General features: G+C 36.6%; 1 protein-coding gene across 1 annotated transcript; it reads left to right on the top strand.

Annotated features, from left to right (window-relative positions):
• Positions 1-35,410: 35,410 nt before the first annotated feature.
• Positions 35,411-140,444, top strand: PPFIA2 (PTPRF interacting protein alpha 2). Its single transcript, XM_057377135.1, has 29 exons — positions 35,411-35,509; positions 49,768-49,932; positions 59,078-59,152; positions 67,884-67,988; positions 78,023-78,244; positions 79,294-79,440; positions 81,223-81,357; positions 90,228-90,311; positions 90,655-90,786; positions 91,673-91,735; positions 93,606-93,697; positions 95,223-95,358; positions 95,840-96,060; positions 98,774-99,011; positions 100,931-100,960; positions 101,844-101,974; positions 102,485-102,639; positions 106,782-106,875; positions 122,179-122,260; positions 125,388-125,588; positions 127,643-127,705; positions 129,076-129,105; positions 130,620-130,795; positions 131,632-131,729; positions 133,512-133,687; positions 133,782-133,850; positions 134,793-134,952; positions 136,507-136,599; positions 140,380-140,444. The coding sequence occupies exons 2-28, from the start codon at positions 49,822-49,824 to the stop codon at positions 136,563-136,565; spliced, it is 3,285 nt and encodes a 1,094-aa protein (XP_057233118.1). The 5' UTR covers positions 35,411-35,509; positions 49,768-49,821; the 3' UTR covers positions 136,566-136,599; positions 140,380-140,444.
• Positions 140,445-144,179: the final 3,735 nt, after the last annotated feature.

Here is a 144,179-nt window from a genome sequence, read left to right as displayed (position 1 = left end):
GTTTTCTTGAAATTCTTATATTATTGTAGAAACACTGATGCATTTCTCTCACTATATACTGTTGAATTATTCAGTATCACATAGGGTTGTAAAATGTAGGTTTTTTTTCTTATAGATGCTTATTATTAAATCCATCATCATGTTTGAGACAGCTGGATGAGTAAAATGATTAAGCTGCTAAAATTACATCAAAAGAGGTGGAACCATTGACAAAAAGAGTGGGATTCTGAGCTAAAAAAGGCAATACTTCCATTAAGCATGGTTACATGATAGCCATAGCTGAGACTATCACAAGAGTGCATGTATTGGTATTATGATGTGTCTTTGTTCCACAACTCATGTCGTGTTCATGATTAAAATCACTGCCCTTCTGACTCACATATTGTTGACCATGTCCTCTGCCAGTGTTGATCATATATTCCTTTGATGCACACAAGTACATAAGCCAAGCCATTGTCTAGAGAGAGTGTTAGTTAAATCACCTATGGTGAAATTCTTCATAGCTTTTCCCTGTTATTGAAAAATAATGTGGAGTATTCAAAACTCTGCTTATTCAATTGCAACATTAAGTTGAATTATAGAGTATTGATTAGATACCATCGTTTTGGTAGCCAGTTCTTCCTGGACTTATTTCCTCTGACTACTGCTACAATTTTAAGTTATGTTTCTAACTCCAGAAATTGTAATGTTCCATGTTAATTAATGTCATGAGCCCTCATGAACCAAAATGAAAGCAACAAATAAATGGAAAAAAGCCAGGAATTAACCATACTTTGAAAGTCACATGGATGGATGGATGGATGGATGGATGGATGGATGGATGGATGGATGGATGGATGGATGGATGGATGGATGGATAGGAGAAAAAAATCCCAGTGCATCCTAACAAAATACCTCCTCCATATCCACAAAAATTGTCATGATTAGAGAAATACATCTTAAAGGCAGTGAAGTAACTCCTATCAAGATATTTTTTAGTTACAATAGATGCGTTATTGCACTACACCCTTCTTGTTGATACCAGCAAGATTAACTTCAAAATTCAGCTCTTCCAGGTTATAGGGAACTGTCACCTTTGGAGATATTTTCTTATAACCGGAGGTAACTTGCCAGGGAAACACTTGCACTTGCATATGCAAATTTTGGAATGTGACTGTCCCCTTGGCACTTCTGACTTTTCACTTTTGGGAGCATCCTGTTACAGATTTCCCGAAGATGTGGACTTGGCAGCTGTGCATCCATTGAGATCAGAAGCTGGAAGAGAATGATCTCTATTTCCCTTCCTCCTAACCCTTACCAAGTGCATGAGCTGTTTTCAGTGCTTATAAGATACTTCTTTTGAGACATTCCTGTGAGTTTGCTTAACCAGGCCGACTGTGAATGCACACTGTTAAGTGCTGCTACGTGCAAGCTAATGCAACTGCACTAGTTTAGACCACAGTGAAATAAAAAGTTACTTGAATAATTTCAGGTTGCATGAAGTTGAATTACTTTGTGTTTTCCACAGGCTAAGAGCTGGCAGTCAGTCTGTAATATCTCTTTTGGTAAATTTACTGTCAGCTGCATATTTGCAATTATAATTGTTCTCGGTGGTATCTTAAGGCCTATGAGACCTATTTTCCTTTGTGCTTTATGTGAAACTGTGATATTGCAGGTTACATTACAGTTAGCCTTTTAATTTCATTTGCTACTGAAATACAGAATGTCGTGGTGGAAAGATTTATTACTGAGAAGAATTGGGGGTGGAGTGGGGGGCATTGTTTCCAAGCTGAAATAAATTTGCTACAGTTAAAACTTATAACAAATTTCTTACACACTGTAAGGAAAATGCTGCTGTCACCTGTCCTCTGGTGAAGGTCTAGACATTCTCTTGGTATCTGAATGTATCCTTTATGAATAGTTAGCGACTCATTTGTATTTTGAAATGGAACCTCGGCTGAACTTCTCTCTGACAGAAGTGTGGTGGGTCTCCAGCGGAGGAAGGACATTGACATGTTGGAGTGAGTTGAGAAGAGACCACCAAGATTATTAGAAGGGTGCAGCACCTCTCCTATGCTGAAACGTTAAAAGAGTTAGTATTGTTTAGACAGGAAAAGAAAAGGCTTTGGAGTGACCTAATCGCAGGCTTCTGTTGCCTGAAGGGAGACTACAAGAAAGGTGGAGAGAGACATTTTATATGAGCACATAGTGAAGGACAAGGGGAAATGGCTTAAGACTGAAAGTAGGTTTAGATTAGCTGTTAGGAAGAAATTCTTGACTGTGAGGATGGTGAGGCACTGGAACAGATTGCACTGAGAATTTGTAGATGCCCCATCCCTGGCTGAATGGAGATCTGAGCAAGATGGTGCAGTGGAAGGTGTCCCTGCCCGTGGCAGGGTGTTGAAACTAGATGATCTTTGAAGCCCCTTCCAACCCAAGCCATTACAGGATTCTGTGATCTTTAGCATCAACCAGAAAGTCCACTGTTATTTAGCACATGCTAAARTTTTCCTTTCCTGTGCTTGTCAGTGAGCAGTAATGATGCTGCAATGTTGAGGAAAAGCTTTTCAAAGCAAAGTATTGTTTTACCAAGAAAAAATGCAATTAAATAACAAAATGCCTTGTCAATATTTGGCATTCCTTAGGAAGCAAGGCCCGGTGTTTTTTTTGCCTAAGAGAGAGGATAGTGCTGTATTCAAGCTGTCTAATTTTAGGTAATCTACTCAGATTTTGAATCACCTTTGAAAGAACCTGTTTTTCTCCCTCAAGGATCAGGAATCTTATGCTTTTAACTTCAAGTACTCTGAATTACATTAGAATTAGAGAAAGTGTGCAACTCATTCAATTTCATCTTTTTTGATACAGATTCTCTATCACAGTGGGTAGTTATTCTCAGCTGTTAGTATAGGTGCCCTACTAACAAATCTCAGATCTTCCTTACACCATGATGGCTGGCAGTATGTTTTATGGGGATTCTTCTGGGACCTACTAGCTCATATCTTTCTTCTCTCTTTTGTGCTATATTTTTTGAACACTTTCTAGATTATAAAAGTAATACTTGAAGTACACATAAAATACAGATTAAATCATATGACAAGTGGTTACACTTGCTGACTTTTCAGTGATGATATGATGTAAAATTTTGATTTTTTAAAAATAAATATCAGAAAGCTTTATTTTTTTTTTAAGGCCCCAGATAATGTCAAACAATTCTATATTTTATTAAAATTAGATAATTTTATTAGTAGTGTTATCAGATCCTCATGGTTTAAATTTGGATTTTTTACACTAATCAACAAAATACCTCAGTTTTGCAAACTAGATTCTGTATTTTTAAAATATGCTCTTGTCTATATCTGCAATTTGCTTTTGTCTGGATCTGGAATGTTTCGTATTGCTGTATAGATGAGATAGAAAAAAATACAGCCAATATTTATCCAGTGATGCTTTGATGTTTGTTCTTTGGCTGTTTAAGTAAGTGTTGCCAGGGTAGTATTTTACACTTTTTATTACATTCTTTTCATTGTAGTCAGTGAAGTGGGTGCTCTTGAATTTAGTGTTTTAAGCTCTGCTGTCGTCTTAGTTTTATATGAGCACATTAATTATTGCTACTCTTAAAAAGCATGTTCTTGGCTAGGTAAAACATCTTTTTGAGTGATAGGTGTCAGGAAACCTTTTCTTCCCTGGACCACTCCTTGGTCCCTGCTGCAGCATCAGGGACCAGCAGCAGCATGGCAAAGAAAACTGGGCTCATGGACATACCCGGCTGTCTTGCTCATTTTGTTCAAGTTGCCTGGTGCACGCAATTTCAAGGACATTTGTCATTATTTTCAACATATTTTCAAGAGCAATTTCTGTTTATTTTCATTAAAGTGACATAACTCTTCCAACTTACCCTGTTAGGAAATTTGGTCTGATTTATGCTTCAGCTAGCTGGAGGTAATATTGCATATGAGAAAATAAACAACTTAAAAACAATGTTTCCAAAGCTTATTTTCTTCTTGGAGCATTTTAAATTCAKGCTTTCAGTCAGTGTAGTATTGAGTTTTAAACCAGCATTAAAAGTGACAGTTTAAAAGAGTTTTTAAAAGCTTTTGGGGATAAACATGCTGGTTTAATGCATAAAGACAAACAGTCCTGTTTGCTTTCTTCACTTGCAAAGTTGTATGCTTAATTTAAATTCTGTTTATCTTCTTCCCTTTACAATTAGCTTTTCTCTTAGTTTTTGAATGTCCTCTTAATAGTTTTTCTCATGAAAGTTTTTGGAAAGACTGGCTTGTCTCCTTCTCCCACTTAGGCAAGTTGTCAGATGTAGTGTCCTTAATAATAGATGGACTTCGGTTTTTTATTTTGATTGAGTAGATTTTTTTGAGTCTGGGTTTTTTAAACTCCTTGGACTCTGGGTGAACAAATTATTTCCCTGCTCTGATGCAATGCAAAGAGGTGAAACTATATATAAGGTCTAATGCAAATAATAGTTTTCAATCCCTTAGATACACCAATTTTAAGATTCTTTCAGGCAATAGTAAAAGTGAGGCTTCTGCTTAGGCTCTTCCTTACTTACAACTTCTTATTTATTTTCAGTGTAAGTGCTTCCACCTCCTCTCCACTGATATCCTCCACGTCTGGGCTRTATTTCCAAGGTGTAATTTTGCTGCCTGCATCTGTTGCTGCTCATTTGTCAAATGACATTAATGTGAAGCTGAACTGATTCCTGATATCTGGCGGTTGCCCAGAGCATAATGAACAGCCAAGAAAAGAAGAACAAAATCTTATTAATTTGTGTTTTCTGCTGCTTGGCAGCATCATAATCACTCTCAGTTCCTGTGTGTAAATCAAGAATATAACACTGCATTACTGGATGTTTGTTTGCTATTGGAGTGTCTTTTTGTATCTCAAAAAATTGGGAGGGAGATATTTAAATGAAAAAAAAAAAAAAGGAAATACTGCTCCTGAAGTCTGTGGATTAGGCTTCTATACTCACATGAAAAAGCAAATAAAGCAAACCCAGTGAAGTAGGTTCAAAAAATCCCAAGCTTGTTCATAGAAAAAATATTCTCGGAGGTATACTTGCACAATGCCTAGCAAAGCTATCAGCAAGGTACAATATGGATTATTTTAAATAATAATTGCTGTAAGTCAGCAGGAGTTAATGTAATAGCTGTGATCTGTTTAGGGTGTCCTGTGAAACGTATTGCTTGGAAGTTGACCCAACAGAGTAGCATTAAATCCCCAGGGAATTAACATTATCTATGCCTGTCCCACTTCTATCTTCAAGAGCAAGCTGAATTTTTTCAGCAAAGTCATGTCTAGAAGGATAAACATTAAAAAAAATCAAACTAAGAACAGTTCCACCAAAATACTTTGCAGACTGAAGATATCTACGTATCTATACATGTTTTTCTCTGAGGGGATAGACAATGAAAAAACTGTGTGTAACAGTGAAGGGAAGTTAGCCATGTTTGCTGGGCATGTAGAATGACGTTATAGTTTTAAATGAGGTAACACTTGCTCTTATTTGTTTGCTCACACTCATACAGAATATCTGTGTTCCAGAGTCCTCCACAGCCCAGGCAGTGCAGAATTCTCAGGTGCTGCATTCTGCAGTCCCCCAAGGACACATTTCTTTCTGCTTCCCTGTTTCCAGGTGATTAGAGGGCAAACTATCCCTCTGAAGGAAACTGGACTTGCCTCTGGAAAATGAGGGAAATATGCATTACTGTAAAAGAAGAGATTCACTGTCTTGGTTTTTTCCTTACATGGAAATCTGAGGAGTGAAACAGGAACAGATTTTGAATAGGCTTCACCTGGCCTTTATGGGGCAATCAAAGTCATACGTTGCTGTAGAAAATTATTTAGGCATGGTTTTGGCCTTGCTGTCTGTTATGGTCATACAGTAAGAATGAGACTACAGGACACAAGGTTTACATATTAGAGTAAGTATGTTTCACTGTGTTTTGACTGTTTTCAGAATTGTGACCTAGTTTTGTTTTTAACAAAACTCTGATAGTCCCTGTTAATCCATGTTGTGCTTTTGGTATTTCTCTCTTTGACAAGATCAATGAGATTTCTGAAACATGGATGGGCTCCCGAGGTGTGCTCAAGTTCCATCTAACCTGGATCTGTCAGCGGGTCTGATCTCCAGGGGCTGTGTGCACAGTTTAACATCCGTCTTAGCTCATCTTCCTAAACTATACTTGTCTTTTTTGCCCAGCAACATGTCCATGTGTGTGAACTGCTGTATCTTCCTTCCCCCTAGTCTAGAGAAGAGAGATTAGTGCTGTAGGTTAGGGGCAGGTCTGGCAGGATTAGAGGAGCAAGATTTCAGGGAGTGCAGGAGAACTCTGTAGGTGTCTTGGGTTATTGGTTTATTATTTTATTTTTCTCTTTCACTCACTTTAACCCCCTTCCTTCTCCCCTCCCCTCCCCTCTTCTCTTCTCTTCCTGCTGAGTCATGCCATGCCATGCCATGCCAGACATCAATATCATGACTTGAAACTGAACCTGGAACATAAATATCAGATACTTCATGCTTCATTAGACAGAACTAAAGAGTAGTCAGCATGATTTCCACAGACCTGGTGTGAAAAGCAGTCACTATGACATTGTGCTGGGTAACCCAAAAATGTGTATTGTATTCTTGTTGTGCAATGTTCATATAGTTTAGTATTTTTACACAATATCGAATTTCAAAAAGGGCAATGAGGTGTTGGAGGGTTTTCAAAGAAGGACAGCAAAGCTGCCAAAGAATCTGAAGTGCAAGTCTGAGGAGGGAGCTGGAGTTGCTTTGCTTAGAGAAAAGGAGGCACAGGGGTTAATTTATATTTCTTTACATTTATTTGAAGGGATGTTACAGCCAGGTGGGGGGTCGATCTCTTCTGCAGTATCTCAAGTGAAAGGATGACAGGAAAAGGCTTTAGATGCCATTCCTGAGGAGGTTCAGTTTAGATATCAGGTAATTTTTTTTTCACTGGAAGAGTGGTTAGGCATTGGAATAAGTTGCCCAGGTAGGTAGTGGGGTCTAGTGGTCCTTGTCTCTGGAAGTGCTCGAGAGGCGTCTGGGTGCAGCCTTTGGGGATATGGTTTAGGGGTGATTATGGTGGCCATGTGTTGATGGCCATACTAGATGATCTTGAAAGTGTCTTTTAACCTTGATGATTCTGTGATTTTGTGAAATGAACCATGTGCTTTGTTTTCTGCTCTTGTAATTAAAAAAAAAAAATAATAAAGCCCTATACTTGTAGTCTGAAAAGACTTTATGTGGAGGAAATTCTGACAATTAGGAAGGAAAGACAAGGAAATATTTTTCTTTTTTGACTAAGAACTATTTAGACAGTTCCTTTTTAGACTCTTTTTATTAACTAAAATTTTAATGATGGAATACATGCCTGAATTGTTTCTGTGCCTCTGTACAGCACAAAGGCATGATCTTGAGATGTTTTAATGGATATATAAACTCAGATTCTGCTTCTGTGATCACTGTTCTGGATCTTTATTCACTGTAATAAGTATCTCCTATGAGAATAGTGTGAATATTTTATAGTAAGTGTAAGATCCTAATTTTACTGGTAATTTTATTGAAATATTTTTAAAGGGATTATTCAAAGAATAATTAGAAAGCTCAGTTAGTTTGATACAAGTAAACGAATTTATTTGAACCTTATTTTCTCTTTAAAATGCTACTTCAATGAGCATGTGTTAGATGCATTCCTGAAGGGAATAAATATTTTATCCATGTGCCTGAATGGTAATTGCTGCATTACTTACAATGCATAACTCTTTCATAGATTTTTGGATCTCAAATGATTGCCAGTAAAGAAGATTCAAGATGATGCATTTGCCTCAACATACGTTGTTTGAAGAAAGACAATTTTAGAATTAATGCAAAAATTTTGTATTTTTTATTGACTATTTTTCTTTCCTTTTTCTTCTCTTATACTTGACACTTTAGATACTAAATTCCAGTTGGATAGGAAATTACTATGGCTATAAGCAAATAGCCTTACAGCGTTGAAGTATCAGGGATCACTCATTTCCAGCTATGTTAATTTTCCTATAGTTGGCTTGAATAGTCTAAATACTGGACTTTAAACCCATCAGCTGCTAGAACTAAATTGAACAGAATTCATTTTATACCTTTTGTCAGTAGGTCTTTCATCACAGTTTTAAAAGGGGAAAGAGGGGGAAAACTCTTCACAAGATAATTTGTAAAATTATGCTAAAGTTACTCAGAGAGCATTGCTGTTAACAGTGAAGAACAGCAAGAACAACTTAGATAACGGAGCTCAGATGCAGCAGTCAAAAGTATACAGTAGGTCTACCTACTAAGTGCAAAATTATCAGAAAAAAAAATCATATATCAGTCATATGGACATTAAAATGTGCAAAAACTTGAATTATATACACATTAATCCAAATGCATTTGTTTCAACATTTTTTGAATAGTTTTATATATATATTTATATATATATAYACACAGATTTAATTGATGAACCATTGAACCATGAGTACCTAAAGATGCATGAGATTGTGAATGGGTAAAATGTATAAAGTGTGTGTTTAATTGTGCTGAAATATTGTTTATTTAAAACAGTGCCATGATGATATAATTTGTACTGCATTCTTTATCAAATTCTGGAGCAACAATGATGTTAGAGCTACATCTGAACATGATATGTGAATTGTACATGAAGTTGCTTTACATGGAAATTATCTTTTCAAAAGTTACTGCTCTGTATGAAGTTAAATATCCTTCAAGTAAAAAACTAGTATTATAAAAAATGTTTTCAAATATTTAAGGCTGTAAATCTAAAGAAGGAAAATCTGACAGAAATGTTAAGAACTTGTCAACATATAGAAAATTTTGCTTAAAATTCAAGATTTACTCCTTTATATATGACTGATTAATTCTCCTTTAAATGAATTGAAAGTTTTAAAGTATTTCAAATATTTAAAACCTGTTATAAGTCAAAATGTGAGACAGATGTGATTTGTAGATAGATGGATACATGCCTGTGACTGTTGTTAAATATATTGATAGTATGTACATTTTTTACTGCAAAAGTAAGCGGTAATACAGTCAGKCATAACTTCCTCAAATTATAAATGCATTGTAAATGCATTGTAAAACACATCTTGCAGTATGTTGTTTTTTCCATGTGACAAAAATACTTGAATCCAAAAGTAYTGTATTTTTGTCTGTTTTAAATAACAGGTTTACACTACTGAGTTAGTAAATAGTGACAGAAATAAAGCTTAGGTAAATATTTACTTTGAGAAATGATGAAGCTCAACTATAATTAGCATGAACGTTGTATGTATTGTTACATATGCTCTCAGCAGTAGAAAGAAATTGCTTAAAGTTTTAGTCTAGAACTGTTGGGCTCTTTACATATAGAACTTAACGAAAATTTCTGTTGCTCATTTCTTCAGAAGTAAATTTTTAAATTTGAAGAAATACTATCTGGCCAGATTGCCTACTGGTCAAGATCTGTCTAAAGAAGAATGTTACATATTAAAAAGTGATAAAAAAGGAGGGAAAATAGCATTCAATGCTAAAATACATTCTTCACAAGCTGAAGGGACTTCCAGATTTTTTAAATGCACAGAACTTCTTTCCTTCAATATTTCTACTTTTATGATTGTTTGATGCAAGAAGTAAGTCTGAGACAGCATGAAAAAATTACCAAATTAATAGGTAAATTGTACCTTATAATTTCTTTTGATGCCTCTGCATCCTTAAGATGTTTTAATGTGGGGGAAAAGATCCTACTTTCTTCAAACCTGACAAGAAGGTAAACATTTTGCTTTATGTAGAGACCTCAAGTAAAAGTCAGCCAAGGAGTTGTGATTATTTCTCTGTAGTAATTGGATTGTTTGCCAGTGCTTCAGAGAGCGCAATAGAGAACACAAGAGTCATTTACCATTTGGTTGTTCTCAGTACCTCAAGAGCCAGGAGATGTAACAATACCTTCAATTTCTTTATGGGAATTTCAGTTGAGCCACATTAGTGTTCTCTTAGATAAGCTTGTTTAAATGGTAACATACATCTGCTAGTGTAATTTTGGTGTAATTTAAATATACTGTAGTGCTGTACAAAATTGTGTTCCATTCAGCAGAATCTCTATTGCCCCCTTTTTCAGATGACGGTTGCTGCTGGTACAAGCATTGAGAATAACATTCAAAGGACCATATCCTGCCCTAATGTATGTTTGAAATATCTTGGTTTTTTTCATAATTTAAATGTGAAGCCTCCTTATGTGAATTTTACATTTTGTTGCCCACAGAAGCTTGTGTATCTCGAGGTTATTTCACATTATATATTTCAGGGTTGATGAATATTGTACTACAAGTGAGGTCTCAGCCTATCAAAATTCCCAAATTGCTTTAATTTCTTTCTATACAGTTTGATGGTGCAGCTAAATAAAGATGATGATAATATATTCATAGTTCCTTCTGTATTTACCTTGCTTCCCAGCCAGCTCAATGCTACTGTCAGTTGAAACCAGTAGAACAGCAATAGACAAATGAGGAAAGCAATGAGAGGCTATATTTGTTCTACTTAACCTTGTTCTAAATTTTGTTTTGATATGATGATGTGTAATAATAAACGTGGAAGGAAGGTAATTTGATTTTTCTTGCCTAGGCAAATATATACCATGACTTAAAATAGAAGGAGGGAGGAGTTATTATTGCTAATGAAAGTTAGAATAAGTGATATATCTTAAGAAAAGAGGCAAATCATTCACTTGTAGTATAATAAGTCATTTGTTGTTTTAGACCAAAGCTATTCAGATGATGTAAAGTCATTGGGCCAAAATTGAATTCTTCTATATAAATGGAAAAATACTAATGAAAATTGGGATGTACTCTTAGGATGAGACTGTGGCTCTGAATTTACAGAAGCTTTTTTTTAGCATGTAATGTGTTCAACAATTTATTTTTCAACTAAAGATTATCATATTTATAGGGGAACTATCCGATGGAATTCTGAATAAACTTTTCCACCCCCTTAACTTCTTTGAATATATATCAAATAATCAAAGAACAAGCACAATCTAGTTAAAGTAACTAATACCTAAAAGAAAAAATACTGTGATTTAATATTGTTRATAAGTGAATTCGTTCACCCTGTCTGGGAAAAGAATCCAGTCTTTTTTTTCTGGAAAGTTTGTACTGTTAAGGGAAATTTGTTACACTGCGTTCTTAGAAGATGGTGCATCTGATCATCTGAATCATCGTGGATTTCTGCATATATTCCTGGAATACATCAATATTATGAATTCTTGGCTATGATTTGTACTGTTTGATTCCATTTTGAGACTTGCTTCTATGCAAAGGAAAAACACTTTCTCAATACATAGTATATGATTAATCTCGAGTCTCTTCTGGATTTTCAAAATTACTTTAATTTCTCCAGTGCAATTTTAGTATTACAGTCTGCAAATGGTACCCTTTTAATGGAAAATAGTAATATGAAAGATAATAATATGGCAGAAATTATAAGCATGGAAAAATGCACTGTTTCCAATTTAGTTATAGAAGTCCATGCTATTACTTCAAAATTGTTTGCAATCTTTTAGTTTACTTTGAGCATCGTGGCCTATGGCAGGGGGTTGGAACTAGATGATTTTAAGGTCCTGTCCAACCCAAAACGTTGTTCTATGATTTTTGAATTTTAAATTAATAATGACCAAAATTCTTGTTAGTTATAAAAGAATCCTGTTCAGAGATAGAATATAATCCCTAATAACATCTATTTGACATCCAAATGCACTTGAGCAAGAACAAAAAGTGGAAATCTGCACTCAGCCTTTCCCAATGCATCTTGCAGGGAGGACAGGAAGGGAAGCCAGTTCTGCTTCACAAGTACAAAATTAAGTAAATGATTAATTTTATTCTATTCAATGCCAAACCCACAATTATCTGTGGGACCCATAGTTTTAATGGTGGGCATTAAGACTGTCAAATTTGCATCTGAAACCGTTTGAATGCAAGGTAAATTTTCAATTATTGGGCTACATTATTCTGAAAGGTTTCTTGTAATTACTGTGTATTGCACAACTTTGTATTTCTGCTTGTTGTAAAAGGGATAATTACAGAGGATAGCCTAAAAACTGTAAAATTTTTACGGTACATATTGCACCCTTCCAGCATTTTAATTACATGGCATTAATTATAAGTTGTGATTAATTATGAACCTCAGTTACTTAGTCAGAAAGGTGCAATACACTTGTGTTGACTTTCCTGGCTCTTAATCTCAGAACCAAAATATATTTCTTGAACTATTCACCTAGAAGCAGTGCTTGAAATGCTAAAACCATAAAGAAAACATAGAATAGGTTATTCATGAAGCAGATATGCTTATATATTAAAAAAGGCTTTCTTAAGCCCAAGTAGTATATCTTAATGTTATCAATAACAAATGTAAACAGGTTTTTGGGTCAAAAGGGTGTATAGTATGTATTTTGCTTAATGGAAACACAGTGTGCAAGGCTTGCAGTAAAGCTGAAGCTCAAGAAGATACTGCTAGATATTCAAAATTGAGATTTCATATATTATGGTCATTTTCAAGGTACAACTGTGGACAGGTTCCTGCATAAAAAAAGTTCTAATTTGTATGCCATTGCTCTGTGTAGTTTAYACCTTCATCATCATAGGCTTCAATTTACTTTTATTCCCACAAAAATTTTCTGGTTTCTACTTATTTTTAATATCACACAGAAGCTGAGGGAAGAAAATGGGTATCATATACAATAATAATATACTTTCCAGATTATTCTCTTCTGTATTGTTTAGTGAGATAATAACTGCTGGGTTTGCTGTCTTTCATGCAAAATATCCCAAATCATGATTCTGTCTGTCTATCTATCTATATCTATCTATCTATCTATCTATCTATCTATCTATCTATCTATCTATCTATCTATCTATCTATCTATCTGTGTTTTTCAGTTAATTGGTTTTTAAACTACTAGCTGTTTACTTTGTAAACACTGTTGCTAGATAAGAATATCTGTAAATGTAAGCTTAAAATACACATACATTATAGAATGGCTGCATGAGCATTATTGATGGGTAGAGTCATTTAGACAGGACAGTCTATCATACTGTGATATCTCAATGCCATTACTTGATGATGGGAAGCAGTGCAAAGACAAAGACAGGACACTTTGTATGCAWATCCAGTTGTTGCGGCTGTATGACCTTGAGCTTCTGCAAAATTGTAGCATTAGTACTTCTTTTCTTTACAGCTCTTTATGGTCCACAGTGAAAATGTAAACAGCAAAAGACAAAAGAAAATGCTGATAGATATTAAACATGGTGTTTTCTTCATTCAAAACAGAACTTGGACCTGTGTTATTGTAAAACACTATTGAGCTATATAATAAATGAAAACATACTTCATTGCATATAACCAAGAAGAAAACGATTTAGTTTTAATCAAGTGCAAGCACAATGCATTTTGTTATTGAACCATCAGCTAAAATACTCCTCTTTCATGAAAAAGCAACGTTTGTTTTGTCTAAAGGGATATATACCTTCAGGAATTCTTTGAGCTAGGCAGAAGTGTTAGAGTAAGTGCTTAGAAAAGCAGGGTCTTTTGAATTCTAGCATAGGTGATTCAGATTGTTTTCTCTGGATAGTTGCTATTATTAATTACAAAGCTTAAGGTACTTAAATTTTTAAGATCTTTATTTCTTTTATTATTTTATGGCTTTAGACAAGATATAGAGCATATCTATAGAAATTTTCTACAGGAGCTCTGTAGGAAAACAGCACTTGGTGAATATTGTGTCAAATTCAGCAGTTATGCAGCATCTTATAAAATTGCCGGTTTTCATTTGTCAACAATCTTAGCTCTTTACACTATTTCAAAAGGTGTTTTGAGAGGGTTACAAGTAAGAAGGGGACAGAGAGAGAAAGCTTTGGTAATACACAGATGCCTTAAAATATCAGCATATTTGTTTTTCCCTGATATGGCAATAAAACTGTACCTCCAAGGTTTATTTTAATCAAAGATTAAATCCTGCTTATTTTCATAAACTTGTTCACATTAATAAGTTGAGCATGTATTTTCTTTAAATTTATGCCAAATGCCTTTATTCCAAAGCAGAGATAATTTTTTTCCATGTTGGGAGCATTTCTGAGATCAAGAGGAAAAAGTACTCCAGAGCTGCTAAACAGAGGAAGAAAAACCAACCCTTCCCAGGTTGTTGTGAAAGCACCCTGAGCTTTCAGCTCAACTCCTTCAGCTCATTTTCAACCTTTATAAAAATCACAGATTTACTGAAGAGTGACATACTGCTTGAAGCTGCAAACCCATTTTATGGTGATCACCTGGCACTTTCTTGACACGTAGGCACCTTACTTATGTCCATGGAAGAAAAAAAAAATGCAGGGAGGATTCTTTTCTCAAGCTTTCTGCAAACTCCATAGTTCAAAGTCTTCAGGAGTTGCTTCATTCACAAATAAACTTGCAAAGTAATTTTGATACATTCTCACTGACAGTGATTGTGCAGCTCTGTATGTTCAGCATGACACTAATCTCTGGCCCTCATTTCTCATTTCCCTGCCACAGGGCCGGCAAATCTCACTGTGCAGCCCAACAGTTCTGCCTCTGCTCCAGATCTCATGGCAGGCAGCAAACTGGTAGATCTGCTGCCCAGCCAGCTGTGCCAAGTGTGTTAAATCATGAAGTAGAAAGAGATAGCAGCAATGCTTTGCAACTGGGGAGATGTATCACTGGCAAATGTGTCCCTTGGCAACAGTAGGGTGCCCTGGTCCTCGAGTGTGTGGCAGCACACTCCTGGTACTACTGTTACATGCACGGCATCAGTGGCCTGGCACAGCTTTGCAAACACTCCAACTCTTTCCCATGGCATTCAGACTTCCCATGGCATCTCAGATTTGAGAGACTGAAAATTGCGAAATGGAAATCAGGAATTTGGAATTGTAGCAGCATTTGCAAGGATTTGCAAGAAACAGTTCTCAGATGATCTCTAAGTTGGTCCACACCTTTTTAATTTTATTTTTTCATCTTATGTTTTCTTCTTGCCAGAACTTGCCACTGGTTTTCTCTTTTTTTTTTTTTTTGTTTGTTTGTTTGTTTTGTTTCCCTCCCTGCTTCTGAGATACATCTTATGCAGGGAGCCACAGCTCGCTAGAGCCACAGAGGGAAGATCTAGATTTGGAAAGAACTATGCTTTGGGGAGAAGAGCAGATTCTCGTTTTGGTTACATTTTTCCTTTGGATTATTAGTGAGAAAAATCTTAGCCTTATCACCAGAATAGAGGTGGAAATAATTTCTTTGGCAAGAGGCAGTTGGCACACTCCTTTGACTGAATAAAAGAATGCCATCCATCCCAAGACATGTGAAAAATCAATCATTTCAGATTCAGGTTATTTCTGTGTTTAGAAATATTCTGTGTTTATAGTGTACTGCTTTTGCTTAGTGAAGCTGGGAACCTTTCTTGCGGCTGTGATGTTGCTGGAACCAAGGGGAGGCAGAGCAGGAAACTCTCCCATGCAAAGGGGAAAAGTTTTGGACTAGAATAAACTAACAATTAAATTGAAAAGGGGAGCCATGGATTGGAAGGGGAAAATAATTGTGAGTCATTAAGCATGGCGTCTGGAAGCAGGGGTAGGGATCAGAGACACCAGAGGGAATGGGCTGGTGGCTGTGGGGGTGGATTGTGATCTGAGATGGCGGAGAAGGGTAGAGAAGGATGTTTCAGTGGCACAGTTCTCCAAATGGAAAAGGCAGATTTTTTTTTTTTTTCATGAAAATGAGACATTTTATAGGAAATATGTCTCGGGGAGGCTTAAAGTGGGAGAGAGGTGCCCCTTCATAAGCAATCTTGATTTCCAGCTGACAAAACTATGAATGATGGTGTAATAGGTGGCACTTGTGATGTGGTCTGGGCATTTCTACTTCTAGTTCTCTGCTCAGCTCAGATTTGATGCTGTATATGAGGCTTATCTAACATGTTAATGAGAAAATTATTCATTCCACTTTGGGAATTTATAGAGGTTGTATTACCAAATATACTTGTGAACTCCTTAGCCTCATGGATTAGTTCCAAGTCAGTGAAGTAATCAATGTTGCACCAAGATATATATTGCATTTCATTAAATATTTGGAGAGGCCCTTACTGCTAGTTCAGCCACTCAAACTGGTAAGAGCTGAGCTTGTAGGCAACAGTAATCCTGATACTGGCACTTCAATAACACTTTTCCAATGTAGCCCTTTTACTGTAATTGTATATACATAGCAATATCTTACATTTGGAGCGGCAAGATGGAAATTTTGTTGTAATTATTTTCTCAGCCAATAGTTCAGGTTTATTAAATTGCCAATAATGGTCTTCTAGAAGGAGAAACAAACATGCCCTGAGAAAAGAAAGAAAAAGAATTATTCCAAAGGTCAGCATTACTTTCACACTTGTTTCATGCTTACAGCAGACAAATTAGAAGTAATTGGAAAACATACTGATATTACAAGTGACAGACCAGAGGAAAAAGCTTGCACCAAAGATTGTGTTCTGAGTTTCCTTGGTGCCTCAAGGAAGTGACTGGCTTGAAAATGCACAATTATACAATAATGAAGGAATATAATACTAAGGAAGGATTAAACTTCATTACTGTTTCCCAAAGGAAATGCCTGGGAAAAAGTCTATATTGTGAGAACTCTAGACAGTATATCTAAAATACTTCATATTCATTTTCTTTGAGTATTAATGACAGCCCATTAAAAGAAATTAAGAGAAACTCTCCTTCCAATGGTACATTTGTATTCTCATACTGCTACAATGGGAAGTAGTTTATGTTTGCAAAAAGAGAGAAATGGGAATATGATCTGATTCTGAGTTTGAATTTCACCTGACCTTTGAATGGTGTCATTGTTATTTCATTCATATGTAGTAAGCCTGGTAAAGGTTACCTGGGCAGTGATACAATGAATTTTGCATCTCTTCTTTTCCTGGTTAAATTGTACATGCCATTTAATCAAGGTAAATAAAACAAGCCCAGGCAGGAAAAAAAATTCCCAAAAAACAAAACACACAGAAACAACAACAACAACAACAACAACAACAAATTTAGGAAAGGTTATCATCCATCAGTTATGCTTGTCCGATCTTTCTTATATCTAATTATTGTATTTATTATGTGAACTATTTATTTTTGATGTTGATATCTCCATCCCTCCGATTAGCGTTTTAGACCCTGGAATCAACTGGCTTCTTATTCCATTACTCCCTGTCTTGCATTTTATGTAGGAAAAGGCATAATTGCAAAGTAAGGCATAATTATAGGGTAAGAGGGAAGTGTGAAGAGCCAGATGATTTCAAATAAGATAAATATTTAACAATGAAACAGAACAAAAAGAAATATRTTTTAGGGCAAGTGAGCAGAAAGAAACCTACTGAAGATACTTCTAGCAAAGCATCCTGTGATCTGCTAAACTTTCTCTTAAATATATACTTTTCAGTATGAATAGATTATTTCTGAGACAAATAGTGCATTAATCTTACTACCACTTCCTAATTTTCATGCACATTCTGCTCTTGTCTTTGTTATTTTTGCAATTGGACATACTGCAAATTTTACTCAAATGAAAAAATACTTTTTTCAGATCTTAGTTGTAAAAATTTCTCAGGATTAGTTTATCTCTGTCTAAATTTCTGGTTTCAGAGTAGTATTAATATCATTCTGAAAACTGGATAGTACGTATGAGAAATTTTACATGAAGCAATTAGTGTCTCCATATCTAAATGCTAATTTGAAAAAAAATCTTTGAAGAAGTAACCTTATTTCATTTCTTCTGTTCTCTCCATGGCCAGATCCTCTAGGTGAGGATCAAAAGCAGTTTTTAAATTTTGCCGTGGTTTATGGATTCAGCTAGTACTGCGCTTGAGGAATAGATAGATTGATTTTGAAGAATTGAGTCAGTTATGATACTTCAAAGCATGGATGCCAACTTAGATTTAGATGCAGAGCATGTGCAGGGAGGCTGGTTTGCTTTCATACGTCCTTGATATCTTCTTGTCATGAGATGATTCTGTGCTTCCCCTTGAAGGATATGATCCCTGCTAGGGAGAGGGGAAGGAAAGCAAGAATGTGACAAGGTTATAAGCATAGAAGCAGAACTGTTTCCACTTTGCAAAATTATCAAAGAAATAAAAATAGCTTCTGTGCATTGCCGAAAAGTCTTACTGGATTTCAAAAGTAAGAGAAGTAGCTCTAAAATGGTCTACTTTTCTTCCTGGTGAATTACGTAAGTGCTTTAGTATTGATTTCAATATATTTTGCTCATTTTCATCAGATGAAAATTTTGACCTGAGTCACTTTGACCCACTATTTTAAAAAAGCAAAATAATTGGAAAATCTATTTCTTCTTGCAGTCATGCAAAAGGAGTTTTACATTCTCATTTAGTTTCAGGAGAATTTTTGACTTTTTCTTCTAGACTAGATCATTACTGCAGCTTTATTGGGAATTGTAACATTCAAAATAGTTTTCTTTTTAAAATATCATCCTCAAATTTCATAATATGTTTTAGTTTGTTCCATAAACAATGTCTTTGATATTTCTCTTAAAGCAGATACACATAGATACAGATTAGCCACTTCTTCAACTCAATTTATTTTAAAATATTAGGTAAACATCAATATTTATCTTGGAAGGGAATCAATTTTGATTGATAGCTTTATTTGAGAGCTTTTCAGTGTGTATTTTTTGCTATTTGGTCCAGCTAATCAATATGTGAATTGCCTGCCTGGCTGTTTAAAAGAGCAAGAGTTTGTCATAAATTACATGGACTGTATCTGGAAAATCTGTCACAAGGCTGTGCAGTCACCTGGTAATCTTTTGTCATTTTTCTTTTCTCACACACTTACATCTGTTTTGACTCAGAACCCAAATCCAAATGAAACTGGTAAAAGCAGATGAAAGGTAAAATTAAGATTAAGTGGTCAGAATCTGTTTAGTATTTCTAAATTGAGATTAAAGATGTGATCTCCATGACATTGTCAGTCTGGTCTCATGACCTCCTGCCCAAAAACAATATAACATCCCTGTTAATTTTCCWGTTCTTACAGGAAATTTTCCTTGTCTCTTTGAAGACAAGATTGAGCTGTTAGTGGTAGAGTTTGAAGATCTCCTTTAACTCCAGGACTAGCTCTACAGATGACATGCACCTAGGGGCAGTATCATCATTCAAAAGATTTAGTTATTTCTACAAAGAAAATGTGCCTTCCAGGGTAAGGAGACAGGTTTTCAGGAGCTATCTTGTGGCATAATTCCTTTTTAGTAACTGTAGATGTGTGAACTGTATTTATATTTTTTAGCTAGTCCAAAATACTCCAGGAGTATCCCAGAAGGCATGTCATTCTCTCCTCTTCATGGATTCTCCTTGAAATTTTGTATTCTCACATGACAAAAATTGTGATATTTTTGTTGTTTTTCATTTATCAGTGTGTCTGTGGAACAGAAAGGATTTATACAGAGTTTTAGGAAAGTTACCTTTTTTTTTTTTTACGAACAACTGGCCTATAGCAAACTGTGCTTTCATTCTTTGCTCTAGAGAGGAAACTAAGGATGAGGTCTTCTTTAGACTATCCCTGTCACAGTCCATGATATCATGCACTCTCCAGCTGTAAGCAGAGCAGATGAAGTTGTTCTGATTGTATAAATGAACTTTTTGGCCCAAGAAGAAGCATTTGACCAAGATCAGAACAAGGAAGGCAGGGTAAGGGGTAACGCTATAGCAAACACTTAGGAATTCCTAGCAGGGAGCCGGGGACGGGGAGCCACTGCAGGACATTTTTTAAATATCAGCCAGATGTTAAAACAGCCCTCTGCAGAGTAGTTTTTTTTTTTTTTTTTCATTGTATGGATGTACGGACAGCTCCTGCTGCAACTTGGGAATTACAGGCTGCTAGCTACTGTTTGCATATTTTAGTTTTATTCCCATAGGTTTCAGTTACTGTTCATGTCTCTGCCATTATTTTGTTTGCTTGCTTTCCTGCTTGCAGTTCAATGCACTTTTCAAAGCTGCTTCTTTTTGCTGGAGAGAAGACTTTACTAATTTTATTAATCAGAAAAAAGAGGAATTCATTTCCTTTGTTTATAGTCAAAATGATATTTTGACATAAAAATGAGCATGGTCCATGTTGCTGGTCCAAAACTCTGTAAAGAAAGAGGTAGCAATCAAAGCACGGGAGGAGAGCACACACAATACAGAATACAGACCCTGCAAACTATAGATCTGCTGTGCCGTGGCCATTGCTGTTTTAGAGCTATGTGTGGGGATTGGGCTTGGAAACAGCCTGGACTCAGACATGGACAAAACAGCGCAGACTCGAGCTGGGCTGACGCAGCCAGCCATGGAGATGAATGGGATTGGACAGATGAAACTTTTTACCAATCACAGACTAGAACATGCTACATGGACATTGGAGAATATCTGGTTATGTAATCTTTCTAGGGCTTGGGGATTGGTGTATTTTGGAAACCCGGGAGATAAGAAAGTGTATAAAAAAGCATGCTAGTAGCAGTGAGAGGGAGAGCTGAATTCACTACAGAAGAGAGAGCTGAAATCACTAAGAAGAAAGAGCTGAAATCCGAAGATTAATAAAGAAGAAACTGGACCTGCTTCTCGTGTGTTTTTCCTGCGCCGGCTTCAGCGGGCTACAATACTGCTGTATGAAAGTGTAGCATTCAGCTCTCCACAAGGATTGCTAGTTGTTTGTCAGCCCAGGTGGCTGTGATGTCTGTCTTTTCCCATTCCAGTTGATTTATCAGGAAAATTGATTATGCATTATGCAACTGAAGCCAATTATCTGTCATGTTGTCTCTGACTTGTCCCTCCAATTTACTGCTTCTTTTTTTATACTTAGTTTGTAACTTCCTTTGGAAAGGAAACATACCTTTTTGTGCTTTCACRCAGTAGGATGAAATATTAGGCCTTGAGGTAGGTTTTCTAGTGCAAATTTATAAAAATGAATACAAAATAAATTTTCCCTTTACATGAAGTGTTATAGTATAAGAACTGAAAGAAAGGTTTATTAGTTTCATTTGGATCAGCCTGAGACAATGCTCCGTGTATTTGACCTCAATGAGAAAGTGTKTCCAATTATTGTACTGTTGATGGCAAAACTTTCCAAAGCTCTGTAGGCATGGGATGATATCCTTAAGTTGATTAATATTTTAAAATTACATGAACATAGTAATTTTTTGTCAAGTTTTGACAGTTTAGTTCTTTTCCCTTCAAAAGAAGTTTGCTAGTGAACTTCTAAGCTGGACTGACTTTTGAAAGAGACATCTGAAGTCAGACTCCAAATTCAAAATAGAGGAATCCCAGCTATATAAATTGTTGGTTTCCTCCTGGGGGAGGAATCTCTGTGTATTTAAGTATCAAGATGCAGAATACTTACTGGAATTAAAATTCTTTGTATCTAGTTTCGCAAAATTTTCTGCAAGAGGCTAACTTTCTGGCATGGTTAGCCTTGACACATAGCAGGTCTGATGGAAAGTATGATGAACATTTCTCATGTGAGTCTCAGTGTGATTTTTTTTCCTGATTGAAAATAGTGCAGTAGGTGCTAGAGGCGTTGCCACCTGGTATTTGTAAACTGTGGGGAATAATTTATGACATTACTGCTCCTATAGAGGTGTTTTTCATCTTAGATGAACAACTTAGATTCAGTTCATGGAAAAAGCTTTTAAGTCTGAATCATTCATACGTTCCTACTCCTAAGAGGTTTACTGATGCAGCTGGGACTTCTGAGAACATTTCTCAGTCCCTCAGAGCAGTAGTTTTACTCACATACTTTGAAACTGAGATGGTATCCACAATATGATCCCATTTTCTGTCATTTTAATAAAGATCCAGCATAAACCAACATTCTCCACACCACATGTCTACATATTATCATGAGTGAAGAAATTAGAGAACTGTTGAATTTCTACTGCTGTTTGCAGAATATCAGAATCAGGTTCTTTTAGATACTGAATATGAGGAAGGTTTAACGTTTAGTACCAAATTTACTTTTTTGGAAGATATTTGATATTATTTGGGATTATAATTTGGAAAAGTGATACAGCAATAGTCTGAAATCACAATGCAAGCACAATATATTGATCACAATGTGCAGGGAAATCACATCATGAACATAATTCCCATTGCCATTCTCTATACGCTGTCATTGCATGGGGCGTTCCTGGCTGCTGGAGTGGAATACATAGGTTGAAGTCAGCTCAAACTTGTTGCTCTCTTCRAAGTCACTTTTGCTGTTTGCTCAGTATTTGTCCTTGTTGGGTTGAGCCACATGTACAGATCCCCCCGCTGGTCTGTCTGGCTTGAGAAGATAAAACTTTCTATTGATTATTTTGGAGACATCCATTCACGTAACCAGTTGACCCTCAAGTGACACAGCCATTTATCTACAATAAAGGCCACCCAGTGGTTCCCTTGCTGCTGAGGTAAATTCAGCTTCCTCTGTGATAGCTGTGGCTACTTCCAGAATTCTTTTCTGAGCTTCTTGGGTATATCATCCTTGTCTGTCTTCTCTGAGCTTTATTTTACAGTAGAGGTTCATTGATGGATCACATAGAATCAGAAATACTGCAAATTACAGCAATTATTCTTGGAAGAACAAAAATGACATGTTAATCAATTTTTGTATGGACTCATTCCTTAATGAGTCCAGTGAACCACATTCAGATAATAAAGCTTAAGTTTCTCAAATTCATGGCTTTGGTCAAGTCTTCTGAAATACGGAAGACCTATTATGGAAATTTTATCAGTATATAAACAAAATTATGATACTGCACAGAGAAAAGGTGAAGAAGGCATCAGTCATATGAATAATTCCATCCATTACATCATTAGTTCCCTGATAACAAAAACAAAAATTTGTTTTTAAATGTTTTACAAAGATATCCATGTAGTGCTATCCAGTGATTACAAAGGAGGTCTTTAGAGAATAATGTAAAAGTAAGCTTTTAATGTATATTTAAAAATTAAGATATATGTAAAGTCCTAGGCATAATGTTTGAAGATCTAGTGAAGACTGCATGCACATATGTTCATACAGTTTCACATAAGCTACACAATAACAGACAAATAAATTTTTTTTAATCTCTACATAATTTGTAGAAAAAATGCAAATCAATTTAAATAGCTTCCTGCAGCAAAAGAGAAGACAAAACTTTATGCAAAGCTCAACATGATCAGAGGGTAAGGATATTTTCAAATACCTCTGTATCAGTAGTTGTGGGCTTGCTTGTCTGTGTATATAAAGTGCAAAGATGGATAGCCTTTTTTTCCCCTCTATTTTTTGCCAAATTTCCTCATTCAGTTCCCATGCCTGATTTTTTTTCCATCTGAGAAAGTATTTTGATATGATTGCAATGCTTGGGGCTTTGGTTTGTTTGGAGTTTGGGGGAGGTCAGGGGAGGTGGGTGGATTTTTCATAAAGGTCTAAAAGGGAGTAATGAACTCTGAAATGCTGTCACTGCATTTTAATTATTTCAGTGTCAGTGGGTGGTTTTTTTTTTTTTTTTGTTTTGGCCACTGAATGCAGCTGAAAAATAAACCCAAAATTTAAAGAACTTAAATACATAGAATACATTGCTTTCTTTAGATGTACTTCCCTTTAAATAAAAATTACTCACAACATTGGTAATAATATTTTGAAAAATAAAGATTGGAAATGGAAATTTTTAACAAGACACAGCTGTACAGAATATTGAAAACCAATTGATTCAAGAAAAGTTGAGAAGGAAAAGAGGTGCTGAGAGGTGTTATCTTCAGTTCTGTAATGTGAACTGAATTTCTTGCATGCCAGCCGTGCTAAAATAGATGACCACCTGCATAAATATCTCCAAGACTTTTATTATTATGATGGTTATATGCTAAATATAGCTCAGGCAGCAAGACTTTTGGCAGACAAAGTCAGATTTCCAGTTCATCAAGCAGGTCGAGACACTACAGGGTGCTCTGCCCAAGTTTATTGAAGCATTCATTACATTTCCAAACTGGTTTAGCACCCAGGGAGGGATTTTTCCTGCCAGATTACCCAGAGACTGTTTACAGACAAACTGTGAGACAGCTGTGGCATGTGTGAGAGAGCTGAAGGTGGGCTGAGTTGCAGGTGCATGGCTGCAGCTGAGACAGTGTTCTCTGGGCAGCTGGGATGCAGATGTTGGGTGGAAACAAGACTCTCTGGAGTCTTCCCCAGACACTACTTTATTTTTTATTCCTGGGATTCTTTCATTTCTCCTTGTCACAGCTTTTGTCAAGCAATATAAATTTACAAGTACAAAGCCAGATGTCTGCCTGAACCAGCTATATCCCACATATTTTTATGGCTGTATACTGAATACATTCTAAACAATTATTTTTTGAGATGACATGGATTTTAGGGCTTCAGACTGAGAGGATTGTGTCTCTAAATCAAAGTTTTTGAAGTATAGCRTGATTGCTGTAATTAGTAGTTTTCTTTACTGCACTTAACTAAGTCCCACTGCTTTTTTTTTACAAGTGTAAAAGCACATACATTTCCCAGAAAAGGGAGAACTATTGAGGTATCATTTTCTACAGGGCTTATCTGACTGTTATAACCTGAGTCTAGATTTTTATGAGATTTAAACATATCTGGTGAATGTTTTTAATAGTCTGTATCTGTGCATTTTTGATTGTGCATAAATTTCAGTAAAACACTACCTTAGAAAGATAATTTTTATTTTCTCTCCCCTTCATATGACTCTATCGTATCTTTTGGTGGTAGCTGCAATCCTAAATGGAGCTTTCCTGAACAGAAGAGCTCAAAGTTGTCACATATACTCTGTCCTGAACATTATCATGTGTGTTTAGTTTTAACTAGACACAATGTAGTAAAAGGGGACAGATGTAACATTGAATTGGTAGTAAGGATAATGGACTTCAAACAGAAACAGGAGCTCTGCAGCACCTTAAAGGCAACCGGCATTGTTTGAAGGGTATCTTTTGTTTAGAGCATTAGACCCTACTCAGCAGATCTGATTTGGTTTTCAAAGTGGCAGTCACACTTCAAACAAGCCCAACAGTTTCTGAAGTATGTGTGTGAAGATTAGGTAGCAAACCTTTGTCTGACACAGGCTTGTAGTAAATATTTTAAATAGAACCTTGAAAAGCAAATAAATCTCTGTGTTTGCCAGTTTCTGATTTTTCCTTTTTATGGAGAAAAATGGATAAGAGTCAGGTGAAATTCTGTGAAAAATGAACAAAACTTACTTGTAGTTCATATATTGTGTGGTGTTTATGTGAAGTGATCATACACCTACATGAGTAGGTCTGGCAAAACATGCAGCATTTGTCATCAGAACAGATAATTCCATTTCTTAGAAGTCATGGACTAGGTCCCGATTTTAAGGTAATGCTCTTCTGGAAGTCATGCTCTTCTCCAGCATTGCACAGGCACTGTCAATGCCTGAAGGAGTAAATAACAAGATGTGGACAAAGATGCATTAATTGCCTGGGCTCTGAGCAGAATCTGCCTCTGGACCATCCACCTGTCCAGTGGGCAGCTAAAGAATGTGTAGCTGATGAGGCTGCATTTTGATATAAATGTCTTATTTATTGAACACAATCACTGGAGTCCTACAAAGCTCTTGATTAACAGTATTTTTTCTAATGTGTTGAACTACTGCTTTCTTATAATCTAGTTATTAAGTGATACCTCTGCTCAAATTGAAGTGCAAACCAGGACCAGGTGCTAAAGTCAATAATACAGATTTTATTTCACAGTAAATGTGAGCGAGAGAGGTACAAAGAAATAGGAGGGGGAGAAGGGGAAAGCAGAGAGAGAGTTGAAAAACCTCGAAGTGTTTTATATCAACTACATTATGGATTTAAAAAAAAAGACCATAATGTCTGAATGTTAACATAATTTTAAGATGTTTTATTATTCCTTTATTTTCAATAAAGGCACASAGGTTAATAAAATCTGTGTTACTTATGCAGTTTCTAGTACAGAATACACCATTTCTTGATTTGGTTTTCTTGTAACTACATTGTATATTTTTCCTCAGGACAAAGTCTATGCTAGTAATTACCAATTCAGCATACTACCTGATGAAGAACATCTGCCACTAATTAGCTTGTTTTCACCACCAAAGTTTTTCAATTTCATTGCAATAGTATAGACAAAATGAAATATTGCTGTTAACCGTTTCAGCATATAAAAGGTTTGAGAAAATTTTAATGTTACTTCCATTGTACCAAAAAAAGCCAAATGTTCTATTAGAGTGCTGGAAGAAGCAAAATTGGGATTCCTTCATGAGGTAGATATTTGTTCTTTGTGAATATTAGCTAACTCCTAACTAGGCTAAATGGAAAGAGATCAAGTCAACATATGAAGAAATGTTCACATGTTTTTAGTTATTGAACAGAAAGCAAATTAGTGAAATCCATGGCCTAAATTATCTCCAGTGCAGAAGAGGTAGCTTTTTCAATTTTCTTCATAGAAACCTTCTATAGAAGAAATAGGAAGTTTCTTTCAACCCAAAAGTTATAAATGGAGCCATGGTAAATCAATCACATCCTAAAAGTACATTTATTCACTTCTGCTGCTCTTGAGTGACTAGCTTGGATAAAGGACATGTAATGCTTGCATCCTCAAGGATCTATTAACAATTATTCTTGCCAGGAAAAGATCAAATGTAGTTTGTGCAAAGAGAGTGTTGGTGGATAAAGTCAGTTAGTAGATTCGATTCTATACAAAACTTTCTCTAGAAAAAAAACAAACAAAAAAAACCWCCAGCTCTTTCACTTTATGATTTTTCATTAGACTCTAATGTGATTATGTCTCAGTTTGAGACAATGTTTTCCGAGAAAAATGTTACAGAGTAAATGTTTCCTCTGAAGTGACAAATTTGATAATTTTTTCCCACCAATATGAAACAGATGTTTGGGCAAAAGTGAAGAGAGAAAAAAGATAGTTTCTTAACAAAACACAGTGCCCACAGAACACAGATAAAAAGTAACTGTTAGATATTTAAAAGTCCAGGCACACACGCCGCTCCCTCTCCCACAGCCGCTAGGCCATGTGGTGCAGAGAAAAGATGGCGGCTCCTGTCCCTGGGAAAAAAGAAACAAAAGGAAAAAAGTCCACGTGGCCGCTCTGGCAACAGTGGAAAAAACCTGATGATAGTCCTCTCTGCGGATGAAACAGAGGGCACGGTGTGCTTTTTCTGTCACTGGCTTGGCTTTGTCTGGAATCTGGGATGAGCGGAGCAGCACAGCTTGACCCCGCCGGCCGCGGAATTGCTCCAGAAGAAAAAAAAAAACCACACGAGTCGGAGAAAAGGGGTTGTGGTCTCACTGCTGCACACAGTGAGAAACCCACAGCTGCACGGCAGCCCCAGCTTTTAAACTGCCTCTTCTTCTGAGTTGGATTTAAAGGCACAGACACCTTTGGGCCTACAAGATGATAGAATATAGGATTACAGGATTGGCACAACATCAAACCAAGACAGATTAGTATTCTGAACTTTGGAAGTTTTTCAAAATTGTAGAATTAAACATGTTTGCATTTCCTTCATGCTCCTCATTTTTCTGTCATTTTACACTGAGTAAATTAATGAAAAAGAAAAATAGAAACTGGAAAACAGCAAAAATCTGGGGGAAAAATTTAAATAAATTAAGAATATTAAATTATTTAGTGTTGGTTGTTTAGTATAAAATTCTGAAAGAGTAAAAAATATGATTTTACTGTGCAAAGAAGTATATGTTATGAATCAGAACAGGAGACTTGTTGTATTGGGTCTGACCCAACACTTGTTTACCTATTAATAATAACTGAATGTGTGGTCATGGATAAATTTACCCTGAGACAATGCTGAGAAAGCAGAGAAGGAGACAAGTGTCAGGACAGTTACACAAAATGAGGGAGAAGAAAAGGTCATGCTGTATTTTGTCAAGTTTGCCTGGAAGAAAACAAGAAGTTACTCTGCGGGGAAGCAAATTGATACTAGGAAAGTAAAGGGTTTGGAAAGGGAGTCAGGGATGTTAAAAATCAACTAGGCTAGGAAGCTGGAATTAGCACCAAAATAAGCTGCACATTCCTTATCCAACATTATAAAAGAAAACCTGTTCTGTTTACTGGTAAGTATATGTTGCTTCTTAGAGTCACCCTTCATATATCCTCTCTGTCAGAATTAATTTTAGGTTATTTCTTAGGGCCACGTACTGACCTCAATCTGCCTTATAACGAGGGTTGTATGTGTGCATTGGTGTGCTGAAGCCATTGTACAGTCTGTAAAGCACTTCAATAATGTACTGGCGGTGRGAGGTTGTAGTCTTGTATTTCAATGCAGTAATTTATTTTGTATATATGCTACTGCTCTACAACCATTTCATATCTTTAATAATTAAATAGCTGGGAAAATATATAACTGATTAATTGGAACAGAATCAGTCTCATTTTCCATAAAATTATTTTTAAAATTAGTCATAGTCTGTCATTTTAGACCATATTTTACTGTCTTTATTTATTGATAGATGAAAAGAATTTCCAACTGGAAAACTGGAGGAGTAGTGGAGGAGTAAATTGTCATCAGTTTTTATGCAGTACAGTATTTGATCAATCAAGGCATATTGGTATAAATATCATCTATGTTAAAAGATGTCAAACATCACAATATGCAGTAGTCTGCAACATAGTTGTATCTGCAAATTATTTATATACTTTTAGAAAAAGTGCATTTGAATATCTGTAAAAGGAATTAATTATATGGGGAAAAGATGGTATAATTGCTTTTATTATATAGCTGACTCACTTCCACACTACACTAGTATGATTTTAAGAAAAAATCCCCACAATCACAACTAAATTTCATCACACTTCAGCAAAGTGTGCTGCCATAGTGTTGCACAGGAGCGATACTTCCACAAAAACCAGTTCAACATCTATAGGGAAACATTCTGAATGCACATTGTAAACCAGCGTGCAGTTCCATCCCACACTGTACGTAATATTATGAGCTTTTTAAAAGCTCACACACTTGAATTTACAAATTCAGCTTTATTATATTTTACAGGTGCTTATATGGGTGATTCATTTGTGTCCATAAATGGACAAGAGAAGTCCATAAACGGGAGAATGACTTGTTTGGTATAATTGGATTGGCTAAATGACATTAAAAATATTGACAAGTAAGCTATATTTTTATAATTACTAAAATTTCTGCTTTTTTAAAGGGATAGAGGCCGTCAAGTCCTGTGATGCCTCAAGCTTTATAGCCTCATACTAAAGATTACACATAAGTAATGTGAAGTTTTGTGTCTGAGATATTTTTTTAAGCTTTTGTAAACTCACATCTTTTGTCATAATCTGAAGAGTCTCACAGAACACAGGAAATTTGAGATTCAAAAAGAAGAAAAATCTGCTCTTAATTCTGTCATACCNCCCCTTTCCTTCTGGTTTATTGTTTCTGTAATAAATACCTTCTGGGTATTTTTATATTATTCTTCAGAAAGTGTAAATTTTAAGAATCAGTACACAACAGATAATACAGAGCACCAAAACTAAACTATTTAAATAGAGGAAGTGGGAAAATAGTAATAAGTCAGCAGATTGCATACTTTATTTAGCAGTTTTTCGTCAAAATTATTTGTCTGTGAAAAGGCCAGGAATGCAACTGAGCACTTTTCAGCTGATGTCATGAAAAATTTGCACTTTTACATGATAATTTTTGAAGCTAATTTTGGAAATAATGGAAAAGAGATTTGTGTTTGGCTGTTTGGCACTTGTGAGAGAGTTATATGTGGATCATTGCTTGTGGTTATATTGCTAAAACCATATGAATTATATTAATATTATTGTTGCCCTAGATTCAAGTGAGAACTACCATGGAATATTTGTGCCTATATCTTCTGTCTGTAGTGTCAGATTTCTTCCTGAAGTAATCCTGTGTGAGAAAATCATTGCCAGAAACCAAGCCATTGCCATAATACTCATATTCCTGTGAAGATTCTCTTTGACTTCAAAAATCTGGGSGAATTGATCTTTACATGGCAAATGTGTGCTAGCAAAATTAGSCAGATTACATCGTAAGTCCTGACAGTGGTTTGTTCTTCCCATTATCTTTGAATTTATCTAGAATGGCTGTCACATCAACTAATGTGTAAACAGATGCATTTAAAGCTTCTTTCTGACTGAATTTGAAATATAATTTTGAATACTGTGGTGCTCTTGTTCTGAAAAATCAAAATCGTGAAAGTAACATGATACAGCTGGTGAAACTGTTTTCTATAAAAGTTAGGTTACGTATGTCACAAAACTACACCAAAATATGTATATCCATATCTATTCAATATGTTTGAATGACCTTAATCAGATACGTAAAGTTTGTTTAATATAATACTCAGTCCTCTATGGTTATTTTGGGCTGTTTTCTAGAAGCAAGTTTTTTTCGCTTTTTGTGTATGWCTTTGGGGGTTTTTTTTCAGGTACTGAAAGGGTATTCAAGTGTTTTTCTATTTACTAAAAAAAAAAAAAGTTACATCTCTCTTATTCTTGGACCACAGTCATCATGGTAAATTACTCAATCACAGTAGCAGGCCATCTACAGAAAGGCCCCATTAGCCTCAGAGGATTCCTTCTACCCAGAAGGGGCTGGCTGAATAAATAGATATTTGGAAAACTTAGTTCAAAATCATGCTCTGAACAGGAAGAGACCTTAAAGATCATTTAATTCCACCCCTCCTACCATGGGCAGGACACCTTTCACTAGAACTGGCTGCTCTAAGCCCCATCCCTGGCCTTGAACACTGCCAGGGATGCGGAGAATCTTGCATTCAACCTAGTTTAGAATCAAAGAATAATAATATGAGTTCTCTGTAAGCAAGAAAATGCTTAGTGAATTACGTTCAGAATTTTTTTGTCCTGTTGAAGTCTGTGTTCTAACAAAATTGCCAAAATAAATCCTCAATCATTYAAGAGGCATGGAGAATTTCCAAGAACATTTCCAGTGAAGGAATAATGAAAAAAGAAAGAAGATACCTTTTTTCCCCTGCCCACATACAATTGGATTGGGTGAAAACATAATAAATAAAAGGTTAAAACTCTGAGGGATTCTAGTAGATAGTGGTTTCCTGCGTTAAATGAATTACAGCTAAATTTGTAGGAAAACAAACTGGTTAACAGAGCTTSTGTTGAATGTAAAATAGAAATTATAACCCCCTACCATTCTTTTTCCATGCAGATATTAGTTCATTCACTCATTCCTGAAATGAATTGTGGTTCAATGATGGAAAATCCAGAGAAGGAGACTTTAAGCTGAATCTCCTCATTATCTCCAAAATTGAATGTGTTTTTAATTTAGGTTTTATTATTACTATTACAGAATTTCTTCTTTATTTCAGTATTTTTGTGGGGATGATGAGAGACTGTGTTTTCATTTCAGCTTAATTTGGAGTGGGTCTTATTCTGAACAGCTGCTCATCAGAGATATGAGATCTCATAATTTCTGTGGCGTACCCTCAACTTGGAGAGTAGTTATGTATGTTTTATGCATATTTGGTCATAAAAAATTAAACCTTGCAGTCTTTTCCTGGGAACAACAAAGAAAGCAGCAKTTCTTGAGCATTTCTAGAGGCAGAAATGTAATGGTAAGAGTGCTGTAGTATGCCTCCCCTGCCCAGTCCTGCTTCCAGCACATCTGGCAGTGCTCGCAGCCTTCCTGTCCCGATAGCATCCCACTCTCTCAGGCACCCTCCGGCCTCTGCTCCAACTGCATTTCAGGTGCTTCACCGGGGCAAGTCCTTAAATTTTGCTTATTGGTAACTGCAAGTAGTCCTTTTGGTTGCTACAGATTTCTGTTGAATTGGTTTTCAAGACTTGTTTTCATATGCCAAGTATTAAGAGAAAAAGAGAATTAGCAGTTTAGATAGACTCTGAGATTGTGTTTATTGAGATGGGGAAAATGATGCTCTTTCTCAGGTTGTTTATAGTGAAAAAAATTGCTAACATCTTGATGTCATGGTACAGTATAAAACCAGTGCAATCAACTGAATCATTTTCATAGAGTTTTAATTCACTTCAGTTCTTAATTAGCTTGTGTGGCCACACAACTTCTATATGAGCTTTAAGAGTGCAGTTGTGTCTGTCAACTCATATTAGTTATGCAACAGATCTTACCTTCAGGGCTCCCAAAGTAGGCCTGATGTCGTGGTCACTGACCATGCAAGATTCCTGCTGCAAACAGTAATTCCAGATGACAGTATTCCCTTGATCCCTGTATATCTATATGAGGGAATTGCATGAGCAGAGGTCATTATCATCACATGTTACTTATTACATAACTGGGTGTTATGTTGAAACAAAATTATGCTTTGCTTAGCATAGAAACTGTGGGAAAAAACATGTCTCCTGGAGTATTGGTCACACGGATATCTTGGATCAAAAGATTGTATTTAAAATAAGTTTTTCATTGAGTGTTTGAAGTATTAGTTCAAGAACAAGTTGGGAGGTGTTATCCTAGTTATTAATTTATCAAAACAGATGTCACAGAAATAATAATTTGTAAAGCGTAGGGAAAACTCAATTTACTTTGAGACTTTGCCTGTAAAAGGCTTATGATATAAACACAAGGAACAAAGCCCTCTTTCTGTCATCATTCAGTTCAGAGAATTCCCATCTCTTGAACGAGCAGTCTCTAGTACCTCAGGTGTAGTTGGCCACTTGAGCTCCAGACATATGAAGAGGTGACTGCTTGCTGTAATTATTTGTACATCAGGTATGATAAAAGCACAGTGAAATTTTAGAGAACACCATCAAATGAATAATTAATAGGCTTGAAAGGACAATGTTGGCCACTCAAGTAACAAGGTCTAAAACACTAGACACGGGTGTCTCAGCTAAGGCAGATAACAATAGATACTATGAATATAAGCTGAAAATATTTTGAGGCTGAAACAACATTACGTTWGGTATGGGACTTTCTGGGAGCAGGAGTTTGAGTAATGATTTGCTTAAAAGCAAATAAAAACTTGCACTTATGGCCAGACAAAATTTTCTGAAGAATTAACTCAGCTCTGCTCAGCATAGTAGTAGGAACTTCATTCCTTTGTTATATGAGATTATACTGACCAAAGCTCTAGGGACAGTGGTGATAGTAGGCTTGACTTGGCACAACAAAGATGTGCAATTTGATAAATGTGTCTTTTTCCATTTCCAAGGAAAGCAACAAATGTGTGTAACTAGGCTACTTTGCCTTACTGTAGTTCAGAACTCAAGCTGTAAGTCACCAGATGACACGTTATCCTTTCCACCGCCTGTCACCCATCCAGGTGCTCCAGCATATGCCAAAATGTATATTTTAATTCCTGCTGAAACAATACAAAGAATTGAGAAACATAAACAACAGAAACATACTACATAGATTACACTGAACGTTTATTCTGAGAGACTGAAAGTATTATAGACACTAATCCACATGTATAAAACATATGGAATTTAGTAACAAGGGCTCCACCCAGTTGGCTGTAGAGAAATATGTGTATATGTGTGCTTTTGTGCTTCAAAATTCTGATTCAGTGTGACTTGAGATCATTACCTTTCTATTACGATAATATTTTCATTCAGTATGTAACATTACTTACAGCCTTAAGGACTGGACATTTAAAAAAAAAATTCTGAACGGAATAACACTGCTGGACTGGCAGTTTCTGAATCCTAGTTTAAGACCTGCAGGCAGAAGTTTTAATGACACTTGAAAAGTGAGGGGAGAGTTTTACAATATAAATCTCACTGTCAAAGCAAAGCTAAGGGTTTTCACATCAAAGTATGCTGTGTAGCCTTAAATGTACCTGAGCAATAGGATGTAAAAAGTAAATACTGATTAGGACCGATGGCACAAAACATCTTTATGTGGTTCATGTGATCAATAGCCAGTGTCTAAAACAAAATCCTTTGAGGGCATCAGGACAACATTTTCTTTCTTAACCATGAAATTTGCAAGGGCATTTACTGTGCCTCCAGTTCCAGCAACTGAAAAATGAAAAAAAATGCATCCTTAGTTACATGCTGTCAGAATATTGCTTGAAATTTATATGAGTAATATTTAATATATAATACCATATACTTTTAACTATATAAAAGCTTGACTAAAATAGAATGAGACTAGGAATATGCACCAAACTCCCGTTGAATGGCTATTTAACTCAGATAAAGCTGCTTTCTGCAGCTTGACAAGAAGCAGCAAACCAAGCCCTTTTGAGATCATTGCTAGCTTTGGTCTTAAATAAGTACATTTAGTCTCAGCTTCATCCAACTGSCTGATAAGATAGGCCAGCTGGACATGTTTTTACCTTGAATTGCTTTCTCTTGGAGTGCAGTCTAACTGCCTGCTTCTGGGCTGGTGGGCTCTTAAGCACTGACTGTTTTGGTCAAACTAAAATTAACTTAGTATTTTAAAATATGTATACATCTTTGTTAAACAGCAATGCTGTTCAAGACTTTTTTTTTTCTTAAAACTTGATCACAAATCTTAAATCTTTTCATCCTTTACCTTATTGTTTTTGTTAGACATGTAACATTTTTTGCTAGAAAGGTAAAATTAATCACTGCAGTTTAGTATATCTTATGCCTGTCAAAAATATATATATGTGGAGCAAAACGTTTTCCTTACTGAAATTAATCACAACTCTGTGACTGCCCTTTGTGTAGACAAAAATTAATGTGTATTGTTGAAGAGTTAAAGCAATGGTAAATTCAAGACATTTTATTAGAAATTTTGACAAAATACATTTTTCAGAATATCTATTAGTTGTATGCTTAAACTTAACATCAGGAGCAACTTAAAATCCAATTTCCTTTTATGTTCTTAATTCATAGGAAACTCATTCCAGCTAAAAAAAATATTGTTCTGAGTCATCACAGCCTTTTACTATAATGCCAAAATACATTTTAATATTTAAGTTCAATACCAAGTATTTTTTTCACAACACATATATTACTTAGATATATAGATTTTGATTAGTGGATACCTTTTTTCTCACGTGCCATATTGCAAAGGTTGCCTTACAGAGTGGCAAGAATGCTTCTAAGTGAGTATGTTGAGTTGGACCTCCTTTTGTGTGAAATGTGGTGTCTCTGTTGCTATGAAATTGGTCGGTTCTGTTCTTCTGGTGTGGTTCTGGCAGTTTATGTATGGGAGATGTTACCATAATTTTGAATCTTCTTTTTTTTCTGAACTTAAATCAATAGTCACTTTTTATTATCTATGTCTAAACTTGAAATTTTGGTAGATGCTGGAGCTTAAATATGCTATTTTAGTTTGTGATTTCTAAATATTTAAATCCTCAAACTCTAGGATGCATATGGATTTGATTATCCTAGTGCTTACATCTTGAGTAACTTAATGTATAATTTTATTCTACAGGAATTTGCTGCACTGACAAAAGAATTAAATGCATGCAGGGAACAGCTGCTTGAAAAAGAGGAAGAGATTTCAGAGCTAAAAGCTGAAAGAAACAACACAAGAGTAAGTATACTCCAGAACTTTTCTGGACATAATGGATGTGTAAACTGAAAAATAAATCTAGATCCTCATTTGTATCAATGAGAAGACAAAATTACAGCATTTTCTTGAGTAAGGGAGGTTTTAAGTAGCGGGTCATGTCTGCTGTACTACAGTCCTGAAGGAAATCAGTGTAATAGCCCGATTTATCACAAACATAACAGACTGAGAATGTAACATGGTCAGGTCATGCAGTTTAAATGTTTTCTAAAGCAAAGGACTCATGCAGCCTTCCAAGCCTGAGTAGCCTGCACATACCGTTATCTCTTATCAAGGCAAAGGGAAAGGTTACAGCAGAGCCAGTTCTGCCTTGTGCCTTGGATTTGATCTGAGCAAGGATGAGATGAAGGCAATCACACATGCGACAGTCTGTTCAGTCTACATGCAGCCTTGTGATGCCTGAAGTAAATGTCATTTGCCATACAGCTGAGTGGGGCAAGATTCATTTATCATGAATCTGATGATGATGAATTCATTTATCATAAATTTATCATGCTCGGCTTCAATCAGAAGATGTAATTCTCTCTGGGAACAGGAATATATGTTACAGCACCTTCTGAAAGTTCTCAAATTATGTACAGAATATGTTTTCAGAATAAAATAATTTGCACATAGAAGTGTCTGGACAAAGGCAGAATTGATCAAGAAAGACAAGAAAGTAACAGAGGAGACTTTGTGGTGTTTGTGGAAAGGTATGAAGAAATAGATGGAGTAGTCCCAGATCAGACAAGAGTCAGGCTGGTAATGAACATACAAAATGGATCGCAGAGGTTGAACACCAGTGGTAGTTTCTCATATCCATATTTCGCTCTTCTGTGATCTGTGTAACTTTTTCTGTTTTTCTCCTCTTAATAAGCTAATAGCACGTTGGATGCTCAGATAGCATGCCTTCTTTGTCAGCTAATTTGCATTCAGAAGGGAATCTAACAATACATATGCCAAAAGAACTGAGAGAGGGCCTTTATCCCTGCTTCTTTCCATCTATAGCACCAGAGTGCCAAAGAGTTCAGAAATTCAAGGGAGGACAGATAAAACAGATGCCTACAAATAGGCAAAGCTGACCCATCTACCTCTATGCTTTCCTGGACGTTCAGGAGATGATCATGTGTAGCACAAAATTCTTAGATGTCATGGGTTTTGGAAAACTTATGGGAGGCATAGGTCAGACCTACTTTTTCTTCCATGACTGTCACACATTCTGAGCAGTTMAAAATTATTCTCACAGAAATATAATCAGTTAATTAATTAACTAATTAGGAGAAACATGTAGGAATTGAACTGCATTTTCCAGGTTTAGCAAATCATGTCAGCTGAAGAAAAGTCTGAAGACTTTCTGTAGCTGCTTAAATTGCCAGTAACTCCTACACGTGTATTATTTTAGTATTTAATAAAAAATGCTTTATCCATTTGTCTTGATTTTGAGACAATGTTTTCAGAGAAAAGCGTTACAGAGAAATGTTTCCTCTGAAGTGAAAAAATTTGATAATTTTTCCCCACCAATATGAAATAGATGCCAGGCAAAAAGTGAAGAGAAAAAAGGTAGTTTATTAACAAAACACAGTGCCCACAGGACACAGATAAAAAGTAACCGTTAGATATTTAAAAGCCCAGGAATGCCGCTGCCCCCTCCGGCTCGCCAGGTGGCACGGACAAAATGGCTCCTGTCCCCGGAAAAAAAAAGAAACAAAAASAGAAACCCAGTGGCCTCTCCCATAACAGAGGCAAAAAGAAAACCAAAAAAACTGGATTACAGTCCTTTCTTCACTGTGGATGGAACGGAGGGCTCGGTGTGTTTTTGTTGCCGGCTTGGCTTCCGGAATCCCAGACGAGATGGAGCCGCGCGGCTTCTCCTCACCGGTCACTGAATTGCTTCCAGGAGCAGAATTGCAGGAGCCGCAGAGGGGGTCTGTCCACAGAGAGCTGCCGGAGCTAACAATCCCGAGCTAGCTAAAACAGCAACAATGTAACTCTGCTGCACACAGCGAACAAGGACTCCCGCAGCGCCGCTGCAAAAGCAAACGAGCAGAGCTCCAAAAGCTCCGGCTGCGCGGCAGCGCCGGCTTTTAAACTGSCCGCGCCGCCTTCCCAGCAGCTCCTGCTCCTTCTTCCGAGTCGGGGTGAAAGGCACAGGCACCTTTTGGGCATTACAAGCCAACGGGGATAAGAATACATAAACAGAATTGGCACAAAATCAACCCAAGACATTTCACCCCTTGTTCCATATCCGTTGGCTTTTAAGCTCAAACTAATACATTCTAACTCTAAAGACACACATAAATATATACATATATACATATATACATATATACAAAATAATGACATTCAGCAAACATTACAAGCGGTTTTCACTCAAAATCAAATCCCCCTGAATACATGAGTCCTCCTGCATTATCCATCATGTACAACCTAGCTCCTGAGCAAAAGCAACCCCACGGATGGGTTTGTCTTTGCTAGAGGCAGAATTAATCCAGACATTCTTTCCTAACAGGCCATTGAGATGTACTGCTGGGACCCTGTCTCCATCTACTTTATGCAGGGGTTCAGATTGGGCAGGGCCTGCTCAGTTGGTAGAGCCTCTGGTGTTTACCATCCAGGTAGCCTTTGCTAGGTGCTATTCCCAGTTTTTGAAAGTACCTCGGCCCAGTGCCTTCAAGGTGGTTTTCAGGAGCCCATTGCACCGTTCCACTTTGCCGGCAGCAAAGTGCATCCCTTACTGGTGCATGGTAAGGGATATGGTACACCCACTCAATGCCATGTTCCCTAGCCCAGGTGTTTATAAGGCTGTTSTTGAAATGAGTCCCGCTGTCAGACTCAATTCTCTCTGGGGTACCATGCCTCCAAAGGACCTGTGTTTCAAGGCCCAAGATGGTGCTACGGGCAGTGGCATGAGGCACAGGTAGGTCTCCAACCATCCAGTGGTGGCTTCTACCATTGTGAGTACATAGTGCTTGCTGTGACGGGTCTGGGGCAGCGTGATGTAATCAACCTGCCAGGCCTCTCTGTACTTGTACGTGTCCCATCTTCCCCCATACCATAGGGGCTTCACCCGTTTGGCCTGCTTGATGGCAGCTCATGTCTCACAGTCATGGATAACTTGGGAAATACTGTCCATGGTTAGATCCACCCCTCGGTCTCGTGCCCACTTATAAGTGGCATCTCTGATTGCCTGAGGCATCATGGGCCCATCAAGCTAGGAACAACTCACCCTTGTGTTGCCAATCCAGATCAATCTGGGAAACCTCTATCTTTGCAGCTCGATCTACCTGCTTGTTGTTCTGGTGCTCCTCATTAGCTCGGCTCTTGGGAATATGGGCATCTACATGGCGGACTTTCACGGGTAACTTCTCCACCCGGGCAGCAATGTCTTTCCACTCTTCAGCAGCCCAGATTGGTTTTCCCCTACGTAGCCAATTGGCCTTTTTCCATCTGTCCAGCCACCCCCACAGGGCATTGGCTACCATCCATAAATCGGTGTAAAGGTAGAGCTTTGGCCACTTTTCCCTCTCAGCAATGTCCAGGGCCAGCTGGATGGCTTTGAGTTCAGCAAATTGACTCGATCCACCTTCTCCTTCTGTGGCCTGTGCTACCTGTCGTGTGGGGCTCCACACGGCTGCTTTCCACTTTCAGTTCATCCCGACAATGCAACAGGAACCATCAGTGAGGAGTGCATAGCCTCTGTCCTCTGCTGGCAGTTGGTTGTGTAGTGGAGCTTCCTCAGCACGTGTCACTTGTTCTTGTTCCTCCTCATCAGCAAGACCAAAGTCTTCACCTTCAGGCCAATTTGTAATTATTTCCAGAATCCCAGGGCGATTCGGGTTTCCTATACGGGTACGCTGAGTAATGAGAGAGATCCATTTGCTCCAGGTAGCATCGGTGGCATGGTGGGTGGAGGGAACCATAGCTTTGAACATCCATCCCAGCACTGGTATTCAGGGTGCCAGGAGGAGTTGGGCTTCAGTGCCTATCACTTCTGAAGCAGCTTGGACTCCCTCATAGGCTGTCAAGGTCTCCCTCTCTGTTAGAGTGTAGTTGGCTTCAGACCCTCGGTARCTTCAGCTCCAGAATCCTAGTGGCCGGCCTCGAGTCTCACCAGACACCTTCTGCCGAAGGCTCCAGGACAGACCATTGCTCCCAGCTGCAGAGTAGAGCACGTTCTTCACTTCTGGTCCTGTCCTGACTGGGCCAAGGGCTACTGCATGACCGATTTCCTGCTTGATCTGGGTGAAGGCTTGCTGCTGTTCAGGGCCTGGTGGAAATCGTTCTTCTTGTGGGTCACCAGGTAGAGTGGGTTCACAATCTGGCTGTATTCGGGGATGTGCAGCCTCCAAAAGCCTGTGGCACCCAGGAAAGCTTGTGTCTCCTTTTTGCTGGTCGGTTGAGACATTGACATGACAGTGGGGATCTGACGCCATCCATCTTGCCACTTTACCCCAAGGAACTGGATCTCTTGAGCAGGTCCCTTCCCTTTGTTCCTTTTTATTGCAAAACCGGCTTTCATGAGAATCTGGATGATCTTTTTTCCTTTTTCAAATACTTTTGCTGCTGTGTTCCCCCACACAAYGATATCAATATACTGAAGGTGTTCCGGAGCCTCACCCTTTTCCAGGGCAGCCTGGATCAACCCATGGCAGATGGTGGGGCTGTACTTCCATCCCTGGGGCAGCCGGTTCCAGGTGTACTGCACACTCCTCCAGGTGAAAACAAACTGAGGCCTGCACTCTGCTGCCAGAGGAATGGAGAAGAAGGCATTGGCAATGTCAGTGGTGGCGTACCGCTTTTGACTCCAGCTCGTGCTGGAGCTCCAGCATGTCCGGCATGGCAGCGCTCAGCGGTGGAGTCACTTCATTCAAAGCACGATAGTCCACAGTCAATCTCCATTCTCCTTCAGACTTGCACACAGGCCAGATGGGGCTGTTGAAGGGTGAGTGGGCCTTGCTGACCACCCCTTGGCTCTCCAGCTCTCGGATCATCTTATGGATGGGAATCACAGCATCTCGGTTTGTTCTGTACTGCCGGCAATGCACTGTTGACGTTGCGACTGGAACGTGCCACTTTCCACCTTCAGGAATCCAACTGCAGAAGGATTTTCAGACAATCCAGGCAAGGTGTTTAATTGCTTGATGCCCTCAGTCTCTACAACAGCTATTCCAAAGGCCCACTTGAATCCCTTTGGGTCTTTGAAATACACACTTCAGAGGAATTCTATTCCCAGGATACATGGGGCCTCTGGACCAGTCACAATAGGATGTTTCCTCCACTCCTTTCCAGTCAGGCTCACTTCAGCTTCCACCAGAGTCAGGTCTTGTGATCCTCCTGTCACGCCAGCAATAGAAACAGATTCTGTCCCAACATGTCGCGAAGGAATGAGCGTGCACTGCGCACCAGTGTCAACCAAAGCCTCATATTTATGTGGTTCTGCTGTGCCAGGCCAATGAATCCACACAGTCCAAAGGGCACGGTTCTCCCTTGCCTCTACCTGGCTAGAGGCAAGGTCCCTCTAATACTAGTTGTCATTCCTTCTCTGGGCATACATTGCACAGGCTCCTTCCAGGGGGTTGAACATGTCATTCTGCCTTCTGTTATGCTGGGCAGCTTGGTTATGGGAAACCGGAGCTACTTCTCTTCTGGTGAAGCTTCCTCTCTGCCATTGCCATTCTTCAATTCACGCACCCGTGCTGCCAGGGCAGAGGTTGGTTTTCCATCCCACCTTCTCATGTTTTCCCCATGCTCACGCAGGAAGTACCAGAGGTTTGCTCGTGGAGTGTATTCTCTTTGGTTGTCTGGGGGACGTCTGCTCCTGGTGACAGGGCTTCTGGTCTGAATGGATGTGACTTGTAGAAGGCTCACTTTAATCTCTCTCCTGAGGTTCTGATGATTCTCCTCCATCTTGTTTTCTATTTTCTGCATGCGCTCTGACAGGCTTGTTTCTACAGCTGAGATTCTGGCATGTGTTGGGCCATGCACAGTATCTGCATATGCATGGAGCTTCTTCACCACAGCAAGCACGGTCTCCTGCCCTTCATTGCATTTCATCATTACTAAAGACGAGGCATATTCTTGTGGCCCAAGTCGCACGAGTTTTAGCCACATCAGCGGTGCGCACTTTACCATGTCTGGGCTCCTGATTGTTTGGTCATTTGAGAAAATGATCTCCCATGCTGCCAGCTCTCTCAAGCATTTAATCCCTTGTTCTATGGGGGGGTTCGTAGGCTACATAGGGGAGAACCCTTCCACAAGGTCTGATGTATCTGGAGATCTTCTAGACACATGTATCTTTCTCTCACACTTCTTAGAAGCTGTGCCCAGAGACTGAGAGCTTCAGATCCCCTTTCCATCCCTTGGTCAATAGCTGCATCACCTGACAGGGATCCCAACTGCATCACTTCACCACCATCCAGCATCATATTATCACCTGCGGCGTCCCAGACGCAGACCAGCCAGCCCAATATCGATTCATTAAGCTGTCTTTTGTAATCTACCCTTAGGCCACAAATGTTTTCTGGGGTCAGAGACTCAACAATAACTTCTGGTTCAGAGTCCCCTGCTGGCTGTGAGGTTACTGACTGCCCATCATCATCTACTGGGCGAATGGATTTGGTTTTGTGTTTCCTTCTCTGGACAGAGGCAACTGCTACTGGCTTTGGCTCACTGTCTGGTTTAGCTGCAGCCTGAGTGACTGGGGTATCTGCTGACTTGTCCTTTGGTCCCTCTGGTTCTGTCTCCTGTGCTACAGCATTGAGCAGTGTGCGATAAGCATTAGCCAGGGCCCAGCATATTACAATGAGCTTCTTTACCTTACAGTTCTCATTGCAYTTCTCTTTCAGGTATTTCTCCCCTTCATCTGGGTTCTGAATTTTTTCAGGAGGGAAGTTAAAAGCTCTTGGTTCAGAGAATTCCTTCAGTATTTGGCCTATATTTTCCCATATCCCACACCACTCAGACTTTTCCACACATGGGTGAGGTGTCTGGGTAGCCCCCCTGGAAAACTCAGCCCTCATTATAGACATGCTGCAGACCATATAGAACATTCCTACCAGATAAAACACCAGGAAAGTGGCACCTTTAACACCTAGGGGAAACTGAACATTGTCAAAAGGTAATGTGCCAGATTTGAAGGGGAAAAAGGAGATGAAGGGCTGGGAAACATCATCCCCTACTTTTTCTGTACTGGCTATAATTACTAAAAAGAYCCCAAAACAGGTTACTAAGACTAGGACAGAGAAACAACATAGCATACCAATTTTCAAAAGCTCCCAGTACCTCTCTTAAACTTTTATAAATCATCACTACCACACCTATAAATATAGCAACACGAATTTGTGTCCCTGATCTATAAAATTTCCATGCAAGGGACAAAATTGCCCCTATATATGGATAGGCAAATAGACCTAGAGACCAGAATGACATAATTACTTGAAACAGCATGGTGACTTCTAAAGGTAAACCAATATCAAGCATTTAGAACCGAAATACAATTATTATAATTTTTCACTTTCTCAAGCCCCAAATGTTGTGCGCCAAAATTTGCCTCGGTTTTGAGACAATGTTCTCAGAGAAAAACGTTACAGAGAAATGTTTCCTCTGAAGTGAAAAAAATTGATAATTTTTCCCCACCAATATGAAATAGATGCCAGGCAAAAAGTGAAGAGAAAAAAGGTAGTTTATTAACAAAACACAGTGCCCACAGGACACAGATAAAAAGTAACCGTTAGATATTTAAAAGCCCAGGAATGCCGCTGCCCCCTCCGGCTCGCCAGGTGGCACGGACAAAATGGCTCCTGTCCCCGGAAAAAAAAAGAAACAAAAASAGAAACCCAGTGGCCACTCCCATAACAGAGGCAAAAAGAAAACCAAAAAAACTGGATTACAGTCCTTTCTTCACTGTGGATGGAATGGAGGGCTCGGTGTGTTTTTGTTGCCGGCTTGGCTTCTGGAATCCCAGACGAGATGGAGCCGCGCGGCTTCTCCTCACCGGTCACTGAATTGCTTCCAGGAGCAGAATTGCAGGAGCCGCAGAGGGGGTCTGTCCACAGAGAGCTGCCGGAGCTAACAATCCCGAGCTAGCTAAAACAGCAACAATGTAACTCTGCTGCACACAGCGAACAAGGACTCCCGCAGCGCCGCTGCAAAAGCAAACGAGCAGAGCTCCAAAAGCTCCGGCTGCGCGGCAGCGCCGGCTTTTAAACTGCCCGCGCCGCCTTCCCAGCAGCTCCTGCTCCTTCTTCCGAGTCGGGGTGAAAGGCACAGGCACCTTTTGGGCATTACAAGCCAACGGGGATAAGAATACATAACAGAATTGGCACAAAATCAATCCAAGACACCATTTCACTACAAAGTCCACTGAACACCATTTGTATATTAAAACTGCAGTGCACCAATACCTACTGTGGGTCTGATACAAGCAGTGCAGACTAACAAAAATTGCAAGACAGCCAATAGCCAATGATAGTCACTTGCCAAAGAGCTGTGACAGAAAAGGGAGATGACTCAACTGCAAGTCATCTCCTAAGTCAGACTGATCTCTTTCACAGTCAGTTTCTTTGCAGAGCAAGAAGCTTAAAGATCATCCATTCTTATGTTTCTTGTACTACATAAGAAAAAATATCAGTAAAAAGTTTTCCAGGAGAACTAGTAACAAATGGGAGTTATAGTGATAATCCTTGCAAATCCTTGCAGTTAAAATTACTAAGTGCTAGAAGTGTGTTTTCAAAATGAGGAAAAAGCTAGATATTGGAGATCAAAATGTTTAGGCTGTGGAAAACATATAGGGATGCAGGAGATGTTACAGCAAACAAGGGGAAGATAGAGTCCAAGTATTGATGGAGAAGGCGAGAGAAAAAATTGCCTTATCCTGATTCCCTAACATTTTCATTAATAAGTTATCACCCCATCATGTCATGTATATGCTCTTGCCAGACTTTAAACCACCATATACTACAACATGTCCCAGAGCTGGCTAGTCATGCTGTCTTCCATGGGGATGCTCTTTTTGTAGGGAAAGATGGCCCCATTCATGCTTATTTTGCTTCTCTTTTCTGCTCACACCAGAGATGGAGATTCACTGGACCATGTGAATTCTAAATATAAACTGAAAGAAAATTCAATTTTCCATATGCTGGTGAGAAATTCTAAGCTAGATCTCAAAAGAGAATTGTCTTCTTAGAGGGTTACCCCATTCCTCTAAGGAATAACTTCAGCTGAGTCTGGCTCATTTTAAAAAGTAAAAGCTTTTTCTTTTATGTCTTTTCCCTTTATTTCATTATTTATGACTCTCCTTTTCTCTTCATTACCATCTGCTTATTCTTTAATTTCTCCATTTATTATCCTGCTGTGAAATTTTCTTTTTACAAACAAGTTTTTTGAAAATAATGGAAGTCAAGATAAAATATTTTATATTGATTAAAATCCAGGTCCTGTGATCATGCAAACTGCTGAGTCACACTAATTTCAACTTATTGAGCCATCATTCCTAAAAATGAATGTTTTCACATCTTTCACTTTCCATATGTCAATCAGTGTCCATGCAGTCATGATGGTATGGTGTATTTATAGCAGAGTAAGTGATAATCTACACTGATGTAGTTTATACATTAAATCTAACCATGCATTTCCATTTCACAGAAACTGATCATTTCCATAACAGCTTTGTAAGTGATTTGAGAAATACGGGAAGCTGGGTATATTCTAAAATTTTTCTCTTTTCTTGTTTATTTAGCTCTAATTAACACTTTAAAGATGTTTCATTAAATAAAAAAAAATCACGAGAGCACTTTTCAATCTTTATTATTATTATTATTTTTGTACCTTTTTTATGCTTATAGAAAGTCCAGAGCTCCAGAAACAATCTTACTTACATAAGAAACAATTATCATCACGGCATCTTGAGTATCCTAAAATTTACCCTGCATAAGAGTAAAAATCACTTGTCAGATTAGTTCATAATTCATTGTCAAGCTTATGCTTTCCACTACGAAGAGCATAGCAGTGATGCGTGGGTGATTCTGTCCTACCTGCTGCTGTTGATCTTCATCTCCTTTTCTCTGCAAGCTGCCTGTCCCTCTGAGTGCTTGACAACTGTAACAGCTTGACACAGTGTGAGGGAGCAGAAAATGCTCAGCAGCTCATGATCGCTATTAATGCCAGAGTTTAATTGCAACTTACTGAAATCCCTAAAGCTGTTTCTACAATTCTTTTGCAGTTTAAACGAACTACCAGTATTGGTACAATGTCATTTCAGTGTGAAATCCTGTTGGTGTTCCCACAACTATTTGGAATATTAATTCTTGGGGAGGAAAGTCCTCAGCATGCCCACAAGTTACTGTGATTTCCTTCAGTTGTTAAACATCATTTGGGCACACCATCATCTTCAATGTCAGTTTTTTATGTTTATATGTCCCTTCCCCCACTGTAGCCCTGAGACACTTCATAATTCTGTCATTATTGTTGCTCTTCCCAGGAAAGCGGGAAGACCTACTACCCCTTCTTTTAATGTAATTGGGGAAAAGTTGAATAAAACAGCAATTGCAGTGCATGTTCAAACTAGGGCAACAAAATTGGTGAAGGGTCTGAAGCACAAGTCTTACAAGATGCAGCTGAGGGAGCTGGGGGTGTTTAGCCTGGAGAAAAAGAGGCTCAGGAGTGACCTTATCACTCTCTTAACCACCTGTAAGGAGGCTGTAGCCAGGTGGGCATCAGCTCCTTCTCACAGGTAACAAGTGATAGGAAAGAGGAAATTGGCCTCAAGTTACACCAGGAGAATTTTAGGTTGGGTATTAGGAAATTTTTTTTCAACAAGAAGGTTATCAAGCACTGGAACAGGCTGCCCAGGGGAATGGTGGAGTGCCCATCCCTGGAGGTATTTAAAAGACATGTAGATGTTGAACTTGGGCACTTTGTTTAGTGGAGGACTTGGTTGTGCTGGATAAATGTTTGGATTTAATGATCTTAGAGGTCTTTTCCAGCCTAAACAACTCTACTTTTCTGTGATTCTAACATTTTATCAGAGCAGGGGCCAAAGATTTGCTATCAGGTGCTCAGTTACAGTCAGATGTTCTACCCCTTGAGTTTTTCTGTTTCAGCAGAACTGGGAGTGATCTTGCACTAAGAAATCAGTTTAATAGTATTCCCTGCTCAGCAGGCTTTGCTGTAAGCAGTGCTCACAGAGTTTCTGAAGAAATAGAGATGATTTTTGTTGAAAAGCCAAGAATTTTTTTTAGAAACTAGACACCCATGTTAGCATGCCTTCTTGAGCATTCCTAGAGCTGATGGTAAGGAAAATTCCAATGTTCAGAGGTAGTTTCCAGAGGAATGAGTAACTGCAAACAGAATAGCTTGAGTCAATAAAATACTGAGAAAAAGTATGAAATGTTCACAAGCACTGTTTTAGTTCTTCATGGATCTTTTGATATTCAGCTGTGGCATCTGTCTTTATACAGTAAAATAGGCAACACAGCATTTTGCACTTGATTTATTTAACAACTATGAAATGTATGCAGGCATTGCAATATGCTTTTTCCTCCTCTGAAATGGTAGTTAAGCTAAAAAGCAAACTTGGCTTTTATGTATATTAAGTGGAGATTGTCATTGGTGTAGCACTATGTATTATGCATGTTTCTAACATGGCAGTAACGTAACCTAAAGTTAAATACATTATCTGCAGCTCTGCAAAAGCCTAGGTTGCTGTACTGTTCATCTCAAATAGCAAACTCCTCCACAATCACCCCATTAGAAATTCTGAGTTCCCATCTCTCTGCTCACTTCTTATACTTAAAAACTTCGTTTAACTCAGTTTTGTCTCTTCATCACTCTCTTCAATCACTGTTCTGCCTTTGCTTAGCAAGTTTCTCATCTTCTGTCCATGCTGACTTCAAATTCCCTGTTGGGATTGTCTGTCTGCCCCAGTTCAAAATGAGATTCTGGATGTGTGTTAGAGGGGTTTTGTGTGTTCCTTACTTACCTTTCTGCTATAGGTTATATGGAATTCCTTCTGTCATGGAAGTCTTTCCATGTCACCATCACTTCTCTCCTAAACAAGATTTTCTCATTTTTCCTTCCAACTAAGATTTGCATGCAGGCTCTCAGAAGTCCCTGATCATCATAGCATTTGTCTGGGAGATAAGACAGTTAGGGTAGTAGGACACCAAATATTAAATGTGCTCAGAGTTAGGCTGAAAAAAAGGTTGCCAAGGTTTTACTATTCTGGACTGGTTTAATGAGTTCAGTTTGAGAATTAGACAGCTACAGACCAATGGAATGAATAGTTATATGCTAAAAACTCAGATGTGGATCAATATTTTCCCTTTTTTCCCCACTTCTTCAGAAATCCGTAGCCTTTTGGCTGGATTTAGCTGATCCAGACTTAACTATGATGTGTTGAAAAGTTTCTGCAGGAAGAGAACAGATTAGGATGAGGCAGGCTCTAATAAAATCAGCCCAGATATGGGAGTGACTGTGGGGAAATCTGAGTGCACGGCATGGTTTAGTCAGATTCTGGCTACCCTGGTGCTATGGAGTGGGGCAGAGTCAGGCTTCACAGAGAAGGAAGTGTTGCACCCCCACAGACTCTTTGAAGAGATGGGGCAGAGAGTAGGTTGCAGAATTAGAAATCAGCTATTAACTTACTCTCCTCCAACTGTCTCCCAGATAAACTAGGTGGCTGAGAAAAGCCATGAAAATGCAAGAATTTAGAACAAAATTCAGCAATTCAGTTCTATTCCTGATAGCAATTATCTATTTATTTATGTACTACTATGAAGAGAAATACTCTGTAAATATTTGGAAAATATTCTCATCTCCTCTAAGTTGCAAACTTCCCACAGCCCTATTATAAATTCATGGTGGCTCTGTCATTGAAGTATCGTCAAATTTGTGCGCTGCTTTGGACTCCCTCAAATAATTAAAAATCCATCTATATCTGCTGTCAACCCTACAGGGATGAGAAAGCTTGTGAATTTCTTGTTTGCTTGAGTTTCATAAATACAGGGCACCACTCGGATTCAGAAATGATAGGAAGACCCTCCTTTCTTGAACTGGAAGTCGTGACAACTCTCATTTTATTAGCATTGTTCACATACATGCTCACTGCTTTTTATCAAGGATATAGTTATTGTTGCATAATAACCAGGTGCAAATCCAAGAACCATGTTTGAAGCAAAGATGACACCAAACCCTAATCATTTCTGACTTTATATCAACATACTGCAACTTTAATATAATTTCCCTCTGCTTTTGCTCTTCTATGTCTATTAATTTATGTAAAAATAAAAACCATTATGTGACTGAAATAACTGTGGATTACAGATAAATATATATATATTTACTAATAGTAGCTATATTAAGAGCCACATCACAGGAGAAATAATAAACAATTATCCATGTAACTTTCAGATTTCCAGTTCAATGACTTAGATATAATTATTTGTTGTAATTACAATACATTTAACATGCATTCTGATTCATGAATTTAACTATCCTGATTTAACCTTAAGGCTAGGTCTCTTTAATGTTCAGGCAGTAAGAACAGCAATGGTAACACTATGAAAGTATAAACAAACGGAATTTTCTATGCAACATTAACATCCCATTTTAATTTTTCCTTTAACCTCAGAGTAATAATTATAATAAGGTTTTACAATATGTTATTTACAGGCTATTTTACAGATATTTATGGACTTTTCTGAGTTTCAAGCATGTTTGTAATACAACAGTGAACATTTTAAAGCATGAGCTAGTGACAAGCATCATTTCCTGTGGTATTTCTAATGAATAGTCGTAAAAATCTAGTAAAATATATGTTTCACTTTTACATATTTTGTTAAATTGAAAATATATTACAGCTAGTCTGAATTAATGATTAACTTATTTAATATTTTTACATGATTCCTTAGGCTGTCTTTGGTTGTCATTTGGTTGTCAATGCTCATCAATTACTACCACAAATAATAATGTAAATTTGTAATTAATTAAATAGTGACGGTACGCTTAGTGATTTGTCGTTCTTGCTTTTCAAAGCAGAGTTTTAAGGGAAATAATGAGAAGATTTTCTGCTTTTCCATTTATTCAGTCTTATTTTAAAACATGAATTATTGCTAATAGTTCCAGCAATCTATCCTACAATGAGGTTGCCAAGAAAATTGCAGTTTGGTATCATGCACTTTGTAATTTGAATTTCTGTGGCATTTAGGTAGACAGAAATTAATAATTTTTAATTTCAAATCCAATAGCTGTTACTGGAACATTTGGAGTGCCTTGTCTCAAGACACGAAAGGTCCCTGAGGATGACAGTGGTGAAACGGCAAGCACAGTCTCCCTCAGGGGTTTCCAGTGAAGTTGAGGTCCTCAAAGCTCTGAAATCTCTGTTTGAGCACCATAAGGCTTTGGATGAAAAGGTATAGTATGGAAAAAAAATCTTACTAAATACATTCTTTAACTTGCTTAATTATGCTTTGTGATGCAGCACAGCCACAGTACTCTTTCTTTACTCTTTGGATTCAATCCTGTTCTTATAGAGTATTTACAGGTATCCAGAGGAATCTAAGAACGGCTGGCCAATAGCTGCAATGCACTTGAGGTCACTTCAGCTATCTTTTGTAGGCAATAGAAATTACTTTTCAAAATAAGCAAATCTTACCCCTACCAGACATGCTTCTATTTAGCACTAAATAAAGATAACCCTGTGGAATTTATTGGGTGTAAAATATGCTTTTAAGTTATGGCCATGAAAATGTAGGTATATCTCAAATTTTAAAAACACACAGAGAGGCAGAATGAGATGTTCCTAACTACATAAGGGAACTTGGCTCTTAAGATATTTTTAGGAGGAAAACTTCTGAAATTTCGGAGATCTTTTAAGCCTTTATTACATAAGGGCAGTGTTCCCTTTACAAATAGCATAATCTAAAATAAGTGGTGCATCCTTCATTATCAGAGGTAATGAAAGGCCTGCAGAATCAAAGCAAAAACCACTGATAAAAGCACCAAGCCAAGCTAAATAAGAGGGTCTTTCCATTGGATTCCTCATGTGCTGGAAAGACTATTTTGTGTGAATGAAACTTTGTACAGCTATGAATTACCACCTTGAGTATTGCTTATATGAATTCGGAAATCTGGTTCGTGTCTAGAAACAATATGCTCAAGAGGTGATGTCTCTGAATTAGTAAGTGCCTCAAAGCGATACATGCAAGGACAATGTGAGAAACATGGCTTATGAGCAAAGAAACTCATTTCTTATGGGGTCTGTTTGGGCTGATTTGCTCATTGCTGCTGCTGAGTTGCTTCTCTCTGTGAGATGATTGGGTACGCAGGGATGACGTGCGGCACATCATCTGAAACCACCAACTGCACGGATGAGCTGTGTTGTACACAACCAGTTTAATGATCTCACAGTAATAAATTTAACCTTTTTAAACTCAGATATATGCTCAGAGAGTTGACTATATTTAAGGAAATGAGGTAGCTGTAGATATATAGCAATACATTTATCATTGGTAATGAAAGGATGAGACACTGTGGGTTGTGAGTCATACTGGGTGAACTGTAAGGTTCGAAGTTAAATAAATGTAAGGAACTTACACCGAGGCAAAACTTATTATGTGTTTAGGTATATATTTTGGGTTATATGTTCTATTCAGATATCATGAAAGCATCTTTAACGAAAATCTAGAAAAGTAAGGAAATATAATGACTTCTAGCCACTGTAATAAGCTTTTGAATGTCATTAAGACTTAAAAAATCCTGTAGTATTAAAAAGATCTTCTGAGGATTGATGGGGTTTATGGTCTGAGCTTTGATCTTTTATCCAGCACTTTAAACACTGATAAAACTAGGGTAGGGATCTCTCCAGCTTTTATACTTTTTGACATTGTGTTGGATAAGTATGAGAAATAGTAAGAACTAAACTTGAAATAGATTCTGATTATTCAACAGTTATGTACCTCTTTCACATTTTCTTTTGTGAATGTTGCAGTGTTTTGGTACTATGCAGTTTATTTGACATCCCATTTTGAAAACTGTTGTGCAGAATAAGATTGAAGCTACATGTAATATTTTGACTTCTATTACGAAAATTTTGACTTACATGGTTGAGAAATCAAGTCTTGTATTATTTTAAATGTAACAGGTTGAAATCAGTATTCAGCACATTAAAAAATTTTGGAATGACACAGGTAGATATCTGATGTATGTAATGGATTCCTGTCCCAGTGGTAAAGACAATTACCAGTGTAGAAAAGTCAACCATAATAACAGATTATGATTACAGAACAAGTTTTAAAACTGATTGGCCAAAATTCCTTTTTCCTACACGCTATCTAATTATGTGTGAAACCTTTTTTATTTTGATGCAATAAGTCATATTTGTATGATAAAAAATATGATATAAGCCAAGTAAACAGTTTAATAAAGTATTTTAAAATTATTTGTTTAAATCCAGCACACATTTTTTTCAAGTACAAATCCTCTATAAAAATACCTGGTTTTGTTAGACTGTCTCTGGAAGGATTGGATCAAAGACATTGCATATACCACCCAGTTACTTGATAATATAATACTTTCACAAATTGTCAGCATTATGGTGATTTTTATTTAAAAATAATGAAAGTAAAAAAGACTGCATGCACCCAAATGTGCTAAAATTTTTTTATGGCATGTGAGTCATATATTCTGCATGGTGACAGAAAAATTATGTAAGTTTGATTTGTTTCAGACCTTTCAGAAATAAGATATCAATCCACCTATAAAAATGCATTGAAGCTTTTCAGGCATTAGTAAAACAATGTGGGTTGGACCTCCTCGGAGACATCTGGCCCAATCTCCTGCTCAAAGCTGGGCCAACTGTTTCCGGTTGCTTAGGGTCCTGTCTCATCAACTTCTGAATATTTCTAGGCAGAAAACCTATTCTGGTGTTTCACCACCCTCCCTGTAATTTTCTCTCGTAATACCAATCTGGAGTTTCTGTTGTTGAGTGTTGCACCAGTTCCCTCTTGTCCTGTCCCTCTGCATCTGCAAGAGGAAGCTGGCTTTGTTTCCTCCACGTCTCCTGGTGGACTCCAACTTGTGCCTTCACTAAAATCTGCCAGTATCTTTTTTCTACCAGGAAGCCCAAAAGCAGATGCAGTCTCAAAAGTCTGGAGGGAAGTAATAATTTCCTCCAAGCCACTGACCAAATTATGTGCTGGCCTTATTCACCACTAGGTCTCTTCTGCAAAACTGTTTTCTCTTCAGCAAGTCTGTCTCATTATCTAGAATTATGCCTTTTGTGGCAATGGGATTCCACACAGATCTTGCATGACTGATCACAAACCTCTGTTCCTTGCAGTCCACTCATTTTTTTGTGGAATCCATTTCACCAATTCGTAGCTCACCATTTTCTCAAAGGATAAATGGAAGATCTTGCAGAAGACCTCAGTAAAAACAAAGTAAATAACTGTTCTCTCATTGTTCTCTCCTCATCCCTGGAACCAGTCCTCTCACCATGCAAGGCAAGAATGAGGTTGGCCAGATATCATTTGGTTTTGACAAAGCCATACTGGCTGTCCCCAATCACCATCTCATCCTTTATGTGCCCGAGAATGGTTCCTAGAAGATTTGCTCTATAACCTTCCCTACACTGGCTAGCTTGTAGTTACCTGGATCTTCCCAGGATAACTTCTCTATTTCATGATGATGGATGAAACATTTGTGAGTTTTCCACTCATCAGGAATCTCCCGGACTTCCCCTACTTTCAAAGTTTAAAAATGCCTTGCTATGATGAACTGACCAAGTCTCCTGGCATCCTTGGATGGAGCCAATCTTTGACTTTGACTGATAAGCCTTTGGCTTATGTATGTCTTGTCTTCCTGTATTGTGGGCAAAGCCTCACTCCCACAAAATGCTGCTGTGCACAGGGGTGGCCTGCAGGCAGAACCTCACAGTAAAGCTGTGGCAAAAAAAAAAAAAAAAAAGATAAACTGATGTCACAGCAATTAAACAGTGCCCCATCAGAACATGAGCAGAAAGCTGAAGTAGGTTAATGGCTAAAGAGTGAAAACTGTGAAAAGTTCACTGGAAATGTATCATGACCCTTTCCAAATGAATAATGCAAACTTGTCTTTAATTTTTTTCTTCACATAAAATATAAACGCTGAAACTATTAATAYAGCTTTTACTTTATTGGAAAAGCATAAGAAAATATTTTCATTAAAGTTATTGCCCTTTAAACTTACAAAAGGCATGAAGAAAATCTTAAAAGTCTTCCTGAATGCAAATTTCCTTCCATGTTTTCACTTCCTACTCTAAAACATCTTGAAGTGTTGTAACAAGCTCTGCCACAAAACTTGATTGATCATGAAAGGATTGCTATGCGCACAGTACAAGAACTACAAAGCCATCCTCATTACTATAACAAAATGCAATGAAACATACCAACAGATTGAAAAGTGAAAAATAAAATATATCAATTTCTAGGCAGGCCTGCTTAAGTATAAAAAGAATCAGGAATGATTCCTTATTTCAAAGTCTGTTGGTTTTCTGTGTATTACATGAAGTCTGGGCTTTGCCTTTACCTTTTGTGTCACAACAAATGAAATTGATAGTGCACTAACTGTATTTATTATTACTATTATTTAGAGATTTAATTTTCCAGAAGCTATACATATTTCCAAAAATTTTTGTATATCTAAGTATGCTAACATATTTAGAAATACAAAAACAAAGGACATGGGCAGTGCTGCTATCAATTTTACATTTTCATCATGTTAGAAGTAAAATTCAGTGACTCTTTTACCTAAGTGTCACTTTTACCTAAGAGTCACCTAAGTGTCACTTGTACCTAAGTGTTAGAAAAATATGAAGTTTTAAACACTACAACTTAGGAGTGATTGAAACTAGGATCTGTGTAAAATTCTGATGTAGCATTTCTTATAGCATTTGCTGTTGCATTAACAGCATTATTCATAAAGTGGAAATCCTGCAGTTATTCACCTCTGTCCTTCTTAATGCTCAAACACTTATCTTACTGCTGCTAAGTAGCTGATAGCTTTCTTTGTTGTGGTTTTTCTCTTGCAATGAAAAGTTGTGGAACTAATGTAAGACAGCACTATGAAATATTTTGTGATATTATATATGAATATACATGGAATAGTTTCTAAAAGAGCAAATGAAGACGTATTTCCTAGATGTCATTAGAGCTGAATAAAAAACAGAAGCTCACGTTAACTTCATAGTTAGAATGGGCATCGAGTATAGAGTAGATTGGGAAGTACAAAGTCCGTAGATGCAATTCAGGGAGGACAAAAGATAGAGAAGTTATTATCTTGCTTGTGCCATTCTATAGTTACAGTTGACTTCTAATATCTGTCTGACATGATTGTTGTTCTGAAGACATTTTTTTCTATTTTGTATTAAATTTTGGATTGAACATTTAAAATGTGCATTTTTGAGGAAGAAACTGAAGCAATTTCTCCAAATCCAGGTTTTGGTCAGTGTGGTAAGAAAAGTGTACAGTTGATCTTCACAGTGGAAAACAGCTACCAGATGTTACAGTTTTAGCTAAGAATGAAAAAAAAAAAACTACTGGTTCTCGTAAGCTTAATTAATGGCAAAATAGTATACTTAGTATTATTGCAAATAAAATTAGCCTATTCATGTCATCATTGTCACTATCTTTTTATTCATTGGCAGGTACCTAGGAGAACTTTTATTGCATAGATTAATTGATTCAAATCTAGTGGGCAAGTGGTTTTTTTAAAGCTCTTTGTGGGCTGCAGATCTGAAGAGAATCAAGAAAGAATTTGACAGCAAGCAAAAAAGTGGGAAGCAGTTGCTAGGAGACAGAGAAAGATGGGTGATATTTTGCACTGACAGCAGTGTTAACATGACATTGACTGTGTTACATTTAAAGATTATGTGGTTGCATTTAAAGGCCAGAAGAATACCCAGTCATCTAGGCATATGTCGGATASAGTCTTTAGCATGGAGAGAGCAACCCTTCTCTGCTGTGTCTGTGACACTACAATCAAAAAACCACAAAAATGGTTTTGGTTGGAATAAACTATTTAAAGGTCACCTGGTTCAACCCCCCTGCTGTGTTCAGAAACACCATTCACTGGACCATGTTGATCTAGGGTCTATCCAAACTGGCCCTGAACACTTCCAGAATGGGACAGCTTCCCTGGGCAGCCTGTTCCAATGTCTTAYTACCCTCACTGTAAAGAATTTCTTCCTAATATCTAAATTAAATCTGTCCTCTTTTCAGTTAAAATCCATTCTCCCTTGTCCTGTCATTTCCTGCCCTTGTAAAAAGTCCCTCTCCAGCTCTCTTGTAATCCTCTTTAGGAACTGGAAGGTGCTATAAGGTCTCCCCAGATCTTCCAGTATTTGTTCTTTCAAAAATACATATGAAAGCATTTCTGATAGATAGTTGGCATCTGATTAGTCTTTGTTAAAACTTTTTTAGTAAAGCTCTATCCTGTGCCCAAGAAAACAGAAATACACTGAAGAATCATGTGAAATTTAAGCAGTGTGTAACTTCTGATGTGATACACATGATCTCACTTACTTCTTCTGAACTATAGTTACTCACTTACTGTCACTTCCAGAAAATAGAAAACAATATCACATGCTAATCACAGACTGGCATTCATCATATGAAAAAAACCCAAAAAACAAAAACAAAAAAAACCAAAATTGTCATATAAAAATAGTTTGCATTTTTTCCAGTTCATTTTACTTTGATAAGATAGTGACCAGAAACAGCACCCTTTCCTGCATCTCTCAGAAATGAGGATAGTTCTGTTTGGGATTTTTCTTTTCTTTGTTGTTTGTAAACATAAATTTGAAGAGGAAATCCAATAAAAATATAATTTGCAATGCATTTGTGTATGCATGAGAAAGAAACGTAAAATGATGAGAAATTTATGGCTTCTGGGTTGTAAACCAGAGCAGATTTCTCCTTAAGATCAGAGTGCTGATAAAACTCTTTTTTTTAACTAATAAAATCAAAGGTTTCCCTTGACTTTAACAGCGTTACTTATGTTTGAAAATAAAGAATTAGTTGCAACATTTCCAATGTCACTATGACAAATGTGAATCTGAATGTGTTGTTCACTGGTCAGATGAAAGGAAAAGAGATACTTTCTGTGCCTAGGCAGAGTTGCATTCAGCTCCTTTTGCAACTGCTAGATTCAGAGAACAAATAAAAGCCATCAGACTCCAATTTTGGTTAGGCTATTATAAAAAAAAAGGAGTGTATTAAATGTGTGCATGGAAGGGAGGCAAAGTAAGGCAAGACAAGGAAGGACAAAGGAAATTACTTGCACCTGTTGCTCTGTGTTACACTGGTACTGCTCCATTTTGTCACTGACAACAGGCCAAGAATGTAAAGAGATGTATTTGAATATTATAGCTTGATAGTCAGAACAGAAATATTAATTCTCTACCTATTTTTGCTGGAGTGTCACATGAAAACTTTGTCTCCAGAGCTGTCCATTGTTTCCAGGGCGTGCTGATTTCAGGCTCTAAAATGTCTGCATAAAACCCACTAGAATTCAGTTCTACAGTGCCACAGTGTGTGAAGTTAAAGGATAATTCTTCTGATTCCAGCTCCTTGTAGASCTGTGACATCCTCAGTACTGTGGCCTAGTTGGTTTGCAAATTCTAACACCATTTAAAGTGAGTGTCAGTGTTAGACATATTCTAATGTATTTTTAAAAATACATTTTCCTTTATAAAACACTTGGGCTTGAACACATGGAGGTTTTAGAAAAAAAAAAAAAAAARTCAAGTAAAGTTTTCAACTCATTGTATTTAATTTTGGCTTTTGACAACTGCTTGTGAATTTTCTCTGAATCATCTTGTCCCAAAGCAGCACTTACAGCCAAAAGGATTGAAGCCAGAATGCATGACTGTAATTTTTCCATGTCTTTTTTTATATCTAATCTGAGATTTATGTTAAGAAATTGTTGTCTACCACTTCCCATTTTGGTTAGAGAGGTTGAAATTGGGCCTCTTGAAGACAAATCTATACCCCTCACTGGTTGTTTTAATAAAGATGAAGTATGTAAAGAGGAGCAAAAAACTTGAAGTCCTAAATAAGGAACTATATTTGTATTTTTTAGAAAGACTGAATAGTTTTATTTTGAAGTGTTCATTTCTTGAATACATATTTCACCTTTAAATTTAGTTTTAAAGTCAAGTGGACATGCTATGTTTTAATTTTGCTGAATAATTTTAATCTACTAAAGTTTAATACAATCCTGGGATATAATGACTCTACAAAGTCTCACTTCTATCATTAGTAAGGGAAAGATGAAGTATGTAAGGAAAGGTAACATTTAATAGACTAAGAGCTATCACTGGAAAAAAAAAATATTACAGCATTAGGACATATGCAAGTGTTCTAGGGATTTCCTCTATTTGTCAAGGACATGAAAACAATGAAATTGTTTCTTTGTATATGAAAGACTGATTTTGTTTTGCTTTGTTTTCCAGCTACATCTCTTGGCCTAATAGAGTATACTACCTTACCCTACAAACATTGCTAATAGCCTTAAACCGCCGTGGATCAGCAGCTGGAGCAGCATTGCTGCAATATAGATGGAACCTGTAAAGAAATATACCTTAAGTGTTGACTGATTAGCCAGGTTGTAAAATCATTTATTGTGAGGTGCCTAGAGAAGTTCTGTAGATTAGGGATGTCACAGGGTCCCTTGACAGTCAGGAGAGGGAGTCATCTACACACAGCACTGGAGGTCATTTCAGGTCTGATTGGCCTTTGATTGTGCTGGGAGACTGCAGCTCCACTACCAGCTTAGGTGACATGAAATACATGAGCTGACAAAAAGCCAGAGCACTAAGCACTCAAATCAGCAGTGAATATATCTTCAGACACCGTATTAAGTTAGTATTAATATTAATAATCAATATTTAGTGATAATTAAAATAGTAGTAATAATAAGAATTGCAGTCATAACCACCCTTAGAACAGAATAAGTTATTTATGAAACTGGTGCCAACAAAGAGTAATTTTCTGCCTAGGAGAATATGCAGTTTAGGACTTTTTACAAACTGAAACAAATGCATGATGATATAATAAATCTCTAGTATGTGTGCCTGAAGGCAATGCTGCAAGTTATTTTTCAATGAATTTATTGTGTTCAGTTACCATAAACAGATTAGTTATCTTCCATGGAGTGAACTTAAAACATCTGCAAATGTGKTTTTTTTTTTCCTTATCTTTTGTAAAATGTGTTTGTGAAAGTTTTATTCTTATGCCTAATGTGGTCTTCAAATATTTGCATTTGCTGTGTATTCCATAAAGTTATGGGCAGACTGTTGAAACGCAGTTTGGCATTTAAAATTTGACACCTATTTTAATGGGTTAAGTTTTCCTGTAGCTAGGTTTAAATGTTTACTACACAATAAGTTTCATGAAAGGGTGCATCACACATGCCTGCAAATGGAGTGGCAGGGCATACAGTAGAGCATATGGCAGGTTATATAATCTTCAAAGACTAATAGAAATTACGTTACTGCAAATATTTTGATTTTTCTTCTAGGTAAGGGAACGACTGAGGGTTTCTTTAGAAAGAGTCTCTGCACTGGAAGAAGAACTAGCTGCTGCTAACCAGGAGGTAACATGAAACACTTTCTCCCCTTCTGAGGTTAAATTTCTCTAATACTCTGTTCCATGTGTTCCCTGACACTTTCCTCAAAACTGTCAGAAAAAAAACCCCAAAACAAACAAAAAAAAAAACCTTAATTCACTCTACTATGCTTCAGTTTCAACAGAGTGGGATTGAAATTCAAGTTGGGATTTCTTCAGTTTGTACATGCAGATCGTGGCTTTGATATTTTTTAATTGTAGTTCTAGGATAAAGTTCATTTCCTTCCTGGATATTTCTCATATCCTATCTAACATGTATTTTCATGTTTTCAGTAACAGATGGTGATTTTAATACAGATACACTGTGTAGGAAAATGTGATAAAACTGAATATACATGCAGATTAGTGGTTTTCATAACAGACATGTCCAGTCAAAATAAATCTGAACAATCTCAAATCTCTGGGTGACAATATGCAGACAAAGAATACAAAATTTCATTTGGGGACGACTGTTATTAGTCATAGGGACATATATTTATGTAACCAAAAGAGGAAAACAGGTTTGCAGTGCAAATAGCTAAACACTGTTTTTCAAACAGAGCAGGATTTTTCAAATTGACTTACATATGTTAAATAGGGGTACTTTTAATTTAAATGCTTTGTGTACTAAGAGCAGCTACATAAAGCCCTCGACGCAAAAAATATCTGCATATATATCATCATACATATTAAATGTACACTATGTATTCATGTTTCAATAATTCAGATAYTGTTGAATCAAATGAACATTATAACATTTCTGCCAAATCTATCCTCAGCTCTGACAAGCTGGAAATCAGACTCTACCAATGAATTCTTGAGATTTTGAATACTGGTCTTAGAGAAATAATGGAAGAACAGTAGTTTTGCTACTATTTTGTTGAACTTAGTAAGGAAAAAGTAAAAGCAAGAGAAATTAGTCAGCAAGTGTCAAATACACAATAAAATGCAACCATGCAATTGATATTTGTTATTATTTTCCCATTCTGCTAGACTCTTTATAARAAGACAGTTCTTTTACTGCATTTTATTTCATACAAATTTTGTGACAAATTAGAAGTAGCACATTTTTGTTTACTTAGGTAAGGGTTTCTGCAGAAAATGTACTGAAATGCACCTAGTAATCTGTGAAAAATCCTGACAGATACTCTTTTTCATAATAGCACCTGCACCATTGTGTTAAATTGCTCTTGTTCTAAGTGCTGCTATAGAAATAGATGGTGCATGCTCTAAAGTACCTGTAATAGCACAAGGCAGGAATTTACATGGTAACGGTTTGGTCCAGAATTCATAATAAACAAAGGAGACTAATAAACCCAACTGCACCATTACCAGCCAAAACTGTATTATTACTTCAAAAGTACAAAAATGAGTGCTGATCCAGACATTTAGGGTTCAGATGGAGTTGGGGCTCAGTGATGGTGCAGACAGACAGCAGGTCAGTCAGTGCCCTGCAGCCAGCTGAGTGCTACAGCTGGACAGTGCCCCCAGACCACAGCGCCCTTGTCACCAACACAAGTGACCTCCACAGGTGCATCAATAAATCACTGATAGCCAGGACCTTGTCAATAGTTATCACAAGCACAGGCCATCAACAGTAAAGAACCATGGGCATAGTATTTTCATGTTTTCCATTTAAAATTAGGAACCTGCTGCAGATTCAGAGCATTTTGCAGTCATTTTTGCACGTTGTCATTCATTGTGTGCACTCCACCAACATGAAAGTGAAGTCTGAAAGTGCTATCCATTGCGCCAGCATGATCATGGAGAGCAGTGCCAAAGTCAAGATCTTAAGGATAAAATAATCAAGATAAACAAGAAGCAGTAGATAAACAAGAAGCAGAAGCAAGAGGTTTTAGCTTTCTTTGACAGAATTTGAAGCATAGGAGGTAAAGACTTAAACTGTGAAAGATGTGTAACTGAGGGCTGGAGCTCAATGTACTATCTACCCTCAAACAGACAATATTTGTTCTCATTGCCGTCTGATTTTCTACTACTGTCTGATCACCAAGGCTCCCTCATGAGGATGATTTCACCTTAATTAGTATTTCTCCATAACAGTGAAAGCTAAACAGCAATATTAATAAAAGGTTAGCAATCTCTAAAAGGAATGAAGAGAGAAAATCATTATGCAAATTTGTTGAAAATATATGTATTGCTCATAACTCCTACAGATTTTTATTTAAGTAGTATTTTTCTTGACATGTCAGGACAGGTTTCAAAGGACTTAGCTCAGTAAAGTTTCTAGAAAGCTCGCCACTTAATAGCGTGTATGAATAGAAATAGCAGGCGAATAGAAACTAAAACTATCTGAGGTTTTCAGTCAGACATGAGCATTTAGTTTACAGGTTAATTTTGTGCTAAAAAAGCCCTACTTGAAAATTTGACTGATTCTTTTTGGTCTATACTGATGAATGGGAGAAAAGACAGAGTTTTTTAAAAATAGACAAAAAAGGTTTCTCKTCTCCCAAAATGAGCCCAAAGTGAATTGTTAGGGCTGATGATTTTATTCCCTGCCTCCCAGACTTTTTTTTTCAGCCTGAAAAGGCTTTTTTCTGTTTTGTTCCTTTGAAGTATGGCTAATGTGGATTACAATGCTGTATGTTCTATAGGTATTTTAACTTCTAGCTATTGTGAAAATAAAGCCTGAAGCCTGTACTTGCCCTTTTAAATGTACCTGGCTTTAAAGCTCAGAACCTGCATTGCTGAATGGAAAGACAAAAGCGTCTCTGGGCAATCTGTTCATAAAGTGATGAGGCATTGGGACATAAAAAAATAAAGAATTTCATCCTAATATCTAATCTAAACCTGCCCTCCTTCAGTTTAAGGGCATCCCGCTTTTTCCTATCACTTTATGGAGAAATATATTAAGTATTTATAGTAAAGTTAGTTACCTGAAGCCTGAAACTTTAATGAGGTAAAAAATGGCCACTCAAACAATTTTCAGCAGCAGAGGTACCTGGTCATATAGAATTTTGTATGTTTATAAATGGATTCTGATCTCACTCCTCTCAAATAATTTTGAATTCATTAATTTTTAGTATATCCAAAGTAAACAGATAGAGTAGTGCTTTTCCTGCTTCATTTTGTGTCTGATGAGAGACTGTGCTGTGAATAAATCCATTGCATCTTCATGTATAGCTTGTGTCTTCCAGTGTGTTTTCATTTTGTCTAGTAAGTCTAGTTCATTTTTTACCAGCTTTTGTGTCCTGGTTCTTCCTTTCCCTTTTGGTTATCCTTCACAGTTTTATAGCTTTTCAACTACCATGTGAATCTTTTATTTCTTTCATTTTTGTATCTTAGTGTCCTACTGATGTTAATAATCAGCCTGTTTCCCTTGTAAAAGAGAATTTATGCTATTGCTCACTGATTTATCATCTCATGTTATTTCTATTCATTATGAAATTGTTATGTTATTACACAGTACTTTTCACCACCATGGCTGATGTTATGGCTCTGTCAGGTACTTCATCAGATCAGCACTAGCTTATGTATTCATCTTCTATTCTGTGGTGTATTTTAATATTTTAAGTCAATATTTCCTTAATACCTGGATCCAGACTATTAAATGTACAGGCATGATATGTAGATTTGGCCATTTTTTGAAATTGAGACCAGTTCAGATTTTGAGTATGAATTTCTGAATCCTAACTTCATTAAAAAATATATGATTAAATGTTGTCTGTAGATAATGGACACAAATTCTGCTAAGATTGTGGAGGGAATTTATGTGGATGGTATTTACCAAAATTTTAAATTCAAAGAGCTGGGCTTTATTAATGTTGGAATTTTTTATAGTTGAGGCAGAAAGGCAGAAGTTGTTTAAGTTTATGTTCAGAATGATTATGACAGAGTAGGGCTTTGAAATTTTGTTTCCAAGTATCTTTGACATCTGTAAGACAGAATCAAAATCTATGAAAATTCTTTAATGTTTTGGTGTCCTTTGTCAGGCATAAAAATACATGCAAAAGTGAGAATACTGAAGATCAACATGCCTGTGACAAGAGAACAAGCTGAAGGAATATTTCTTCAGATTAGAGGGTAATTTCATGGGCTTAAGCTATAAAAGTTAGAAAGGTCCAAGTAACATTCTGCATTTTATTCTTTAACTGACAACGATTGCTTCGTGTTCTCAATCAAAAAGAATAAAAAAGAACTTTTCAGTTCTGCTGAATGAGCTTGGCAAAGAAAGCAGTGAGCAAAATTTAGACTTGGAACAGGAAGCTATTTTTAGGCTTAACTATGGAGAGACTTGAAATTTTATTCTTGTTTAGAGTCACATTGAAAGGTATTACTGTGGTCCACATCAAGTGTGCTAAATTGGAAGATAATGTCTGTGATTTTAGAAATGTAATCCAATAATTTGAGGTTCACAAGCAGAAGCTGATAAGGACAAAAATATGTGATACATGTGATATATTTGATCATACTTTGGAAGGTATTATTTGGATTTCAGTGTTTAGGTTGATTGTCCAATTTTGGATAATCCTAAATAGAATAATTATAGTGTCCCGTCCCGCTTGGAAAGAGGGAGTCGGGGAGGATTCTTTTAATAGATTTCTTGGACAAAAAGCGCAAACGCGGCAATATTATATCTGAGAACTGTTTATTGATAAAGAAGGGTAAGTGTTCCTACCATTTCCTACCAAGGCGGGGATAGGAAAGAGGGAAAAGGAGAAACGGAGAGAGACAGAATAGCAGACAGATTGTAACCGCTGTACCCCGGGTACCCCGTCGACGTTGGCAGAACGAGCGTGTGCGCTGCGAACTGCGAAGAGCCTGCGCGGATCCTGAGGCGGCTGGGCGCGATTTCCAAAGAGCAGCGGCTGCGTGTCCCTCCCGTCGGCGGAGAACACGGTGCCGTGGCTACGGGCACACTCGTGGGATAGCTGCGGCTGCTGTGGGCAGGCTGGGGCTGCGGGCACTGCTGGATACACGGCTGAGGGCAGGCTGGGGCTGCGGGCAGGCTGGGGCTGCGGGCAGTGCTGGATACGCGGCTGAGGGCAGGCTGGGGCTGCGGGCACTGCCGGGCACACGGCTGTGGGCAGGCGGCTGCTGCGGGACCCACGACAGGCGGCTGCTGCAGGCGGCGGCTCCATCGGGAAAACAGCAAACACGAAGTTGTCGCAGGGTCGAGATGCTTCGGGGAAGCGGCGAAACAGAGCACACGGAGAAGACAGGTGCGAACAGGGAAGGCAGGACCACAKGGAGAAAAGGAAAAGCGAGGGAGCGGGGGGAGGCCAAGGTGACCCTCGAGGCGGGCCCCCGCTACCTCCAAGAACCCCAAAGGAAGATGGCCCCCGTTGTGTCGCCGTTCGCTGCTTTTATATGCCTCGTCCTCCCATAGCATGATTTCCCGCGCGTTTTTTCCGCACGCTGTTTTCCCGGGCATCTGGGCATCTACCTCACCAGCAAGAGGGGCCGGGTGCTTTGCAGAGCAGCAGGGGACGCTGTCTGTGCCACGAGTGGCTGCCAGGCAAAACTTCTGAGGGACAGAGCTCCCAGCAAGCACACTACTCCCGGAAGCCATCTTTTACCTCGTGGAACATATGTTGAGGCATGAATAAGAATCAGACTGGTCTCTGCCATATAGTTATCCACTTTATTTTTTTCTATTAATTTGTCTTGGGGTGGGTGGCGTGGCGGGGTTGGGGATTTTTGTTAAGTTTTTTTTTAGGCAGCTATGATGCCATCCTCAAAAATATTTGCTTTTACTTTTCAAAACAAGGAATATAGCATGGAAACCATCACGAATTTAATTTTAGAAGTTAAGTAGTATATAGGTACTTGGAAAGCTGTCTGGACATGTTTTATTGTAGATATTTTAATTTGGGTATTGTAAACATGTAAGTATCAATAGAGCAGACATTTCTCTAATATAACAAAATTTGATCTACATAGAGCAATCATTTTCTTACCTAGATCTCTGCTGTTATTACTGTTTGCTGTTGTAATGATCATTAGAACTTAAGACATTTTGGAGTCTACCTAAAAAAATTTAGAGTCATCTCTATCTTCACACAGATTATCAACCCTTCTTCCATGTTTTGGCAATCTGTTTAAAAAGGTACTCAAATGGTTGAGTGATTAAATTACCATATTTGAATATAATTTTCACATTATTGAAAGTTGAATCAGAAATAAGTAAGTAATAAAAAGGAGTATGACAGCAACTAAAAACTTTTGCTTCAACAAAGTGAAAAGCAAAAGTTTATGTTCATCTGTAAGACACTGGAGAATTTCCATGCTTCCTTAGGAGCACTAATTCTGCCTTAATATATTCATTAAATCAAGAACAGAACAAGTATGAAAACAAGTTAGCTGTAGTTTAGATCTGTTATCTGATGAACTACCCAAGAGCTGGAACTTTTACGATGTGCCAGACTTCAAACTCTTTGTTGTTCCTGCATATATTTGCTCTGCATTCATTACAGTAATAAAACTATTGAAACTGTAATRTTAAACAATTACGGGGCTTTGGCAAAGTGATTGTTCCCAAATATTAAAAAATCAAGCAAATCCCTCTAAATTATGATGCACAACATTGCATTCTTTTATTTGCCTGTCATTTAAAAGGGACAATTGGTTTCTTTCATTTTATTTATTTACTTGCTTGGAAAGTGGTGGTTCTGTGGTACCTAAAGACCTATAGGGGCTAAGAAAAATTACCCTCTTTCAAATGTGTGATGAAATAACAAGGTGTTGCACTGTGTTTAAACGGTATTCTTATTCAGCTAAAGGGGTGTTAAGGATTTGTGTTAGATACAGGTGATAATTCCAAATGAAGGCATAGTGATGTCCGCTTTTTAATGGATCAACAAAAGATTATCATATGAAAAATTCAGATCTATTCTTGCCTGTCAATTAATAGATCCTATGATTTTACTTTTTTCACATTATGCATAATTGGTCTAYATCAATCAGAATTGTATAATATGTGTGTTGAAGTATCTCAGTGTACCTGAAAATCTCATTTAACACTAATTGATGGCTAATTTTGTTTGGTGGAAGCCATGATTTCAGTACTTTTGATTTGAGGACTATTTGAACCATAAAGAAAAAGGAGTGAAGCGAGTCGGAAAACAAACCACAAATATTAAATTACTGATTGATGTGTACAAAGCAAGATTATGCTAATGAGATTATTGCAGTCCTTTTTCTGTTATTTGAGACAAATGTAATTTTCTTATTTGAGCAAAATATTTTAAGGTTCAATGTGTTTGTAAAACCTCCAAAGACACAGATTGTCTCAGACAGTTTTAATTCCCACGCTTGTAGTTTCCTATGATTGCTGGGATGAAATTTCACCTGCAAGTCTTGGTCTTGGCACTGAAATCAGTGGGAGTATATGACTTCTACAAGGGCTGTAACTTGGAATTTTTAGTGAGCAGTGAATCAGCCTGCTCATGAGAATCCCATATTGCAGCAATTTTCTACATTTATAATAAGGAAGAGTTGTTTAAAGTGGTGTGTCTCTTAGATCTAAAATGTTGATCAGAGTGATTCAAATGGCACAATAAGCACTTAAATATAATTTTAAAAAAAACACATTTGAAAACAGTTTCAAATTAAAATTAAATTACTCATATCAAAATAAGTTTATGTTAATGTCAGTTAGAACTAAATTAAATTCAATTACATGTCCCTCAAAAATCTTAGCTGCTGCACACACTTTCCAGGTAGTACTACCTTAAATTCTCCCTCCTATCCCATGCTTTTGTATTCTAGGACAGGACACTTTTAGAGTGTTTCTGACTCAGGATCTATGCAGAAAAAAATATAGTAATAGAAGCCTTTAAACTTGCACCAGCGTTCCAAAATCAACATCTATACATCCTGCCAATGTTCTACTGTGTTTAATTCATGATGTTAGTCATCAGGCAAATCATCTACTGTATGTGCTCATGAAAGCAGAACAATACAGAGATATCTAACTTTCAATTTAACAAAATTAATTGTTCATTTTAGCCCAGTCTTCCAGCTTATAATAGTATACCATGTAAAAAAACCAGTTATGACCTAAATATTTCTATCTTGTGTATTGCCTGAGAGTAAACCACAAAGACAGAGAGAAAGCAGCTTATTTTCCAGTAGCTGCATGGGATGATTAGTAGCATTACCAATAAATAACCAACATTTTAAAGACAATAAAAGTTACTTGTATATGTTCTAAAATGGTGAATAATAGAGGGTGTTAACATATATGCTCTTCTTAACAAAAAAAAAAAGTAAAACGTATGTTGCTTTTACGAACAGATGGGACGCTGACAGAAAACTAGCACTTTGTTTTACATCATTTGGGTTTGATTCACAGTCTCTTGGTACTGTTTTCCTATAGCACCAGTTTGGCATCCATTGAATTCTATATAAAAGAGTAAGTCTTGTGCTCACAGTGTTAAAAAAAAAAATCAATGGCTAACTGGTGTTTCACCTTTCAAGCTAAAGCAAAAAAATATCCCACCCCAAAATAAGGATAGAGGACAAGACAGTGTTTACTATTGTGTCATTTATGGGCTCCTTTGTATCTATAATGTCCTGTAGACATCATTAATATGTTTGGGTTTTAAACCTTTCTGCATATAATGACATAATTTTGCAAATACTACAAATGGCCAACATAGGATTAAATTTTCAATAAATTTTAAATTGAATTAAAAATTGTCTGCTCAGTAGTTTTCTGGTTTCTTGTATATATTTACCACATTTTCCTTCTTTTGCAGATTGTAGCTTTGCGTGAACAAAATGCACACATTCAAAGGAAAATGGCAGCTGGGGAAGGGTCTGCTGAATCAGAGCATATGGAAGGAATGGAGCCAGGGCAAAAGGTACATGAAAAGGTGTAAAATAATAGTTGTCACTAAATCTAACAATCAGTATAATAAATAATCAGGCTTTAGATTTTAGTAATGAGAATATTTTATGGTCCATTTAGAATATTGTTTGACCACTGAGACAAGTATGAAAAAATGAGCTTGTGGAAATGAAAAACAAATGCAAATAGGGAGGTCCTTGCTCTTTGATAGAGTATTGAATTAGATCTATAGCTTACAAGAAACTTCTTGGATTTTTTTGCATAATGCTACAATTACAAGTACTAATCCTTTGTACATTGCATCCAGAAGAGCAAGGTGTTGTGGCCTGTAACTGTGGAAGGCTGTATACACAAACACTGCTGCAAAAATAGTCCCTAAGAGGATGACAGAGACCTAAAAACTAGGAAAAGTAATTTTTGTCTGTGCTGCCTATAGATATCCTTCGAATTCATGACCATGCTCATATAGAGAGAAGCTATTTAGCCCTCTTTCAGTAGGAAACAGGTATGTAGAATTCAGGCCAAGCATTTATGTTCAATGCTGAAAGACAACAAAATTTAGAGACTGATTTCGAAAAAAGGTTTTCTTCTAAGTATTAGTTTTCCATATTGATAAAAACCAAGTTGAGCATCTTTCTCTCTTGCTTCAAAGTTAYTAAATTACAATGATAGCATAGCGTTTGGCAGACAGCTGAAATGAGTATTGCATCTCTAATTGTGCATTTTTGTATAATGCCATATGATGAACAGTGGCATAAATCATACTTATAAAAAATAGCTGTCATCATTACTTATTTTATAGGCAATCCAATTTAAAGTGGTGCTCTTGCACTGCAAGCATTAATTTTTCACATTGTGCAGTTTGTGTGTAATTTTTTTGAGTAATCTATGTGGTTGAGAAACACAATGATCAAATGCTGTTCAGCTACTTTCCCCTCTTTGCAAAATGTTACTCACAGACACATCTGTGAAATTTTGATAAACAGTGAATACCCCACTCACTTCTGCTTTTAAATACAACCACACTGTTTAGCTGAAAATCTCTATTTTTCCACTTGCTTTGCAAGCTGTGTCTTCTGATTTGAGCCATTGGGTTCATTGCTTGCAAGCAAAACTAAGTGGAAATAAGATTATCCATCCTTTAAGAAATCTGCATATTTAAACACTAATGAGAGGAATGAAATCCAACATAATATATTATTTTTAATTTTTTTATTGAATGTTTCTAGAATATTATGTCCAGAAAACTTCTATGCTTCCTAATCAAAACAAGTTGGTTTTTAAGCTGAAATAAAGCTTAAAGCTGAAATAAAGGGTTGAACTTAATAGGTTTTGCTGCTTATAGTAATGAGAGCATACTTGTCAGGGTGTTAAGAGGAAGCTGTATTGACCCCAAGTCAACCTGTGCATTCGAATTCACATTCTCTTCATTGGCTGCTCTCTGCCTTTCTACATTTAATGGCCCTCATCAATTACTTATTATTTAGGCAAGAGAAACTTAAAAGCTGGCAAATACAGAAAGTTGCAGAGGCCAACTTGCACAAAGAGAAAAGCTTTAAAGGACTCTAAAAATTGTTTCAAAGAACACCTGACAGAGATCACCTGCTATGGAAATTAAGGTGCAACAATTTCTGTTACCAGATATTCTTCTACTTAGATCTGTCACCACCTGCTGACACCCAGATGCTTCACTAATCGCTAAGGACAATAACCTGTTTTCCCCACAAGCAAAGGCCAGGAAAGACAGAACTCCCAGTGAATAAAGTGCCCATTGGGAAGCCGTAGCTAGGAGACCTGCAACGGTGGGACTGAACAGCCAAGAATAAGACACTATGAATAAGTAGTTTGTTTTCAAATATACTCATTATTTCCTACTGATATTTGTTTCAGCTTCCATAAGAACCATGAAAGTTGAATTATTCAGTCAAACAATATTTTCAGAAATTATTATATGCAAATTGGGAAGCACTGAAGTTGCTTTGGAAAACTGGATCTTCTCATGCTTGTATACCTTCTGATGCTTGTCCACCATTACACTATCCCTTTCAGCTTAATTATATTTTGCTTATTTCTGTCTCATAATGGACAATGTTCCTAAATTCTGTGCCAGGTATTTGAATTCAAATATATAAAAAATCATTGCAATAATTCTTCTGAATTTATTGGAGTTTTATCAGAGATTAATTAGCCTTAGGAATGACTTTTTTATCCCAAAAGATGCCATGGATGTATGAAAAGTATCCTGCTTGACAAATCCACTTCAGCATGGATTCGTGTTACACTGAAGGCACAAAAGCTAAGTATTTAAGTGCAGTTTTCACTTGGAAGCACATTAGTCCTACCCATGATAAGGGCAGTTCTACAAACAGAAATTGGTAATTTCCTTCAGAACAATACCAGAATCAAATGGAAACAGATACATATGCTAGGATAGGTAAAAGAGCCTGATATTTCAGGTGCAATGAAGACCAGATGTTACATTTTATGAGGAACTCAGAGCCATATATAATTGCTTTTTCAAGAACTAAGCAGCTGGGTGTATTTTGCTTTATTATATACCTCAGGCTGTTGCATTTAGCTTATTTAAGAATCATGTTCTTTCTTCTTACTCATAGAACTAACACATTGCAATAATTAAATATTCAAAATTAAATCAGTAAGTTGTGAATACAAAAATCTGTGAAAACATTGACAACAATTGTAGACATTGCATCCTGTAGGAGTAAAAGGTGTTTTGCCAAGAAAAACAGTGGGCTAAAATGTTCAAATTGCAAATCAAATACTATTAATAAAAGTAGCAAGTGTCTCTTAGAGAATCATCAGAACCTGTTCTGGTTTTGGACTTGATTACTTTTTGATTTTCTGATGTATATCTTTGTATGATTAACAAAAACTGCACAAAACTTCCATTTTCAGTTTTTACAAGAGGAAGTTTGTGTCTCATGCACTACTTTGTTTTGAATGAATAAATAAAAAAAAATCTTTACTGTCAGCTGGCAGCATAGTGAAATGGCAGAGAAAGAAAAGAAGAAAGCATCGTTTAAAACAAGGACTTAGTGATGAATAAGCACCAACTGTCAAAGGGCTTTTTTTAACTTAGAGAAAGTTTGCTGTGAGGATATTTTGTTTACCTGAGTGCAGTCAGAATGCAAGATGTATAAAACAATGTGTGAGTGATGTATAAAAATAGTGAGAGATGTGATTCTTGGCCCCAAGCGTGTACATTCTAAATTAGAGAAATAATACACTTCAGACACAAAATACTTTTGATAAGCTGATGATGGGTTTGTTTACAAGCAGTGCAGATATCTTTCTGGTTTTCTAGTAATCTCTTTTTGGATTAACATTGATAAAGCTAATTAAAGAAGCATGTGCTGAGGGGAATTAATGAAGATTGATGGCTTGACACACCTGGGGAGGGGAGGGATATTGAGTGAGAGGAAACATGGATAAAAGCTGCAGCTGGGATAAGGAGCCTTCATGCTTGAAAGGAGTAAGTCTAGGAGGGTAATGTAATATTCTTTTAGAAAGAGTCTTGGCCAATATTTTGTAAGTAATGTTCTGCTTAATAGTTTAGTATGTCTTTATGACTATGAATACTCAGTTTGACACTACAGCATAGGGAGCTGCATTACTTATGCATAGTTTAAATGATAAATCGATAGACTTCTCAATTCTTTATTTTTTCAAGAAGTCAGTTCTTTGCCTATTTCATATAGATTGCCTTTCAGTAATGCAATTTTCTTTTGCATTTCACCTAATAGGAACCCCTATAACCCTATTAAGCTTGTTGAACACAGCTTTAAAAGGGGAGTTTTGCAGGGGAATTTTACATTTCAGGTACTGTAATAGCTGACAGCATTTGCTGATTGACTTTTGCTGGATGATTTACTGCAAGGAGTTGCCAGGACAGTAATTTCTAATTGTAGAATGGGGAGACTACTGAACAAAAGGTGTTAGGCAAGGCAAATGAGGACAGAGTTTGTGTGTATAATTTGGACTGAACAGCTAAATAGCCCTTAAAATAAAGAGAATTACTGATCTCTCCTGTGTGAGAGCTCAGAAACTTTTAATAGTGTAAAAGAAAACACGGTAGGCATTTTGGAAGAGACCATCAACAAGAAAAAAAAAAAAAGCCCACCCATCAAGTGAATGCCTTCCCCTCACTCATTTTGAAAAATATTGCAAATGGGATGTGATCACAGGCATCAGAAAGACTAATAAGAGCTGAGAGCTGATCAGGAAACAGACATTCTTGATTTTTAAATTACTAATAAAACTAGGAGTCTTTTGGTGGCTTGGTAGAAGGAGGATGTTCAGAGAGAAAAGTGCTGGAGAAGATAGCTATTTTTGTATCAATACTGGGGTATGGGAGAAAAATTTCAGTTAATAGAATATTGTATTTAATAGCTGATTAGAGGTTGGAGACAATTTGGAGTAAATGAACAGGAGACCTCTAATGATCATGAGGTTCGTTCCTGACACAGACCAAAATGTGTGAAACAACCTAGAGAAGTAGAATAATTTTCAAGCACAGAGGCAATCAATCCTTTATAAATGATTGTGACAGCTTCCGTGTAATGCTGCTGGTTCTGGCACAGCTCTACACATTCTGGTTTGTGTGCCGGTTACATGGATGATGATCGTGCTGCTCTTGCTTGTTTAGCTGTCATTTGGGATTGGTCTGTTGCATAGCACTGCATCTCAGTATCAGATTCTTTTGAATGTTTTGCATGAGGCATTTGAATGGAATGGGGTGGAAGAGCTTTACTCTGTAGTAAAAAACATCCTTTGGTAGCTTATTTATTTGTTCTTACATCTCAAACAGCATCAGTGTTACTCTGCAGCATGGATTTTCTACTCTTGCTTTCATAAAATTAAGTGACCTGTATAAGTTAGCTTCCTTTAGTGATCATTTTACTTCATTTTTGGTATTTCTGCATTATAGAATTCAAACAAGTTTATTTGATTGGTGAAGTAAACTGTATTTCTGTCTCTCCCTTGGTGATATGGCCTTCATGACCAGCTTTTCTAAGTTGGAAGGAACATTTCTGCCATTATAGAGCTAAAAATAGTCTTTTTTTTTCCCTGGGATTTGGGACAAAATTTTCTACTTTTCCATGTGAGGACCATGGTGCAATGGGGATCATTGGTGCAATTAACTTGCCAGTACTCCTTTAAAAAATAATTTAGAGAGTGTCTTAGTAAAGAGTAGACATAAGGCACACAATTTGAGAGTTTAARAAAACAAAACCATAAACAAAAAAGGAGAATACACATGCACACAAAAACCCCAACCATGAATATGAATTGTAAAAGACGAGACTTCTGAATTTTTTTATTACTTTCAATTATTCAAAGGTACCTTATGGTTACAGCTTAATTTACATCTCTGACATCAAAATGCATCATGTGAATCACCTGTGCTTCTACTACCAAAACTAAGAGGCACAAATGAGGAATTCTGTGAAGACAATGAGTCCTGTCTCTGCAGCAGGTTGTTCAGATAACCCCATAAGATATGACAGATTTCCTTCTCACCACTCTCTGAGGTTAAATTCTAGCACAAAATACATCATTATTAATGGTGGTTAGTATTTAGACCAAATATTCTGTTTCAGATGTTTTATGACAGGAGAGAAAATATCATATGGGAGGTGCTTTTTGATGTTATTTGGATTTGCTTCTAAAAAATTAGGCTTTCATRTATTTTTTACCACATATGTAGTTGAATATAAGTTCTTCCTACAAAATGGAAAAGAACTTCRCTGTATAACTGGGACAATTTTACAATTTCTTTTGCTAACATCTGTAGACTGATGTCCCTACTTCTTTTTTTTTTTTTAAATTTTAATTTTACCACTTGCGTAACTCCAATCCGTCTCCCTTCAGTGTTATTTATTGCAAGGGCTGCTTGAAAGGACAGTATGAATTAGATTAACAAAGACTACAATATTCTGGATTAGTTTTATTTTATTTTACATCTCATGGTGTTCCTTTTGCTGTTCTTGGTTTTTGCTAGAAAACTAGTCTGCAGCTGGTTTTTTTTTTTCCTTTTATTATTTCATGGCAGAGAGAAGCAGCAATATAGGGGGGATTTATGGTTATTTGTAATGCTCCAATTTGCTGTCCTTCTCCCTGGTGACACTCCTATATGAGCAGCATATTACTGTGTCTTACTGCTGTGCTTACTGCTTACTGCTGTGCTTTTTTAGATCTTGAAAGAAAGAAAGTCAGACTCCAGGGATGTTGTTTTGCTTTTCATACTGTTCGGTGATAGGAAACAGTTACTTTCCTCTTCCATTTACACAGACCTTAAGAAACTAAAATTTTACTTTTGCCCCTTTCCTCACACAAACATTTCTTGTTTAATCCCTATTACCCCTTCATTCCTGTCTCTGCAGTGTGTCACCTGTTGCAGTTAGTACCATCCCTGTCAGCAGATTTACTTGATGATTATTCCATACTTTCTGTTTCTCCTTCTATCTTGTTTCCCTATATTGGGTGAGTGCAAAGACTTGCTTTATGAAAGAAGAGTATCTCTAAAACTCTTAGTAACTACCATGTTATTTATGCTAGATCAATTATTTATCTGGTGTGGTGATATGGTGATACAAAGAAAAAAAGAAAGAAAAAAAAAAGCCAACTTACAAAAACCCACAACAGGCATCCTCTTGCTGCTGCTCTTTCCCTCATTCTTTCCAGGAGAGCAGCAATGCAAGTGCTGCATTGCTGAGTAGAGATGTCATTGCTCACATACCTTTGTTTTGACCTAGCCCAAAAACAGGTGCCTTAAAATTCTCTTTGGCCTTTCAGTCTGACCCCAGCCAGCATTCTCATGTGGCTGAGAAAGCTGTGGGAAGAGGCAGGAGTGGAGGCCAGAGATCCTTACAGGGTGTGGAGCAGGGAGAGAGCACATACTGCAGCAGTGTGTACCTGCCAGGTCTGTAGAAAGCTGCACTTCTGCAGCATTGAAGTCTAAATAAATAAATGGGATAGAAACAGATGGACTATCTGTATTGGATAAACTAGTTAGCAAAAAATCTCTCAAAGCATTGAAGCATGCGAGCTATTTGCCACATTTCTTTCTTCGAGGAAAAATAGCCATTCTTCATAGGTTCTTTTAAGTGAATTAATTGAACAGAAGGAGTGTGTCCATATGTAGCTTTTTAATGACCRCTTTTGATGAACAGCATCATAAAATTTTTTGAAGACTTTATCTGGATGATTTACTGCTAAGACAGATCTAGGAACCATGTACATTTTTAGTTTTCTCTCCTAGAATGCCTTGACCACTTAGAAAAATTCTTTAACGTTCCTTCTTTAAAGATTTCCTAATTGTTTTGGATTATTTTCAGTACTTTCTTCTCCACCACCCCAACTAGTTTGATTCTATTTCTCCTATGTTTTGGGTATTTGGGGTAGTATAGGGATATGATAAGAATGTTGATCTTGAAAGTTTTTTTTTGCTCCTCTGAAAAGATTTCCTTTAGTGCTTCAGGTAATAATTACCACATATCTATTCTATTTCATTGTTTTAAACATTCAACTAATTGCTTATTTTAAAAGGATTATAATTCATGTAAAACAACAACATTGCAATTGGTTTATTAATTACAATCAATTGAAATTAATACACAGCATCAACAAGAAGAAATGCCTTGAATACAAGGAAAGAAAAAAATTCAACCAGATAAAATAAATTCAGCCAGAGAAAGAAAAAGAATTGAACAAGCAAGTAAAAGATGAGGGACATGGACATTATTCACAAAGCCCGTCATAGAGAAGATGCTGCAGTTCTGTCCCTCCAGTTTATTCCATTGGAAATTTCTCAGGAAAATTTCTCTGAAAAGAGCAGGGGCGGTTCCTGCTCTTTTCAGTAATTCAGAAAATGACTTTGAATCATCACCTATGATGGCACCAAAATGCCTTTGGCTTCTACTGACATATTTTCACATTCTTGTTCAAGCTATTTTCATGTAGGAGAGAGGGAAAATTATTACAATAACTGTTGGTAAAATCAGTCCTTAAAAGCTGAGGAATGTTATATTAGTTACTTCTTGAATTGATACTTAATGAATTTCTACCTGTATGTCGTGTACCCACATAATGGATGTATCATAAAATAATGGCAAGGTGTAAAGTGACCGAATATCAGTTCAAATCCCTAGGTAAACATTTAAAGTATGCTTCAAAATTCTAAAATGCCAGATTCTATACTGAGTTTTAAAAATTTGCTTTGTATCTTTAAAGAAATCTTTTGTTTTTGATCCTGATCTTACTAAGGAAAATTAAAATGTTGAAAGCTTTAATAAGTTGGAAATTGTAAATACCAACTAGCTCTATATATGAATACAGGAAAAAATTAGAGCAAAAGTGAATGATGATTAAAATTAAAGCACTTTGTCAAAAGAGTTAATCAAAGAATTGTGAGGGAAGCTAATACATGCATGCATGCATGCCTAATTGTCAATCACAACATTGGTTTAGTGGTGAGAGACAAGTTCTAACTGCAGTATTACTTGTCTTTCCAGAAATCTCAGATGCTAAGTACATCAGTAGAAGAAATTGTTTCAGAGTTAATTTATATGTAGTTTAGTTATTCATATCTTGAGGAAGAAAGTTTCATTAATGTAAAGAGAATACTTCTCTTGCAGTGACCATACTCCTAGATATCACAAGGTTGCATTTTCATAGTTACCAGGGTGTATGTCACACAAGGTACAAGAACACATGCCATTTATTGCATTTGATATTTTGTATTTGGCTTATTATAACCTTGCAGCATTCCTGGACTGCTCTTTACAGAGTTGTAGGGCAAATTCCATGCAAGATAAAATTTGCTAATCCGTGAAAACTGCTAAATTTGCTGTACGAGATTAAAAATGTAGAACAGATTATAATTGTCATAGATCAAACCTTTAAATTATCCTGAGTACTGTTGTGTTTGTGACTGCTGCATATTAATGGCATTTTGATTCAAGCAGACTGATTGAACACTTTCCAAACATCAAACTAAGTGTAAATAAGGTTTTAATTTGCTATGGTCATTTTACCATGATGTTGTGAAAGTAGTTCAGCAGCTACCATAAAATACCTAAAATATATTTAGCTAGTGTAAAGAATACAATTTTGGAACTGAGTTATTTGATGTCATGAGTTTTTGGAGTAATCTTATTCAATGTGAACAGTGGGACATATACATTGCTATGCACATTATCACCTGAAGGACAATAGGCACCTTTTAGGACCAATATTTCTGTATGATGCTTAAAAGTATAGTAACAGCAAAATTCTTGGTTCCTATGCTTGCTTCATAATATAAATTTAACCAATAAAATTGTACATGATCAAGAAAGTTAATGGGAGGTCAGGTGCGCCATACCAGCAAGTTCTGCTAATGAATACGTTTCTATCCTGAAATCATTTATTTGCAATATAAATCATATTGCTGAGATCATATTCTGAATACAGTGTGTGTTTTTTTTTTCTCCTTATAATTACATTCATACCGAGGCTTTCAGCAGCACATAAATTACTTCATCAGAACTTTCTTCTAATATAAATCAAACCAGTATGTTGCCTAGACTGAAAGCATTTTCTGGTACAGTGAGTTTGTGATTTATTGATGTTGTTTCCTGTCTTCAGCATGGCATATTTTGAAAATTACAGTAAGTTAAAATGCTGTGTAAGTTTAGCTAACTCCAATGAAATCAATTTGATATTTTTTACAAGTATTGTTGTAATCTGTACTAAAGTAGCCATAACGCCAGACTAAGTCTCTTTATGTATAGTGTTCTGCTCTTAATGCAACTGTTTACATCTCTCTGTGTCACTACATTCTGGAAGTCGCTACATTCTGGAATACATTGATATGAATTAATTTTTTGCTATTTTTTTGTAACTATACTTGTCTTTTCTACCATGGAAATGTGTCTTTCCTTCCTAGTTACTTTGGTAATTTTTAAAATAATTTTTGCTTTAGAAATTCTTTAGGTAGAGCCCACATTAAAAGATAATTAATCGATGTTATTTCTCCATTAACAGCGCCTATCAAATGGCTCAATAGACTCCAATGATGAAGCCAGTCAAGTTGTTGAACTTCAGGAACTACTGGAAAAGCAAAACTATGAAATGGCACAAATGAAGGAGCGTTTGGCTGCACTATCTTCCCGGGTGGGAGAGGTAGAGCAGGAAGCAGAGACCACAAGAAAGGAGCTCATTAAAACAGAGGAAATGAACACTAAATATCAGAGAGACATTAGAGAGGTAAGAAATTCACCACACTCACCTTGTATTTCTTGATTGTTGTTCCTGTGTTATCCACTACAAACTGATAGAGGCCAATATATATGGGCAGCAAAAGTTGCCACTGATGAAAGCCCTTAAACATAGGAGACAGAAAATTTAAATGAAGAAATAGTACTAGAAATTTATTCCTTTCTCTCAATAAATGAAGGTATAATTAATTTTTCCATCTCTTTCCTCCTCTTAAACTTGTGGTGTTTCTTAGTGTTCTCCAGCATATTGTGTCTTAGGCAGATGTTCTCAATATGTGTGCATCGTTGGCTTCTAGAATCTATTTTAGCATGTATTAGTTATCTTTCTGTTAGACTGCTTCCTACAATATAGTTATTTCATATGGATTTATGTATGTATGTGTCTGTATGTGCATTTGTATGCATATATTTCATCTGTTATTTCTAGTATTCTGGAAGAAATGTTCCTTAACAGTTTTGGATGTCTGGATAACCAGGGGCTGGACAAGCAGGGGCTCAGGTCCAGCCAGCATGGGTGTGTGAAAGGCAGGTCCTGCTTGACCAACCTGATCTCCTTCTATGACAAATTAACCCATTCAGTGGATGAGGGGAAGGCTGTGGATGTTATCTACATGAACTTTAGTAAAGCCTTTGACACCATCTGCCACATTCTTCAGGAGAAACCAGCTGCTGGTGGCTTGGACAGGTGCACCCTTTGCTGGGTGAAAAACTGCTGGGCCCAGAATGGGGCTGTGAACGGTGACACATCCAGTTGGTGACCAATCCCTGAGGTGTTCCCCAGGGCTCATTACCGAGGCCAGTCCTGTTCAATGTCTTTATTGATGATCTGGATGAGGGGATCAAAGGCACCCTCAATAAGTTCACAGATGACACCAAGTTAGTCTGGAGCGTGTATCTGCTGGAAGGTGGGAAGGCTCTGCACAGAGATCTGGATAGGCTGGATCCATGGGCCAACATCATGTTATAAAATGTAATCAGTAAGACGTGCATTATGTTTTAATTGCATGGTTCCTGATGGGGGTTTTTCTGTCACATCAGGCAATGGCACAAAAGGAAGATATGGAAGAAAGAATAACTACGCTGGAGAAGCGCTACCTCAGTGCTCAGAGAGAATCCACCTCCATACAYGACATGAACGATAAGCTAGAAAATGAACTGGCAAACAAGGAAGCCATCCTGCGTCAGGTGCTGTGCCTGCACTAGTCTGTTGTTTTCTTCTTACACAATGAAAAATAATGTCAATTTACTGTAAAATGTTTTCATTGGTTTCATCTGTTCAGTTTTAATCAACAGATCAGTTAATCTAAAAAATCCTAAATCGTTCAGGGTCTCTAAGTTTCATATCAGCCACTACACCTGTGAACAGTAATTTCAATGTGTCCATTCAATGTCAGAGAATAAGTGTATTTTTTGATAGAGTCTTGCATAAGTGCCCAGTCTTAATTCCTAAGTAGTGGAATATCTTTGCTTCTTAAGTAACGACTTTGGAATTTTATTTAAAAAAAATAGTCTGGGTTAAAAAAATTCCTTTCTGCAGGAAAGATCAAAATTTGCATACAATATATTCTAATGATTTTACGTCTTCTTAGTAGAATACACATACAATTTTATCAAGCTAAATGAACTGTGAATATGTTTTAAGAAATCTTACAACATGACTGTGCAGTTTTCCCTCCTGGTACTTTGTTTCCATGGTGATTCCAAATCTGGAATGTAAACTGGTTTGTAATTTGAAAAATGTGATATAAGCTGAAAGCAGACATGAAATTAGTATTATTCATAATGCATAATTCAAACCCAGCCTTACTAACTGACTCATTTTTTTCCCAGCTTTAAGCTATTCAAAGTTCAATATGGGAAATTAGGCTGTGTGGTATGATAATCTCTGCTTCTATAAGTGCTGATATATTTGCGCACACATGCACAGATCCCTCTGTATGTTTGTGTATATTTGTATTTGACTACCTCTTCAGGGAAATTAAACCATAAGAACTCAAACTCTCCAGCTTTTGCCAGCTTCCTTAGACTAATTTAAGAGGCATCTTCAATTGTCAGGGAAAAAAACCACCCAATGATGGAAAAGCAAGGTACTTGCATCTGAGTTCTTATTGCTGCCAATGTAAGTCATGCTGTGCTGCGGAGTTTTGCCTACTCAAAGCAGGAATCAAAACAACTATATGGTCAGATTTCAAGTTGATTTGCAGCATTGAGATGTGCAAAGCCCAGCTTTACATGTTTTTTGAAGTATAAGAGAAGAATCTACAATCATACTCCTTTTTAATTTTGTCTTTAACTGGATTGAACAAGAAAGCAGAAACCATTGAAAAATCTTAATTGTGTGGTGCATCTCAGTAGGCCAGAAAATGCTGCAGTTATAAAAAGCCCTCCTGTTTCTCTTTACTAGTAATCACAGAATAATCAATTTCACCTCTGGAAAATGAGATTTAATTGTAATGAATGAAATGTCAGTTTTAGCTTTTCATGATATAGGACTGCATTCACTCATAAAATTATGTTTGGCAATTTATTCAGGGAATTCCATCCTTTCAGAATTGTACTTATTTCCCATTTTAGCTCATATGTAAACTTTTATGTAAAAACCCCCTATATTTCCATTCAGAAAATTGTTATTTTACTGGCATAAGCACTATTATTTTGCTCAGATAAATACCACATCGATCAGTGGAGCTTTTTCATCTTAATTCATGTGATTTTATAACTCCTATTTATTCACCTTTGTGAGATCCTTGAGCCTCAAATAAGTAGTAAGACTGGCAGCCTACATTGTTCCATGCTTGAGTTAATACCTCTCCAGCAACCTCTCCCATGTTGTGGGGTATTTTGCCTGTTAGTGAGTTTTGCCATTGTTTCACTGATGCCTTAGAATCTGATACCTTGGAATGGGAAGAGAAATGCCTAATATTGATTTTTATTTTTTATACTTGTTTGTGTTTCTTTGGCCTTCAGTTGGAAGACAAAAACAGACAGCTACAAGAGCGTCTGGAGCTGGCAGAGCAGAAGCTGCAGCAGACGATGAGGAAAGCCGAAACCTTACCTGAAGTGGAGGCTGAACTGGCTCAGAGAATTGCAGCTTTGACTAAGGTACTGAGAAATAGGCTCACTTCAGCGGTCCCTTTGGTTGGGGTTGCAACCTGATTCCTCACCTCAAGGACAAGACAAAGGTAGCATCAAGTCCGCTTGGAAGAAGAAAATGTTTCCTGATAAGTATGTGCTCAAGAATGAGATCAGTGCTGTGTTTGTAGCTCTTAGAATTCTGGTGACAGGAAGAGTTATCTGTAAGTTAGCCCAGGCGATATTTACAAAGGAGTCATGTATTTCCAATACATTTGAGTATTACTTACTCTAGGAGGATTCATTTTACTGTGTAAGAGTTTCTAATTTAAGGGTTGATGGTGAGTGAAGTCCCTTTCCTACAGGTACTTAGTTCTTCTGGATGTTTTCATATACTATGTGTATGAGCAATACCTAGTTTTATTGCAATAAGTGCTATAAAATCAAATCCTGGTGGCAGGTGGGATCATTTGTGCAACACAAATGAAGGCACCTTGCAGTTCATGTTTACAAGGTTTGCTCTGAATGATTCTTTGTATCATATATCTGCAAAGAAAAATGTGAACCCCTGAGTGGATTTCAAACTGATTTTTTCTGATAAATTTATGACACGGCTTCTATCTTGCAGAAGAATAAGAAGATAAATTTTAGTCGCGTGTTTTTTATATTTAGCCTCTAATGCTTTCAGGTGTGCATGTAGTTAATATTATGGGTCAAGTATTATCAGCTTCATAAAGACATATAATGAGGCTTATTCTTCATCTCTTAAAATCAGATGAAGAAAAATGCATTTAAGAGACTGTATTATATAGAATTCTGATTTTTCTAAGCTTTCCTTTCTCTATTGCCAAGGAATGCTTCTTACTATTTATGTGTTGAGCTGTTTTTGAATTTGATGGATGTTTTTCAGTTCTTTCAGTTTTAGTGAAGCCTTAAATGCTGAGCAGCTCATTAATAAGTCTGATTTTTAAGTAATTCAGTTAAGAAGTAAAGACAAAGAAAGGAAGGCTTTGGGGAAAATTTGTATGGGTTTTCTTTTTTTTTTAATTAAGGCAAGATCCTTATTCAGTAATCAAGGGTTTGTACTGTCACTTAGGTTTGTGTGAATGGGTGGGAATCTGAAAGAAAGACTGAAAATTGGTGGAGGTGTCATGGGGGGAGGAAGGCAAGAAGAATCAGCAAAAAGACCTACATGAAATACTGAATAAATTTCATTGGATTTTAATAAAACTCAGGTGCACCTAAGAGCAATCCCTTGGCATTTTAACTTTTTTTTCCCAATTGTTTCTGATTCAGCATATAATCATATATTCTAATGCCCTCAGTAGCTTAAAAATACTGTTTTCTATTTTAAGAGGAATTTTCCTGAATAAGTTCTCCAGCAATTAGCCACCAGTAAGTATTTGGCAGTCTCAAGCATGTCTTTTCTTGCAACTGCATTTTTCCTTGAACATTTATTAATGACAAATATTGTAAGAAAAAAAATCCCATTTCAACCATGCAGAACAACACTCAAGGACTTCCATGAGATACTGTTGTTATTGTGATCATAAATCTGCAATATACATCTCCGTTTGTCTTCTTGCATTATTTCATGGGATGTGGTTAGAGAGCTGAGAGCAGAGCTGATGCGCCACCCCATTTCACTTTGATATATTTGATCAAAGTTTTTGCCAAGCAGGAAACTCTGAGAAGTACGTTAGGTTATAATGCTGGTTCTGTTCATTTCTCAGTGATTACATGAAAAACTGAAGACATGTATTTCACGTAAAATTGTGCTGCCTTGGAATATATGACATAAAGAAAATGTCATAATTTGGCCAATAGGCTAAACAAGCTTGTAGCTTATATCTCTTGTATACAATGTCTTTGCAAACTGTAGAGCTTATTAAAGTGCTGAGGCTTATTAAAAGTGGTTTGGCAGCTCTGAATTTTAAAGTCCATTCCTTTTCATGGATCACATAAATGTGTCTCTAAGCCAAGGACAGCACTGTAATCACTGCAGTTTACTTAAGCAGTTTTAAGTTAGCTGGCTGGTGTGCTCTTACCTGTGCTCAGCTATTCACTGAGAGCTGCAAGGCCTATCTAAGGGACTGAATAATGCCTAATAAATTTTACCTTGGTTGGGCTTTATGCCAACATACATCCTGTCTGTAGGACTCAAATTATCTGGCTGCAGAATACCCAAAACCTACCTGAGCTGTGGGATCACTGCAGTGCCTATGTACACTAAGTAAAAGATGAGCCTCCAAATCAGCTACTGTTTCTGTGCTAAAAAATAGTCAAAATTGATTCTCCTTCCTTTAGTACTATCCCAATGAAAGTGGCTACTCTGACATTAATTGGGTTTGCAATCATATGGAGGAGGTGAGTTAAGCCTGCCATGCTTTTCGTGTATTTTAAAAGAAAGTAATATGGGTTATCTGCTTTAATGTAGGTAAAATATAAGAGAAATTACTTACATGTGGAGATAAAGGAGAACAAATATGTTCTGGATTTGGCTGTGATAATTTCCTCTCCCCCCCCCCCCCCCCCATAGATTTAAAAGATGCATGTGGCAGTTCTGCATTAAATTTTTTACATTTTTGCTAATAATAAATGTGGGTTATGATTCTCCAAAGGAAGGATATTGGTTATGATCCTTCTATGTGTCAGTTTTTAAAATCAGTTGTTTTTTCTATTTTTATGTATATAAGCTGGTGAAATGTCTTTCTGCTACTTTTCTATGCCCAAACTAGTTCATAAGGAGTGAACTTCCAATAAATTGGACTATACAGTGAACTTGGATAAGTACCCATAAATTTACCTAAATCATCTGATCTTTTCTTTGGCTTTGTTTTCACCATGTTCTGCCCATTGGTGAGCAACTGGAGGGTTAGTCAGCCTGTGGCAAACTAACCTGGARCACCATGATCCCATATACTGTGCTGTCCTGCCTAGCCATCACACCGATATCTGTCTGGTCATGACAAATAGCACAGCTCTCAGCATGTATCCCAAGATTTAGACTCCCATGACTCATTGAGCCACYTTCTACTCACTCTCACAGTATTGGTCTGTTTGGCCGCCCTGGAAGAGACAGTTCCTAGTAGAAAGAACCTCCCTCCTGTATTAACCTTTCTTTATCCCACAAAATGTTTGTTTTCCTCAGAAGGGACAGACATTGGAGCATCCTGAATCTTCAGATGGTTAGTCTGTCAAACACAGTTTCTCCTTGCATGTGTTCAAGGAGGGGTCCAGTAGAGCCAGCCAGCATCCACCTACTTCCATTCACTCACTCCTGCCAGTCCTTCACCTCCTGAGAGCTTGTGTAGCAGAGGTACCGAGTCACTTCTTTGATCACAAGACAGCAGTCAGCATTTTACTCCATCAATCCTCTGTGCAGGTCACCAGAAATACCAACCATGCTTTTCAGCTGCATTAGAGAAGCACTTGGATGGAGAAGAGGAAACCTTATCATAATAAACCACATTTAGCATAGTAACACCTTCGGTTAATTTTAAAGGTGATAAAAAATGACTTGAGAGTTGGTGGCAAGTGGGACATAAGCTTGTTTTCTTTCAGTGTGGGGATGTGGTTTGCTTTAAGCAAGGAAGAAGTTGCAAAACAAGGAAAAGGACAAAGGGATGCAAAGAGGGGAAAAGAAGGTCCCCTGCAAGGAGTGGATGTGGTTAATACAAGAACAAGGGAAAGAGACAAGATGATGTGTTAGCTGGAGCAGGAAGTTGATAAATCCTCTTACAGGCTTAAAAAGAAAAATCTTCGAAGGGCAGGAAGCCAAAGAAAATTTCACCTTTATAACACAGTCCTGTCTTCTCAAAACACCTCTCTTATTGTGCTTCCCTTTTCTCAGGAGATTTTGCCCTAAATAGTAGGAAGAAATGAAGGAAGAAAATTTGACAAAGCTAAGTGGGACGAGTTGTTTACTAAACCTAGGAGGTGCAGAAGGAGTGGAAATGAAGGAGAGGAAAGAATGTGTGAAGGTCTAGTGACTGAAAGGTTAGAGTCTAGAAAAAGGGGATGCCTAAGCCAATTAATTTGGTCACACTGGTGACAGGTTAGATGTGAGCAAGTGAGCAAGTAGCTCATAACTTGTGAGCTGTTGAAATTCTCACCATGATCACCTATTTTTAACTTCAACTTCATAGATCAGTTCAATAATGCATTCTTCCTTTGGGAAGAACTCCCTTATTCTAAGGACAGACTAAAGAATGTGTATCATAAAATGCCAGTAGAAAATCTGGAGAGTGCAGATGTTTAAAAGTCAAGGTTTCAAAATTGGGGAAATTGCTTGTACCATTAGAAAAGCATAGATTTGTTCCTGCAGCTCAGCACAAGGGAAAAAATCTGGCACCTGTATTATACAGGTGGTTTCCACATGTGAAATTGGATTTCTTTTTTTTTCTTCAACTAAGATGCAAAGACCTAGAAAATGTGCAGTGCCATCAGTAGTATATTATGTGAAAGCAGCATCTTTTTTGTGGGCGCATTAGCAGCAGGAACAGCAGCAGAGTTTTAACAGGGTTAGAGAGCATACAAGCTGCTTTCGTATTCCTTCAGTGCAGTTTTCCTGTCTGTTACTAACGTGTGCTGGCTATTTCATGGCATGTAGATTGCAAAGTGAACATTGAGACTCAGGCTGGTTTCTCATAGGGGTCAGATATCACTGGTTTTTGTCCATAGATTTTTAATCCAGGTTAAGATGCATGTTCAGTTATTTACAACTGAATGTTCTGGCTAAATGCTTTATATACTAGTTGATGAATACCACACAATGTGTCTTATTAATCCTCCTGTACAGAGTGAGAGGAAACAAGCCTTATGTTGAAGAAAGAATGTTGGGTAAGGTCTGCTAAGCAAGTAGTCAAGAGCTCTACTYTGCAGCTTTTAACTCAATTAACTCTTGGTAAAACAAGTTAGAATTAATTCAGCTTTTCTTTAGGAACCTCAGAGTCCACAGTCATCTGTTCTGTCTCCTGTATGACTAAAATTCTGCTATAGAAACATGACCAGCACTGCTGTCTCAGCCTCTGCCTTGTGCTTTAAACTACAAGGCTGAGATGGACACATTCAATATTTTTATGGTAGTCTGACAAGTCTCTCAAAGAACTTTTTCCAGTGATAATCTGAGTCTTAAGACATATGAACAACGAAAACATGAAACAACCACAGGTATGCCAATCCTAGGAGCATGACCTGGGGAAGTCCTTAAGGAAACATTTGCAAATCACTTAGCTAACAGCTGAGTTGCTAGAGGGTTTTTGTTTGGAGTGGCCTCTGAGACCTAGGTTGGGGGCCTTCCTCTGTGTAAAGCGCAATGACAGGTGTTGAAACCCTCATTTTTGGGAGTACGTTCCAGCTAGGAAACTGGTTACTGGAGCTCTTTGCCTCCAGATGGGTTTCTGCAAGGCAGAAGTGACAAGACAGAAGTGTGGTTCTGTCTGCCCTTTTGATGCACATCCCTGCTGCAGGAGACTGCTCCTGCATTTGGAATGTCATGACCAGTGGTTAGAATCCCTAGTCAGTATTAAAGCCCAGAGCAGGTATCAAGTCTGTGCACCTGTGCTTGCTGCCTGCCAGACAAGCAGACTTGAGCCCAATTATTGAATATCTTGGCTATAAAATAACTTGATCCTTTTAGAGTAATACAGAACAACACTTTCAGAACAAATGATACATAAAAGAAACATAAAATACACTAATACATTTGCAGTGTTTAGAATAATGACATTTGTTTTGATATTAAGGCATATTTAATTTTAATTCATTTTCAAGTTTCTCCGTTCTACCAAAGAAATGTAAAGGTAGATGTTTACTTTTATGCTGAAATGAGAAGTACAGGTACTCTTAAGATACATTCAGGAAGATTTTTTTTATCTAGGATTTATATATGAAGGTTTCAGTATTCAAAATAACTAAAAACTACAGGTCTAGAAGATTTATACATAGCTTAAACATATACCCATTGAATTATTAAAGCAGCAGGAGTTTATGAAATAACAGCTATAAGAACCTTAAGAAAACATCATGTTCTTTCAAGAGTGTTGTCTATATATCTATATAAGAATTTGGAAAGCATACATAGTTCTGACAATAATTTAATTTCTTCTCTTTTTCCCATGATTGTTAGACCTAATACTGCAATTATTTTCTGTATTGAAAATATCTGCTAGAGGGATAAAGTATTCCATGGTTCGCACTGAAAAAATTATATTTTAGTTTAAAAAAAAGTAAATTATACAGCTAACTAGACAAGACTGTCTTTTCAAGGACACGTTATGACTGACAGCACCAAATTTCAGAACACTTGAATGAGATCCCTTTGAATCTAGAGGTTTTACTTTGGTTATCTTCATATTTTGCATTAAGCTGCAATTAAGTGTATGGAAGCAGTGAAATATAAGTTACTTGCTTTTAAGCTTTGTAGTCAGCTAATGAAGCTTCTAAGAAGTTTAATTTTGTAGGAAGATGCCCCCAGTGGATTCTATGTCTCCCTCTGTGAAAATGGCTTCAAAAAAGATAGAAATACTTAAGTCTTATCAGAACTTTAATGATTTCATGTCATCTCATGACCTTTGATGCATTAAGGGAAGACCTTGAATCAATACTGGAGCCAGGACTCAAAAAGGGGAAAATTCTATTTTCTACAGRGCAGTATAAAAGTTGGTCACTCTGTGGAAAGGTGTCTGTTCTGCAGTCATAGGAGCTTCATTTTTTCATTCCTATTTTTATATTTACCTGGTTGGGAGAGGAAGCAGTGCATTAGTACTTGTGTGCTAAAACTGACTAATACATAAAACTGAGAGATACATTAAAGAAGATCATAGAAGTACTGTTGCTGCTCCAAGTTGTAATAAATAGACAAAATAGTTTCAGCTAATAAATAAGTTCAAATATATCACAATATGCCCGCTTCATGATCAGAAACAGGAACTGCACTTACTAAATGAGTTCAATTACAATGACTTTTCCTAAAATTTTGCAAGAATCTGAGTTTTGTGGGTATACTGTGAAAAGGCTATAGCGATCTTCAAACTTAAGTGTTGTTCTTGTATTTAGACAAAGCAGAATTTTCTCATATGGCTGTCTTCATATCAAAAGCTGCAGTTTATATTCATAAATGTCTAGATCACAGGCTTGTTTTCTGTATGATCTTTTGGTCCTGATAATACTTCTGAGTTTAAGTTATGAGTAATTTTTTTATTAAGTTATTATGAACATCTGACATTACTTTGACATCTATTCTTAATTAATGTGATAAGTCATTAGTAGAGAAACGCATGAAAAATAGACTCACAAAAATGCAGCTGCAAAATTAGTATTTCTTGTGCATAGTAAAGTTTGCTCATCTAAAGATGGAGTTCATATCTCTTTTTGGGAGGGGGTAAATCTGACAGAGTGAAATAGCATTTGACAAGCGCGAGCTCATGACTCAGTCATCAGTAGCACTCTCCATACGCCTTATGCACATTCCTTTTTCCATAGCAACAAAACCAGTATAGCATTTCCCTTTTTTTAAAGGGCTTTTTAAATTTTTGAATAATAATATAGACTTGTTTGATATGACAGTAGCATGAATATTCATATTTGGCCACAAATGACCTAATTAAGGTCAGCTTCTGTCAGAAATAGTAATGAATCTTTGGTTGGATTACCATTTCTATACTCAATAATAACTTCTTATTATTAATAATGAATTTTTATTTATAGGTTCTTCTTTTATCTAATGACCTTGATCTTCCAAAGAGATCCACCAGGGTGGATCTTTTCAAATGGATGAAACTATATTGTTTATTTGGATGGAAGTCCTTATGTAGTGTATTCTAAAATGGCATAGAAAAGTTTGAGCCTTGTCTCTTTTGATATTCTTTCTGTTTTCTAAAAATTAGGGAATGTACCATGACATTGCATAGTGGTGTAACTGACTGATCCATTACTTATTATTGATGCATTGTAATCATTCCTAGAGAATGGTAGAAGAATTATACAGGAATTTCTGATGTTGGCCTCTGACAGTCTGGTTCTGGTCTTCAGTTTGCCAAAATTTGAAGAAAAAAAAAAACAAAAACAAAAACAGAGAGAAATGACATTAGATTAGACAGTATTGCTTTCAATCCACTCTGTAGTAATATGTCATCAGCCAGCCATCACTAACCTTGAACTTCCATGTGTAGGTTGGTAGCTTATTTAGCATTCCATTATTTTCAGTTTCTTCACATCAACTGCATCTTATTCACCAAGTATCAGTGTAGTTTATTCCATGTAAAAATCTGTCAGTTAAAACTATTAAATTTTCAGTCACACTTTTCTTTTAAACATTCTGTTCAGTGTCAGTGTCTTTAGTTCTGATTTTTCAATTTTGTCCCTCTCCTTTTCCTTGACTTGTTAGTCTGATCCAACCTCTTCTACCTCATCTGATGATTATCAATATGTTATGGAAGCTAAACTACAAGAAATGATCTCCATACGTAGGAAGGTAGTCCTACTGGACTTTACTTTCTATTGCTAAATAGAATTCATCTGATTTGTTTTCATTTTCTTTAACTTTTTTTTTTTTTAATTGATAATCAACCATCGTGCAGTTCAGTGCTTCAGGAGCTTACAATTTTACGATGGCAGGTTTGTGTTCAAACCATGCACAGTCTGCATGTTACATTTGGCTGATTTCATTGCTCATAAATAACTCCAATGTTTTGCTGATGCTTGGATGTAACAGGCCTTTGTAGCTGACACATTTCAAGCAATGCTGTTCAGCTGCCTGTTTAATTAAAGTTTCTTTTTGGAAAACTAAGTTTGCAGTTAGTAGTAGCTTGCTTTATGTTTTGTTTAAACTCTATTGAAAAATAAATTTCCAAAGCCACTTCAATTACAGAAAGAGTCTTTCTTTTATTTTTTCACAGGCAGAAGAAAGGCATGGAAACATTGAGGAACGTATGAGACACTTAGAAGCTCAACTTGAAGAGAAGAATCAGGAACTTCAAAGAGTATGTGTATTACAGACGCCTTCTGTGCACTTTTCATTTGCCGGTATAATGCTACATTATGTACTCCACCACCCAAACCTACCTAATTGTAAATGTTTTATTTGTAGCAGTGATTGCAGCACCTCCCTACTTTACTTAACCATCTAAATATACTAGTTAACATCTAGTTGCAGAGTTGAAAACATTCTGCTGTTACAAAAATGAATATGTATTAATCAGTAACTGTAATTACATTTCAAGTGGAATTCTTTTAGRTGGTTACAGTTACTGTATTTTTATTTTTATTTTTTTATGATACAAGTCTGTAGTGGGTAAGATCTGTCTCTTTTATTCTGCGTTAAAGGCAAGGCAAAGAGAAAAAATGAATGAGGAGCACAACAAAAGATTATCTGATACTGTAGACAGACTTTTGACAGAATCCAATGAGCGTCTGCAACTACACTTAAAAGAGAGAATGGCAGCACTTGAAGAAAAGGTACAGTATAAAGAGCAGTATAAAATTTTGCTTAATGAAGTTTTCCCTGAATGTTCTACTTTTATCAGGATGGAGGCATCATGCTGATTTTGTATTACCAAATATTAACCCAAATGTGGTCCAGCTTATACATTCAACTCTTAATTCAAGAGTGTCTTTCCAGAAGTGCTGCAAATATGCTGAATATTTTGAGTCACATTTTATCAGACAAGAGCCTGATGAAGAGCTTGTAAAGGACCAGTGCGTGACAGGGTGGGTGAGGCAGTGAGAGAAAGTGGATGCGAACTGAGGAGTGACCAGTTTTAGACATGCTGTCATTTCTGTGTTTTAATCTGCTGATTTCACCTCACTTCCTCTGGGAAAAATAAAATGCTGTCACCAAAGGAGAAGGAGCCTTAGAGAGGGAATGTTATTTACAAGCTTTCCATGATGTGAGACAGTGAGGTCCTACAAAATTCAAAGCCGCTGACTTTTGTATTTGCCTCCCTCTTCCACTTACTCCCTTTCAGTCTGATCTGAGTGGAATCTTCCAGTGTTTTTCTGAAGGGTATTTCAGAACTTCTCAGATAATGTATTTCTGGTTTATGTCATTGAAACAGAATGTGGTAGGGATCAAGAAACAGGCTTGCCAGAAGGAGTTGGGAGAATTGGTTGTAAGAATGAGGCGGTTGCTCAGTTGAACCAAGGTGCAAAGTTTTTGCTGATCCAGGAAATTGAATTCTTTCCAGCATTTAAAATTTAATATATAATCCAATTGAAGTAATAAAGAACTTTAATTTTGAAGTCCAACATACATAAACTTTTTAAACTTGTACATTTTTATAGTGATGTATTAACATATCTCTAACTTATTTCTTGCTCTTTTTTCTTCTCTTTTTATTTCTAGAATGTTTTGATCCAAGAATCTGAAAGTTTCAGGAAAAATCTGGAAGAGTCCTTACATGATAAGGTACTGTAAAAAATGTGATTTTATCTGGTTTTACCAAAAGATATATAATTATTTAGAAACATGTTAATAATAAATATTAATAATCCAACTATCATGAAAGATCTTCCTGACACACATGAGAATTCTTTTAATCACCCAGATGCCATAAATAGCCTCAAAATGTCTCTGACAGTTGTTCTGAGCTAAGTTCATGGTTGATATCCTAGCCTCAGGAAGTTAATACCAAAATTCATATTAATTTCACTGGCTCTGGAGTTTTTGTTCTATCAGTTTTAATTCTGAAAAAGTCTTGTTTAACAGAGATGTATGCATAACTGGTTGCACTTTCATAGTGAAGAATGTAATTTCTTTATTGCATGCAATTCTTTTTAACAGGTGCACTGGCATTATGTTAAATGTAGCTGAAAGTGACCTTTCTTCATTCCTTGCAAATTAACCCCGAATGCTGTTTAGTGAATCAGTCAAATTGATTATAAATATTTGTTCCAATCCCAGATACCAGGATTTTGTTTTGAATTTATTCCTGCCTTGAGCACAGGAGGATAGACAAATGTATTTGCATTTGCAGAAGTGTTTTTGTAACATATTAAATCCATTTAAAAGCATTTGTATAGAATCTTTAAAATATAGCTCCGTTCCATACTAGCATAAATATATCATATGCTATCCAAAATCAAAACTTTGAGATCTTGATCTGGAATTTTTTTTTTATTTTCATCTACATTTAGTTAACCTGGTGAAAGGCAGTCAGATTAATTTACACAAAAGGACAACCTGTTCCAGTGCCTCACCACCCTCACCATAAATAATTTCTCCCTGATACCTAAAATTTACCAACCTTCAGTTTAGTGCCATTATCTCTTGTCCTGTCACTACATGTTCTGACCCCAGAGCTTCTAAGTGTCCCTCTTTGAAGGGATTATTTGTTCCTCTTTGATGATGGACATAACACCAGACACTAATAATCTCTAAGTAACTGGAAAATGTTACAAATAGAGTATCAGATATCTCAGTAACTCTGTTTGATGAAGAAATATTTTAAAACTATTATAATACTATTTCAGTAATTATATAATAATCAGTGATAATACTCACTGAAACTGATATTCCTTAAGTTCAGATCCTTATCCTTCCTAGGATTTTGTAATACAGAACATTTTAAACTCTAGGAAGAGCAGCWTTATATCTCTATCCCATGTTTGCTCATTTGTTTTAAAATTCTTTGATTTTATCTATCTACTAAATTAGAGACTTTATTAGTAGATAACAGTAGTCTACTTTATTAGTAGATAACAATTATTTGTAGGATTTGGGAACAGTGCATTTTTCTCTAGTGGTAGCTGTAAATAGTGAGGGTTTTTTAATTTGTTCCAATAATCCAGTATTTGTGGCAAACTGTCATTTTTCACCAACAGCCCCTCATACTAGAGTTCCATCAGCTTATCAACAGCAAGACATACAGCTGCATTTCAAGTCATCTAAAATGCAGTTACCTCTGAGCCTGTGTCTCTGTCAGTAAATAAAAAGGCCAGTGTGCCATCTCATACTATCATATAGTCATGTAAGTTGGAAAAGGTGATCTGGGAGATCACTGAGTCCAGTCGTTAACCTTGGTCTCTAAAGGGAAAATGGTGTGTCACACGATGAGCTGTGCCTGGCTTTATAATAGGAAAAAAAAATAAAGTTTCAAGGACAGACTTGTCGTGCCACTTCCTCTTGATGCATACATCTTATTAAATGAGCTTCCTTTTCTTATTATAGACAGTGTTACATTCAGTATATTTTTGCTTGTTTGTTTAGCTTTATGAGAACAATATCTCATAAAGTAAATGTATTTTGAATCACATATATCTTACCTCTTTATTTCCAGGAAAGACTTGCTGAGGAAATTGAGAAACTGAGATCTGAGTTGGATCAAATGAAACTAAGGGCTGGTTCTTTAATTGAACCCACCTTGTCAAGGTAATACTCTGTGATGAAAGTTTCCTCACTTTAAGTTGAGACAGAACATAAATGTAAGTGGCAAGCATTTACGGCAGGGATGTGTTCAAACCACACATAAATGTAGTCATGTATTTTTTTAAAATGCAAAGTCTGTGCAGTGATTATTATTGTTGCTTTTCACTTTTTCATATGTATACAGGGCACTGTATCAGTGAAACTGCTGCAACAAACAGCAGATTTGGTTTTGGAGCAGCCATGCTTGGTGAACAGCAGATTTTCTTGCTGTATAGATGAGTCTCATTAGCTTGTGCTCTGTAAACAGGAGCTGATTGGCCTTTGTCAAAGGGCTGTTTAAACTTGATAAGCTGTCTAAGTATCTTGGGAATTCAGTGGGTTCCACTAAGCAATATACTTTCCCTTTGTAACCTCACCTCATGAAGCTCCCAGCTCTCTCAGTCATAGCAAGCTCTGAGCATTAAACAGATCTTGTTCTCAGCCTGTATTTAATTCTGCATTGGCTGGAGTTTGTGCTTTCATGCAAATAATGAGGGAGGTCAGCAGATCACCATCTTTGGCTAGAGACTGTAACCTGGACTGTTTCTTTTCTCCTGCCCACTTACTGCACAACTGCCAAATGTTATCAGAACAAAATTCAGTTGAGACAATTACTGTACACAGAAGAGAAAAACTGTCACTAGACCATAGCAATTTTTTGTTATATTCCAGTTTTTTACTGTAATCACGGCATTCACATATTTTTATTTGGAGATTGCTGATGTGTTAAGAAAATAAATTTTTCAGGTCTCGACTTCAGTAGTTGAAATCTTGAATGGTGCATGGAGCCGTTGCTCTTCTGAGGTGGCTCCACAGCCATGGTTAGGATGCTTTTATTGCACCATGCAATGAACTTTTGCTGCTGCTGTCTGACTAAGGACAAAGAGGTCAGGGACCACTGTTTGTAAACAAAATAAGATGTGTGGAAGTTATCCTATATATGCCTCACCACAATATCTCAAGACTTACCAGCGTTATAGGAAAAATTGAGGGTTAAAACTCAGAAAGGTATCATCAAATAAAGACTAGTAATTTCTAACCAATGTTAAATATCACATGTCAGCTCACTAATACTTTCATAATGTAGAGCACATACTTGCAGCAGGAAAGCATAATTGATATGCTCACTCATGAACATGTAGCACGCTTAGAATAACCTCAGGCATATTTATGATTATACAGGGTAGTACATTCAGCTGCCAGTTCTAATTATCCTGAAATGTGCTTTTTCTTGATACAGTTCTGGATGATAAGTTTTCTATGCACAGCTTTCATTTACAAATACCAACTATTTTATTATTTGGTTTCTCCCTTAATTTTCTCATACAACAATTTCAAATTTTCACTTTTGAATTACATTTTGGGATGTGGTTTTCTGATTTATTATGTGATACATAAAAAAAGAAATCTATCCCTACACTGAAGGTCACTGATTTGTTGTTGTTATTCCTATTACTCTCTCAGTCCACTTATGTAATTGTGTTTATAGACCTCACCTGGACACATCAACAGAGCTGAGGTACTCGGTGGGCTCACTGGTTGACAGCCAGTCCGACTATCGGTCAACTAAAGTGTTAAGGCGACCTAGAAGAGGCCGGATGGGAGTACGCAGAGATGAACCAAAGGTTAATCCCCAATGTCTTCATCTATATTCCCTGATAAGAGAATGTATTTGAGGCTGTTAAGCTTACAATTTTTGCGGTTTTCTTCCAAGAAAAGAAACAACAGGAAAAAAAATACCACCAAACCAGAAAACTCAAGCCAGAGAGCAGGGTTTTTTCTATACATGCTCAGACAAAGAGTACTGCTGTATTAAAATGAAAGCAGAAAAAGTTGGAGTTCAGACGTCAAAGGACAAACATACTTGATTATTTGTCTTTCCCGACTGTCTTTTTCTATAAATTTTCCTGATAGTATTTGTATACCTAATTTGCAATTATGTGAAAATACTTTATGCTATTTGCAGTAATATTGCGAGCATTAATGGAGAGTTAATAATCAAATAGGCATTTTTAAATGTTAGCTGCTTTCCTTTCCCATTATTTTTGAAGCTTGACTTTGCAGTTTTCCCTTACATAAGCTACGCATATCCTCATTCTTGCTCAGGTAAAATCACTCGGTGATCATGAGTGGAACAGGACGCAGCAGATCGGTGTTCTGAGCAGCCATCCATTTGAAAGTGACACTGAGATGTCTGACATTGATGATGATGATAGAGAAACACTTTTCAGCTCTATGGACCTGCTGTCACCAAGTGGCCATTCTGATGCCCAGACCCTGGCCATGATGCTTCAGGAGCAGCTAGATGCAATCAATAAAGAAATCAGGTGTGTAGCCTGAACCAGCTGGGATGCACTTAACGATTGCAGCTTCAAGCTTCCTTTAGTGCTTGTGTTCAGGTACCATTCATAAGTTAGGAAAAAACTTGTTCATTTGGAGGATTGATAATGTGTCTGCTTTCTAGAGGAGAGTATTGATTGTGTGTAGGTATCAACCAAGTCTTTCTTTCCCAACCATAGTAATTTCTTTCAAAAAGTGTCCCAAATGAAGAGGTGATGGCCAGTTGAAGAGAAGTTAGAGGAGACTTACACATGGCAGATTTCAGATTGGTGTTCGCAGTCCTCTTTTCGAGGTCTTTTTTACCGTTATACACGACTCCACTTATTACTCAGTAACAACCTCCAGTCAGAAATATTTTATTTCAGTGCTCTTCATGCTTTCTTCTGGTAATTATCCCCATGTTAAATCTAGTATAAGCCATGTTTTCTAAGATGTGGTTTTGACTTTCTCTCTAGATACAGAAAACAATTTTTCATGCTCCCAACTTGGATTATAGTGCTTGGAAATAGGTAATGAATAGGATATATCTTAGTAACATCTATGCAAATTTAATGGAGTGGTAGGGAATCAAATGATGTGTTTTAATTAAGTGATTTTTATAAATGAAACCATACTTTAGGCTTAAAGCATTCTTATGTGGTTTTTAGTAAGGGCAACTTTAAAAAAAGCTTGGTGTATGAAAAACATCCTATCATTAGTGATTTTTTTTCCTAGAAGGAGATGAAGGAAGTATTGGTAAATGTTTTAGGGCTTTCTGGTAGTGCTATAAAAAGAAATACCATGGTTAGTAATGTAATCAAAACAAGACTGATTAATCTTTTGCCAAATCAGTCTTTCTCTAATCAAGTAACTGTAAAGGGAGAACTCTGTTGGAATACATTGAATTTGAGTAATTTTTCTGTTCAGGGGAAATGTTTCATTTTAAATCTAGAGCTTTGCACTTCTTGCTATCCCATAATGTGTTTGTTCAGATAGGATTACACTCCAGTTTTCTCAAACCTTTTCTTGCACCTGTCAAGATACAGACTCAAAGACATATTTTGGTGTTGGGAAGGTAAATCTCCTTAAAACAGGGTACATAAAAGAGAGAACCTTATCAATTTTTTGTTATTACAAAGAAGTCAGCACTGTGGTCAGTTCAGGAAGTGGTAGATGCAAGATTTATTTGTTTTAAAAAAATATTAGTCTTTCGTCAGTTTAACAAGTATTACTGTAAACCATTTTCACAAGGAATTTTACTTGCAGATGACATAGTGGGATATTATTTGTGCCACCCTGAAACAGATCACTGTTTTACCTAGCTTAGCATCTTGACTCAGATGTTAGGTAAAGTTTTACCTCAAAAGGGAAGCAAGGGTACACTTTTTTTACAGCCATTTTTACTGGAAGTCTACTGAGAGTAGTTTATTTCCTCAGCTGCACTCTTATACTGAAGTATAGGCTTTTATTATCAAAGCCATTATTAAAGGATCAGGTATGTAATTTTTTTTTTCGGACAAATCATTCTAAAAGGATAGTCCTATAAACTCTCCTGCATTTCATGTTTTTCTGTTTTATTTTTTTAATTGACAAACACGATAAGGTTTTATCAAATTTGTTGACATATCAAAAGAGATAAAAAATGTATTTTGGCTTAGATTTGTTTTATTATACAAGATGATTCAGGATTTAGATTACTAAAATAAGCATATTATTATAATTCCCTTTCAAAATATTATTGGCCATTAACTTTCTGCCCTGCATTATTTCAAAAAGAACTGTAGATGTTCTGTACAAGTTCTGAAGTGGATGTTAGGGAAGAAGATTTATCACAGAAAAGGAGTTTTTAGGTTTCCGTTTTCAATGTATTATGGTTTTATTTATTGTTCTTGCTTCATTTGACTCAGAAAAGTCTGGTTCACAGTTTCAGCCTCCCCAAAATTTGTATTCTCTCATTTAACATTGGTCCCTCATATTTTTTCTTCCTCTTTGCAAAAAGAGAGGTTTATAGGCCAAGGGCTTATAAACAAATATTTTATTTTAAAGACATTTTTCGATTCTAAGAGCCATCACAATTGAAAAACAAAACTAAAGAACCTAATGGAAGCATTCTGTTGAAGTGATAAATGCTTAAGAAGCTTATATTGCATTCCAGGAAGAAAGCTATTTTCATGAAATTGACTTTAAAACACAGTGTTTTAGAAACAGCTATCATCTTTTCATCAAATTGTAGGGGTAAAACAGACAATTTGTTTTGTGTGTTCTCTTGTTTTGTTAATATGAATTATTTTAGCAATTCCCTTCTCAAAGGCCCAATTTCATTTGACTCTTAACTTTGTGCTTTAGCAAAAGATAATCATATGAAGTCAAATAAGCTTGGAATTAGTTATTGATGGTAAATCAGGTTATTAACTTCCCTGCCCTATTCTAGGCCCTTTGCAGAGGAACCTGTATTCCTGAAATGTCATATATATACATCAAATCTTGCTGTTGGACACATTCCTTAAAGAGGTTTTGAGGATGGAGGAGTTAAGAAAAGTAATTTTATAACTCTGGTGATTAGGAAAATAACATTGGAAAGATTATTTTTTAGTTATTTATGGTATTCAGCTTTGTTTTCTCTTACTTTCAAATCTCATTTGAGAGGAAATGGTTATTAGTTTTGCTTTGGGGATATGAAGAGACAAATACAACAAGAGCATTCTTCTTTTACTTAATAAGGTTAATCCAAGAAGAGAAAGAGTCGACAGAGTTGCGTGCTGAAGAGATAGAGAACAGAGTGGCCAGCGTGAGTCTGGAAGGCTTAAATCTAGCCAGAGTCCACCAAGGGACCTCCATTACTGGCTCAGTGACAGCATCATCACTTGCAAGCTCATCTCCTCCCAGTGGACACTCAACTCCCAAACTCACCCCTCGCAGTCCAGCCAGGGAGATGGACAGAATGGGGGTTATGACGCTGGTAAGAAATCTTAGAATGACAATTTTTGATGTGATTTTTCTTGTGTTAAGTACTTAATCTTTTCACTGCATGAGTGGCTCATCTCTCTCTGATTCTTCATGCATGTCTTCATCATCCATACAGATAGAAAATTATCTAGAATATGGACATTTGGTGTCTTCAGGCTTTGTTATAGTGGTTTTGAGCATTACATGATTCACTAGGGATATAGTGATAGGATTATCAAGGGCTTTCAGCACACAGGCTATGGAATTAATAAGAAACAGAGCTGATCACTGGAATTATTTACATGTAAAAATGTTTACTAATGGCAAGTTGTTAAGTGATACAACTATTACACAATGGTCTATGGAACTATCGCTGAGTTTAAATTTCCAGGAAATGTCTAGAAGACATTAAGACATTCCACTTCTTATATATGACCATTTAGATATGCTTTTATATTTGGTATACTCCTTTATACTTGTAGCATTTTTATGCATTCTTCAGGGCTGTATATCATGGACTTGTAATAAGTACTTTGATTTCCAGTAATTCATATTTAACTGATACAGTTCAACATTAGAAGCAGCTCACACATAGACATCAAGCCACCATGAAATTACCATGCAAAGGATTTCTAACATTGCCTCAATGTATCTTTGAGGACACATTCAAAAATGTCTAGTTCAATTTTGGAAGAAATTTACAAGGAATTTAATTTTGATCCTAGACAAAAAGGAACAGTACATCTGTCAAATATCTGAAGATAGTATATGTCAACATATTTAAGATGTACAACTCTGATAGTGATTGGAGTATGGACATAGGGTTCAGTGTTCAGTGTGAGCTACAAACCAGTTTCAAGCCTGGGTGAATTATTCCCTTAAGTACTAGGAGAGAATCAAAGCAGCCCGCTCTGCTGATCTCATACAGGGAACAGAATAGGGTATGGGTAAACCCATTTTTTAATTGCTTTTCCTCTGATAATCAGATCACCAATTTGCCCTTCTGGTCCACTCCAGGGAAGCAGCAGCACTGATTCCCTGTGGAGCCTCCACTAACAGAAAAGGTTGCTAAGAACAGCTCCAAATGAAGCCTGGCTATTCACTTGTCTCAGCTTGGAGTAGAGACTTTTGTTAATGATCATCTAGCCAAGTGTTCCCTCTCCCTGGGAGCTGACAACTTCTCATGTCCACCTCTACTCCTTCCACTTTACTGTGGTTGTTTGCTGCCTTCTTGGCATCTGAGGACAGCAGACAGGAGKCCATGCAGGCAGTCATGACTTTTTCTTTGCTGCCCTCAGTTCCCACTGCTGAACAGCAAAAACAAAAATATTGGTTGCACAGGTCATTGTGGAGGAGGTGAGTGTTCAGGCTGATACGCTACCACCGTTTTCACCAAAGCAGCACCTTCCCAAATGCAGAGTTTGGCTCCCTTTCCCCAGCCTTTTCAACTAAGCAGCCTGGCTGTGGGTAAATGGCAATGGTTCAACTGCCCTGCCCTGCCTGGTTGCCTTGATTTCAGAACTGCAGCTTTGGGCAGTAGGTTCATCAGATTCAAACACAAAATGACCGTATAGCCTCTGCACCAAATCTCCATTGGGGATAACCTAAGTGTTTGTATGAATACTTGAAAATAGAAAGTGCTACCATAAGCTTGAAATGTCCAATTCTTCACTAAGTGTATGAAATTGAAGGAGAGTTTAACTTTAGGAAAAAAAAAACAAACCTAGTTTCCCAGAATGACACATTTTTCAGGGGTTATCTTACATTATTACGTCAAGTGCATAATTAGTATTTAATATGGGTAGTATAAAATGAATGTTTGCTTCCCACTTCATGAATGTAAGAACAACAAATGTGAGGATTTTTTTATGCATCAATAATATTTATTAATCATTATATTTTTGTTGTTGCTGCTTTTGTTACTAATCTAAGCCAAGTGACCTAAGGAAGCATCGGAGAAAGGTACGATACTGGGGGGTTTGTAAAATTCGGGAAAGCACATTTATCATATTCCTCTGCTATTTAGATAACGGGGTCCCTTGCCAGCAACTGCATCCCTCCTCTCCTTTTCATTCAATTCCTGAACATCATCATTTTAATCTTAACTGAAAAGGCTTACAGGGGTCACAGCTAAGCCACAGAATCAAGGTCCTCCTCTTGGAGTAGTAGCCTCAACAGCATGAACTGAAAGGAAAACTTATTTTTTTAAATGTATGGACACAAAAGAGTTATCTTCAAATGTATTTTGACCATTCTTGCTGGAGGAATTACAGACAGGTTCCTTGAAATCTTCTGGAGCAATGTAAAGTTGTTTACAGAACTGACACTGATTATGAGGTTTATCTTTACATGACAGAAGATGGTATTTAAGATAAATCATTATATGCTGTGACAAAATTCCTTTTTRTCCATGCTTACTGTGAAGCATGCTGACCGTTCTGGTAACATGCTGTGAAGGGAGTAGTCCTGTTTATGCTTGTATTTACCTTCCCTCTTATATCCCTAAGAAACCTAAAACTTAACCTGAATAATCCTGTTTAATGCAAGAGACACACTTACACCTACGATTGTCTTTATGTTTAGACCTTTCCTGTACCAACCTCTTTAGCGCAAAGGGAATGAACAACTTCTACAAGCATAATCTCATTTGTTTCAAATATATGCTTTAAGATGCCATATTAGGCAATGTTTTTCCCAATAGCATATTTTTTTTAAAAGGAATCCTTACAATTTGCTCAAAAATATTGCAACTTTCATGCTTCAGTCCACTTGAGAATTCCATGCAGCATTTGTTGAGATGTTCTTGAAAAGCTAGTGTGCTCTCAATGGAGCCTCTCTCCCCCAGATTGCAGTAGTTGAAGAAGATGGGCGTGAAGATAAAGCCACAATCAAATGTGAAACTTCTCCTCCTCCAACACCCAGAGCTATCAGGATGACTCACACCCTTCCTTCTTCATACCACAATGATGCTAGAAGGTAAGATGTTTGTGACATGAATTGGAATTTCACAGTTTACCACATATTATTGTTGTTTATCTATTCCAAAATGAGCCGATTTCTTCCCTGTTTCCTGTGCCATAAGACAAAAAACCTTAGCCTTTGTCTGTTGCACGACACTGAAAATGTTTATCAGTGCTAAAGTACTTGCTGGGTATTTCTGTTTCAAGGTACAGTTTCAATGACTACTGAAAGTAGCAATGCTACAAATCCTAGGAATAAAATCAAAATACTTACTTATGTTTTTCATAAATCCTTCTTAGCAAAATAAAGGCATTTCTTTTCAGCCTTGCCTGATAGAGAAAATGTAATCTTGTGTTGCTCTATATGTTGCCAAATAATTTAAAGATGTGATAGTTTCACTTGTTGTGAGATCATTACTAAATTATAACCAATTAATTTATTTGCAGAGCGGATCAGAAGAAAATAAAAAATTACCTGCAAATGTTGACATGTTATCTATTTCATTTCTTTATTATCGTTTTGCAGTAGTTTGCCTGCTTCATTGGAGCCAGAAAGCATTGGTCTTGGCAGTGTCAGCAGCAGTCAGGACTCCTTGCACAAAGCTCCCAAGAAGAAAGGAATCAAATCTTCAATAGGGCGATTATTTGGCAAAAAAGAGAAGGCTCGACTTGGACAGCTCAGTAAGGAATTAGTGGTAACAAGCTAAGCTCACCCTTTCACTGCCATTTTCCATTTTTTATTTTTAATTTCTTTTTCAGGTTCCAATTTTCTTGGTTTTTTGTTATCTCTGGCACAACTTTCCCATTAAATTTCACTGTTATCAGCAATTGTACCACTGTATTCTTGAATAATCGCAGAAAGAGGAGGTGAGAAGTTAGTAAGCCATAAATGGCTATAAGTGATGCACCTATGTGATAAGGATGGTCCTTGCAAGAAAGTGTAGCTGCTTTTCGGATTTCAGTGTGTCAGTAGGTGCTCTCTAGTGCCTGTTGCTGAATGTCCTCAGGACACTCTTTCAATTGGTTATGCTGCTCACAGCAGTGCTTAGTTTTCTTCTGGCTTCTTCTGCCCTTTTCTATTTCATTCATGGAAAAAGTTTTTCTCTGCCTATTTCTACAGGATATGCCTAAATGTATGCGTGCCAACACAAGTTTCGAACTGGAATAAATGTGTCAATAAAATGGAAATACTGGCTCTTCCCTAGTCATGCAAGATGTCAGATAGTACGAATTTATGAGGGACTAAATTTTACTGCCATAGTGACCATGTAACACTTGTAAAAGACTTTTAAGGCCTTGCAGTAATTGTTATGCTTAAACTGCAAGCAAAAGCCAGAAATTAAAACCCTGCATTTGTGTTACAATGTGTTCTTACCACGACTAACAAGCTCATTGCTACAACAGCACAGAATAAAACCAGGTAGTATTAAGGTCACAGTATCAGAGTGAAATTGCATAACCAAGTATTCTTCATTTATACTCCAACCTTCCCCTCTCTGCTGTGAAAACCATGCATTCTTGACAAAAAAAACCCTAATTTCTAGTTGCAATCTGAATTCCTCTTTTTTTTCCCTCACAATGGAAAGAATGAAACTGATTTATCAAATCTTTTAAATGAGAATCTATAAATGAGTCCTTCAGATATCCCTCTATGCCACCATCTGCATTGATGGATAATTTTATAACATCACACTGCAACTCAAGTTAGACTTTATTAATTCACATTTACATTCCGTATAACCCTTTTTATTGATACAGATGGTTTATGCRTAATAATCTATTATTTCTCAGTAAGTCAAGAACATAGAGGACAAAGATGTAATAAATGTGTTGCCTTCTCTGCAGTTCTTTGGAATGTGGAAAAAAAATTAAATGACTTCAAAGACTATCTCAGGAGCAGTGCAACCTGGCAATAGATTAATTTCTTAATACCCACTGTAATTAATAATACATAGATAGAATTTGATGAAGTCAATTGGTAATTCCCCATGCTAGGTCATAAAATTGCTAAAAGATATCAGTGATTTGCAATTATATTAATTTTGGGGGACTTCCATCCTTTAACYCAATAACAAAGATTTCCATATAATGAACATTTTAATTAAGCAAACTAGATTTACTAACAGGTATAAAATTAACAGTAAGACTGTTAACTAACCAAAAAGTAGGAGAAAAATATTTCTCAGAAATTAAAAAGACATTGAGCAGCTGAATTACAGAGTAATTTTTCTTGTCTTCATTTTTAACATATCAAAAGGAAAGCATTTCTTGAGAGGCCATTTCCATTCAATGGCTGTATCATAGAATCGCAGAATGTCCTGGATTGCAAAGGTCAGTGAAATTTTAAAAATAGTTGTCATGGTACTACTTGGTAGTACTTGACTCAGTTTCACAGCTTATCTATTCTATTCGTTATTTTAATCTTATCTACTTAAGTAAGAGTTCTATTTGTGGTAAGATACTACATCACAGAAATTTATATAGCAAGTCCTATCACTGCAGCTCTGCAAAATATTTGTATGGTTTTCATAACCCAAATTGATATTGAAAAATATATATAAATATAATTTATTTCTTTGCTTAAGCACTCAAATTTAATATAGATATATGCTGCTTATATTTTTTAGTATGGAAAATGACTCATCTATATACTCTTATTTAAGAACCAGTATTGAAACCTCTAAAGTTGTACCATTAAGTTCAACTGAGCCATTCTATTACCTGAAATATTTCCCTCCTCTATGTTCCTTGCAAAACCCTGAATTAGTTTTCAACTCCTAAACTTGCCAGAATTTTGTTACTTTATTATTTGTTATAAATATAATAAAAATAAATAAATAAAAATTATTATTAATAATAATTTTACCATCTCTGCTAAACCATTAGCATTATTGTTCAAAGCCAAATTCATGCCTTAGGAGATCTTTCTTAAAATCAAGATTTCTAGATTTGTTTTCTTCAAGTTATTGAAGAAGGGAAAAGAGACCACAAGTGCCCTTTCTTCTCTTGCCTTCTTGTCTTCTCTCACTTGACAAACACCACATAAGACACTTGTTTTTCTCATGTTACATTTTAAATATTCTAGATCCTAAAACAAACAATGCATTCCAGGCATTTTTAGATCTACCCAAGCAAGCTGATCTGCATGGCAAATGGAAAGGTCAGCTTGTTAGGAAACATTTATTGTGACCGAGTGCAATAAAGGTACCCTCAGTTATTCCAAAGCAAGATGTATTTTTCTTATAGAAAAACATAAACTGCTTTCCAATCTGTAATAAACGCTCATTGCAATGCACTTGTACTGTCTCCATCCAACACACTCAGAGCTGCTCTCTCAAGAAAAGTGTGATACACTGATAGTTTTCTAAATCAAAAATTTAATCCAGAGTCAGCATGAAGCATTTAATGGGATTCTGTAACACTTGGGAAGTTGGATGAAATAAAGAATACATTCATGTTTTCTGCATTTGTGAGATGCATTTKCATCATTCTCATTGTGAGACTTGCAGAAGTAGTGTCCTCTTTTAATAAAGGAAAAATCTGTCTAGACAAACAGGAATGTTAAAATAACACCTGCTTTAAAAAAACAGATTAACCTTAGCTTTTCTAAGTTTATGTCATTGACAGGATGCAGTAGTAAGTAGCTTTTGTTCTCTCTTGATTGAGGTGCATGAAAATCTGACTTGTAAAAGGCTGTGATGCTATTTCACTATGCAACATTTATGCATTATTTTATTATTAAAATCAGTGAATCAGTACAGAAATATTTTAATTTATCTTGTGCTTTTTTTATTATGCCAGTGTCCACTCTACAATTGTTCACTATCTGTTAGCTGTGAAATAAGAAATTGCCGTTTTCAAATGGAGTCAAGCATCAACATTTTACTGTACTGTTTTCTTCTTTCTTGTGCCAGTTACACACCTGAACTGGAGCACAGGAGGAACGCAGCCTTCAAAACTGTGCTGCAGTTTCTCTGTACACACACATGTGGGAATGAGCACAGTGTGAAGCCAGAGCCAGGAGACTGTACTGAGCTCCATGGGCAGGTCCTCTCTTCTTGAATCAGGGCAGCAATCAGAAAGTCAGACTGTTCTCCACTTCCTGCACTAGGAAAGTCATGTCAGTGGAAATATGGATCATACCAGCCATCCTTCGTTTATAATATGATTTTATTTTGGTCCATGTATCCTTGCTTACTGCAAGCTCCCTTTGTCATTCTGTGTGAGTTATTCAACTTCCTTGACTTTGTCAGGATTTAGGTGCATACAAGACATATCCAGGGAGATATAGGAGGCTTTTTACTTCTCTGGCAGATTCTTTGTGTCATCTCTGGGAGTTTGCAGCAATAATGACATCTGAGACTCTCTATGAAAGCAAAATGAAGACTTTAGCACTACTACATTAGGTGATGCTGTATTATGGCAACAGTAGAGAGACAGTTCTTGACACTTTCATTTGTACATTTCTCAACTAAGATTAAAAAACTGTGAGAGCATTGCTTACTTAGCATCACAAGACTGAGCCTTAGGAGGCAAAGAAAAATAGGAAAAGAAGATCTTGTCAATGCTCTTGTCATACATTTCTGCAAAACACAGGGAGGGGAAAGCAATTTTTTTTTTTCCTCCAATACTCTTTTCCATGTAGTAAATGCTTGTCAGAATTTACTTCTGTAGGTGATAGATGTTCTCCACAAACACCAGATGTCACTGCTTAAGGAAGCAAACATAGATGATGGTGGGAGGGGGATTTAAGGGTTGAGGAGGGGATCAACTGGGAGAGAGATGGGGCAAATATGGTGAGTTTGGTTTGTTCTATTTTCCAGGAGGTTACATGGAAACAGAGGCAGCAGCTCAAGAATCTCTGGGATTGGGCAAACTTGGAACACAAGCAGAAAAGGACAGAAGACTAAAGAAAAAGTGAGTACCATTTTTATGTGACTTTTTGGCTGAACCTTGATTCAAATATCAGGATTTGGATTGTTTTATGCAGCTATGTAATGAGAAGCAAGACCATTTACTCTGGCATTTTAGCAGTGATGTTTCTTTCCAGTGTAAAAGTTTTTAAAGATGCTTATAAAATGTCCAGCAAAATATTCTCTCAATTGTACAATATTATTTCACTTGTAAAAGAAAATAAGTTTATGAGAAAGAGGCAATTTTCCATTTCACATTGTCATTAATTCTGTGCGTTTTGCCTTCTGTGCAATTCTTTAAAAGTAAAGATGTATTTAATCACTCCCTATGTAGATTTTGTTTTTCAAAAGGGTAAAAAAGCTTTTTCTGTATTATCTAGTGAACAGAATATTATTTCTGTTTCTAGATGTCAAAGGTTCCCCATCAGCCCTAGCAGCTTCTTTTTCTTTTTGCCTGTCAGTAAATACAGGCAAAAAGCAACGTAGCTTTTTGTTTGTCTCAATTATATAATAATTTAATGCTGTCTTTCATGCACCTCCTTGTAAAAACAGTACACAGACTCATAGCAGCTGCCAGGAGCTATGAAGAGCTAATAAAATAAGGCTACAAACACAAAAGAAGCCTCTTGGCAGCATTGCACTTCCAATGTAATTAGAGGGTGTCAGGGAAAAAGGTGGTACTTAAAAATGACTACAAATTCATTCTGTTTACAAATGGGTTTATTTTTCATCCATAACCATTATATTTACTGCTATTATTTGTATTCTGAAAGCCTCATTTCTTAAAATCTCTGGGTTTTCAGGTTTGTTTCTGTCTTTTAATATTCCTTTGCAGATTTTCAAGAGAATTTGCAATTCTAATCCAAAGAATCTAGGGATAATGCTTGAGCATCTCTATAAATTTTTATGTAGAATATTTTTAATCTCTACTTTCCTATAAAACACTTGATGAAATATAACTTTAAATGTACACATCCATATAACATACAAATGCAAACTTTCTGTTTAAATCAGCCTCAATTTAGCAATTAAGGAGAGAGCAGACATTGTGCTAACTGAAATAGAAGAAACGTTTTAAATTCAATTAAGCAGCTCACAGTAGCATTCACAGGGATGTTACAGTTGATGAGTCTTGTCCCTGTATTTCTTATCTATACATTTTTATCACTAATCAGTAATTTTAGAAATATATGGATGTAGATTCTATTACTATGCTTGCTTTTGCTAAATCTAGAGAGCATCTTTGAGGCCACCATCACCATTCATAAAGAATATAATTTAATTTTGAACAGCCTTTTTTTTGAAGTCCCAACATGCCTTCCAGTTTTGAGGGCTGAATGCACCACAATATTGAAATCACTTTGCAGGGACAAATGTGTTCATTTTGTTCTCTTTCTTGTGTGTTAGTTCTTTAAACTGGATAAAATAAACTAAGACTAACCTACAATTGTAAACATGACATGACTATTTCATATATGAGATTATCTACCAAATTTTGGGTCTGGAAATTAGGGATGTGTAGCTAGTCTTGTTAAATTTCTGTCCAATCTCACACAATCAGGACTTTCCCATGCTTTCTGCTTTTCAAGTCTTTCCTTTTTTTTCCCCTGTGTCTGTTTGTCCTTGATTCTTTATGGATTAGATGTAATCAAAATGATCTTTGCTGGAAGTAAAGGAATTTTTCCTTTGTGGCTTTGACTATTCTATTAGTCTGAACTGTGTATTATTTATCCCTAGTATATGTTCCACAACTACATCATGAAGAATTTTTTTTCCCGTTCCTTTTAGGGTTACCTATCTTCATAATTTCTCACTTTAGAATCCTCAGAACTGCATTTAAGAATCCTCTTCATTTACTATCAGAGAGGAGTTAGCATACATTGCTAGTTTACATATATATGTATATATATGTTATAAGAAACCTTAATATAGAAAAATGTGTAACATTGTGTTAGAGATAAATGCGAGATTCTACTGAATTATGGTAGTCATTGGGGTGCTAAGCTATCAATAGAGTGTAAGAGAATTAAGACCTCCTAATAAGAAAAGCAGTCAGCATCACAGAATGGGGCATAGTCAAAGGGACCACAGTCGGTCATCTGGTCCAACCTCCCTGCTCAGGCAGGATTGTGTCCCAATGGTTCTTGAATATCAGTCACATATTTGCATGTCTTACCCTAGAAAATATTAAATTGAGACAGTCCAGAAAGTAATTTAAATGAAAATTTTTTTGCCGTAGATCACATTGCTTTGTGCCAATACTTAACAATGGTTAATTACCTCTGGAAGAAGCCTTGCCATACATACAGTAGGTGCAAGGTTACTGAACTGTGTAGTGCAAACAAGAATGTGCTGCTGTGCAACGCTAATGGTGGTGGGGATATGTGTGAAGTGCTTATAGGACATGATAAGAGTAGTCCAAGAACCATTCCCTATCTCATGATGTAGCAATAACATTTATAGCAGTAGGATTTAAGTCCAAGTAGTTGATTCAAACAAAAGCACTCTACAAACTTGCAGAGACAGTAAGCACAGTCACGGGAAGCCAGAGCAGAGCAATTCACCTTGTAAGCATTTCCAACTAACTTGAATTAGGACATTAAAGCCCAGGAGAACCAAACCCACCAATAGGATAGTTTAAGGATAGGCTAAAGCAGGGAAGCACTACTTTGTATTACGTTTCAGGTCTCAGAGGGTTTTGCTTATGCTGGTTTTGTAACTTCCTTTACAAAACTAAAAACCAAAACCAAAGAAGAGAATAAGAAAAACAACCTCCAAAAAGAGCCTGCAAAAAAAAAAAATCCAACAATAAAAAAAATTGTATCGAATCACATCGAAACAGTGATGCCAGAGCCTTTTCTCTGCCAATTCTCTTTTCTATAAAACAGGTATAATACCCCCACACTGAAACTGCGTTTCTCTTTGACACATGCAAGTTAGGTGAAATGGCTTTCAGCCCCATTGACAGCTCAGTATACATCTCAGTTCAGTGATGGTTCTGGTGCAGGAAAGCAAGAATTCTACCCTTGATGTGAAACAGAGGTCAAATTCATCACTATTATCAACATATGAACACTGTGACACTAGTCATGATCTTCACCAGGCTTTGCTATTAGCTTTGATTCAGTTTGGATAGGAGTCATTATGAAAGGACATATTCCTTTTAAATTGTATCAGTGGTGTTTCTTATTGAGGAATATTTAAAATGCTAAACTTCTAATTTTGCATTTTTGAATGTATTTAATTTCATCAGTAATTCCACAAGGACACCCCTGCCCCAGGGATGAAGATGCCCAACATTTCAAATTGCCAGGTGCTGCAGCACTGGGTTCTAATAGTCMATCAGGTGTCCTGGGTGCCTGCTCCCTCATGCAAGCATTGCATTGACTCTGACCCCCATGGAGTTAGGAACACACTGGAGTGTGTTTCAGTGTCTTAGTGCAATTTCTTTGCGTAGAATCTGGTTCTGAATCATAATTCCACTCTTAAAAGTTTAATGAGGAGTGTGGTAATTGTGGAGATCAGTTCTCTCTCTGGTGATTATAGTGTCATTAACCTAAATTTCAAGGTTTCCCTGCTTCTTGTTTAGAAGATGCTATTTAGATGTAAAATTTCTTTCAGTTTCAATTGACTACTAAGACATCATTAAAATGTAATTAACAGTTTGTCTCAATGATATGCCAGACATTTGTAAACCTCTAAGAGTCTCTATTCATCCAAAATTCGGTTATTACAGTAGATTTATTAGGAACAAGTCTTACTCCTAAGACATTAAAGAGAAATTAAGGAAGCTGTGTAGAATTTTTAAATTATACTCAACATCTCTTATAAGCTGAAAAGATTAATTTAAGTTGCCTGATTCATCCATAGATGTTTACTCTCAGACATTAAATGAACAACAGTTCTAGTTAATATTGAAACTTTTTAGGTCATGCAAATTGAGCATGCAGTCCTAGGAAACAAAAGATGAAGTAAGGGGTATTTAAAGTATTTAGGGTGTTATTCCATTGTTTTGTTAAATTCAAGTGATGTTGGGGTGTAACAAAGAATAAGGCACTTCATTTTTATTTCACTTTATATTTCACTTTGCTTATTCTATGTAAAAGGTGGCAATATTTTGTATATATAATCTTCTGCCTTTTGCCTGACTTTCAGAGCCTGTTTGCCTAATGAGTAACTTCTTCAAGAAAACTCAGGGTTTAGGACAAGAAGTATTAATGTCATGATACCGTTCTGTCACCATTACATTCATTTGAATCTCCCAATGATTTAAATCGTTTGCTCTCCTCTAAACCATACCTTTTGATTAAGACAGACTCTCCAAGCTGCACCCATCACAAAATGAAGAATGGAGTTTTTCTCTTATTGTGTGGGTTTTTTTATTTGATTTTTTTTTCCTAGTTATTAACCAGTCTCCCTCTGGAAAATCATTACCTAATTTCCAGATCTGAATTTTGTAGTTGACTCCAGCTACCAATTCTCTGTGACTGTGTATTACAGTACCTCAGATGCTCATGACATCATCCTTTTGGGGTGTTGTGCAAGCTCTGCTCAATGACTTGGCCTTGGCATTCACACAGGGTTCTCATGATAGCCCAAGCCAGGACCCAGCGTAAGGAGTTCAGGTCAGTCCTGTTTCTATTGCAACTCATAAATATTCCTGAAAGGTTCCGGTAGAATCATGGTATCCTGTGGAACAGCAGAATTTGATCAATGTGTGTCCCACAAGATAATTCATACCTCAAAAGAATGATTAGATAATACTGTATCTAAAATAAAATATTCCCCTTTAAAATGCATATCTCCACTGACCTTATCTCAGGTAACAGATTAGGCCACTTAAGTGAAGCTGTATAAAAGTGTGTAATAATTAATAAATAATACTATAATATTATGATATTGTAAATAATAAAATAGTAATGACATTTCTCAGGATGTTTTAATTTGATCCCATGCAAGGCACCATAAGGAGAGGTTTAAGGGACATTTAAGTACTATGCAGTCCTAGATTGCCACACGGAGGTGGATTTGACCTTATGCTTGCTGCTAGTGGGAGATTGGCTTGTGCTATCCCTCCTGCAGCAATCACAAATACAAATCATTTTATAATTGTATATTTTTTTACAAATTATTACAAAAATCACAGAGCAAGAATTGACATGCAAGTCAACTATTCTGGATCGTGCTGGCAGTACTTGAGTCCAGAAGGTAATAAATCCCCCAGGTTATTAATATGAGTCAAGAGCAAAGCTTTAGCCTCACTTTTTTCTTCAATTTTGTTTGATGTGACTCTGGACAAGAATGTATTAATTAGATATTTCCAAAAAGAGCCCAAGATGTGAGTTTTATATTTTGCAAGGACAATAAAAGTAAAGCATTCTTTTCTAAGAACTTGTTTTTGGGGAGATTTAATCCACAGCTACAGGTTTTTGTTTGCCAAATGCATTGCAGAAGAGTCTTGATGTGACTGGACACATACATGTGCTTACATAGATGAATAAAGACTTGTGAAATCAAGACCTAAATAATTCCATAGGTTAAATTATGGTGTAAARATAATTTCTTCGTGTTCATAGCCTTATAATTAACCTTGCAGAGAGAATCACAATGCTGATAAGTCTCAGCTGACTACTGTGATGTCTGTGTTAAACAGCAGGAACATCCATATGAGCAGGAGAGGATGCTGGATCATGTTGGATGGACTCTCTTTCTGCTTAGGGAAGAAGGAATGATAAAGTTGATAAGTTTATAAGCTGATAAATTCATTTTATGAACAGAAAGCTGGGACTTCCATCTTTTTATGGACAAATGCAAGTTTTAGATCTCTGTCAACTTGAGAAAATGTCTAGGTAGACTGTTTTGTGGAACAAGAGTTTGAAACACCACAGTTGCCATGTAGTTGCTTTTGAATCCACATGATTCCGCTTTAATTAGGTTAATTAATTAGGTTTCATGTGTGCAACTACAATTATAATTTGATGCAGTGTATTTGTGACTACAGATAATTTTTGTCCTCCACAGTATACAAATAGCTGTTTCTAATGATTTTCTTAATTGCACACATTTTGGAAAAATGAATCCAATTGGATTAATTGGGGTTTCTGTGCCATCCATCTAATGTTCTTGTATACTTAATGCTTATTAAATACCATTATATCCTAAAGGTACGCTATTTTCTTTTGCTGTAGCTCTTAAAAATATGATGCGTTTTTTGTCCCCAGTCTTTTCTTTTCTTTTCTGAATTTTCAGGAAAATTCAAGTTTTGCATTTAATTTCTTTCCTTCGTACCTCATCTGTGAAAAATTCCCTGATGTTGTTAGTAGCTTTCAGACAGATCTTTAGTTTTCTCCCCCTTTCTAGCAGAAAATACTGTACTTAGTAGCTGTTATTTTCTATTTTATCCTTCTGGTGAAGGAAGGAGAGGTGTTCAGTGATCTGATATGCAGTTTAGGTTTATCCTTTGCCAAGTTTTAAAAATTCTTTCCCTTATAAAATACAAGAATATTTGTGTCAGAAAATTAGAAGTTTTTGATCAAATCCCCAAAGCCCTAGTCCCTATTTTATTTGCATGGATAAGCCTATCCATTGCAATTTGGAATTTCTGGATAAATGTAAGCATATACCCTGATGCATGCAGCTGTCTCTCTAAGTAACTCGTTTCAGCAGATGTAAATATCCTATCAGATTAACTGCAGAATTAGGATTTAAAGGAAGAATGGATAAAACAAAGCAGAGGAAAAAAAAATCGACACAACTTTTAAATTAATATATGTCTAAGGAAAATTCAGTAAAATTATGATAAATTTTTTGTCTTATGGCAAAAAAACCCCCAAAAATGTAGGAATACCCTAAAGGTAAAACCTAGAATTAAAGTTTCATTCTTCTCTGTTCTATTTTGTTTTTCTCAGACAAGATGCTGAGTAAGTGACAGAATGTCCCTTGATCCTCTGCTTTCAGAGTTATCCCCAGGTGAATGCAAACTTTCAGCTCATGAAAACAGCAAGAAAATGACTTGCATTTCAGTCAATCCCCCTGTTTTTCTCTGTGCATACCCAAAGGAGTAATCAGTGGAAAATGTAACAAATAGGAGTTCTGGTTCAATATACTCCAAAAGGCTCAAAATAAAAAGCTTTGTCAGCAAAGGTCATCATGTTAGTCTACATCTAGCTCAGTAGAAAGTGAGCACGAATCATGAATGCATATTCAATTCTAGTGCTGCTTCCATCAGATTTGGTAATTTTTTTAATAGTTCTCTAGTACTTCATTTACATTAAATACTTCTATTGTCCTTCCCTTTTATAATCTTCCTATCTTTAATTTTCTGTGTATAAATTTGTCACTTGTGTCCATCTGCTTTTTTTTTTTCTGTCACACTTTCTCTCTCCTCTCTACCAGCTGTTCTGCTGATCTTACACACATGAAAATAAAATCTAAGTCCTCAAAAACAGCACCCTTCTGAACTGACTGAAAGAGGTTTGCAACCTCTTCTTAGTTAATCAGAGCCAGGGCTTTTCACCTCATATTTTCTACAGCTATATCTACCAAGCATTTTTAGATCTCCATAAATAATTTGTTACTAGAAGCGTAATATTTTGAGATGGCTGGGTTTCATTCAGGCCTGTAATTTTCTTTTTATGATGGCAATTAAAGGAAGGTGAAGATAGATTCTCATTTGCAATGACATTGTACTTTCTCTTCCATATACTGTAGCCATTACATTGGCAATAATGGGTTACCTGGGGGGCAAATCATTCATACCAGTGTTGCTACTGATCTAGAGTTAGTAGGACTGCTGAAATTAAAATACCGCCAGGCAGTATTGTGTAGCCATTGCAAATGTTTGTCACCTATGTGCATGAAGTCTGCATTTTAAAAACAAGCAAATAAAATACAGAACAATTTTACAACCAAATCTAGCTCATTTACGGTTACTGTGAGATATTTTGCTAAAATATTAAAGTGCACACAAAAAAGTTAACCTTGGTTGGTAGTCCACTGGATCATTTTGTGTATCTGTGGTAATTTGGTTAAATCCACAGGTTTACRATTTTAGAGATTTTTGAGGTTACACGGAAATCCTCATGAAATTATTCGAATCTAAGCAAAAAGCTTTGATTTGAAAACCTACTCAAATTTCACTGTGTTTACAGATCTTTGGCATGAATATGTATTTTCGATGGAAGATGTTCTGTGCTGAGTGGTACCTAATAGACAACATGAGTTTAATGAAAATCTCATTTTGACAATTTCATCTGTTCTTCACAAGAACACTTAACTTTTTTAAGCATTGAAAGATCAGTTACAAAGATTTCTGTAGTTATATTGGTATTATTTTATCTACCATACTATTTATTTTTTTAATGGACTATTATATGTTCATTAACATTTATGTGCTTTTTTTTCCATTCATCTCTCTTCATCTCATGAAAAGCATATCTGGGTAAGTTAAAATGTCATGGCTGCTGAACAAATTAATCTTCATCGCCATGTTTATTTTCTGTGTTTTATTCCTACTTTTTTTGTTTTTCCGTGAATCTTACGTAACAAATCCATGCAGAAAACTGAAACTGAATCCATGCAAAAAATTGGAAGCTTTCAAAGTATTCAGAATAATAACCTTGAAAGCATACGCAAATTTAGGTCAGGACTTGCTCCTGAAGTGCTTAACATAATGAATTGGAGATAATTTACAGATAACTTACATTTGTGGGGGTTTTTTTGGTTTTTTTTTGGGTTTTTTTTTGTTTTTTGGGGTTTTTTTGGTTTTTGTTTTTAAACAAAAACAAAAAAAAAACCTACAGTTTGGCAGGTCTACAGTCCAGAATCACAAAGACATTTGAAAGATAACATCAAAGGAAAAATCATGACAGTGAAGATGTTATTTAACAAATGCTGTTAAGGCATAATTTTTGTTGCATTAAATCACAGAAAACTGACATAGTACACAATTTTTTTCCATTTGAGCCCTCATGCTGTTTCAGAAGAAACATATATGCAAAAAGGTTTCATTTGTGCATATAATTTTACTATTTTTTTTCACCAGTTCATTTTCTTCTTTGTTTAGATTTTTGTAGTTGTTAACCCAATATCAAGTTTAATATCTTCATCTCTTCTTTGATCTATTGTACAAATGCTATTTCTTCTTGAATAAGAATTCGCAGACTTTAGGAGGAAATTTCATCTGTTAAAACTTACAAATTTCTAAAGGTGAAAGGGTACAAAACTTAGAGAACGAGGATTACCACAATAATTTCAAATCTGTGATTATGAAATGGCTTTATAAAAATAGAGTTGATAACATTTGCCCAGCCTGGGAACACTGAGGGTCTCTACTGTAGTACAATACATACCAGATTGCAAGACTGCATYATGCAAGTCTGCTTATTTCACAGATGTTTTATTTAATTTTTAATACTGGCCCTCTGAACCTCTATTTGTCAGGGTCTGTCTTAAGCATTCCTAAAGCTTCACTTAGCTTAATAAATATCTCCAGAAAAAAAGACTGCTGCCCTTCAGTTTGCATAAAGTTTAAATGTACACCGAATATAAAATATTCACAGCACTGTTATTCTGTGTTATCTGGGATACTGTGAAATTTATACTTCCTTTTTTTATAGGTTTAAAAACCTTCTATTTARTAGTTGCGTCTTGTATTTCAGTAATTTCTTTCTGAAAACTCTTAAAAGTTGAACACAAAACAGTTTGTAAAACATTGGATATTGAATTTTGTCCTTTGTTCCCACTCTGACCTGATATGGGGTCTCAAAAAAGAGGATGAGGATTTCAAATAATGTAAAATCCAGATCACTTGAGTGAGTCAAAGTTCAAACAGAATCTGGCATAGTTTTTAATTAGTGAAGTCTTTAAGTCAGCTGGATCCTTTCAGATTACAATTAAATCTGCATTGTGTGGCAATATGAAGTCTTGAGTCTATATGCAACCTACTACTTCCTACTTTAAATCCATTTATAGTATTACAGAAAAATATATATAAAATGTAACTTGTTATTTTTATTAGATATTATTAACTTAAACAATATTATTAACTTAAACTATCTTACTTTTTATACAATGTCCTGAGGTACAGGATTCTAGCATGCCTTAAATATTTAGCTAAGGATAATAGAAAGGATAAAATCTAAATCCATCTTAATTCATTAGAAATCCTGTTTCCTTATTTTCTTTTTTTTTCACCTTTGAATGTATGCTAGATTTCAAGCTGCAGATGTGTTTAACCTCACCTTGAAATCATAGGATTTCTCAGATAAATACAACATATTGGTCTATCTTTTCTGTCTGGTTCTCTTCTAGAAACCTATCATGTACATTTGGTTGTAAATGAAACATTTTAATATTGGTGATAATCATTATCATAATAATGCCAGTTAATAATCAGAGGACTGCAAGGTAAAAATTTTGATCTGTTTTCTATTTGAGAAAATGCCCATGAGTAAAGGCCATTTCACCATCTAAATTACCCATTAGCAAAATTTTCTTAATCAATTCTGCATGTTTTACAAATATTATCTGGCTCTTGACTTCACTGTGCCTCCTTTTCTATTTATTTCACATTTATAATTATGTTTTAACTAAGAGACATTATAAAATATGTGCAGTATAATATCCCTGAGGTCTTTTCACATGAACGCTATTAGAACTATCAGAGTAAATCCTATTAGTTGTAGAAATATGATCTGTGTTGAAATATTGTTTACATTTCATCAAGACAATGTCTGGACATCGTGTATTGCGCAGTGTTTGCTTTATGTGTGTTAGAATTCCTAAGCTGTCATTTCTTGTTTGCCTCATGGGGGGCAGCCTTATCTTCATGAAGAAAATTGAGCACCACTGAATGACACACTTTAAGTCAAGATCTCATTAACTTCCTGCACAAATTCTATTTAAAGATTATTAATATTTTTAATAGTTCATTGTGTTTTATGCAATGAATTGATGGCGGCTGCTGATACAGAGCTAGAATTTCCCTGCTGCAAGAGAAGAATACATATGAAGTAGATTTGCAGAGTAGCAGCATAGTTTCACTCGTCATTTCTGCCTTCCTGTTACACCCATGTACTTCTCCTGTCCCAAGGACTATAGAACAGTTGTGCTCTCAGATTTTTAGGTTGATTACTAAATAATTGGGCAATTAGTTGTGCCTGGCTCTTAGACAAATGGTGCCAAGGAAAGGGCCCAGTGTTAACAGTATCTCTAGCAAATCATTTGGGGGAGGATTAAACATCACAAGTCAGTGCTAGGGAGGCAATCCTGCTCCTCTGACACAGCTCTACAACACAAGTGACATTACATGATTTTTCTTTGCCATCTTCAATAAAAATGTGAAAACAGCCCACTTTATGAGGCACTCACTAAAACACACAAAAAAAGTATTTCTTAACTTTTGGATGAATATTAAACAGTTGATGCTCATTAAATTTCCAGCCTTTACAAAACCAGGGTCAGGGTAATGGTATATTTTAAACAGCATATTCCAGTTACTCCCACAATGTCTCCAGGAAGGGGATTTCCTTCTTTAGCAGTAATAACGTTATCTTTTAAAATATGGCTTTAATTTGGAAATCATTTTAGTCATAGTAAGTGGTTTAAAGCCCTATCTGCAAAATAATGCCTTTTCTAGTAATGCCTAATTAATGTCAATTTTTCCTTATCAGCTTGTTTTCATACGTTGCCAAAAACCTAAGCAAGCATGGAAATAATTACATTTTAATTCCCTTCCTCTTTGCCAATGAAACCTGGACACATAATAACATATAGACTCTTCTGACAAACTGAGGAGGGGAAAATCCCCAGCTCCCCTGCAAAGCATCTTCCAGACTAGACAAGCTGAATAATGCTTTTCATGATGCCCAAACCGTATAATTGTAATGAAGGGAAGAGACAGTGATAAGCTCTAGGGTATTTGTCTCTTCTTCCTCCTGTGATCAGATGCATGTTTTTGCAAAGAAAATTGAACTGCAGTTACCAATGTTTTGCTTTGGACCCTGTTTTCAGAAAGCCAGTTACTATGCTGTAAGGACAACTGTAGACAACATTCTGTCCATTCTAAAATACTGTATTGTAAACCATGGAGCTCACAGGATCCATTTTTCAGGTGATTTGCACAATTGATCAAAACTACGCGTATTTTTTCCTACATGATACTTTTAACATAATGAAGGAGTGGAGCTTTTTTCTGTAGTGCTAGTTCACATTACAAGAAAAAACCCAAAACAYACCATTAGAGTTTTCACTGACTGCCAACTAAAGAATATATATCTCTTAGTCAAAAAATAGAAGTCTGGGTTTTGTTTTGGCTTATAAATTGAAGGTTCAGGTTTTACAAATCTCTTAGTTTGTATTAAGTAGTCAAAGACTAATGTTCCAAAAGTAAATTACAATTTCAATGAACTTTAATATTGCAAAGCTGTTCAAAAGAATCATCTGAGGAAGGAATTTAAAGTTTTGAAGCATTAAATTCTTTTTAATGAAACAAAATATTATAAAAGTTCTTTAACTACTTTTTCCACATCAGTAAGTGAGGCACAGCCCTTACGATGGCTATATTTCATGGACATGTCTGAGTACAGGATTTTTTACTTTATCCTAAAAATATTTCCAACTCAGAGCAATTTCCTTCTACATGCAAAGACCATTTGGATTATGTTTATCAAACTGCAGGCTTTGGCTGTAGCACACACATATGTATATATATATATATTTATATTTTTATATATATGCGGTATCTCATTCCTGTCCTGGCCCCTTTTCCTTCAGCCTGAATCAATGAACACAGCTATGTTTTCCTTTAGCTCTGTGAGCTGCCTCCAAAGTAACAGCAGTCCTTTCCTCCTCTGGGAGAATACACTGGTTTGAGAATTACTAGAATAATTTTGAGCTCCACACCAAGCCTCAGGCTGGTACAGATGTTGCAAAGTCCCAGAAGACTCCCTAGTAACACATAATTKGGAATTTGTTATTCCAGGATAAAGGAATGAAGTTTTTCCTCCAAGTGAGACCCTAAAGTGCCAATGGCTCTTCTGCAGGGATCTCAGTTCCTGAGGCCACTCAGAGGTGTAACACCAAATCAAAGAGGCCAAGGCTTCCTCCCCAGCTCCTTGGAGTCTGGGTGCTGCTGCTCTCCTGCTTGGAGCAGGGGACCAACACAAGGAGGAAAAGCCAATGGCCCTGAGAGTCATTATCTCCTTTCCTACTCCAGCCCGGCTCTTTCAGCTGGGATATTTGAAGAAAGTAGCCCAGAAAAATAAAACTCTGGGATTGGTTCCGCCAGAGATGATGTCTCCCTGGGACTGCTAGCTGCAAAATGGGTGGCTCTCTGGGCTTGGGCTGGCTATGCAGTCCATGTTCCACCATGGGACACCCAAAGTGGCTGGGTGAGGGAGGGGCGTTCCTGAAAGCTTGTCTCTCCCTAAGGATGGCCATTCCAGCTCTCAGAGCTAGTAGCAGCTGGTCCTGCAGCCCTGTTGTAGCATCTGGGAGAGATGCAGCACCACTGCAGCACCTGCAGAACCAACCCTGAGGGAATGCTGCAACCCAGATACCTCATCCACAGGTAGCTGGGATGGGGCCAAGTCTGGCCATGCTTTAATTCTGCTGTCTGAAGCAGGCAGGTGAATACCTTTCTGCTGGCATTCACTACTCATCTCCCTGGGCATACGGGGTTCCTGCATCCCCATGGGCTGCTGAAGGTAACATGGTGTTCGTGTACCCAGAGAGCAGCTTCTCCTAAGGGTTGTGCTTTCACAGAAATCAAGGAGAGCTCTACAGTGGCTTGGGATATCTGAGTGACAAAGGAAAGGTGTGCTACAAAGGCTGTATGGGAGGAGAAAGTAGATCAACTTCAGTAATGCTGTCCTGTATTTGCAATGTTACATATTACTACAGCATAAACACAGAAGATAAGGCAGCTTTTTTTCTATTAATATTCAGAGCCAGGGATTTAACGTGTATGCAAGATTGCTTATTTGGGTTCCATTTTCTACTGAAGCCAGATTCTCTCAGTCTGGCCCCTTGGCAGTGCAAAAATCCCTAAAGGACTACTCCTTACAAGTAAGATCGCTCCATTGCTTTTATCTGCTGTGATTTTGTAGTACATGTAGTTGAAAGGCTGCTGAGGTGGTGAAGAATTGTCAAGGGATAATTGAACCACAAAGGCTGTAGTAATAAAGGAGAGCAGAACAAAATTGAAACTATAATTCCAAGATTCTCTTGTTATTTGGGAATGTAAGCAAATTTTAATACTGCCTTAGCATAGTCCTTGCCTAATTTGTTTTTCACTACAGTTTGTTGCTGAGAGCATTCCTTTGTGTTTTGCTCAGTAGGAGGCAGCTGAAAACATGTTGTTTAATACTAGGAAAAAAAAAACTTTTGAAAGACTGCTTTTTCTATGCCATCACCACAGTGGAAATGTCTGGTGAAATAGTTGGATGTATTTAATGTAGAGCATTTTCCTGATAGTCTAGCTGGCTGGTTTATTTGTAACTACACCAAATATATAATATCACCATATTAATCATACAAATTAAGCTCTGAGAATTATGTTTTCCATATACACCAGTTGTAGCTCAGAAAAATTGCAGATCAGAAACTGGATTGGTGTTTAATCAACTCATTGGAGATATATCTATGTATGTGTATAAAATCGAGAAACTTCATCAATTCTATTATTAGAATTGATAATATCAATTTTATGATTATATGAAAAAAATTTACTTAAGTAAACCACGTAGATTTCTTTTGTTTGTAATCGATTACTTAAAAGATCCAAACATGAAACTTTTAAAGATGCAATCAGCTCTGAAATAGCCACAGATGGCATATTTAAGGTACAGAATAACTCTATACCACTCAGACCCAGCTGCATTACATCCATTCTTAGTTCGTGTCTAGAAGTTGCCAGTCCTGGGGCTTTCGGGTCATTACCAGACTAGAGCTTAGTTAGTCCCAGAGGGAGTCCCTCATTTCTCTTCACCAGTGTCTGTTTTGATACCCCTTTACCATCAGCTATACCAATTTATTGCTTTGCCTAAAGAAGAGACAGAAGCCTCACCTTTTGGATGTTAGATGTTTAAAAGATAAACAGACAAATAATATGAAGAATTTGGAATAGATTGAGGGTTCATTCAATGGGAGAAAGAGCTGTTTTGTTAACTGTTGTGTTCTGTGCTTTTTCTATGCCTGTCATTGTGCTTCGCTGTTACCACCCTTACACAAAAAGGCAGAGTTGCGTCTTTTTGGCCCACATACCTCCACATATTTACCATTCCTTGATCCTTGATACAATTTTTAGACATGAACTTCTGGAAGAAGCTCGGAGAAAAGGTTTGCCTTTTGCACAGTGGGATGGACCAACGGTGGTTGCCTGGYTGGAGGTAAGTGCTCACCATAACTTGAAAATGTGAGTTACATTTGTAGACTGCTTCTGTGTGCTTGTACTTACAAAATCTTCCTCTCTCCTGTGCACTGCACTGTCAACACTACGTAGATTTCAACACTGGATTGTGTAAATTAGAGATTAGAGCTGAAAAAAGTAAGAATTACACAACGGGATGGGGACCAGAAATGTGCTTGAATCCCAATTTTTTTTAATCTTTTAATTTCTCAGTCTCTAAATGCCTAGGAACTCCACAGATAGTTTATGCAGAATGATGTGCTAATTTGAAATAAATTTAAAGAATTTGTAACTTTCTGCATTTTAAAAAGATAACAGGGAAAAAAGTGTTCCCTTACCATTTTTAACTGCAGTGTGGGAGATCCAGGTTGAAATCTCTCTGATTTGACAGGCAGTGCCTTCAAGTCTGAAATCCAGTCTGCAGAGAGCTGCCTTTATTTGGAGGACCTAAATGAATGTTGTTTGGAAATCGTGCAGAAAAACAGCAGAGCTGTTGTCAATTTTGACAAAAATCATTTCCTGTTTTAGGTGAAGGAACTACTCAAAAAATGCTTACACAGATGCTGAGGGGAGAAGAAGGCACATAATAAGAACGTTCTTATACAAATACACAGTCACTTTTACGTGGCAAGGATGTAAAACTTCAGTGCAGATACAAGCTCTTTGTTGGCTCAAAGAAGTGTCTGTTCCTTACTATACCAAGCATTTCTACCTATTCACAACCTGTCTCTTGCCTACTGTATCATCATTTGATCATCAGTTAGAATTTGTAAATTTCTTCTCTTCAATTGAAAAAAAAATCCTTCTCCAAAGCTTTGACTGAAGTATGCTGTTGAATAAATAAAAGATGAGAAATGAAAGCAGCTGATGTCTACAAAATTTCTGCTTCATATTGGAATTACTGAAGGTACCCAGTGAAAAAGACAAAATAAAAATTTCAGAAAACAAGTTCAAGTATTTGCATATGAGCTTGGAAAATAATCCAAGAGATTATCCAAGAGTTCAAGTATTTGTATATGAGCTTCCAAAAAAATAATCTCTGTTAATAAGGAGCAATCCTTAATTTGGCCACTACTTGATTTTATCATATGACTTTAAGAGCTCTGTAACCAGATTTATATCAGCCAGAAATATTCAGTATAACAGTAAAAGCTGATTTGCTGAAAATGTGAACATACAAAGGTCTGTAATTTCTGAATGTCAATACCTTCTTCAAGGTGGTCCACAATTTCAAGCAGTTTTTGACAAGTTAAGCCCCAATTTTTTCCCTTGATTCTTTTCTGAAAAATAGGATATGCTTCCCACTGTTTCAGAAGGGGGCTGTAAATAGAAATCAAGGTCTGTTAAATTCTTGGAGAATGTGCCAGTAGCACAGGAGAGCTCACAAGGGAGTTTATATTTCAGTATTCAATGCAGATTGAGTACTGATGATAAAAAGATATGAGCATAGGAGTAGTGTATTTATGCAGTGAGCATCAGTGCATTCAGGCAGCAAATGGACTCTGTGTGCATTTCATACTCTCCTGAAGAAAAATGTAACATGTCACTTCAATTAAAGAATAAAATAAATATTAAAGGAGACAAAGGCTCTAATTTAAGAAGTATATTGTGAAATTTTTGAACTTTTCAGGGCTTAAATTTTTAGCCGCAGCATTTATTCTGTCTGTCTGTATGTRGCACAGACATAGTTAAGAAATATTTTCAGGATTTTGTGATTTCTTAATTGATTCTGGAAAAGTATCTCATTCTTGATATCTGAGTTCTCTGTCTAGAATGATTACTGTTTCCTCTTTTTAGAGACTGTTCATCTAAAACAATTTTCTGCTAGAGAGAGCTATTTGTTGAAGAATTTAATTATTTGATTAACAAAATAGTTTACCTAATGAGCAGCAAACATTTGAATCTATTTCTACAAGGTGAATAACTCTCAGTATTTATGCTTTTCTGCTTTTCAAGTGCATGTGTGAAAAAGCTAATGTCAAAATAAATGAAGTAATAAAATACATTTTAAAGCTATACATAGTTTTCTCATGGTTCTTTGTTTAAATGCGGATGAGTGTTACATACATAATTTTTGTTGGTCTGTTTTTTTTCTTTCATGAAGCTTGGTATTTTAGAACAGTTTGTTGAAATTAGATCTTGTTTTTAAGGTTTAGACTAGCATGGGACGGAGGGTAGTGGCTAATCCCATCAGTGGAAAGGACTTACTGAAACACAATGCAGTTATTTCTCAAGCTCTGGGAGACATTAGGACTCAGTACAGAAAAGCCTGACTGAGCCTTTTGCAACCTGACAGTCCTCTGTGACATAAAAGTGACATAACAGCTAACTTCTATGGAAATATTTCCCAGATAAGATGTAAACTTCTTAATAATCACTCAGTGTTTCTCTTTACTGTGTCAAACAAAAGAAAAATCCTTTCAATTTATCACTGCTTTCCAGATTTGTTGGTGAATTTCCTAATTTCCTGGACCATTTTTAGTAAGTCTTTTGAGCAAGCCTTTATTTAAAAAAAAAAAAAAAAAAAAAAAAAAAAAAAAAAAGGGAAAAAAACCGAAAGCCATTTTAGTACAAAAGTGAAAAACTTACTTAATTCCTCCTAGATGATTTTCTGTATACAGTAAGATTATCAGATGGGCAGTAACACTGACCTGTGTCAGTATTGCTCATGAAAAACCTGGGAAAGCAGTAGTCCAGGGGATGGAGGCACACAGCTCTGAAAATAATTCGAAGCATGCCTTGCTTTAAATTTCTGATTACAGTGAAAACAAAAAGAATTTACATGGAATCATGGCAATTTCAAGGGTTCTGAAACTATTTTGTTTCATTAAAGACTATGACGTTCATACTCATTTGTATATGTAATTATTTAATATTAGTCATGAATTCATTGATTGTTAGTTGTCATGACACCAACTCTGACAGATTCAGAAGCTTTTGGACAATGCTTTTGACACATGATGTGATCCTTGAGGCTGTTCTGAGTAGAGCCAAGAGCTGGACTTGATGATTCCAATGGATCCCTTCCAGCTCAGGATCTTCTATGATCGTAATTTCATTTGAGAAATGCAGCAGTGCTGTGGCTGAAGTGTCCTTTCTCTCGCCAGCTCTGGCTGGGGATGCCAGCCTGGTACGTTGCTGCCTGCCGTGCCAACGTGAAGAGTGGAGCTATCATGTCTGCTTTGTCTGATACTGAGATTCAAAGAGAAATTGGAATCAGCAATCCTCTTCATCGCCTAAAACTGCGATTAGCAATCCAGGAGATGGTATCACTGACAAGCCCATCAGCACCTCCAACATCCAGAACAGTGAGTCCTGTTCAGCTAACTTTTATTTCCTGATTTCACCTAACAGGAGTCTACAGAAAAACTTTTGTGGTACCAGAGTGGCTCCGTGATAACACACACTTCACAATCAGTGGGAACTGTCTAATAGTGACTCAGAACTTCCTGTTCATCATTTGCTTGATGGTTGATTGCTGATGTTTTTCTTTTATCAGATATTTTTTCTTTTTTTTTTTTAAAGTCATTGTTTTGATTATCCATGATGTTATCTAAATGATCAGTATTGAGCATCTTATTTGTAATTTTGCCTACATTTTTACCTTTCTCTTCCTTCAAATCATCTGTACCAGCCTAATCAGATTGTGTTTCTCTTTGTTTGTTCTCTTTTTTTTATTTCTTTTTTTTGGGGTGGAGGGGAGGCAGATGTTGGGAGAGGTTATGTAGGAACATGGCTCTTTTGAATCTTTGTCCCATTCCCCCTTTTTGCACCCTTTCCAATGTTACCTAATACGAGTCAGCTGGGTTTAGTTTAGGTTTTCATGTTTTTAAGAGAAGCAGCGATTGGAGGTGTGAAGGGAGCATCTGGAAGGCAGAAGTGGAGCCTTTGCATGCAGGAAGGGAGAGAGAGGGCAGTAGACCAGAGGGAAGCACATAAAGAAACAGAGATACGAGTCTGAAAGTAAAAGCTCTATCAAAAAGAGCAAAGAAATTTTAGGGTGGAGTAGGAGTGAATGTGCTATAGATAAAGAGCAGGAAAAATAGGCCAAACTGATGATGACAAAAAGAAACAAGATAACAAAAGGGGAGTTTAATGCTGATGGTAATGGCTATGAAAGAAGCAGCGGAGACTAACAAAAAAAAAGAGGCTTGATTAGATGGAAAACATGGCATAGAAGTGAAGGACAAAGACTGCTACTCCAGTAGTGTAGCTCAGATGTCTACTAGTAGGTTAATAGTAATGATAACGTTAATAATAATATTTTGTAATCTATTGTCTTCATTAAATTTAGGGAGAATCTTTTGGTAAGAATTAGAATTAGAATTAGAATTAGGTACCAGATCCACTGAGCTACATGAGCAACTGGGCAACAATATTGCTGTTGATTGCCCTTTTATCTTCATGTTGATAGTGTTCTTTGAATACTGTAGTTCACCATCTGATATTTTCCACCTTGAGAATAGTTTTGTGTGTCATTTCCATGGTCATATTATGAATTGTAGTGGATTTTACCAAAGTAAAGTAGTAAAGATTCGATACAATGTTTGAGTTACTACATAAAATTAATTTTGATTTTAAAAGCATAAGAGAATATTTCAAAGCATAAAAGCATTTACATTTATGAACTGATAGAACATTACATTTAAATTAGAAACCACTGGGAATACTTTTGTCTTGTTTTTCTTTAATACTGCCTGAATAACCGTCAGTGTACAAAGCTGCCCTGATCTGGAATGTGAATTTCTGAGTTCCCAGTCTCTGCTTTCCCTCTTTCTCAGGAAAGGAGTTAATTTGTCTCAGGTCTCTAGAAAATACAGCAGACGTCCATGCCCCCTCTCTGACTCTCCTCTTTGTGCTAATAATAATTTTATGAAAAACTATAGGATGAGGACAAACAGTTTTACAAGTGAATTCTCTTGACATTTTTGATTTACAGAAACATGGTGGAAGTATTCATTATATAGATTACAATATGAGCATGTGATGTGTGCAGAATGTTTAGGCTGCAAAATCTTTGGGAGCTGAAGCTTACTTCTGCACAGAGCTGTGAGCTAGAGGTTGCCTTTGCCAGTTGTTTATTAAATGCAGCTTTAATTATTATTCTTTCCTTTGTGGCAGTGCTCTGCCAGATTTCATCCATCAGTTCTAGTTGTAATACTCCTCCACATCTGTTCAGAAGCCACTAATGAAAAATACAAACCAAGTTTTCTAAAGTTATCTCTAGTTGCAGCTCGGTAGAGGCACGAACGTGGTTGTGCTGATGGTGATGCGCTGTTAACTTACAGTGGTGCTGCCTTTCTTCTTTACCACTGCTTACCTAATGTGGATCCCACCTGCCTTCCTGGGGCCTTGTGTATAGCCCTCAGGCAATGTTTGGGTGACCCATGAAGAAATGGAAAATCTCACTGCTCCAGCTAAAACGGTGAGTCTTTCCACTTCCACTTAAAATGCTCAAAAGAGAATTCCTGCCTTAACACAGATACCTTTTCTTTTGTAGGGTGCTTCCCAAAGCATGCCATAGAAAATTGCAGGGAGTAATGAAATTGAATTTAAAGCAAAGTTACACAATCTTTCAGCAAAATAATTCACAAACTGTATTGCGATTTTGTTACACAAAAATTGTGTAACCCTAAAACCAGTATTGGACTTTTAGAGTGCATAGTAGTTTCAGTGTCACTGTGAAACCTCATGTAATGAAATGAAATTGTCACGGTTACAGGTGCGACATTTCCCCTGTAATCTACTCCCTCTTCTTGTAAACAGTTTTTTGTATCTGCTGATATAGAAAGAAATAAGAGGAGGCTTGAGAATGGTGCATCACACAACTTCATGTTTTCATGAACGCTGTCTTTCATGTCCATACTTGGGTATTCGTGGTCTTTGATTTCAGGTTCATAGAGAGTGTCATTTATTTATTGATTTTTGTCAAACCTCTCCCTAAAAGTAAGACTTTTTTTCCAATTTGCAACATACGTTATTTTAGGTTCTGGCTTTTACATTGCTTCATAACAACACCATAAGGGTGCTTATAGAACATGATACAATGCTCAAGTATGATCCCCAAAAAAAGCATTCTTCAGTTTGGCAGGCTTTGTAGACAGCCTAATCCATAAATTATGGGAAAGGTACTGGTGCTAAATTTTGATGCAGTAGGAAATTATTTCTTTAAAATGTATACTTGTTATAGTATTTAAAGTTTTCTCGTTAGCAGTAAGGAAGCCAATTCTTGCCAWTTTTTTTTTTTTTTTAAACTGAGCTAATTTTCAGTTTTATTATTGTTGGTAAAGATAAATGCACATATAGCAGCACTGAACTGACCAGAAGTAGAGTTGATCCTGTTTAACTGGGCAGTCAGAAAAATATAGTTTTGCCATAAAAAATGTTATATGAAAAGCTCCTTTACAACATATTCTTCCCAAGAAGACATATTTTTATTGTGAATATTTCAAAATCAAACTAGAAACAAAAAATTACATCACTACTACTCAAATTTTAAAGCAAATGTTTGTGTTTTAATTGTGAAACAGTGAAAAGTGTTTAATTAATGCTGTAAAATTTCACCAAGATATGGTTTTCTGTCTCAAAAATTCAGCCACATTTTGTGGTTTTGGACTTATAATTTTTCAGGTAATTTAGCCCAGGATATTGCCAGGGGCCAGAGTTATTTTATCCGTGCATTTTATGCATATGTTTTGATTTTCATTAACATGCATATGAAAATCACATCTTTTTATAACTCATTTCTATTGTCTTTTCACCTGCTTTACTAATTGCTTCCTGCTGATAACGCAGAAAGAGTCTGAAGAAGGCAGCTGGGCTCAGGTATGATCACAACTTTTTTAAACTGAAAGTTAATAATAATATGATTGGGTGTGTCAATATGCACAGAGGAATATAATACTGTGACAGTATCTCAATGATTGAATTATGATTTACCTGTTTAGAGTTCTTCTCGAAGAATACATTCTCTGAACAGTTTTGTGAGGTAAAGCAGAAAAATGTACATTTGTTGTGAATATTTTTCACAAAAATACAAAAATTTGTTGTGAATATTTTTCACAAAAATACAAAAATTCCAAAGACATACTCTGTCTATCATCTAAAACTAGGAAAAGTATTTACCTAATTTTTCAGAATAGGATAATTAAACATGAATTTCAGAGGTAACTTTTCTAAAATTACAACAATTTTTTTTTTAGAATAGTTGTAAAAATCCACCCAAGTATCACTCTACAAATAGTATTGTACAATTTAATTAGAACTGTCAATTAGCTACATTTAAAAAATGTCTCTCTCTCTAATACGTTCACACACTTACACAATGTTGCTCTCTTTAATGACGACAACCCTCTTCTCTTCAAAATCTCACAAGAATGAGATATAAGGGGAATATATCATTTTCCCTCACAGAAAACATATCCGTCTGACTTACACTGTGTTACTGATTTGTTTATAATGGCATTAAAAACAAAACCAAGGAGATAGTAAGACTTGAAAGTGAGCCAGAGCACGCTCCTGTTGAGGAAGTACAAATCTTGCAATTTACTAGTTCTCTGTTCCATTTTGTAATAAAAAATAATTGACAACAGAGAGATGTAAAAATCTGTTTTGCATCTTAATAGAGCAGTTCATATAAGAATAGCTCAGCATGCATGTGTTTTTCATATAATCTCTTCCTCACCCTAGTGAAATTTTAGCTGAACAATGAAGCCTGAACACTAGCTTCTAGGAGGAATCTGCTTTGCCCCTATCTCAGTTTCTGGAGCTCTACATATGATGCACTTAGGTTTAAGCTGTTCACAGCCGAAAATATCTCATTAAAATGTAAGTTTGAGTGCCAAACAACTGAAATTAACTTTTGGTCTCTAAAGGACTAGAGGTGTGAAGCCAGGAAGTGTCATTAGATCTTGTTTAGGAAATTCTTCTCACTAAACAGTGACAAAAGCCTCACTGGACTCCCTGGAGCCATGTATGTATTAGCAGTTCACAGTAGGATTTGCCTGGCATAAATATTCTGCAAAGTCAATTGAAGGCAAGTAAGATTATGAAAGACATGTTTTGTTGTGTAACAAGTGTGCTTGCATTTAAAACTCACAACTGAAAAAACTTCCTTCAAACTTCCATAAGAAAAAAAAAGATGCAACAGGCAAAACTGTTACTGGTAACAAATATCTTGCAGTGGCTTTCTCTTCCAATGTTAAAACAAAGCAAAACAAGAATTACAATTGTTTTTTTAGACAGAATTTGTTTTACACATATTCTGTCTTTAATCTGTAGTGCAGCCTTGAGCAAACTCAAGAATTTATTTCCCCCTTTCCATTTTCTTCTCTCTTTAGACCCTGGCTTATGGTGATATGAACCACGAATGGATAGGTAACGAATGGCTCCCCAGTCTGGGTTTACCTCAGTACCGAAGTTATTTTATGGAATGCCTGGTAGATGCAAGGATGTTAGACCACCTGACAAAGAAAGATCTGCGTGTGCACCTAAAAATGGTGGATAGTTTCCATCGGTATGTTGGCATAAAGACTACACTTATAAAAACATTTAATGTGTCTGCTCTAGTACTGCACAGAATAAAATCTGTGGCTTTGGTGTGGAAAATCACAAAGAAAAGTGAGGGCTGACTGTCAGAAATCTGAATTGAGAGAAATTCCTTTAGTAATAGCAACCATATTGCAATTATGTCTCTCAAAACCAAGATATTGGTACAGATAAATGTCATAATGAGCAGGGAACCATTAATATATCAATAAACTCTTGACAATACAGAAACAGTAATCATTTAAGTGGTGTGAAGTATCAGAAAGCATTAGACTAAGCTTCGAAGCCCTGAGATCTCATAATAATGAAAAGCTATTGTGTGTAGCATATAAAAGCCGTTAACAGTACAAGCAATTTGACAGTTGTTCAGGTTACTTAGGGATATAACTAGAAAGCTAAATTGGAAATATGGAAATAAAGGCATTTAGACTTTAGGGAGAATGAGGTTTATGTGACAAGAAGTAGATTCCTTTTTAATATACTGTCTGATTTGTCACTCTTTTAAAGCCTGCTTTGACAAAACATTTCACGGCTCACAAGGGCTGACCTTTTCTGAATACTACTTCTAATGCTTTGGGTTTCTTATGATAAAAGTGTTAYTCAAACATACTCATTTTGTTTTTTCCATTTCATTCCTTAAGTCGGTAGTTTTTTTGCTGGTTTTGCTCTCCCCTCTGTTCTCAAGATTTCCTACATGGGCACCATGAAAGACCTCATGCCAAGTGCAGGAAATACATCCTACATATGTTCCCATCTTCAAAATTATCTTCRTTAACTCTGTAAATATTTCTCTTTAAATAACAGAACAAGCTTGCAATATGGAATCATGTGTTTAAAGAGGTTGAATTATGATAGAAAAGAACTGGAAAAGCGAAGAGAAATGAGTCAGCATGAAATAAAAGGTGATAGCTCCTGGGAATGAACATTGGGAATGTTTCTTTTGAAGCTTGACACTGTTAACCCATTGTCATGCCATTTTAGCAAAGCATTTAAGCATGTGCTTTAAGCAAAACTAACACAAGTCCATCTGTCTTCAGAACATATACTGTCTATCTCCTTAAATTAGGCACAGTTAAGTACTTTGGTAAATTGAGGCTGCAATTGTGAGTGGTGGTTTGATACATACATTTTTCTAAACTGGATTTTGGGTATGGATCTTATCTGAGCCTCTTTCAGGCTCAGAAGCAGAAGGCCAAACAGCCTGCAGCTCAGTGGAATGTGCTGGGGGCAACACTAAGAAGTGTGAGCATTCAGGACCCTAACACTCTGCTCCAGCTTTTAAAAACCTTTGCCTTAGATTTTTTACGTCAGAGTGTATCACAGAAAGTGCTGCTTGGAGGGGTGACCATGGAGGCAGTTGGTTGGTATATAAGAATAGTTACTAACAAAACTGGCCTTATTAGATTTCACAGCTGATTCTAAAAGATTTTTCTGTGTGAAGCTCTCTAGAGTGGCTGCAGGCTCACTGCATCGTTCCTTTTATATGTAACAATTAGGGTGGCTGGGTTTTTTTTCAACTATCAGAAATGAACTTTGATTCCTTTGAGCATTTCCAGCTCTAGTGACTACAGCAGTTATCACTTCTCAAGCACAATGCTGATTTGAAGACCTAACAACACAAAGGTGAAGGGCTACAGTGAGTGTGCATTTGTTCAAGACAGATGATGGCACGCACTAACACAATGGCTTTGCCTTGGATATGCCAGCATCAGCGCCAGTCAGCCCAAGTGGGTCTAGCTGCAGAATGACACAGGGGAACTGATTATTGGTCTCAAATTCTGGTGTGGCTTCAGTGCTGGTTCCTGCTAGGACAAGGGTTATAATCCATAGCCTCCTTCACCTTGTCACACATCAGTCAGCTGTTCATGGGCCCAAGCTGGATTTGGTCTCTGCCTGCCACTGTGTTTCAGCTGATTCTGACCCTAAAGAGTGAGATGCTCTCAGCCAGACAATTCTTGCTCCCAGAACAGCTACACTAGCTGGACTTCTAAGGGTTCAGGAAAAACGTCACCACTTATTAACTGAAAACTCACTACTGTGTGTCCCACTCACAACTATAAAGATCAGTATAAGTAATATTTTTTTTTAATCTTACAGACAGGGCAGGATAATTTTAGAGAATAGCCAGATCCTTAAAAATGTTTGCCTAGCTCATTTTGTTGCCTCAGCTGTATAATTGGTATGCACCTTAGCCATTCTACCAGCTTTCTGTACTAAAAAGTTTGTCTCCAAAATTGTGAACTAATCTTTTACTTTATAGTATGTTAGAAAATAATAAGTGCTGATGTCACTCTCAAAATGTTTAATACAAAACTCTCAAGTGAAGCCTTGAGGAATGGATATTTCTCCTGTGCCCTTGCACTGTAAAAACTTGCCTATAAATTGAAAAGGGTATATATACGGGAAATGGGAGGAATTGCATTTTGGAGATGCCCTCTGGAAGCATATTTCTCCTTTGGAAACATTATTTAGAATAAACATTTTACTGGAAGATAATCTAAATCACATGGAGTCTTTGAACAGGAGATATTAAAGTTATATGTATAGTTTGCTGGCATACCTCATGTAAGAAATAAAGCAGTATGACATCCAAAGTGCATGCACAGCTACATACACGCACCTGTACAATTTATCAGAATGTTATCAGATATCAGGAAAATGACCTGGTGTTAATATCCTTTCAGATGTGCTGGTGTGGAGCAATGATCGAGTCATACGCTGGATACAAGCCATTGGCCTCCGAGAATATGCAAATAATATTCTAGAAAGTGGTGTACATGGTTCTCTTATAGCACTGGATGAAAAYTTTGACTACAGCAGTTTAGCTTTATTATTACAAATTCCAACACAAAACACACAGGCAAGTTTGATTATGCTACTTCTGGTTAATCTGTACCCATTATTACCTTTTATTCATCTTCAACCATTTTAATTGTTTACTTTGGTATCTCCAGGCACGGCAGATCCTTGAGAGAGAATACAACAACCTTTTAGCACTAGGAACTGAAAGACGACTTGAGGAAGTAATTAATTTTATTTTCAGTATTTATAAAATATCACTAAAATATATAAATAGTGTTTATAAAATAAAACACTAAATTTAAGTTGAATGCATGAAGATACGTTAATTTTCACATTGTTAAAAAGAGTCAGTTACATCTTGAAAAAATTAGGAATGCCCATCAAGGTTTTAAAAGTAACTTCAGTGGCTACATATTTGTGTCATCTTGGATGCTAAATTTGACACTGCACTCTTACCTTAAGATGAACATTTTCCAGAGAGGCAATATGCAGAATGGAGTGGAAGTTTTCCTGGCCAGAGCAAGTAGTGGAGGATGTCTGTGGGTGGGATGCCTGTGTAGTCTACTGTTTAGGACACTTAACACATTTTTAAAAATTAAGAAGAAAACTAATTTTTTGGTTTGTTCTTCATTGCTCTTTTGTTCTTTGAAGCTAATATTAATAGAGTGTGGTTTGGGACAGTTATCTGGACCCACCTATGGAAATAATTTATCTTAACATAAGAGTCCAGTGCAAAAGTGTTCAAGTCTTGGACTTCTGCACATGAGAAGAAAAAAAAACTTTTAAGCACTTGCTGAAAATGCCAGATGCCTATAAATTCTGTGCATGCACATACACATTTAATCCTTTTTTAGCACTTTATGTAAGCCTCCTAATGCAGTAACAAATGACTTTCTGTCACTGTATAAGGAAGTTCTACTTTAGCTGATTCTAAACCCCGTGACAATATCAAGCTAAAGATTTTTAGAAGAGTTCTCCACCCCAGCATTTAACATTTCTAAAGCTTTTACAAGCATGTCTCAAACACATTGTAATAACTGGATGCAGTACAACAGAGCAGGGGAGTTGTTGTGGAATACATTTGGCAGTGGTAGAGATAGCACACAGGATAATTAATCAAAAAGTTTCATTTTGCTTTATCAAATACACCTCTGTGTTGACAGAGCGATGACAAGAACTTCAGACGTGGCCCCTCCTGGCGACGGCAGTTCCCTCCGCGAGAGGTTCATGGGATCAGCATGATGCCGGGCGCGTCGGAAACGCTGCCGGCCGGCTTCCGGCTCACCACTACATCAGGGCAGTCGCGCAAGATGCCGAGTGACGGTATGCACTCCTTTCTGCAAATCTCACTGCAAATTCACTTTTAATGTTCACACCAGAACTGTGTTCATTTAGGATGAGCGGAGTCTGGGAGAGTTGAATTAGGAATGGAAAAACACTGACCTGCCATATTAAGGATTTTTTCAGGTTTTCTTCAGACTGATGATGTTTATTTAAAATGCAAAACAAGAGGCCATTTCACTATCCTGCATCTGTAAAGGAAACAATCAGAAAGACAAAAATTAATTTACTAACTTTCAACTAAGAGGTTGTACTATAATATATAAGCAAATTTTTCATCCCATTAGCCTCTCCAGCAGGTGGAGTGTGTTTTAGAGAATTAAATTAGGGCTATCACCTTGATTTTCTGTCTAACTTTCAAATTAAATAGCTTAGCCGTGACCATCAAATAACTGAAGTTGCTAACAAATAATCACTATCAGGTGGGTAGTTAGCAAATACTGAATTCAGGCACTAAGTGAATTACTGTATACCAGTCTTAATTTTCTGCAGAAATCTTCTGATTTTGAAAAGGTACACTAACTCAGAAATGAGTGGAAAACTAACAAGCAGATCATAATTAAAAAGCAAATAAAATTTAAAAATCATTAAGAGAGCAGGCAGATGGAACAAATCCCATCACAGCTATTCCTTCAGGTATATGGAAGATAAAGCCAAGTATACCTGCCTGAAGTTCTGAGAAGTATTAGTACACAGATTTCCCCATATAAAATAATGCCATTTATTTCATCATGACAGGATTTAGGTTTATGAATAGACTTAGATCTCAAAGTAATTTAATACACTTCTTGTAGGGATTACATCCTATAACTTGATAATGAACTTGGTATGACAGTATTGCCACCTAAATTCCATTAAAGCTATATAAATTCCAGTAAAGTTTCTCACCTTTAAAAACAATACTTTATAGTTGCAGTTACAGATGGAATAATTTACTGATTGCATGACTGAATTCTGTTGACTCCTAGCTCCCACGGCATCTCCACAGCCCACACTGCTGGGAGAGAGAACCTTATAAACATTCCAGGATTTCATCTTCTAGTCATGGTATGATGCAGAAGATGATATTCCCATTTTACAGATGTGGAACTAAGGCACAAGAGAAATTTAGTGATTTGCTTGAGGTCTTTCGGACAGTTAATTGTTTAGCTGGGAATACTGAATTCAGTAGACTTAAAGGGAAGTAATTTTGAAGACCTGTATCTTCATCCAGGATTTGGCTTCCTATCTCCTAGCAGTAAGAATGCAATAGTATTTAAACAGCATGATAAATAAGAGCATTAGGACTTGTAACAAAATAAAGACAAAATTGAGTTTTAGACTGTATTTGCTTTAGACAGATTCCAACAGTCCAACATTCCATCAGATGTGAAGAAATGCTGATTTTTGAACAAGACCATGCCCAGATCATGTCAGAGAAAGCCACAGAGCAATTTAACAGCCACCCTTCCAGTGGTAAATAGACTGATAGATTGTATTGATGATTCTAAAAAGGTTCTGGTTTGTTTGTTTGTTTTTCTCCTTCCCAATTTGCAGTTGCTTCATCACGACTGCAGAAGTTAGACAGCTCAACAGTTCGCACATATTCATGCTGACAAAGCCTAGCAAAGAAGCCAGCACTGAATTGTTGTGAGTATTCGGTAGGGACCATCATAAAAGGGCTTTGYAACTGTACACTACACCCACATTATCCAAGAAAGAACCAGCATGGAGCAGAAAACATAGCTGAGGACTCACTAGGGTGGTCATTTGGTCATGACAACAGTATTAAGATCAGTCCAGGTGGTACCACAAACCATAAAATTTTGGAGAGATGGCAAAAGGCACAGGGAATGAATTTACTGTATGAGAACTTGGAAGAGTTTGAGCAGGAGCTGGAGTGGGGGATGGTGGGGGATGGCACTAGTAAAGCAGAAGAGATTTACCACTTTTTTAATTAAAGCTGTGGCTCAATTAAAAATACCAGGTAGCTGCATAAAGTTAGAGTAAGATTTACCCATACAGAAAATCTTGGAAATTTATCTATTTCAGAGATTCTTGCACTTCTCAAATCATTCAGAATTGACAAAGAAAGGATCATCTGAGCTGGATGCAACTTTGGATCACAATTAGCATTGGAATTCATGTTAAATTTTTCACCATATATCTTTTGAGTGTGGCTATAAATATCACAGATTCACAGTTCCAGAGTTCTGTGGAAATGCAGTTTTTTATTTTATCCCAACTTTTGCAAAAAATACACAATAACCACTTTCATCAATATGGCACCATTTTATGCTAGGTTTTTTCTCAGTAAAACAGTTTCCACTTAGTTATTTGGGGAATTGTAAGGGAGCTGGAAAAAATATTTGAATATCACCAAAATCTCACCAGGCATCAAACATGCTTCAACAGCTGTTACATACTGTAGGCAAGACCTGCAAGGATCTGCAAGAAAGTTTTGGGTATTGTGTGTTTTTTTTGTTTTTGTTATTTGGTTGATTGTTTTTTTTGTTCCCAAGACTACGACAGACCTGAGGCCATCAAGATTTTCCTAAGTTGGTATAGGTTCAAAAAATGCGTAAAAAATGTTTAGGAATAGCAAGTGTTAACAGTGGGAGAAGTAGATTGCTGAGGATCGTGCTGATGACACGAGCCTTACTTCACAGGTCTTCAGAAGACTRCGAGAGTATAAAATCTAAATCTTAGTTTAAAAAGGGAACTTTTCATGCCACCACTGAAAAAAACAAGATTGGGGGTATGGGTATTTGTTGGTTTTATTTTGGCTTGGTTTTTCTGAAAAAGCAAAGTTTAGCAGCTGGTTCTATGAAGATGATAATGAAGCACATAAACTATAGAAATCTTTTTACGTGTAGATTAAAGTATGGTGTTTATATCACTAAAGTTAATGACAAGACTCTCACAGGGTTCAGTGGTGATAGAAACTAAAGGCACAGATGTGAATATTTTCTCCTATGTGCTTCAGAATTGCAATGTTGGAAGCAATAAAGCTCGACCATGAAATTAGGTTCAAACGCTGACTGTCTCTTAGGCCAACAGTAATGGGTAAGGTGAGGCCTGAAGAGCACAACAAAGGCAGGAATAGAAAACTGATACACTAACAAATATTAATTTAACATTATCCAAACCATTTATTCCCACTATATTAAAAATTATCTAAAAAGTAGCAAAGCACAAACAAAAGTAAAGTAGCAGACTTTTCTGGTACTATACAGGTATTGGAGCAATGTATTTTGAGCAACGAGATGTGTATATAAAGTTATGCTAGCTATACAAGTTAGCTTCAGTTTCTGCAGGAGTATTAGTAGTGTTTCAAGTATCACTGATACGTATCACATCACTGCTTGTCCACGTTCAAATGTAATTCTGCCAGTTACATTCTGATCGTAAATGTTTGAGAGGTCTACAAGAACATCAAATTTACATCTACACTGTAAAGGCTGATATATGAGGTTAACTGACATTAATATACAACTATTTCTCTTTTCACTTACCATATAGTCTTTTTAGAGAATGATAGTGTGAACTAGAACTTTAATATGTGCACTTTCTGTAAGGGATATTTCAAAGTGCCATGAAAGTTAGAAAATAAAAATTAAGTTCAATTAATTTTGGATTCCAGTACTTTATAGTAAAAATTAAAAGAACAACCCACCCCTCCCCCCCAGAAGAAAAGCCCCATACAGGGAAAATATTTCCTTCACTATTTTATATCAAACTTAAAAATTTAAACAAATTGCCTGCAACTCAAGAATGAATGCATAAAAGCAAACTGCTCATACAGGGGGATATCAGATTGAAGGGCAACAGAGGAGTTTTCAGAATTTTGTCATCACAGTTCCTGAGTAACAGTTTCTTCAAGGAAGGAACTGATTGATACTTCGACAAAAGGGAAGATTATTCATTACAACATGCCTCCTGAATTTTTCCAGATCCAGCTTAGACTGAGACCCAGGCTTTTGTAAYACCTTGCCTATACTACATCAACAGCTGTGTTACTCTGGGGAAGTATCTCATGCACAGAACCAGGAACTGTGCAGCAGAGGGGAAGGACAGTTGGACGAGCTACACACACTAGCAATATAAGAGAAATTTTTAATATAGTAAATGAGAACAGGCCTACAAAAAGCAGACCAGGAAAAAAAGCTGTAAATGGATTGCATGGAACACATGCAGATGGTCTGTATTTACAGTAGGCTGCAGATTCTTGCATTCTGCTACTCTTATAGAGACGTTCTCTTACAGAGATTGTCAAAGCTTTTCATTTCAAAGTAGTTTATGCTACAATATCAGTTGGGTATAAACTTCCATTGTATACGGTGTTTCTTCACAGCAGCTATGTCCCATTCAATTGCTTTCAAATTGCATTTCAGGTGGTTTTTTTTAAGCGTTTGTTGGAACCACAGTGCACTGCCAGAAACCATGACCAGAGATTCTCATAACAGTTATATATGTATACTCTGCACAGCCCTGTTTTAGTGCACTCAGTATCAGAAATTTAAGAACAATTAAGTCTGCTGCTTTGCTTTTGTTTGTGCTTTACTACTTTTTAGATAATTTTTAATAGAGTGGGAATAAATGGTTTGGATAATCTTAAATTAAGCCTGTTGGTGCTGGCCATTTCATGTTGCAAAGAAATTTACTATAGGGCACATGGGGCCCATCAAACTTTCTGCTGTGGTAGCTACATGTGGTGGCCCAGCAGAGCAGCTACAATGCCTTTACACAGCATGTGGACTTGGCACCCACGCTATTGAAGCTTTCCAGTACTTTCATCCTCTAAAACATTTGTCATTGCCAAGTCAGAAGGGTCAGTCAGGACAGGTTTCTTGCCACAGGCTGGAGCAATAGAACATATTAGCACTCTTACTCTCATGAAATACTAAAGGAGATTTGGCAAAATCAGTTATGTACTTTACCTATAAGGGCTCCAAAGAGGATTTGTAAAGATAAATGGAGAAGCAGAGTTCCAAAAAGATGTGAATGATAATCTGGAAGCAGCTGGTCCATAGCAAAGAAACCATCAGGGTGAAAAAGGTAAATGCTGTCAAGCTGTTGTGAACTAGAAAGAAGAACCACAAAGTACATCAGCAAGGTCTGTACACTGAAAACRTGTGATGCAGGAAACTAACCCCAGTGCTAAACCAAAACAGCAAGAAAAATTCTGTTAAATTTACATAAAAAGCAGTCTGTTTTGACTAAGTATAATTAGTAAAAGATTAAAATGCATTAGTGCAGATCTAAAATTAAACAAATGCATGCCTCCCACAGATACTCAAATGTTTTAGTAACTTTAGTAACTTAGTTACTAAACTACTTACTGAGCGCTATATTCTCTGTTGTCATTGAACTTTAGACCAAATTAGAATCATAGAATCTTGCTAATTCATGTTTATTTTTTTCCCTTAGATGTCATCTCTTTCTTCTACTTTACCTGAAGTGCACTACCACTACTTAGGAAAAGAGCATTAAAACTCTCAGCAAGAACAGGGTAATAGGGAAGAGAACACATAAAGTTTATCATACAAACAGATATGATGTTCCTTTCATGTATTGGTTAGTTTAAAACAAGAAAAAAMCCCCCCTAAATTACTACCAAAAAAGAAAAAAGGAAAACAAAACAACCTCCCCCTTTTCTCTCAGCATCTGTGTCATCAAAAATTTGACAGTAGTGCACATCCAAAGCTTTTATCAAATGAAGCCACTCATCTTTACATTGTTGCATCTGTTTTATTGTAATACTAGACATTTACGTATTTACTGTGTATGTATTTCTTTTCAAATGTGTAAGTCTTATGTAAATGGATATAAATACGATTTTTTAAAAAATAAAAACTATGGTACATGGGGTCTCAGTGCAAACATTTGACAATACAGTGTCAATAATACTGTTTGTATCTTTCCATTCCACCATTTCTACAGTTTTTGGATTGTAACAGTCAAATAAATATGTTTAGCAGAGTTAGAAGCTTCAACATGTTCCTACTGAGAAAAATCTGTCAATATTTAAAGCTGAACACCTGCCTCTGATGATGTATAATAGAATGACATAACCTGGAACTGGAGCCAAAATGGACTTCCAAAGAGAAAATGAACATGTCATATCTCTGTAGAGAAGCACCATGATGGGTCATCTCTTAAAAACAAACAAACCCAAAAGAACTGTTTATAAAAAAAAGGCAATTTAATAAAATATGATTTATACAAAAAAAAACCAAAACAAAAAAAACTTTCTTCTGTGTTACCTGCGGACCAAGAAGAATCTTGCTTTACCAAGAGCCACCTTTTCGTTCCAGGATCTTCAAACACCAGCCAACATTGGAAAAGTAAATTTAATATTTGCATAGAATCAGATTCTTGTTTCCAGATCTATTCAGCAAAGAAAAAGAAGCCAACCCCCACCATTTCTTCATTCTAACAGGCCATTAGACAGGCTCCTGTCTAATTTTATGCTTTTAGCCAAGATGGCCTTGCTGAGACTTCACAGAAGTCAGTTTTATCAGAGGAAATAACTGAAAGACAGAGTGATTAATATATAGTGTATAAAAGTTTAGAAGAGCAACTATTACCTGCTGTGGCTTTATTTGGTGGTGTTATTGTTGTTTATTCTTTGTTTAAGTGGGAAGTTTCAAAGTAAGACCTACTTAATAGTCATTTACCTATTTGCTATTTTTCTGCTGCTTGATCTTAGCTCAAGACCTGTCTTTTAGTTATTTCTTTTAGCAGTTTGATCTGCAATGTTTGCACGTACATAAACATTTGTTTTGTCTATTTTTATTTGGCAAACTTCGGTCAATCAGATGGTGAAATTTTTCTCCCCCGATGTCAATAAAAAAAAGAATTCAGTGCTATTTGTGTTCGTAAGTCTGTTAAGTTTGGAAACCAGATGCTTCTCATAGCTACGCATAAGCACATTTTAGCACTAACAGGGAAGAGTTACGATGGATTTACTGGTGAGAACCTGCCACGAGAGGGAGCACAGATCTTGCTGATGGGTGCAAAGTGCTGACCGGGTTGTAGCACACAATTGTAACAAACTGTGTGTACAGTTTTGTACACACAGTTCCTCGGACATGACTGACATTCTTCTCCTCCCTCAGCCTCCCTTTGGATTATTTTAGTGCAGAATGTCACAAAGTAAAGCAATGCAAACACCGCTGTCAGTGGTTGCAGTATCATGGGAATATACATTCCCTCATAAACACCAGCTCTTGTTTTATAGAGTTCTTTTTGCAGCTCACACTAAAATTTAGGGGGCAGGGGGTATGAGGTGTGTCGGGGAAAAGAATGAGCCAGATCTTATGACCAATGCTGAAATTATTCTGCCCTAGGAGTACAGCAACCCCAAATTATATATTTCACAGTGGAAGAAAATAGACCAAAAGGACGAAAAATACGGTTTTTAAATAGCATTATTGTGACTTCAGTTTTGATTTACGGATAACATATTAAGTCTTCTGGTTCAGCTCTGTCTCCCTCATACATGCTGAAGCTCTACCCTCTACAGGTAGAAACTGTGGTTATATTAAATGTTGCCYACTTGGCTCCAACTCTTTCAGTACACTGAGAAAAACTGCTACATCTGCTTCTTCCAGCCAAGATTCAATAACCTGTTGACCATTCAAATCTACCCACATGCTGCTACTCTGTAAAAACAAAATCAAGAAAATGACTGCTGTCCTTATTAAATGGGCTTGTTCTTCTCAATGGTATACCCAGGTTGCTGACAGCAGCAGCAGAACCATGCACAAGAGTAACTAGTCCTTCTCCCCTTCTCAAGCTTGGCTCAAAGCTAAAGACAAAGCATTCTGCAATTACAGTTCCTCAGCAAAAGCATCTTCTGGAAAACAAAAGTAATGGCCATGAAGCAACAATTTCCCCATAGTTACTGCTGCAAGAAGGTGCCTTTCTTTTCTGAATGCTGATGCATGAGACATTTAGCATTTCTGGAATCCTGCACATTACCAGTGTGGTACAATGGTGACCACACCTGAATCCTCTGTCCTTCTCTTTTAAAATACAAGTCTTGATCTAAAATGACTTCTACCAAAATACAGGGAAAGGAAAAAAAAGAAAAAAAAAAAAAAAAACCCAATTTTTTTTTTTTTTAAGGAACATTAAAAAACACATACAAAAAGCCAGAAACTAGCTCAGGCTTCCTAAGGACACAGGTTGTTACAAATATTTTTGTCACAGAAAAACCTCATGAATGTTACCTGCTGAAGCTCTTCATAGACAGTTCAGAGGAAAGATAGTTCTTTCTTGCTAATATTGATGTACGTGCACAGCCCTTCAGAAAGGTAAGTGCATGCCTAAATACCTATTACTAATGCTGTTGGGGTTCTTGTGATTTTTTTTTTCATCTCCTTAAAAAGAGAGACCCAAACTAGAAAACAATTTACCTTTCCTTACAAATGGAGAAACTGATGTAAGAGCATAAGCTATCACTGGGAAAATTATGCAAGATCTAGGAAATTAATTCTCCTACATCTATTGCAGGATCTTACTAGAGTGTTTTTGCTCCCACTAATTACTCCCCCTCCCCTACTTCTGCAATTACATGATGGCTGCAGTCAAGATAACGATAGCAAACATACACGTCTCACTTTAAATGTAAAAGCAATGGCCATCTCATGAATGGGCCACAGTTTCTCTGTGGTAAGACCTTTGTAGTGTCTCGCTGATTTAAAAATAACAGCACACCACTGACAACTCCCAAGAATTCCCTCTTGCTCTGTACCTGTTCACCATAGGTTCCTAAGTTGCAGCATTGTGAAACAGAAAAAGTCACTGCAAGTCAGTCCATTATTTACCCTCCTGTTAAAGCCTTGATATTTGAACAATCCATCAGAAGAAAACAGTATCTTAAACTAACTGCAACTTATTTAAGAAGTATTTAAAGAAAGTTATAAGGACATCTCCGAAGAGGAAAATTATTCCCACATTTAAATCACCAACCTGTGTATTTAGCRTATCTACCATAAAGAATCATTAGCCTTTACTCAGTCTTTCAATGTTTAATTCTCTGTTCAGATTGTGGTTTTCAATTAAAACAAATAGCTGACAGTGAGGGAGGTACCTTATAGAATGATTTGGCAGAAAACCCAGTACAGCGCAGGCTCAAACGAGGCTGTTTTAGCACAACTGTGTGACTTGGTTCAACATGACTGGCCCAGCTGTCTGCAGTCCCTATTGAAAAATACACAGAC

Source organism: Malurus melanocephalus, unplaced genomic scaffold, assembly GCF_030028575.1.
Source record: "Malurus melanocephalus ecotype Western Australia unplaced genomic scaffold, MMel_1.1 scaffold_301, whole genome shotgun sequence".
NCBI lineage: Eukaryota > Metazoa > Chordata > Aves > Passeriformes > Maluridae > Malurus > Malurus melanocephalus.
This window is presented reverse-complemented; position numbering and strand designations above follow the sequence as displayed.